Here is a 120,000-nt window from a genome sequence, read left to right as displayed (position 1 = left end):
GTACTGTACACCACACCACACCCAGGCTCCGCCACTCTGGCCCAGAACACCAAACACTCGCACGAAAGCCGTTTCGGTATCGCAGCTGCGTAGAATTGGTGGAGCCATTCAGAGAATAGTCAAGAATATATATTTAAGTTGGTTGACACCAGAATGGATGCAAGTTGAAACTAAGGTGACCAGAGGAAAATTATGTTGTTGTTGAAATAATAATAAAAAAGAATATATGGAGAGATAATGCATATTACCTTTCATTTCCACGAACTGAGTGCTGTTACAGTCAAAAACTTAACTACCATATTTCAACACTATGACATAACTAGACATGCACTCAGAGAGTGCAGACCTCCGCCAAGGAAGCTGTTTGATAGAACATGTGAATATGTTACACCATATTTTCAAGTCTTTCTGTCTTTTTTCTTGGAGAAACGGGAATGTCAAAATTCGCTTTGCGCTAATGATGATGGGGACTTTGCTGTAATTTGCTATTCACACTTGAAGGGCAAAGTTGTTTCCTGTTTTTTTTTTTTTCAAGAGGTGGTTTCCCAACAGTGAGTAAACCACTAGCCTCTTTGGGCAGGAGGTGGTGTTGAGGTTTAGAAAGAAAAAACAAAAAGTCAAGTCCAAAAGTCTAGAATAACCTTTCTGGAGGTGTCCTTACACCCAAATAGTAACTGAAAATCCACAGTCTAAAAAGGGGACTCAAGACTCAAGAAAGTGGGACTTCAAACTGAACTTTTGACATTTGCGTCTGTTCAGTTCAGCTCTGTCCAATCTATTTCTGTTGTTGCTCTTTTGTGGTGATCCAAAGGTTTTTAAAAAAAAAAAGATTTTGTTGGCTTTTTATGCCTTTATTGTGACAGGACAGTTACAGAGGGACAGGAAATGAGCAGGGAGAGAGATATAGGTAAGGATCGGCAAATGGCCTGGGCCAGAATCAAACCCGGGTTGTCGGCGTAGTAACCCAGTACCCTACTGTTAGGCCACAGCAGGGCCGTGATCTAAAGGTTTTGTGTCCTCGTCCTCAACTCACCGCTCTCATGAATGCAGTCCAGTTTGTCCACAGAGGTCACGGAGAAGAGGCGGTATCCAGCCTGCGTCCCCACAGCCAGCGACCTGATGGGGTCACACAACAAGGCCTTGTCATACTCATGTTTAGTGGCACACACACACACACACACACACACACACACACACACACACACACACACACACACACACACACACACACACACACACACACACACACACACACACACACACACACACAGGATGAACCAAACACACTGAGTCACAGTGTAGCTGATGCAACTCCCGTCCCGTGGAGGGTGTTTGCACAGACTCCCTTTTATGGTCACCACCTTCTGTGTCACCAGCTCCTGACTTTGACAGTCATACAAGTCTCATTGGTCCCAAACATGAGTAAGTACTGAACAATATAGTAGTAGCCTCGTAATAATACACACAGTTTCACCTGTGGAACACTTCAGTGTTAACTACCATAGTAATACACACTACTGTGACATGTAAGTCTTCATTAAGACATTATGACTTGGTCATTGCCATTCTGGTTTCAAACAACTTATTGCATGGGTCATGTCTTAACACATTCAGTCAAAAACTATTGATTGAAATTGATTGCTGTCCAGGAAACAACAACAATTCCGCCATGACTGCCTCTTGAATAACTTTTTTTGTCCTCTAAATAGGGTGTGGCTGGTTAAACAATGTTTGTCCCACATCATTTTCCCAGAACTGGTAAAATTCAAGTCGTGTAACGTTACATTTCCTTGATCATGTGGCAGTTGATGAAAATCACCATTGTGAAAGCCTCCCGTCCACAGGGATCGCTGATGTCCTGGTACACTGTCTTCACACGAGTACAACTCACTCCACTCTGGCTCTTACAGCTGGTTGTTGCTGAGCAAGCAGTTTCACTATCAGGAGTTATACTTAGCTCAAGTGCAGATGTTCACAGTACAAGTGGACCAGGATATAATCTATGTGCTATTTCAGCCATGTTCCCCTCATTCAAGAAAACAAAAACAGAAGCCGAACATACTGTACACTGCAGTAAGTACAGTGTTGTATCTCCCATGAGGACCATAATATAGCCAGCTTTGGTTTAGATGCTGAGGGTACCGCTGTGAAACCCGAAACCCTGTCATCTCCCTCCCTTTTCTTAGGTGAGATGTTTTGTGTGTTTTTTAGCATGGCTGGTCAGAGCAGCCATTGAGGCAGTCACAGCTGTTTTCCAGAGGCATGCAAGAGAGAGAGAGAGAGAGAGAGAGAGAGAGAGAGAGAGAGAGAGAGAGAGATGGGTATTCTTAACGCCATCACTCTTCATGTCTGATCTTGTGTATGGCCATAACTGAGGCTACCTTTACTGTAGGCCTACAGCTGCAGTTCACTACCACATTGACAACAAATGCACTTAAATGAGTCTGTGTATAGTGTATATGTAACAACGTGTGAATTTATACTCTAGCCTACTGACACTGCAATATGGCATACCTGAGCCAAATCTAGTCACCGGAACAGCACTTAGGCCTACCTCCAAGGTGAAGTGTAAGTACAGTGTTTGTTGTATGCTTAGTTACAGTGTAATTAATGGGATAGTAGGCTACCATTAAGCGCCCTATCAATCAAGCATGTGTCTTGAGGCATCATGAAAGAAACCATGAATAAAAAATGACTTTACATAATGGCAATATGAGTGTTTCATTTCTTGCCCTTCATGAAATTCTACCTGGTTGGTTCAGTTCAGGGTGTCACATTTCCATGTTTGGTAATCAAATGCCATGTCCTCACCAAGGTGTAAAAACCATAACTCATGCCATAAGCCTTTTCGTGTTCTCGTATGGGATTTGGACTCCTCGGCCTAGGCTATATACTCGTCTGTGTGAAATACCACAGCACATAACACTTTAAGTAGGTCACTGCGGTTCAATCACTGAACCTTCTGGATTGGTTTTTGATTGAAAAATAAATTATTAATGATCAAATGATCAACACTTAGACCATTCCAGTGGAGGCAAAAAATAGCCTACAAGTGGATATATCCTGACTCGAGCGAACATTTTCAGCAGTGTCTGGATAATTTTCTCGCGACACAATTATACAGAATTTGCCTTCCTTCAGCATCTGTCAGGATTGGAAACCACGAGCTCAGCTACCCCAGCCGGGTCAGTCGCTGAAAGGAACCAGAAAGAAACCATACCTAGTCTGATATGCTGCCTTATAGCCCTATCTGTTTGGGTCTGAGCAGCTAGTATGTTGTATACCAGTTGCATATTCGTGTAGCTCGTATTGTGACACAGTATCTAATCGTTTAACTGCGTTGTCTTATATGCAATTGCAAATGAACTGACTTATGTTTGTGAAGCAGCTCTAAACGCAAGGCTGTCGTTTCATAACCAACAGTGAACACATTAAATCCTGTATTAATCACGAAGCACTATCGCAAAAGGTGGCAACACTTGCAGACATTTATTCCCAATCCCCTAACCAACGAACCGCTCCGGAATGCTGCGGCATCTGCCGTGCGTAAAGGAATGGTTTCGACAGTTTCGAGCGGTACGCTTCGTTGAATAGCAGAAAGCGGCGCTTACGTGGAGTCTTGGTTAAAGGAGGCACAACCCCGGTCTGGCCCGCCAGGACCATCGGCTCCCTCCTTGGTCTCCATCCCGATTCCCAACGACCTCCTTCCCTCCCTCCACCCTGGATCGGAGGCCTGGGATCGGTTGTTCTTCTTTGAGGAATTGTGAAGGATCAGAATCCACCGATGAGGAAAAAATAGGCTAAATTAGGTAGCCTGAATGGAAGCACTATCGCAGTAACATGGATGAATTGTTCTCATATGTTAAATCGTGATAGTACCTTGCATTAATGCATAAGAAAAGACGACTTCACTTCGATGAGACGAAGCGGAAATCTTCAAAATACAGGGGAAAAAAATAAAGCAAAACAAAAACAGCTGACAGCGTGTCGCGTCACTTGCACGTCTCGTGCCATTGGCCAAGGACAACCCCTCCGGCAAGTTGGAGATTGGTCAGTGCTATAGTCATTTGTTTTTAATTGGTTCCGAATGCAGAATAGTAAAAATGGGCGGGCTCTAGGCATTGGGCTGTCCACACCCAGAATAAAATTGACCCGTTGTAACCTAAAACGCATTTAACAGCAGGTGGGCAGCCTGTTATTATAGGCCTACAAACATTTTACAATGGTATTATTTCCTAATCAATGGGCAAGACTGTTGACAGACACATGAAAATGTCTGGCCTTCACAAAAAACCATTTAAGATACAGAACTGTTGTATTGTTAATTGATTAAATCAAGAAAAGGTGTGCAAATAACCTATTGCAGATCGAAGTCTGCAGTCTAGTCCCTGTGTGTGGGTCACAGCATCTTTAAAATTAAAGGATGTGTTGCAAATGTAGAAGCTTGACACCGTGTTGCCATACAATGTGGTTTGGTTGGCACTTGGAAGCTGTCAGATTGTGTAAAAACTTGCTGGTTTTGACGAGAAGACAACAAACCCCACAGTCGTCTCCTTCCTGTTTGCCTGCAGGCAGAAGTTCCTGTGTAGGCCTACACCTTCAAAGAAACCTGTCCTCTGCTGACATAAATATGGCATGTCAGAGGATTCACACTGGATCAGTGGGAGAAGACTAGTCTGCGTATTCATTTTGCATCATAGCTTTATAGTTTCGTGTGAATTATGAATTGTGCTTCTAGTTATAGGGCTGACTTGTAGTGTGCTGCTTCCTATAGGGAAGATTAGATATACCACCCTGTAGCCCAGGGGTATTCAATTAAATGTCAACGAGGGCCAGTTTTTCAAATTCCTCCCAGTAAAAGGGCCAAACTATACGTAGGCCTATGTATTATGGTTGCCGACTGACTGTCAATGACAAAAATAAAGGAAAGTTCACTGAGGTGGGTCCGGTGGTCCTCCCCTAGAAAGGTTTGCATTTCTTAGATGTAATTTCCTGCATTTTAACGTCCCGTGTCCCGTTTCAGCTCAATACGGAACCCATACTGTTATCTCTAAATTCCAAAAGCCATCCCGTATTTCAAGGGCCTTGTGGGGGGCCAGAACCTTGCCGTCCATCTGGCCCCAGGGCCACCATCTGAATAGCCCTGCTGTAGCCCATGCAGTAGCTCTTACTGCAGCAGGGGTCGCCGGCGACCCTATTCACTTGCTGAAAATGCTTAACTATATCATAACAACATTGCTATGACATTACAGTGCTGCGTTAAGGGGTTAAGCCTATGCATTGAAGAAGATATGAAATGAATATTCATCTATTATGCTTAAATATTTTGCCTATTTCTAAAACATCAATCCAACTTCAAATCAATTTTCCGGGCATAACTTGTTAAAATGGCAACTTAAAACTGTGCATTTGGTGCAACAATTTCCACAGCGCTGTGACATCATACAAACCCCAACTCCGATGAAGTTGGGACGTTTGGTAAACAGTGAATAAAATCAAAATGCTATCATTTTCAAAACATTCAATCTATTCATTAGATGGAGAATAGTGAAAAGACAACATATTAAGTGTTAAAACCGAGAAAAAATATTGTTTTGGGGGACATATGTACTCATTTCTAATTTGATAAATCCAACACGTCTCAAAAGAGTTGGGACGGGGACAATAAATGGCAGCAAATGTCGAGGAAGACTAAAAACAAAACAAAAGACAACACTTAACAGTTAAATACATTAACCGATGAGATGATTTTATATAAAAACAGTGTTAATTCCTATCTTGGACATGATTTCACCAGCTTAAATGGTGGGTGTATTCCTTGTCATGTTTTGCAATGTTTTCCTTTCTGTAGTGCTTACAGTGTGACAGGTCTTGACCAAAAACCCACCATTTTATCACCTGCTGGTCCTTATGATGGAGCCAAACTGTTAAAACATAGTAGAGAATGCAATTTGACCTTACTATGTGGCAGTAATTGAAGATCTCCCTTCAAAATATAATGCATGAGTGGCTTTTCATGCTGTTTAAAACCCATTTATACCATTCAGCACTGTATTTAACTCTACAGATGAGTGAGAACATCTTAACCAATGCACTACTGCACCCGCATGCCATCATGGAGGCTGACTTTTGAAGCTAGCACTAACACAAGTTGGATGGTCAATTTTCACTGTAGCACAGGATGTGCAATGCTCTATTATTGTCAAAAAGAATGGACTTCTACAACTTCTGCTGACTTCTGTAAGCAAAGGACAGTTTCCCATGTCTTCTGGGTCTATTTCAAGTGAGCTCAGGTGCTTAGGAGAATGTTACACCCCTGTCTCATTGTCATGCATTAAGCATTCTTAATATGGTCAATTTTCAATAGCTCTAATTCCTGGAGTGCTAGAGTGAGACTACAGCCAATATATATTTCATGATGTCATGAACCTATACAATGATTTCATTAACAAAAATATGTCTTATATACACTCAATCGTGGTAAATCAAAGGGAATTCAAAAATGTATGTAATAACTATGGTAATTATTCCCTTTGCATCTTTAATTCTGAGTGACTCAGCCTCTCTGTGATGATCTTATACCTGGAAACCTATATTGTCCGTCAGTACAATTCATTTTGAAATGTTCTTCTTTGTTGTTTTATCTTATTTGGATGTTTACTAAATTTCACTGATCCCCGTCCCAACTCTTTTGAGACGTGTTGGATTTATCAAATTAGAAATGAGTACATATGTCCCCCAAAACAATATTTTTTCTCGGTTTTAACACTTAATATGTTGTCTTTTCACTATTCTCCATCTAATGAATAGATTGAACGTTTTGAAAATGATAGCATTTTGATTTTATTCACTGTTTACCAAACGTCCCAACTTCATCGGAGTTAGGGTTTGTACGATTGACTCCCTCGTTTGCTAGTATGGCTGTAAGACAGAGACACTGTAATGAGGGAACAGGGGGCCTGGCACCCAATTGAATACCAGAGAAATGTTAATAGGAGGACAGCAACATGATATTGCATTCATCTTATGATGTCAGATTGTCAGACTGTTGCAGGGCAAAAGTTGTCTGGCGGCAAACGCCATACTAAGGCAGCATGGGTACTCCCAGGCTAGGGCAAAAGCAGATCATATCAGATTGTCGCAGGGCAAGTGCACACCTTCCCAGGAACAGAGTTCAGTAATAACACTTACAACGACACTGATACAACAACAGTACGTCTACGTCAGACGGCACTGCTTGTTTAAAGCAGGGGTGGGGAATCTGTATCTCGAGGTTGTTTTATCCGGCCCCTGACATAATTTCAATGTTATGCAGCTTCACATGAAATATAACATATTTTGTAAAGGAATCTTATTTCTCATTTGCGATGCAATTACTGGTAAGTTATATTCAGGGGACCAAGAGAATATGGGGTTTGTTTTAAAGCTGGCTTCCTTCAATATGGGCCTTAAAAATCCTGGTTTGTGTTCATAGTTCATAGTGGCCCTAGGAAGACTTTGACGGCCCTTGGAGGAATTTGAAGTGGCCCTTTCAATGAAAAAGGTTCTCCACCCCCAGTTTAAAGGCACCGTAGGAAACTGCTAGGGGCCTCAGGCCTGTATAAGGCATGCTGGGCCCCAGGAGTTATCCTTTCACACAAACCCTCTATTATAAGCTTGTGGTTGCCAAAATGGTAATGACTGATGATCTTGTCTTAATCTGTTAAGGCTATTGGCAAGGTCATTGCAATGGTGTTGTGGTGTACTTGAGATTTTTTCACCAGTGAGGTGGGTTAAAGGGGTATGCCACTATTTTGGGGCCGGGGTTCGTTGGCCAGGGTTTATAAAGGTGGTAAAGTGTCTTATTTTTCATGTTAAGCGTTGTCTTGCTTTAAGACAAGTTAAAAGAGGGAGCATGTCGCTAAGCTAGTGAAAGTCAATGCATCCGTGTAGCAAGACAGTGATCCATTGACTTTCACTAGCTTAGCTACATACTCCCTCTTTTAACTTGTCTTAAAGCAAGACAACGCTTAACATGACAAATAAGACACTTAACCACCTTTATAAACCCCAGCTTAACTGTATTAAGCCCCAAAATAGTGGCATACCCCTTTAATGTGGTGATCCCATCTCAAAAAGCTATCACTCATATACACGACAATAACATCTTTAATCACACAGTGAATTATGAAATCATTTTCAACAAAGCTGTTCATAGACAAGTGGTGTTTCAAAGACAGTTTATTGGTCAATCTGTAATAGAAAAAAGTGCAAAACACAAGTCTTATCATACTGTCACCAACAAAACAGGTGGGAATGTTTCCTTTCGCATACATTTTTTACATCTTTTGAAACAATTGTGGTGATGAACAACCCAAGTAACCCAATGAAAGTACAGATGTAATGGGTCAGGGAAACCCCATCATCAGTGCCTTGTTCATTCACTGTGCTGTGGACACAAGAACAGGAAGAAGAGCGTCAGACACAAATCCAACCAGCCCAAATAAACAGAGGCAAAGATATGCACAAAATCTGATAAAATCGTGAACTGGTGGGCTGGTGCTAAACATTTCTAATAATCTAAAAAGAAGAGCTGTACCTTGAAAGTCCAGAGCACCATGGCTCCATCCAGACCAATGCTACTAAACTTCTCCACTTTAGACTTCTCTCCCTCCACGATGCTCAGCTGGCTGCAAAACAAAGACAAAGTCAGTTTACATGATTTTTGATACAAGATTACATGTAAATTCATCTGGCACTGCTGTATCCGCGTCTCAGGGGTTATGTGCATTGGCATGATTGGATGCAACCAGTTCACAAAGTTCTGCTTTGAAAAGAGAACCTACAGGCCAGTAATTCATCTGTAACTAATGTGTATCCTGGGCATAGTTCACAGACTTACGTAAAAGCAATGATTTTACAAATATCACAGTGCTTTCATGGTTAATGGGAGGAAGCATAGAATTTCACCCCCATTGGTCTGTGCAGTGTTGGTAATCAGCCTTGACAGCCTTGATCGATCCCAGGACAAAATAATCTGAAAGGGTCCCTGAAAGGGCTCCTCAATACATACAAAATATGCATGTTGTGCCCTCACCTCCCTGGGCCCAGCACAACTGACCCGTCTGCCCCCCGGGTCTGTTCATGAAGGAGACTCTACTGGTTCTTTTTTTTGTTGGTCTTTTTCGACAGGAGAGTGTGAGAGGTGGACAGGAAGCGAATTGGGAGAGAGATGAGGAGGGGCCGGCAAAGGACCCGGGCCGGGAATCGAACCCGGGTCCGCCGCATGGCAGGCAAGCGCCCCTCCGGCCGGCCACGACAGGGCGACACTATTGGTTCTTACGTGATGCTGTTTTGGTGCAGGGTTTTCAGCTCACTGTCATCCTCCTCAGTGGTGGCTTTCTTGTCCAGGTTGCGGAAGTGCTGCATGGCCGACATGTTGGTCTTGGAGGTCTGCTTGGGGATGTCCAGCTTCTTCACAAACTCCAGCTGCCCCGGGCCCTTGTAGGAGAACTGGTAAGGGCAACAGTCATGGCCCTGAAAGGATACGGGGAGATGACATTTTAATGTTTTTTTGTGTATGTACGTATGATGTATCTTGTATCCTGTCCAGGAATGAAAGTAGTTTTCATGTCTTACCGGTGCTAATTTGTGCAAGTTTTTCTAACAACCACCTTTCCAATGCCAATGTCGGAAAGAGCGCAAACAAAATAAACATGTAGATCTATATCACTGCATGACTATGGGTAACTTTGAGCTAATCTTTTCATAGGACACTTGTCTCAAATGGCATGGTTACATATGTTTTCTACTTTAATGGAATTTTCAAATTTGGGTTTTTAGCCAGCATTAACCCTATACTCTTACCGGTACTGTACACCAGCTGTAAATGTAATAATGGTGCTGCGCACCTGTGCGCACCTGCCTACTTTCACCACTGATCCTGTCTTGCACTTTAATGTCTGTCCTGTCTTGCACTTTATGGTCTGTCCTGTCTCTGTCAAGGCATGTGAAGAAATTGGCAATAAAGCTGACACTGACTTTGAGATCTGTATGTAGTTATTAGTTATGATATTCATCAGACTCCAACATAATACATGGAGTACATTGCATGTATTTAAGTATATAGAGGGTACTTAGTTTAGCACTTTTTTGTCATTAAGCTGCACATACAAACTATCAAATACCAAATATTTTTTTTTAGCTCTATTATCTCAACACTGAGCAAATATGTCCAATGCTGAGTATTGCTGAGTATTTACCAAAATAATTTCAATGTCTGGAGACACTCAGAGTTAGAGTTGCTTTAATCTGCTCCTGGGAAACTTCCTCAAAACTCCTCATGAAAACGTAGTGTCACTGGCTTGCCTGGGGAGGCGCCATTGGAGGGATTTAGTGAAGGCCTTCTGATAAGACTGGCAGGCAGACAGATAGACTTGACCCTGGCTGATAGCAGGCCAATAATATAACATCTAGACCAGTCTCCTTACCGCACACAGGTGCCAATACTATAACATCTAGTCCAGTCCCCCTTACCGCACACAGGTGCCAATACCATAACATCTAGACCAAAGTCTCCTTAAATGTCTGCATGTGTACTGTCTATGCCTATACTGTCTATGTCCATACCTAAAATATGCCTATGTCTGCATGGGAAAGTAAGAAACATAATGTCAAATTCTTTGTATGACCCGTGCATGTTAAGAAATTGACAAGAAAACCGACTTGACTTGAAAAATTACTTGACTTGACTTACCGCAGCCACTATCTCAGTCTCGTTCACAAACAGCACACTCAGCAGTGGAAGATGGTTGGTTGTCAGCATGGTCACCCTGCAAAGGAAATGATAATTAATTATTAACTTTAAGAATTATGTCAGTAGGTATCCCATTTTTACCCAACTTTTTGAAGACATTTTACACACACAAACCAGCGTTATGTTCACTTTTTGCATTCACAACCATGTGTAATCAGACGGTCATTCTAAAATGTAATACATATTATTTGGCCAGGCCAATGTTTCAGTGTGGTCTCGGGGCTGTAAACATTGATTGACCACAAAACATTTATTGTTGTGAAGTAGATAAGCTTATGTAAATATATATTTTTTGGATCAACGATGGTACCTCAGCTCTACTCTACCAGCACATCGCTGGCAATCTTGAGATTTCAGAGAGTTTATATATTGATTAGTAAAGGCTTATTACTAAAAGTAAACACAAACACACAGAGCTTTTTCAAATCTTTTACTTTTACAAAGTAAAAACTTTCAAAACTTTTTCTTTATTTTTTTTTAGTTAATTCAATCCATTGCAGTAACTATAAGGTGATTGACTTTGGCCTCAGAATATAATAAAATAACAATAATAAAACATAAAGTGTTACTCATTATTTTGACCACTGCTATGTTAGAAAAAGTACTGAGTGCAGTTAGAAGGGATTATATCTCGTCTCCCAAAGTACTCTTCCTAGATGTCCAGCTTTTAGGACATTTCTTGAAACTTGCTAATTTCTAAAAAAAAAACCAGAGGGAAGTTTGTCTTGACGCGATACAACTAAACTAATCATTATTTAATATAACTGGCTGCAGTCAGGATGCGTTACATCTTCTCTCCCAAAGCACCCCTTCTTGATGTATGTACTAGGTGTAGATGTCTGTATTTTCTTCCATATAGCAAAAAAAGTTACATTTGGCTGGCAGAATGTAGTCAGGATGGAAGGCTTATATCTCCTCTTCCAGAGTACTTTCCCTAGATGTACGTATCAGGGCTGGACTTTTTCTATCCGCTGGCCACTGTGGCAAATGGTATCCCCGAGTCATTAGCCATTCAGGTATTCCACCAGCCACAGATTTTATATTGCTTTTTCCTTCATCATGATAGTGTGTGTCTAACCTCAGAAGATGAGGTGCTAAAGCAAGATGAGTGTATAGCTTTCTACATCGAAGTATATCAAGCAAATAGAAACTGACTTACTGAGCTTTTTCTTGAACTTAAAGACAAACAACTGATACACAACAGGACAAACAACAGAATATAGGCTACTCAGGGGTGCATTTCTGGAAAGCGTAGTTGTTAGCAGTTAGCATCTTCGGTAGTTGCCAATGTAACATAGTTAGCAACTATGCTTTCCAGAAATGCACCCCTGATGCGTATGTCATACCAAGGAATAAGCTGCCAGCCAAATTGGCTAGTGACACTGAAAGTATTACTAGCCACAGCCAAGTTTTACCAGCATTTGGCCGGTTGGCAGTTGCCAGTGCCAAGCCCTGGTACGTATGTGTAGGTGTCTAAAGAACCAGTTATGTTTCTTCAGTTACTCACTCTTTTCCTTGTGGGGCGTCGGCCACACTGATGCTGCTGTTGTGGCTGACCCAGGCCAGGCTGTCCCCTGAGGGGGAGAAGCAGACGCTGTGCACCCAGCCTCCACAGTCCTTCTGCTCCAGCATCACCTCCCCAAAGGGCATCTTCGCTCCCCACGGGGTGGGGCCAGGCCTCTCCTCAATGTCTTTGATGTAGGCAGAGAAAATTCTGCAATTAGCAGAATGTAGTAAGGAGAGAGAGAGAGAGAGAGAGAGAGAGAGAGAGAGAGAGAGAGAGAGAGACAGAGAGAGAGAGAGAGAGAGAGTGTGGAAAGTTGTGTAGAGTTTTGTCAATCACCGGGAAATAGCAGAGTCGTATTGCCTTGTAATGCACTCTGTTCTGCCAGTGTATTAATGCAGTTGTGTTAATTCAGTCTTCAAGGTGCACTGTGTAGGATGGTAGCCAGGGTAGGTGTTGCAACTATGCTGTTCATTGAAATGGTGCTGCCCATTGCCAAATTGTATATTTTCATGAATATGTCCTTAGTTATAAACTAATATTTATTAGTATGACCAAAGTACAGTATGTTTTGCAGCTAAAGATGTTTATTTCTTGAAATTCAAAATGGTGAACATGGAGAAGATCCACCTTTTTATATATGAAAAGTGCCATTTTCCCAGTCGTAATGAATACTTATATATACACTTATCCTACTAAAATAGTAAGTATTCATGAAAAAGGTAACATTTGTGAATGGGCAGCATGGATTCTGGAAATAAACTGCTAAAAAATATTACACAGTGCACCTTTAATGCAGGAGACTAGCACAGTATTTAAGGAGCAATGCAACCTGTTTACATACCTGCAGTGTAGGTCAGCTGATCCAGCAGCCAGCAGGATGTTGTTGGGGTGCCAGTCCAGACTCAGGACGGTGGAGCTGATGGGCTTCTTGATGTGCTTACTCAGCCACCTGTGGCAATGAACACAGGTAAAACACCAGTACAGTGTTAATATACACTGAACACACAGAGAACGCTCATTTCCCAAAACACACACACACACACACACACACACACACACACACACACACACACACACACACACACACACACACACACACACACACACACACACACACACACACACACACACACACTGAGATTAGACAGGAGAGAGCCATAATTGTGACCACGGCATTCATGGGAATTAGAGCCAATAATGTAGCTTCCTTCAGACAAAGGGAGCTCATCATTTATTGATATGGAAATATAGTCTATGTTTGCATATGTGCGTGTGTGTGTGCGTGCGCGAGTGTGTGTGTGTGTGTGTGTGTGTGTGTGTGTGTGTGTGTGTGTGTGTGTGTGTGTGTGTGTGTGTGTGTGTGTGTGTGTGTGTGTGTGTGTGTGTGTGTGTGTGTGTGCATGTGTGTGTGTGTGCGCATGCGTGTGTGCGTGCATGCGTGTGTGTGCATGCGTGTGTGTGCATGCATGTATGTATGCATCTCTGTGTCTGTGTCTGTGTCTGAGTCTGTGTCTGAGTCTATCGGACAAAGGGGGAGAGATTCCAGGCCGTTCCCCTCACCAGTCGTTCTCCTTTTCAAAATAGCACACGGAGATAAGCTTAGCACCGCTTCCCAGGGCGAACTTGTTCTCCAGCGGCGACCACTTGACGCACGTGGCCGCCCGGTTGATGCGCACCAGGACCAGTGTGGGCTTCCAGGCCCCGTCCTTCAGGGTCCAGACGTAGGCGTTCCTGTCCGAGGCACACGTCACGATGCGGTTGGACTCCGGAGCCCAGTCAATGCCTGGGGAAATGAAGTGGAGTTGAAGTCAGCAATACATTCAACCAGGGCCCTTAATTAACTTTTTTCACCAGCAGCCAAAACAGCTAGTAGATATTAGTCGCACTAGCCAAACACACACTCACTAATGGGCCAAGTGGCTAGTAAGTTGGTCTTTTCGACCAGCACAAACTGAAATTTCACCAGCATTTTGGTCGGTGGGCTGGTGTCAATTTAGAGCCCTGCTCACAACCGGTAGATGCATAGATATACATAGATGGTGACGAGAGAAGTCTAAAGTGGAGAAGTTTAGTAGTATTGGTCTGGATGGAGCCATGGTGCTCTGGACTTTCAAGGTACAGCTCTTCTTTTTAGATCATTAGAAATGTTTAGCACCAGCCCACCAGTTCACGATTTTCTGTCTTCTACTACAGTGTGTATAATTGTATCTTCTACGGCTGAAATGTGTTGCATTTCTACAGAAACGGCCAAGGATATGGTCAGCAAAATGGAGCCCATATACAGATGAATCGCTAGCTTGATTGATACATTTCTAATGCTGGCATTGATTAGAGGCGTTGCTGCATTCATGATGAAGCCATCAGCATAAAATACACCCTAATGTAGTAGGCCTACAGTATGCAACACAACCAGATTTGGGGTACTCATTTCTACTTTCAAGATATTATTATAGAGCATAACAAACGTTTATAATATATTTATAGGTTATTGCAGTCTAGTAACTGGGTGTATCTGAAACGCTTGTGTGACTTTGCACACAATAGTGCCAGCACAGATGTCAGCCAAAGAGTGGAGCAAAATAGAGTACGTTAAAAAAGAGATATTTTAAAAAAAAAATACGGTGTTAATTGAACACTTAGAGACCAAATACCCTCTAGGTGATGTTAAATCAACTCTCTAAGTGTTGAATTAACACCTCACTTTTTTTATTTAACTGTGTAGAACAGAGCGGAGCTGCTTGTGTTTGTTCAGCATGTCAGGAGGTGTTAGCGGGCCTGTGACTAATGCTAGGTGGCTGCTGTTTCCTGCTTGTAGAGATTACCTGTTATACGCCCACTGTGTTCGGTCAGCTCGTGGATCTTACTCCACTCCTTGCCCTTCTTCTCATAAACGTACACCACATTGCTGTTGGGACTGACAGCAATTTCTGGAAATAAAAGTAGAAGGTTAATGTTGGAGAACAGGGAAAAAAAATCAGAGCAAGTTCGGCGACTCAGATTGATATGTAGACTAACTTTATCTGACAAGGAATGATAAGAATGGCCAAGTTAATGAATGATTAACATACAGATCACAATGCCAGAGGGTAACTTGAGAAGATGCCATTCATTTTTCTCACAAGCACAAAAGGGAAAAGTCACTACTAATGTTGTTTTATCTCAGAATTTGTTACCACAAACCAACTGTTTATAGTAACTTTCCCCACATAGGAAATACCAAATGCTGAATTATTTTCCCCACAACGTCGTCTTGTATTAATATTTAACATAACTTCAGGGCTGCATGGTAATGGGGAATGTGTACATCGGCCAAGTATGACTAAGACAATAGCTCTCATTTTAAATGGAGGGCATTACTTCCATTGACTTTTTAGAGATAATCACATTGTACTCTCCTTACAGACCATATTAATGGCTAAGATACCCTCTTGCAGAAATGGCATCTGAACTGAGAGGGCTGTAACTTGAGGAGAGAGAGAGAGAGAGAGAGAGAGAGAGAGAGAGAGAGAGAGAGAGAGAGAGAGAGAGAGAGAGAGAGAGAGAGAGAGAGAAGGTAATCAACATGGCAATTTGAACCAAATGCGTTTCAGGCTTACGTGTTCTGTCTTTGTTCCAGGCATGACAGGACAGAGGCTCCAACCCAAAGTTGTACAGGGACATGTTTCAACGTGGAGAGGATGGAATGTGCACAGGAGAGGAATGCCGTGGTAATGGAGGTGGTATAAAACCTACAGAAGAAACAACAAGGGTTTGAGGAAGACTGCCATTTGAGGAAGACTGCTGTGGGGGAGATGCATGACTTGATTTTCCAAGCAGACTATAAACTGCACACATCGTTTGACTCCCATTTGGCGAATGTTTAAGGAAAGCTCTTTGTAAATGTAATGGGTAGCCATTGTGATCTTGATGGGCACTGTGAGGTATAATTGTCACTTACTCCGTCTGCATAATTAGCCTACTTACGTATACTTATACTAAGTGTTTCACAAATATTTACACTAGATACCATTCTAACGTTACAGTGGCACCACGCTGGGGCGGTGCCTTCCAAACAGCTTCCTTATGAAAAGTGAAGGTCCACATAAGACAGTATTACTTTTTGGCTTGAATTATCCATTGAACTCAACACAGCCAGTTGAGTTACATTCTTGACACTTGATAGCCTGTTCTCATACAACTTTGACAAGGCAGCAGTGTGCGCACACGTGTATGCCTTGCCTTGGCAGACAGCAGCGCAGAATCATATGAAACTGATACAGTAAAGTTTAAGTAACTTATCATGCAAAGACCAAACATCCTTACCTGTGCCTGAGACAGAGGGGTGGAAACTTGAATTCCTCTTTAGTGGATGAGCCAGGAGCAGGCTGTGTTCGTGGACTCTGGTCAGTCTACACGAATGAAGCTCTGCCTGGAAGAGGGAAGAGAAAAGAGAATGAAGCAGCAGAGGTGGGAGGGAAAGAGTAGACAGAGGGAATTAGGAGGGTGTGTCTGTATTTGCTGCTGCTGCTGTTGGGAAAGTATGGCACTAGGCTACACTTGAAACCATGGCATGTATTTTGAAGATGTTAAATAACTTGTTTGGCATGGATATTTATAATCTATAATAATTGTAATTTATAGCCTATAATTGTGGTGGGCACCTTGAAGTAATATCCTCATACTCTTTCATAACCACAAATGAGGGTTGACTGCATAGAGATTAGGCTAAAATAGGCTAAATAGGCTATGCTTAGGCCTATGTCCACACCCTAACCAAATGTTGCAATGTTTAGGCTATGGTAGGCCTAGGTTTACAGAATGTGTTCACCCAGAATCATTCAAAACAATAACACTGTCACTGTCAATCACTGTCTTTAAATGCCTATATTATATAAGACATGTGTTGTCTTTATGCTATTTTAGGCGCCATGTGCAACAATAACTTACCTGCTTTATTGCATCTCCGAAATAATTTATTAGCAACAGTAACACCATTGCACTTCTCATGTTCTCCATGTAAAGACACAAAAACAAGACTGCCTCTTTAACGTAGTTAGGGGTTACAGATTCGTCAGATCGAGGCGCATTGACGTCAATGGCTGTTTGTGATTGGCCATAACGTTTTTCCGGTGGGGCATCACTCCAAGGACTGAGAGAAAAGAGACGATAGCTACCAAACTGTTGGTGGCAGAAATTGAAGAACGTTTCTTATTTAAAAAATAGTTTCGGGTAAGTGTTACAAAGACTTACAACCACACCTACATTCTATTTTTGTGACATGAGACGCAATCTTTGTTGAAATATGTCGTGCCTGCACCGGGATTGTTGTGATAACGTTAGTTAGCAGTGCTAGCTTAGCATGTCTCCTAAAATGGCGTTATGAGAAGTCCTGTGGCCTGCACCGTTAATCAACAACTTTGTTGTAAAAGCTTATGTTTTCCGATGATGCTTTGTGACAAGCCAAGTATTATTTTGGTGGCATCTTCTGTTTGCATTTAGTGTGGTAATGCATGCAAGGCTCTTCGTTCTTTGCAGTATTGTTTGACAGCCGTACGTTACTACATACACGAGAGGAAGCCGTCACGCTTCCTAAGTACAGCTCAAGTAGGATGTGAGTGAGTGACAGTCTGTTGCACTTGCACTTCGTCGTTGGCATATCTTTAATTAACGTAGACGAGAGGTGGATTTTAGGTGTGGATATCGTGTCAACAACCATGCTGTACAGATGTACATACATATGGTGTATATTTGTTTGACCTATGGAGGAGTAACATGGGCAACAACACGGATTTTTCATTTTATGAACTGATTTTAATGTTCATTATACCCTGTATGTACACGAAGACACTACAGTCATATTTTGGCATGCATTTGGTTACTTTAGTGTGTGTGTGTGTGAGAGAGAGTGTGTGTGTGTGTGTGTGTGTGTGTGTGTGTGTGTGTGTGTGTGTGTGTGTGTGTGTGTGTGTGTGTGTGTGTGTGTGTGTGTGTGTGTGTGTGTGTGTGTTTGTTTTGTTTCTGGTTTCACGCATTTCAGCACTTTGTAGTATTTTGTGATAGTGATAAATGAATATTAGGCATCCTTGTCATGCACAGTAGAATCTGCTAGGTAGCCTACATTTCAACTGTACCGACACGTTTCGCATAACTTTTATGCCACGCTTGCAGTTGGAAAAACGTTTGTTGTGTTGTGGAAGGTTCGCTCTCTGTTCAATGTCACATAGCTGCAAGGTGTCGCTTGGTACAGTCGTGGTAAAGTAACAAGCGCATGAGATGTGATGATATCACTGGTCTTACCCCACCCTCCCGCATGTGACTGGAGCTCTAGGCCTGTTTATGTGTCTCAATTGTGGCTTTGTTGGTTTGGGTTTTTTTTCCCTATCCTGAAAGGCACGGTTTATTTATTATTAGACATTAGACTTATCAAACGCTTTTTTATCCAGAGTGACTTACAGTTATTTAGGTACAGGGTATTGGTTACAGGCCTTGGAGCAATGTGGGGATGGGTGCCTTGCTCAAGGGCACTTCGGCCATGGATGGAAGGCACTGGTGAGGGTGGGATTTGAACCTGCAACCCTCTTAGCTAAAGACCACTTAGCCGCCACTTATTATGTGTGCTTTTGGCCATGGCAAGGGTATTATGATACTATGTTTTGAGCTCTGTTGCACACTTTTATGAAATTAATTATCCAAAGTCACAAATTGGCAAACATGTTGAAGCCAATCCTTATTCTTCGGAACCATAACATGAACTAGAGGTCTATGGATTATCCAGGCAAATTTGGTGGAACACCAGTGTTATGGGCCTGTCATACCAGAGACGATCTATAATTAAAGAATCTTTGGTCATACTATTTGAAGTACCCAATTCACACAATTGTAACAATAATCTAACGTCGTTCAATTAATAGACTGGCCGATTTTCATGCTGGAGGTCGACTCTGTTTATATCTGAAATTGAATGCATGCGACAGTGACACACTGACAGGAAGTTTCTAAGTAACACAGTTGTGGGGTCGTCCTCCCCTCTCTCCCTCCTACCAGGTCAAGAGATCGGAATGGCGTCCGGCAGTTCGAGCAGCGAGGAGGAGAGGAGTCTGCGCGAGTGCGAGCTATACGTGCAGAAGCACAACATCCAGGCGCTGCTGAAGGACTGCATCGTGCAGCTCTGCACCTCTAGGCCAGAGCGACCCATGGCCTTCCTCAGAGAATACTTCGAGCGGCTCGAGAAGGTCTGTCTCTTGACTAGTGAAGTGTGTGTGTGTGTGTGTTCGTGTGTGCGCGTGCCCGCGTATGTTTGTTTGTTTCTTTTGACTGGGACTGAATAAAATGTTCACTTAAATGTGCATGTTGATGTGGCATTAGGCTGTTTATTTTGGCCAAGCAACTTTTGTGATCATTAATTTTGTAAGTGTTTTATTAGCAGTGAATTTAAATAGCTTTTTTGGGAGAAAAAAAAGATTTGCACTAGTTTGTTGGCTAATAAGTTTAGTTTTTTAAATTGTGATAGATTAAAAATTAAAATCCTCAGTGGGTTTTTGATTTCACTGTCACCAAATGTTGTTGAACTGACACAATGGACAGCCACTCTGTTCACACATTCCTCTCTGTGCTCCTGAAACACTGAACTGATAGCCAGGGATTGTTTATGGTTCAGAAAGGCCTAGTCAGACACAGATTCTTAAGAGTATTATCCAGTCTCTCTGGCCTAGTCCTCTGGGTTCTGTTCTTTGTTATAGCAGCAAGGTTCTGGTTCTGAACCAGAGGTTTCCAGGGCAAACATTGAAATGACAGGCAACAGGCTGAGATGAGGCATGTGCCAGAATTTTGACAAAGGTGCATGTGGATAATGCTTTAGTTTTCAGAAAGATTAAAAGAAAAGCCGCTTATTAAAAAGAGCAGCAAATTCAGAGAGCAGCTCAGCTTTCTGACATATGACCATGACGAGAAGACAGACGTCAGAGTCAAAGGGTGTAGGCTCATGGCCAAGAGCGCATCCAGTGTGTGTGTTGCTGCACGTCCATGTAAAATCCTGGGTGCATACGAGGATGCCTTGAGTTTGATTTGAGTGGTGATTTTTAATTGTATATTTTAAACTATCAGAAGTGTTCTGGAATCAGAGCAGAAACATTATTGAGATTATAAAGAGTGTAATGAGACGTATTATAGCTGCTCAATTTGTTTGTCTGTAATAACTTTAGTAATTAATTACAGTGCAATTGCAGAAAAAAATAATAATGATTTGCACTTCTCCTTTTGGCAAAGCATTAGTCATTTCTTTCATGGTATGTGAAAGAATGACTAATGAACTAATCTTGCATTCACTGACTGAATATATAGCACAATTATAAGTTATACAAAAATGTATACCGGTATATAATTTTATTAGGTAGTAGTATACTGAACTCAATAGTAAATTGAACACAGTCATCATGTGTTGTTGTGAAGTTTTAAACGAGGTGAAGGGACTAATTGATTTCTTAAAAAAGTATTGCCATGTGTCCAACTGTCTGATCAGCTGTTTGTCTTTGCAACAAGGTATCCATGTGAAACATGGAGACAAAGTCTTTGTGCAGTATGACTGTATGTAGAATGGAATTATTCTGTAGCCTAGTAACAGGCCCGGCCCGGACTATACTTCCTGGGATACTGCACCAAATGTTATGATGGTCATTGTGATCAAGCGGACTATTCTCATCCATTTCAAATCCCCTTGGAATTAGTCTGCTATTACCATACCCTCATCCTCATTTTGACCAGCGGGTTTGGACCTTCAGTGATCACCGATTCTAGTCGGAGGGGTGAAAATCTTTACCTGACTCATGCCCTCTGGTACTTAAGGAACTTCCCCGCGTGACGTTGCTGAACGCAGCCAGATGATGTAAATCAGGTTATGAGAAAGTCCTGCAAATGCTGTGTAAAAGATTGACCAACCCCTTTGTGTCCGGCTACAGAAACATGTAAACGTAGAATTAAACTTGGGTAACAAAGGCTGCCATACTCTAGTGTAGGCAATGGCTTGATGTCTAGCTTGTCTTTTTGACGTTGTGTCAAAATAATGATGTATGTCTGTCTGATGAGGTGCAATAAATACTCTTTAATCATGTATCATGGCATGATGTGGCATGAGATTCTGTCATAGCTGGGAGTTGACAGAGGGAAATACTGATGTAAATTTTGTGAAGCTGCATAGCATTTCTTATCTTTTTCTCTCTAACCACTTTGCATTTCTTTCTCTTCCTCTCTTTCACTCTCTCCTGCGCTGTATGTCTCTCACTCTAAATTTCTCTCTTTTCCTCATATTTCCTTCTTTTTCTTTCTTACTTTTTCTTTCTTTTGTTTGTTTGTTTGATTGTTTATTTCTTTCACTCACTCACTGTCTCTCTCACACTAAATTTCTATTTTCTTATTGCCTCATATTTTTCTTTCTTTCTTTCTTTCTTTCTTTCTTTCTTTCTTTCTTTCTTTCTTTCTTTCTTCTTTCTTTCTTTCTTTCTTTCTTTCTTTCTTTCTTTCTTTCTTTCTTTCTTTCTTTCTTTCTTTCTTTCTTTCACCCACTCACTCTCTCTCTCACACACTAAATGTCTCATTTCTTTTTTCCTCATTTTGCTTTCCTTTCTCTCATTTTCTCTCATTTCTCTGTCCTTCTCCCTCTCGCCCTCCCTCTCTCTCTCTCTCTCTCTCTCTCTCTCTCTCTCTCTCTCTCTCTCTCTCTCTCTCTCTCTCTCTCTCTCTCTCTCTCTCTCTCTCTCTCTCTCTCTCTCTCTGTGACTGATGAAGAACCAGCTTTTGTGTGTCTTTTGGCATGACTTTTTTTCTTTTGTTTTGCTTGGTGTGTGGTTCTAACCACATAATGTAATACATGTACATAAAAATATATACATAAAATGATTTTAATGAATTCCACCTCCCCCTCTGCCACTCCAGGAGGAAGCTAAGCAGCACCTGAGTCAGCAGAAGGCCAGCTCCCGCTCGGACTCGCGTGAGGACGAGATCTCTCCTCCCATGAACCCCGTGGTGAAGGGCAGACGGCGACGCGGGGCCATCAGCGCTGAGGTCTACACAGAGGAGGATGCCGCCTCCTACGTCAGAAAGGTAGCCTAACACAGCACCTCTCTCTCTCTCGTTCGCTCGCACTCTCTCTCTCTCTCTCTCTCTCTCTCTCTCTCTCTCTCTCTCTCTCTCTCTCTCTCTCTCTCTCTCTCTCATATCATTTTATGTGTTAATGCCCCAAAATGGATTTACTTAAATTTTATATAAAATAAAATCACATTTATTTGTAAAGCACTTAAACAATAACAGCTGATTGAAGTGCAAGGTGCATGACACTTATCAGGCAAAATGGAAGCATTATGGTTTTAGATTATATAATCCATTCTGCTTTTTCCCAGAGAATGTCATATAGATGTTGTGTGAGGTGATCAATATGTTGTCAAGGAAATGGGCATGCATGACCTCCTGTTCCTCCTTCATTCCAGGTCATCCCCAAGGACTACAAAACCATGGCTGCTCTGGCTAAGGCCATTGAGAAGAATGTGCTTTTTGCCCACCTCGATGACAACGAGAGAAGGTTAGTGTGGTGTTTAAAACATTTAAAACGGTCAACATTTCTCTTGACTTTGGATGTGAATTCATGTTCAAGCATGAATTCCCTTCCTCTTCCAATATCTGTTTTGTGTACACACCGTAAATGTATCTGTAAAACATTTGTGATGTATTGTTATGCTTACGTAGCGCTGTCTTCTGTTTACAGTGACATTTTTGATGCCATGTTCTCAGTCACCTACATTGCTGGAGAAACGGTCATTCAGCAAGGTGGGGACTGCTGCTGTGCTTTTTGCCCATGTTGCATACCAAAACTTGCAAACACGCTGGTGTGGTCTCATTGGCTACGTTTACATGACGTTTCTTAATTCAGAATTAAACAGTTCCGTCGAGTTTACTTTGAGCTTTCTTTTCATTCAGAATTGTGAAGTGTTAACGTGGCGTTTTCAAATCGGAATTAAGCTGTATTCAGAATTAAATTGAGTTCATTCTGAATTTAATGTCTCATACTAACGAGGCCATTCGTGTCAATTCTTTGTCTGAACAGGTGCTGAGGGGGACAACTTCTACGTTATTGACCAGGGCGAAATGGATGTAAGTGAAATGTCCTAAAAGTGGGCTTACTAGAACATTAGAGTATTAAAGTTTTCGTTAGTAAAAGTTAACGTTATTTTCATCAAAATACAGGACCGGATTTGAAGGTCAGACACTAGTATACAGTCTTGCCAGCAATTCATAGTGTCGTCATTGTCATTGTCTTCAGGTGTATGTCAACAATGAGTGGGTGACCAGCATTGGTGAGGGTGGCAGCTTTGGAGAGCTGGCTCTGATCTATGGCACCCCGAGGGCTGCAACAGTCATGGCCAAGACCAACGTCAAGCTGTGGGGCATCGACAGAGACAGCTACCGCAGAATACTCATGGTGAGTGGAGCGAATTGTCATTATCATCATGTCTTCCATTCTGTTTTTAGCTTATTTTTCCTGCATGTTAAATGTTCATTTGTATTCATTATTAATCGCTGTATTGTTGCTAGTTCATCACCCTTAACTTACCGCCGGTCCTGTCTTGCACTTTCATGTTAGTCTGTAAATGTCAGTCCTGTGTATGTCTATGTCCTGGCATGGTATAGAGAAACATAATTTCATTTTCCTTGTATGACTTGTGCATATGAAGAAAGTGACAAAAAAGCTGACTTGAAGGGGAGCCGAGTTGCCCCGCTGGGACTAGGGTACCAAACTAGGGCTCTGACCGCTACAGCCAGGCTCATTGGCATGAAAGGCAGAGTGCAGAGCGAAGATAGAAGTGGCAACTGACAAATCGGTTAATGTGGGAAAGCTGTTTGCAGAAGTTGTTATATTCAGGGCTCTAAATTAACACCAGCCAACCAGCCAAATGCTGGTGAAGTTTCAGTTAAGCCCCGTGTACACCAAGCGCGAACTACGCGACCTGAGCGGCGGAAGTCATTATTTCTCTATGGAGGGAAGGCGAATAAAGCTACCAGCGCGAATTCGCCAGGAGTGAAGCGAACTGAGCAGCCAGAGCGAATTCTGACGATTAAACTCAAGCTAATTGTAGGCGAATTCGCTATGACGCGGTTCGGCGAAAACCAATTGGAACGTTCATATCGACGAATGTCCCAGGCTGTCAAGAAGACAGAGACGTTATGTGATTAGCTGAATCAAACATGTCAATGCCGCGTCCACAGCACATAAAGCGAATTCATGGTGAAACTTCTTCAACCACCCCAGCTACCTGGGTCGTGTAGGTAGCGCCTGGTGTACACGGGGCATTAGGCTGGTAGAAATGTCCAATTTACTAGCCACTTTTACCCATTACTGAGTGTGTGTTTGGCTAGTAAGATTTACATAGACTAGCCATTTTGGATGGTTGTGAAACGCACCAGTGGCTCTCATGCAAAGTGCCAAGTAACACACAGCAATGCTTCGCTTTGTTCCTCTTTCAGTGCAGAATGAATAATGGCCCGTTCTATTGGCTGTTACTGTTTGTTACTGCTGTTACCAACATGCAGGGCCGCTGACAGCTTTTTCAGGGCCCAAGACAAAAGTTATCTGAAAGGGCCCCCACATCCAAAACATACCATGTAATGAGGATCCAATTCTTGCCCCCCCCCTGTCTCCCTTGGCCTGGTACAACTTTGTCCCCACCCTGTCGGCTTCCCTGCTAACATGTGTGCTGTTACTGTCTGTCCCATACAGGGCAGCACACTGAGGAAGAGGAAGATGTACGAAGAGTTCCTGAGCAAAGTCTCCATCCTTGGTGAGTCAATGTTTTCTACTTTTTGACTTGAGTTGGCACTTACAGAGTCTAAATCAAAGTTGTTCTGCACATCCAAATCTATAAGTCACACTGGAAAGGACTTTTTGACATTTTGTTTTGTTGATGTGTTTTGCTGAGTGCTGAATCAGTCTCGTGTTTTCCTGATATGACTGATAAAAGAGTCAGACTTAGGGGTTTCTCTGATTATTCTCAATTCAATTCATTGTGTTGAACAAGCTCAATGCACAGTCAGTGTTGTGTTGAATACCTTGGTGCGCCGTTAAGCGTTATGATCACTAATGCCTCGGCATAGTGATGCCTACAAGCCATCCTCATTTTGGCTCAGCTCTCTGCATTCTAAGAAATCTGTGATCTACATTGCCTCTGACCACATTGTGGTGATGTTTTCCGTTGCTCCTTCCACACGGCTGATCTACCCTTATAGCTTTGTAAACTGGTCTCTTGTGCAGTATGTATATATGGATGTATGTATGCAGACCTCGAAATTAACTTTTTTTCGTCACCAGCCAAAATGGCTAGTAGATATTAATCTCACCAATTAAATACACACTCACTAATGGGTCAAAGTGGATGGTAAGTTGGTCTTTTCTACCAGTCAAACTGAAATTTCTACAGCATTTTTCCGGTTTGCTGGTGTTAATTTAGAGCCCTGTATGTATGTATGCATTTGCCTGTAACGGCAAGTCTACTTTTGCTTGAGAATGTAACACGAGAAAGTCACCTCAACTTGTCCTCCATTGTGACAGTGTGTCATGGTCTTGATTGTGCTTTGTCCCAGTCAGTCCCACTATCATTATCATTTTAACACGGCGAGGAGCTCAAGCCTGTTCGGTCATCTGACTACCACCGAGATAAAGATACAGGCCAATAGATAGACTGGCCTATTTGTATGCTGCCGTACTGTCAAGCACGACTCTCAATTGACACACTGACTCGGTGAGTGCCTTGTGACTGTTGATGTGGAGCCTGTGACTGTGTACTCCACCTTGTGGTGTCTGATGGTACTGCTTTTGAAGTGAAAGTGAAAAGTGAAAGCCCAACTGGGAAACTCCAACTCTCATTGTCATTGTGACACAACACTCCACAGCACACAAGTGTTAACTGCACACTGCACGTAACGAAATTGCATTTATGCCTCACCCGTGCAAGGGGGCAGCCCCCAGTGGCGCCCGAAAGGGAGCAGTGCGACGGGACGGTACCATGCTCAGGGCACCTCAGTCATGGAGGAGGATGGGGGAGAGCAATACTTAATTACTCCCTCCACCAACCTGGCAGGGCGAGAGTCAAACCGGCAACCTTTGGGCTACAAGTCTGACGCCCTAACCGCTTACCCATGACTGCCCTTTGTTCTAGCCAGGCCGCACCTTCATAGTGACGCAACACCTTCAGCGTTGCCTCTAGTCAGGCTAGGAGCAAGACAAATATCGTTTCTGAGCTCCAGAAAAATTGGGAACTCCCTCCCCCTTTGTCGGGAAGTAAACTACCATCAGCAAATCGAGGGAGGGTGGGTCAACCAAGCGGTTTGGGAAATGTTAATTGTTATGCTCTTGGTCAGACCAAGTCTTGGAGAGATTTGAAAGTCGACGATAATCAGGCTACCTTTGTTCCCCCTTGCAGAGTCTCTGGACAAGTGGGAGCGGCTGACGGTGGCTGACGCCCTGGAGACGGTGCAGTTTGAGGACGGCCAGAAGATCGTGGTGCAGGGAGAACCAGGGGACGAGTTCTTCATCATCCTGGAGGTCAGCTTCCCTCTCTTCTTTTTTTTTAATATATGTTTTTTGCTCTTATTGACCTAATTCATGACAGTACAGGGCAGATAGTGACAGTAAGCGAGTTGGGAGAGAGAGGCGGGGAAGGGTTGGCAAAGGACCCGGGCTGGGAATCGAACCCGGGCCGGCTGCTTGGCAAACGAGTGTCCTACCATATGCGCCAGCTCCCTCCCTCCCCCTCCTCTTCTTCATCTCCACTTCTCTTCCTCTGCCTTATCCCTTTATATCTTGCATTGTTTATGAACGCCTTCATCCAAAATCGTCTTAATTTTAAATATCTTCACATCTACAAGACATAAAAATAGAATTGAAATTATGTTTCTCGGCTCCATGCCTAGACAAGACGGGGCAAGCCAAACATTATAGTGTATGTCAAGACAAATATGCACAGGCACAATAAAAATGTGATGCAGCTAGACATTATTGCAGAACGTTTCACAGAAAACCAATTGTTACCTGTTCCCATGGAGGGGATTGGCCCAGGTATTGCAATGACCCTATGTGTCTGTCTGTGTCTTTGTCCGCCTGCAGTGTTTTAGCTCGCCCGTCTACAGTGTTTTAGCTTGCCTGCAGGTGGTGCCAAATACACATACCGGGTGTCTAGTATTGGCCAGGAGACCAGCTTGCCATACTAGGTTATATAATGTGTATTGTATAGCTACTCTTGGTGTAATGTATGTGTACTGTCTATGTCTAATTGTCTATGTCCACACCTAAAGTCTACCGTATGTCTATGTCTGCATGGGAAAGTTAGAAATGTAATTTCAAATCTTTGTATGACCAGCGCATGTAAAGAAATTGACAATAAAGCCGACTTGATTTGACTTGTTTGTTGATGTTTTCAGGGTTCAGCTGCAGTGCTGCAGAGGCGGTCAGAGAACGAGGAGTTTGTGGAGGTGGGAAGACTGGGGCCCTCCGACTACTTTGGTGAGTTAATATATGTTCATCCTTCTCCAATGGTGAAACTCTACCCGATCTGACCCTGTAATCTAGGTGGTCGGGGTAATCAGATCTGTAAGACGGAGAGTTTGACACAGTTCTAGCACCATTGTCATCGCTACCAAGATGTTTGCGCCTGTACATAGTTATGTAACTGAAAGTCCAAGAAAAGGTGAAGATTGGTAGATTGACAAACCAGCCTAAATGTGAGACTGGATGTGTAATTTAGTCTGGCCCAGATGAACGATACATCCAAAGATTGTTGATGAGAACAACCTGTTGTTTTTTCAAACCGTGCCGGCGCTCTGACCAATCAGCGATCTTTGCCGTTGATGTGCTTTCCCAACGGTGTTGCGAGCTTCGTCGTCACTCCCTCAAAACCCCGCCCGCTTTGATTCAAAACAAATCTCTGCGTTGTGATTGGTTTTGCCAGACTCAGGGCACAGTGTTCAAAATGTTTTTGATCCGAGGCCAGACCCACTCGCCAGCCAAAATGTTTTGGGGTCTAGCGGGTGGCGCTGGTTTACGAGGCTAGAAGATTGGCATTAGTTATTCCTATCTTACAGGCCTATAGAGTGAAGAGTTGGATACAAGCTGCCATACATGTTTTTCCCTGACTGCATGGTTTGGTTTTCACTGTGGCTGTAATTGTCAGTGTTCTTCAGTGCAAAATAGTTAACCATGTGATTTTAAACCGTGTTTGTGTTTTTGTGTGTGTGTTTCAGGTGAAATTGCTCTGCTGATGAATCGCCCCCGTGCTGCCACCGTGGTCTCTCGCGGACCCCTCAAGTGCGTCAAACTCGACCGCCCGCGATTCGAGCGAGTGCTCGGCCCCTGCTCAGACATCCTCAAGAGGAATATCCAACAGTATAACAGCTTTGTCTCCCTGTCTGTCTGAACAGCCCACCCCTACCCGTAAATCCCCTCCACATGCCCCCCCACACAACACAACCCCGCCCCCAGACTCCAAACCTGCTCCCCTCTCCTCCTCGCTCCTCCCCCAGTTGAACCTCCTGTGCCACAGGGTCCACAGTGCAAATCTGCTTTATTTTCTTACTTCTAAGTGGCGTGTGTTCCAACACCCACGTGCCCACTCTGTCGTCAGTGTTGTTTCTGCTTTAGCACGCTTTTGTCTTTTTTTCTCTCTCCTCTATCGCTTTTTTTTTCTCTCCTCAGTTTTCGAAAAATTTGCTTTTTCCTTCACATTGGTAAGCTAGCTGCCTCCCTGTTAAAGTGTAGGTTCTCCCTTCCACATACAGCAGTTTCTCCTAACGGTCTCTCTCTTTAGGGCTTTTGCTCCGTTGTGCCAGAGAGGTATTTTTGTTACTATTAACACATTCATGTGAGATTTTGAAAAGGTGCATCAAACACCTTATTCCCGAGTGATTTTCTTCAATGGGGGCTCGTTGAAAAGCCCAGGAGAAAAGGAGAAAAAGCTCCCCCACCCTCTAAAGAGATGAAAGGTCAAAGATGCATTTTGATCCGTTTTAAAATGTATTTTTCTTTGTTTTGCGTTTTTTTTCAGCTATTCTTTTGCAATCTATCTTGTGTTTTATGACTTGGAGAACGTTAGGTAAGCCAAAGGCAAGTTTCTGTCTTGTTTATTTTGTTGTGTTCAGTTTGGAATACTGTAGCTATCCGAATGGTACTGAAGTCATCATATGCACCATTTCAAGTCATGGTATTTATGATTTTTTATTTTTTTTTCTCTTTTAATTGTTCTAGTTGCACATATACAACATATATATATAAAATATCTATATATATTAAAGGCAAAATGACCATAACCATATTTTTTGCACAGTTTGTTATATAAATATACAGTATATGAATATAAATACACATTTGTAGATATATATGGAGAAACTCTTGCTTGTGCACCTGCTGTTTTTGTTTTTCTTTTCTTTTCTTTTTTTTGGGCTCTGGTTCTATTATTTCTATAAGAAAGTATGCCCTGTAGTTGGATCTCATGTTCATCCCTAACCCAGCAACTCTCCCTCTTTCTCTCTCTCTCTCCATCTATCTCCATCTCTCCATCGTAAGTGGTAACATCTAATCCCATTGCCCCGTTAGCAGTGACATCACTAATGCCCCATGACGCGTCATCTGCCAGCCACTCTCCTACCCCATGCCCCATATGTAATGTTCCCTGGCTATGCGCATCCATCGCTTCATGGCTTTTGGTCTCTGGCCGTTGGGCCATGCGTCCCCTCCAACCAAGTGCCAAATACCAGATGGTGGTCCTCATTCCAGAGCAGAGCGGAGCAGAGGGGGTGGAGGAAAAAGGTCTGCTGTCAGTCTGTAGTAGGATGGTGCTGTGAACTTCATGGATTAGTTTGTGCTGTGCAGTTTGTTTGTTTTTCGCAGATGCTCATCTGTGCGGTTTGGTTAAATACATCAGTTATTTCTCATGGAAGAGGATGGAAGGATGTTCCCATATAGCTTGGTGATTGAAGTATTACGTGCATGCAGTGCATGCCATCGGTCTCAGTTGCAAACGTCCCACATCAGCAGTATTAGAGGCCCCTATGCTTGGTGGGTGAGGCTTGAGTGCAAAGTTTCATCATCAAAATACATTTTAAAGAGAATGGTAATGGGGTGTGAGTTGTTTTTATTTTAAAACAAGAAAGTGGTCTTAAAGGTTTTGTTGCTGGTCCTGGTGACATCTCTCTCACGTATCGTGTGTATGTATCTGTGTGTACGTGTCATGTGCCCACAACATCCCGGCCAGCCTAGCTATGCTGTTCGTAGTTCCATAAGTCTTAATTAAGAGAACGCCAGTATTGATTGATTGATTGATTGACGGGATCCCTGTTACAGTTCACATCGAGCACAAGCCTGGTGCCGCCAGTCATGCGTTGGCACGTGGGTGGGTCACCATGTTTGTGTTAGGGTCAATAACATATTTAGCTGCAGACGACAGGTGGAGCAACCATAGTGTAGCTAATCTTGTATTATCTAAATGAATGTATTAATTATTCGTAATTGATGAATAAGCAACGAATATGCTTTTTGTTTTAGATAATACAGTGAAAACAAACCACAGCAAAAGAACCCTCATACAATACATAGAAAGCTGCGGTTGCACTATCCTGACGACTGCAGCTAAATGACAATGACCCAAAATGAAATGGCGGTTCAGAACATGGAGGTTTGTGTCACTACATGTTTGAGTCAGATTACGGGGTGGGGGAAAATACAATATGGCCAAACACCTCTTGAATGAAAAATGGTGTAGTGCCATAAATGTTATTAAATTAATTTTCTCTGTCCAGTGTGTCGTATCATCATGTTGGTACTGAGATGCACATGTCTTGAGGTCTGCTATGAAATGCATCATACCCAGCTGTCTGCTTCTTTTCTGGCTTGGTGCACATCTGTCCTGTATTTCTATACTTTTGTTTTGGTTTTATTTCTTAGAGTTAATGATGGAATTCTTGTTTGTGTGCGTGTGTTTTACTAATAAACCAGTTGTTTCCAAACTTGGTATCATGTATAAATTGGTATATACACATTTTGTTTCCCCACAATGCTGTTACTTTAGTTACACCATGTTGAGTGGGGGCATGAGGTACATGTGTTATCTGAAGTGATGGGATTTCTGATCATGATTTGTTTTTAAGGGTATGCGCAATTTCCAAGCATCACACAATCATCGCGATCCTAAGTCACAAGCAGATTTCTCCTCAAGCAGTTTTGTTGTGTGCTGTATTTGTGAAAGACGTCCATGTAATTATTTTATTTTTTTGTTCAATGAAAGTATTTGGACAACTTTAGTGATTGTCACGCAATAGAAAGGAAAACAACATAATTTAACAAGTTACCAACAAAGAATGTGTTCAATTTTTCATTTTGTGTCAGTTATAAATGAAGCCTTCAGTTTGAGGGCTTTGCTGTGTTCTGGCCTGCAAGAATCACAGTACGGTTGTTTTGTCAGCCAGAGAGTACGTGTATGCCAGCAGAGATCCGTTTTGATTTGCCGTAAACTAGCCATCTCGTAATGGTAGAAGGTGTTAGGTGTTTTACTTGTCTAGCAGTACAGACAGACACTCTCTCCCAAAGCATTTTGTCCAGGAGCACCTTGACCTCTATTGTTACACAATGGATTTGAAATGTCCACCCCCCCCTCCATCTAATGTGTTCCTAATTGGGGGTTTTCAAAACAAACCTATTTTAATCCGTCTCTTGGCTGTACTCATTTTGCATTTTGACACCATTTGCTGGAGTTGAATGAATGACTGATTTTTTGAGGGACAAGTGACAAAACAGTTCTTGTCATTTATTGCTTTACACAACGCGTGTTTGTGTGAAATACAATTGTGTATGTACATTATTAAAAAAACACATGAAATGTCAAAATGTTTTGCCTTAGGTGATCTGATCAGGGTTTAGAAACAACTCCTGCTGCCCCCTCTCCTCCCTCCCTCCCTCCCTCCTGCTTCTAGCGTTTGCAAAGCCAGCAGCACACGCAGTACCTGTGGGCTGACAGAGGACCATTTTTCTATTATTCTTATCCTACGACTGTAAATGGTTTGATTTTACTGGATGTGCTAAAAAGTTTTCTTTTTTTGGTATAGATTGTCCTATTCGCAGGTCAAGCAATAAAAAAATACATTCTTAAAATATTTTGACCATTTCAATCATTTGCCATTTCTCTCTCTCGCGCTCTCTCACTCTCTGAATTGAAATAGAATCATTGAACTGAATTTAAAGAATAACTTATTAGAGTAGAGAGTAGAGTAGACTTTTTATTGTCACTATACAAATATAGGGAGATTGTGTTTAGTAGCAACCCACAAATGCCCACAAAATAAAAGATATATTAACAGTAAAATAATGTATAAAAATCCATGTGCATCTCACAGTATCGATAGTCCTGAAGTATTGAGGGGGGGCAGGTGACGTATTGCGTTCAAGAGTCTAATGGCAGTTGGATAAAAGCTGTCCTTCATTCTCGTAGTGCGGGCACATAGAGTCCTAAAGCGCCTGCCAGATGGTAGCATGGTGAAGAGCCTGTGACCAGGGTGTGTGTGATCTTTAAGGATGTTTAATGCTCTGTTTGTGCAGCGTGTATGGTGGATCTCCTCAAGTGTGGGTAGTTGGCACCCAATGATTCTCTCTGCTGTTTTAATGATGCGCTGTAACATCTTCTTGTTGTCGTGTGTGCAGCTGTATTAGGGTTAAAAGGTATACACAGACCTTAACCTGTTTGCTAAATTATTATTTGGTCATAGATGGATTCTGATTTATCTTTTATTGTCTTAATTCAGCACATTGTGATTGTGTAGGATCATTTGACACATCATCAACTCTGATAGAGGAAGAAATGGGTACAGGACTGCCGACTTAAAAAAATGAATCTGGGTGTATTGTACATTAAAAGCACAACTATTTCAGATACCGGTATATAAATGAAGAGTATGTGCTTTAATGTCTTTTAAAGTCACGTCCCGCACTCTTGCAGCAAAGTGTTGGATTAAAAGGATGACATAAAAACGGGTATTCGCTCTATGGCACCACAAATTATGGCCTATAATTTATCCATGCATGTTACAACCTGGCGAATGACAAGTCAAAATGGTAAAAATGGCACTTAAATCACACCTTGACTCCTGTTATTATAAAGAGAAAAGACAAAATTTGGCACATTAACAATGTATTTGAGTAAAAGTGTGCAGCTAATTTCAGAAATGTAGTGAAGTAAAAGGGAAAGGAATCAGAATTTTAAAAATTCAATAAACTACAGTGGGAAAGTATTCTTACTTATAAGACACTGGCAAAGACAGGTGCAGCTAACATTCCAATTCGGTTCTTGTGTATTTACATGAAACATCATCTGCCCTCCTCCTGCCTGCAAAAGATAGAGGAGAGGAGGGCCAAATAACCTGGGCCCAGGTGTGTTGTTCAGGGTCACCAGGGCCCCATATGCTGTAGGTCTATAGGGGACCCACACAGTCCGATTTATATAGATATATGGCTGGGGGGTCCATTAGAGCTGATTGTATAGGGCCCACAATTTGCTGCTACGCCCCTATTTTGGCCATATGTTTTTAGCAGTGAAATACTGTCCTGAAGACTGTACTCTATAACAATGCAATGCCATTAAATTGGACTTCTGATTCAGCAACCATATGCTGAGTGCTGACCCAGTTTACATCTGGTGGTCTGTTTCCAGACCACAAACACAGACCCGGTTCTACCAATGGGCAGACTTTTCCTGGGGCCCCATCACATCTGCCCTCTGTAGCAGCCCCCAACAGTCAGCTCCTCCTTGGTAAATAGCCTACCAGCAAAAACAATTCAAGAGGGTCCGTGTCTATATTTTGCCTAGCTTTGCTAAGCATAACTGGCCAGGAGACCCCCCTCAAAATACAATAATAGTAATAATAATAATAATAACTCGTAATAATTCCAGTAGGCTATTTGTAGTTCCAGTATGCCCCAAAAAGTATGGGCTTTTTGATAACTAATAAATGCATGTTATCAAATCACGTTATCAATATCAAATTAAATATTATATTACATTATAAAACTAATAAATGCATGTTTTATAATGTAATATAATATTTAATTTGATATTTTAGGTCTCAATTTAGGAGGCCCCGATAATGGTGGCAAAGTGGTTGAGGCCCTAAGCGCTCTGTATACTCTGCTTATGCCTATGTGTCGGCCCTTTTCTAGGGTCTAAAATGGGTAGAAACAATACTGCACAAGCAACTGAGATATAGGCCTTGGTGGAGGCAGGCTACCAGTCCTCTGCTCCGATATTCAGCAGGCTTCTGGCCTGGGCTTAGACACTCTCCCCCAGCTCCTGCTCCTGCTCCTGCTCCGGCTCCTGCGGCGTGCAGCTGCTGCTGTTGGGTCACAGCTCTAATGCCCCTGGCCTGGGTCAATGTTTTGAACAACCAGCACAAGTCACAGTTCATTCAGGATATAGGTCTATATATAGAGCGTGAATACAATAGTCTTTTCTGTGCATGGGTAGTTGTAGGTTAGTATTACAGTGGGAGGGGGCGGGCTGGGGTGACAGTTTGACATACTTTCTCTCCAACCCAAACAACTTAAGCAACAGACAGGTGGCATCTAGGTTTGGGTCTCTCACCTGCTTCCAACAGCTGACCTGTGCTGTAAGAGGGAGGGGCATCGGGGACCACCAAGGCGAGAGCAGCAATAGAAAGTAGGTCTGTGCCTACACAACATCTAGCATAGTTAAGCACATTAGTACATGAAAGCACATTGCTTCCCTACACAGTTGTTTGGATTACATCTGACCTTTTTGTCATATCTTAATTTCCTTAATTTCCCCATGGGAATCAAAAAGTACTCTACTCTTGTGAAGGCTACCACTTTATTTATTTAGGCTATTAAAGATTTAGTTTTACTTGTGTTTTGTTTCACTGAAGAATCAAATCCCACGTATAACAGAGTTGATATTGTGCTATAAAACAATGTTTTATGATAGAATATCAAGTGGGCTGCCACTATGCATCATTTCTACAAAATAGACTGTCGCTTTAAAACCGCTCGTGCTTTTCCGGATGGACCCCCTCCCTCCGTGATTCGACAACAGCCCCTTGCTGCTGCAGCGGCAGCTCACTACGCGAAGCGTACCAGCCCACCTATTATAACCATCTCCTGAAGCACATACAGCAATTTCCCCACATTTGTAAGCACAATTTTAGGTTCCTCTTTGGATAAGTCCCTGCGTTTTGCAAATGCAAGCCATCAAGTGCGTCGTGGTCGGCGACGGGTAAGTCCGATTTTTTTTGTGGGTGCTCAGAATGTGCCCATTTTGCGTGAATCCATCTGTGGGAGAAAAGCAATTGTTGCAAGAAGGGCTGGGGCTACTTGGGTTGAATGGGTCGGCATTTAGTTTGGGAGAATTCGCGGGTGTGGGAAGTGCATGGACGAATTTCATGCGTAAATGTCACCTGGACCGAATTCTCCAAAGGAAACATTATTTTGGAACCTTGCACCTTGGAACGGCGAAAATCATATGCTGAGTATATAACAGACGAAGCTCAATTTAATGTGCAGCATATTATACAAGAGTTGATGAAGTAGGTTATTTAATGATTTCGTCAGTCGGCTGAAATAATTGCGTTTTTATCCCAAACATTGCATTTTACTGAGATGTTAAAAATGCACTGCTCTCGGAGGCTGCCGCCTTGGTTGTGCCACACATCTAATGATGTAGGCTAATGTTTTATCACACCTACGTGTCTAAGCAGGGGGCGTCTAACGAACACGAGGCTGGCTGCTATAGCCTGCACTGAGAAAATAAATGGTGTATTACTCGCAGTGTTTTTGTTATTCTTAAATGCGAAATGGCTTGTTAGTCTACTGTGCGTAAAAGCGTTGGAACTGGAGGAACGCCTCCAGAGCATCCGTGCGCTGCAAAGGCAAATATCATAAAGGGAGGTTTGGGAGCACCTTAAATTTTGATAACTTTACCAGACCAGACGTTGGTTGGATGTATGTGATACAGTGTTTCCAAATAAGCCTAGTGAAGGCAGTAAATGTATGACAGATAAGATGAGAAACAGAACATCGCATCATATGTGATGGTGACACGATACTAATTATTTTTATGGACACGACATTGAATAGTTGAAACCATTAATATATTGTGGTCCTTATATCAAATTTACAAGAAATCTAGTGCAGAAACTTATGTACAGCAACTTCTGTACAGCCATTTAAATTTTTTTTAAATGGAAATTGAATATCTGGGTGTCGTGTACTTCAGTTCTCTGTATGGAACACTCTGTGGTGTCCTTTGCCCCCCCCCCCTCTCTCTCTCTCTCTGTGTCTGTGTGTGTCTCTCTCTCTCTCTCTCTCTCTCTCTCTCTCTCTCTCTCTCTCTCTCTCTCTCTCTCTCTCTCTCTCTGTGTGTGTGTGTGTGTGTGTGTGTGTGTGTGTGTGTGTGTGTGTGTGTGTGTGTGTGTGTGTGTGTGTGTGTGTGTGTGTGTGTGTCCTCTCATAGAGATCCAGTATCTGACATTCCATTGGGGAATTCTCAACATCACACTTTGTGCATTGAATGAGCACTCCTGGTCCATGGCATCTTGTTATGCCTACAGCTTTTTTCTAACCTATCACTCTCACCTCTCAGTAGTTAATGAATTAGATCATGTCTATTGAATTAGATCCTATTGGCAGTGGTGTGCTATGGGTGCTGCCTGCCACTGACCTATATTTGATTGAGGAATGGGTTGGTAAATGAAACACGCTGGTTAGCTTATGTTGTCAGAGCACCAGTATGGTGGGTGTTCTGGAGTTATCTTGTCAATCAGGCAGTAATTTCACTGTGAGGTGTACAAGTCAGTTTTCCCAAATATTTTGTAGGTTCTGTTTTTTCACCGTCTCTGGTTTCACCAATAGGCCGACTAAGTAATAGCCTATAGGACCTCACCAAATCAGCCTCCAACAGTCAGCATCACTGTAGATGTAGCAAAAAATAATAATGTAAGAGCGCCCTGTGTCTCTATTTCAACTATAGGCAGGGACCCCAAATGGGTTGAACATCTCCTGGTACAATAGTTATAATCAGGGCTCTAAATTCACTTTTTTTTTCGTCACCAGCCAAAATGGCTTGTAGATGTAAATCTTACAAGCCAAACAAACTCTCAACAAATGGGTGAAAGTGGCTCGTATTTTGTTTTTTTCTACCAGCCAAACTGAAATTTCACCAGCATTTGGCTGGTTGGCTGGTGTTAATTTAGAGCCCTGGTTATAATACAGTATACAAATACAGCCAGGTAATACAAAAGTTATAAATGTGTATGTGACAATATACTCTTGTATAAACCGTGTAGGCACTCCAGTATTGAGGTGGTCCTGCAAGGTGGGCTGTGACCTATATTTGACTGAGGATTGTGTAGGCCTATCCTCGCTTTCATTAAACCCATATTGCTTCTGCTCCGTACCCATAACATAGCTTAACTAATCGGCTCATCGATACTTGGCTCCAGAGCTGTGTCAATTAGTATCAGGTGCTTTTGTGAATGGTGGTACAGCAATAATGTGTGGTTATTATTTACAAGATTACCCATCAAATGATTGGCCCAAGCGCACTGTACAACTAAGCTCCTTCAAGTGTGTTCGGAAATAAACATGCCTCGTGCCTGTGTGTGTGTGTGTGTGTGTGTGTGCCTGTGTACTGTATGTCTGTGTGTGTGTGTGACATTCACTTTCCTTCTCTTCTGTCAGCGTCAGTGTTTATCGGTCATGTCCAGCCATCCTCGTCGCTTTCTCCCTGTCCTGGCTGTCACTCTCTATCTCTCCGCTTGCTATTCTTGGTCCGCATTCCACACTTCATCACTTCATAACTTCATATCTTCTCTCTCTCTCTCTCTCTCTCTCTCTCTCTCTCTCTCTCTCTCTCTCTCTCTCGCTCTCTCTCTCTCTCTTTCTCTCTCACACACACACACACTTGATGTACATTCTAAGGTGCTGTTTATACATACAGTACTTTGTTCACACCACCAGCAAATCCACATAAATATGCTACCGAGAGCTGTCAGAAATATGTTAAGCCTGTGCGCAGTAAGTTAAGTCAAGTCAAGTCAAGTCCGCTTTCATTGTCACTTTCTTCATACGCACAAGTCATACAAAGAAAATGAAATTATGTTTTCTCTCTATACCATACCAGTAAGGACAATGCCATTCAAGTCTCAGTTTTTCTCTGTTGATTTAACCGGAATTAAAAAGACCTCCATTTGTGTGAAAATGAAAGTCACAAATGAAGGGAAAGATCTTTGTTTATCAAAATACCCTGGTATTAAAGGGTAGTTTATGCCTCGAGATCAGCGTCACTGCATCATGATGCAGTGAGCCGCGCAGTTAACGTAGTGAAGCCCCCCCCATCACGCAGGTACTCTGGGGCACCTCCCCAAAATTGTGTCTCGACGCAGGGAGCGACGGCGTGAAAGGGCGAAAATAGGTCTCTGATTGGTCCTCTCGACCAGCCTGCTCTGTCCTCGAGTCGAGAACAAGCGCTACTTCCTTGTTCTAACCTTCGTCGGTCTACGGACTGTGAGCTCTTCATTAAATAAGTTGCCCGTGCTTTGTTGTTTGATTTATTTACACGAACCAAAGACAACACATGCGCTTGCAAGTTACGACGCTGAAGTTATTTGGACAGTTGAACAGTGGTTCCGAAGTTCGAGGAAACATTCCGCTTCGTCCTCGACAAATGAGCCACTTCTTTGTTCCAAGAAACTACTACTGTGGCTGCCAGTGCGATCAAACATGCACGTGATATAAAGATTTAATGTTTCATTTTCATTCTCGTCGAGTCTGTGATGCTAAAAAACAACCGACACGTCTAGTTTACTCTTTGTATTGAAGGCAGTTTCAGCGTGGAATGACATCGCGCAGACCGTGCTTCAAAACAGGGCATAAACAAGAATTAACTGCATCATGGCTGCGTCAAGCTCACTCTGTGGCACAAGTAGGAAGCATAACTGAGCCTTAGCCTCATACAGTTTCATAACCGTCTGCAATTTAATTTACTTGTTCATAAGTGCTTTCTTTTTGTGTGTTTGTGTGTGTGTGTGTGTGTGTGTGTGTGTGTGTGTGTGTGTGTGAGAGAGAGAGGGGGGTGGGGGGGGAGAAAGAGAGAGAGCGATACAGTGTGAGAGGTGTTTGCATACCTGTGTACATTTGTGAGTTTATGCGTGCCTCTGTGTGTGCATGTCTGTGTTTGAATTTGAATGAGAGAGACGTGTGCGGGGTTAAGGTATGTCATGGATGACTGTTTTCCCTCCCGGCCAGTCAGCACTCACACAGGCTGTGTGTCAGCCGGCCTGCCTGTGTCTGTCTGCCTGCCTGTGTCTGTCTGCCTGCCTGTACCATGTGTCCAGGGTCCTCTGTATAGGTGGTAGGGCTGCACGATATTAGAAAAATATGCGATACATGATAACATGACTGTATATCGCGATATCGATATCACTCCCAATGTTTAATATATACATATATTTTCCCCTCTGTACTTGCCATTCTACACTTTATCATGTATGAAACAACTGAGAGCAATGTATTATTCCCAACATTATTTTTATTCAGAAAAAAACATGGCTAATACAGAGCATCAACTTAAAATGTCAACCTTTTTAATACCTTTTTTAACCTTTTCACCAAATTGGCTGTTATTAAAAATTAAAAGTAGATATCACGATATAACCAACTTTTATCGATACGTGTATCGCAAGCCGTGATATCGCGAGCCTATGTTACGGTCACCATCTTACTGTTACTGTCGGTTACTCAAGGCTCTCTGTGATGTCATAGCAATGTTGTTAAGATGTAGTGGAGCCTTTTCAGCAATGAGTGAATGTGACCTTTTCTGACCCTTATACTGTATTTGTCCCCATGTATAAGCTCTGGCCACCCTGCCAATCTTGGTCAACCGGTGGTCTATGGCACACAGGTGGTCTGTAGCAGTATTGCAGGTGGTCTGTAGCAGTATTGCAGGTGGTCTGTGACTTGCTCCAGTTAAATCCCGTAAGCCATAGCCCCTGTTATAAATGATCTGTTCCCAGAATGGCGATGACCAAATCGTAATGTATTACAAAAGTCGTAGTGGTGCAGTACTATGGTGGTAGAGTTTTTGCTGTCACTATTACAGCGTTCCACTAGTGCAAGCATAAAGGGGCTACCGCTACATACTGCAAATATAAATACAAAGTGGACCGTGGGCTAACTTCTCACTCTGAATGGTAGTCCGTCTGCCAGAACCAGTCGAAAACCGTCGGTCTAGAACCGGGACTGACGCTTAGCCCAAAGGTTGCTGGTTTGACTCTCGGCCCGTTGGTGGGGGGAGTAATTAACCAGTGCTCTCCCCCATCCTCCTCCATGACTGAGGTACCCTGAGCACCATCCCGCCACACTGTTCCCTTGGGGCGCCATTGGGGGCTGCCCCCTTGCACGGGTGAGGCATAAATGCAATTTTGTTGTGTTGCAGTGAACATTTGTGTGCTGTGGGGTGCCGTGTCACAATGACAATGGGAGTTGGAGTCTACCAATCCGACTTTCACTTCACTTCACTCGGCCACCTTTTGGCCAGTGATGGAAGTAGCAGTGGTGGGCATGGGAAGGGCATCGTCAGCCAACAACCAGTGGCTGACCTTTTGCCAGGGGCACAGATCCATTAGGGGTCCATTTGGGTCAGTCAGATGCCCGCTGTAGACCAATCAATCTGTGGGAAAGTTTCACTCAACCCGAAAGTCGCTTTGAGGAGATTTGCAGTTAGTCTGAGCTGTCATTTTATTTGTACATTTCAATGCTGCACTCAAGGCACATTTGGGATATAATGATATACTAATTTTTCATTACAATACTGCATAATGATTTTTATATTACTGGAAAAGGAGTTGTTGTAAGACTACACTACAGTATACTACTTAGTAGTTTTACAGGCAAGGTGACCTTCAAAGATGTGTGTTTGTGTGTGAGTCTGTGTAACGTGTGTAACGTGTGTGTATGTGCCAATGATTTTGTACTGAATTGATTGGTGGTGATCCTACATTTGCCCTACAATCTCTAAACCTCTCATCTCTCTCTCTCTCTCTCTCTCTCTCTCTCTCTCGCTCTCTCTCTCTCTCTCTCTCTCTCTCTGTCTCCAGTGCCGTGGGTAAGACATGTCTTCTCATCAGCTACACCACCAATGCCTTCCCGGGAGAGTACATCCCCACTGTGTAAGTTGGACACAGACAATGCAATGCGATGACAATGCTGAATACTAGTACTGTATATGTGATGATGATATGATGCATACATTAGCTATGAAATGAAACCGTGTGTACTGAGCAGTGTTCTCCATAGCCACAGGCTGAATTAATAAATCTGAAACTTTCATCTATACTTTTAGAACATTTGTCAAATAATATAGTCATAACAGTAGTATATACAATTACGTTTAGATGGACAGAGTTCTTTTGTCAGCGAGGTTTGACCTGATGTCTTTATCGAAATGTGGATGGAATTCATCATTTGTATACTTAGAGTCACATCTCAACACTGCTGCACCATATCTTTTTGCACATTATTTCAAAAAATACTAAACCATTTCTGTCCCTCCTGTCCCCATTTCTGTCCTTTTCTACATTTGCTTTCTTCTTAATCAACCTATTTTTTCGTTTTTATTCTGTTAAAGCACATTGAGCTGCATGTCTTGTATGAATTGTGCTATACACGTTATATTACAAGTTATAATTACAAGTAGCGGTAGGGCACTGGGTTACTATGCCGGCTACCTGGGTTCGATTCCGGCCTGGGTCATTTGCCGATCCTCCCCCATCTCTCTCTCCCACTCACTTCCTGTCACCATCTCCAACTGTCCTATCAAAAAAAGGCAAAAAGATTAAAAAAAAAAATAATTACAAGTTATATACAAGTTAGAAGATATAACTATTATAATATTAAATTATTATTATGTTCTCTGCTCTCCTCCTCGCCCTGTAGCTTTGATAATTACTCTGCCAATGTGATGGTGGATGGCAAGCCGGTCAACCTGGGCCTGTGGGACACGGCAGGGCAGGAGGACTACGACCGCCTCAGGCCCCTCTCCTACCCACAGACGGTATGGCACAACGCACACACGCAGGCACACACACACACACACAGGCACGCACGCATGCACGCACGCACGCACGCACGCACGCACGCACAACACGCACATACACACGCACACACGCACGCACGTACGTAGGCACACACATGCACACACACACGCATACACACACACACACACACACACACACACACACACACACACACACACACACACACACATAGACACAGGAACACCCGCACACACACACACACACACACACACACACACACACACACACACACACACACACACACACACACACACACACACACACACACACCACTCACTCTCTTTCTCTCTTTCTCTCTCTCTAACTTCCTGTAACTGTGTGTGCTTTTGCCATTATCTCCGGTGGTGGGCAGCTTAACTGCTTGTCCACATAAACCCAGTGGCTTGTCAGGAAACGATGCCCCCACTCCCACTCCCCCAGCAAACTTTACTCTCCAAGCAGCAGAGTGGGAAGAAAACGCTTTGTCATTGCGCTCCTGCAGAATATTGTGCAGTATGGTGTATATTAGAGATGTAGTGTTTTTTTTTCAGACTTTCCCCACTCCTCAGAGTTCTACTCACTCTGTGTAGCGTCGCCTAACGGGATTCCAAAAAGTCGGAGAATGCGCACACATCAGTAGCTCAGGTGCTGGACCAAAAAGAAGGCAACTGAAAGGAAAATAAAGGTCCGCAACACTGTCTGATGTTCCCAAAAATGTTAATAGCACAACGTTTCCGACTCTCAGTCCTTCATGCAAGTGTACAGTTGCTATTCAAATTTTTGAGTGCATCAAACAGTGTTTCAGTCGGACTTTTATTTTCCTTTCAGTAGCCTAATGGCATTTCCAGACCAATACTCTGCAGTGCACATTCACACATTTGTGGTAATGCTGACTTAAAACTGAGTGGAGAGGGTTAAATGATCTGAACAGAATGACTGTCCCAACTGCATTTCACCACACACACACTACTCACTTACCACCTCTCACCATACACCTACAGCAGTATCAGCTCAGCATGGGGTAGTGTGAGTGTGTGTGCGTGTGTGTGTGTGTGTGCGTGTGTGTGTGTGTGTGTGTGTGTGTGTGTGTGTGTGTGTGTGTGTGTGTGTGTGTGTGTGTGTGTGTGTGTGTGTGTGTGTGTGTGTGTGCGTGCGTGTCTGAGTGTATGTGTGTTACTGTGTGTGCTTATGTGCTTGGATGTGGGGGCTGCTGTCTGCTGGTTGTGTCCTGCAGAGTCCTGAGTCCCTCTTGTGTATTTGCCTTTACTGCCGTCTGCAAATGTTAGCAGAGAGAGCCATCTTGGCAGCACTGTGTTTGTCTTTTCCTAGATTTATACTACATGGTAGTACCCAGAGCACTATTTTTAAGATTCTGGACAAGCAAAACCAGAGATTGAGTATTAATATTTAGAAAAGCAATCTTTATTTGGACTGCATTTTCACTCCAGTCAAGGCTAAAGCCATAAATAAATACCCAATACCCAAATACACATAGCTTGTGGCAAGAGTTTGTGACATGTTGTTTGGATGTATGATGCCATGTTCTTGGCTGTGTGTGACATGACATGACGTCCTTGATGAGTAGTTCCCTAAGACTGGATGTGTTTGCCCCACAGGACGTGTTCCTGATATGCTTCTCCTTGGTCAGCCCAGCTTCCTTCGAGAACGTCAGAGCCAAGGTTGGTATGGTAGCCACAGGGCTGGATTAATGCACAGGCTAGATATGATTGCAGCCCAGGGGCCCCCACCCACAAGGGGGCCCCTGATTGGCCAAAAGTGAAAAAGTTGCCAAAACAATGCCAAGATGCAATGTTGAAAATGTATCTGTTGTGTTCAATACAGTTGGTAGACATGTTATCCTTACTTCCTAGCTCATAATTATTACACTGTCCATGTAAATTTGTTGCAATATGTGCCTTCCGGGGGGGGCCCAGGGCAACATGTAGCCTAGGGGCCCCAGGCTATCTTAATCCGGCCCTGACAGTAGCCACAGGGCTGGATTAATGCACAGGCTAGATATGACTGCAGCCTAGGGGCCCCCACCTACCAGGGGGTCCCTAACTGGCCAAAAGTGGAAGATGCAATATTGTAAAATTCATCTGCCATGTTTAGTACAGCTGGTAGACATGTTACCCTAACTTCCTCGTAATTATGACACTGTCTATGTAAATTTGTCGCAAAATTTACATTTTAGGGGGGGGCACAGCAACCTATAGCCTAGGGGCCCCGGGGCCCTGGGCCATCTTAATCTGGCCCTGGGTACATTACATTACATTACATTGCATTAGCATTTAACCATCTGCTTCTCTCTGCACAAATGAGCAAAACAGCACAGGACTGGGCTCCACTGTCCCCTCATCAGCTCAAGTAGTTCTTTCTTCTTGTGCGGTGCTTGGAGTCACATTTTTAGTACGGTTTTGAAGTTGTTGAGGTATCCACAGAGATGTCTGAAAATAGGCCTTTGATATAACTCTTTGATATGCATAGCAATATCTATTTATGGCATTTTTGGTATTGGGTTTGTTATTAGTTTTTTTGTTGTTGTTATAATGAGGTAATTCATATGAACTATATTAGCAAGAATTTACTTTGACACTTCCAGTCCACTATAATAAAATGTTAATTGACATTTGAAAGGTTTTTTTGTTCCTGAGTAATTTGCATTGAATATGACATTATTTTGACAATTCCAGGGCACTGTAAAATGTGCATGAATCTATCTTTATCTATTTCATCCAGGTGATGTTATTCAAACAGTTTAGCTGTAAGCAGACATGTTCTTTGAGCTTGAATCAACAACAACAACCAGTGCCACTATTGTATGGATTTTTTGTTTGTTTGTTTTTAGTGTATTATCTAAGGAGCATATTCATTGCAACATATCAACTACCAATTACTAATTAATTTATGGCCATTAAATGCTGTTACTCCACTTAACAGCTGAGCCCAAAAAAAATCGTCTTTCACCCCATATATCTCATTCATTTTGTTTGTGTCCGTGCCTGGCCAGTGGTACCCGGAGGTGCGCCATCACTGCCCCAACACGCCCATCATCCTGGTGGGCACCAAGCTGGATCTGAGGGACGACAAGGACACCATCGAGAGGCTGAGAGACAAGAAACTGGCCCCCATCACCTATCCCCAGGGCCTGGCTATGGCACGGGAAATCGGTAAGATACAAATCAAGCATGTTTTTCAGAAGATGGACACTGCAATTACAATCTGTTACTTATTATTAAAGTATTACCATTCTAATACTCCAATGGTCTAATGACAACTATCAAGATTACCAATTAGACAAAATAGTTTCTGATGTAAGGGTTGGTCAGGAATAAAGTAGTTGGAGGAGGGGCCTTTTTCACAGAAGAGAGTCAATATGTGAACAGGTAAAATATCATTTCACTGGTGATTGAGTAAGCTTTTAATGCTACTCAATCAAAGATCCTTTGAAAAGATCCAAAGATCCTTCATGAGGACTTCTGTTGACCCCGAAATGTACTGCAGAATAATTTGAATTCAGTGACATTGATATCTCCTCCTTCCTCATATGTCTGTGTGCCCTCTGTAGGTGCGGTTAAGTATCTGGAGTGCTCTGCCTTGACCCAGCGTGGCCTTAAGACGGTGTTTGACGAGGCCATCCGTGCCGTCCTGTGCCCACCACCTGTCAAGAAGCGGGGCAAGAAATGCACGCTGTTCTGAGAATGACCAGCAGAGGGCGCAAGTGTACTTGTGCCATTTACTCCTCTGAGGCGGCAGTGGGTTACTACCACTGCTGCACTTGTTCATAACAGTAGATATCTGCTGTTTTGAGAGGGACACATCTGAACTCAGTGGGTTCACTCTAGTCTCTTAGGACCAGGAGGGTTTGTTTAATATGTAAGAAAAAAAGCATTACTAGAATGTGTAAAATGGTGAAGTCGCTAAAACAAAGTTGCATTGCGAAAAGAAATGATGCATAATGTACTGTACATTCGTTTCGGGCAGTAGCACATGTTTTCTTACGTGTCCAATAAAATTGCCTTAATGACTTAATAGGGGACATTGTCATACCTGTACATGACAACCCGAGAGGCAATGAGACCTATATAGATAGGCCTAAACTTTTCTAAGTGTTTGACTATTAAATACAGTGCATCCGTTCAGCTTTTTGGACAGAAATAATGTTGATTTTGTGTCGAGTGTGGATATGGCTACCTGTTTTGCAAGTATTTTTCTATTATTTTGAATGAATTGTGAATGTTTTGACAGATGTGGTGGCAGTGTAAATATATTGTGCATAGCTTTGATTTGCAGGCAGAGAACAGCTTCAGTGAGAAGTACATTTCTAAGCATTTTCTTCAACTATTTCCTAGGTCTATTAGTGCTGATTGATTTTGGAATGATTTGATAGTGTTCTGAGTTCACTTAATATGTACACGTGTACACCAAGCATCAACATGAGAGTTGACCAGAATGCATCTGTTTGCTATAGTGTTAATGAGCATCCACTTGAGCTGTTTGAGCTTTTGAATTGGCTTTTATTTCTGTCCTTTGAGAATCTGTAATATGCTAAATTGTTTGTGCTCTCCTCTCAATACCCGTGACATTATTGCCTACAGTTTTATAGTCACCCAGACGTATTTTCTGAAAATTTGAAATCATTCAGATGAACAATTTTACCATGTGCCATTAATGTGAATATTTTTCTGGGTCTGGCATGCCAAACTAAGTCATTCCTTTCAGCTGAGGACCTAATTACAGTACAAGTAGGCCCTATTTTATTTCTCAAATTTTCAATGTTTTATTTCTATTGTTATTTTAATGGTTTTCAGTCTGGTGCTATGAGTGCTATGAATGTGAGTTGGATGTGTGCCAGTCAGATTTCTGCAATGATAATTCTGCTCAACAGTGTCTTGTCTTGACCCAGAATGCTAAAGATCACACACAGTCCCGCTTAGGGCCCACATTTTTGCCAAATAAACCACTAAATGTAATTTAAGGGTTATGCATTAGTCAAATAAAATCTCTGAATGTCAGAAGTTTCAGTCTATGTGCATCTTTTTCTGTTGAATATTTTGCATCGTGTTTTACAAATATAAATGAGGCGTGCATCGACTCCAGTTGGAAGATTTTTAATTCATTTTTCACCTGCTCATCTGTGATTCGTGACGTCTTCACGGAACACTAGACTCACTCACGGCAATGCCCCGGATGTGATTGTGTGTGCTGTGTTTCTGCAGAGAAGGAGGAGGAGATGCCTCTGCCCGTGCAGGTCTTTAACTTTCAGGTAAACTAGTGATTTAAATACATTTCTTTGCGGTTGCTCTCTCGTTGATGGCTCTCATGACATTGCTGACACTTCGTCATTCTCTTACTTACTCTACGTTTCGTTTTGAGGTCCAAACATCCGCAGCTATCCAGCTAAGCTAGCTATCATTCAGCTCAAGACAGTATGGGCCTCCCGATATCATAACGTAAAGGTAGCAAGTCATAGCTAGCTTCTTTACTGGCTACCGAATTGTTTTCAAGTTGAGCCATAGCGCGGGTCTATGTTTAATACACAAATCCTTAGAGGCGTGTTGTTGGAGCACTTGCCTTTTACTTATCTCTCCTTTTCTTGTAAAACTGTCCATTATGCATTGCAAGTTTTGTGTAGGTTTGCTGAATGATGGATTGGGTTGAGAAACTTTCTATCTTGGAGGGCTAGCTGGTTAGCATAGCATGTATAGTTCGGGTAATAAGGAGGCTAACCAGCTAACCACCTTACTAGCCAGCTCTAGATTTCAACGATTCCCAGATTCACGCTCCCATCTCATTACACTCCCATTTCATCTCGCTCCCACTAGCCAGACTAACGGTACCACCGCCATATTACGGAGCCAGTTATCTTGTTGATGTTAGTTTTTTGTTTCTAACCCTAACCTTAACCCTAACCCTAAACCTAACCCTAACCTTAACCCTAACCCTAACCCTAAACCTAAACCTAAACCTAAACCTAACCCTAAATTGCTTGTATGTGGCAGTATATGATAATACGTGAAATATAATCGGGTGGGGACCGCAAGTCCGGGAGTGATAGAAACACCGGGGACCGCACGTCCGGGAGCGAACTCCGTTGGGAGTCTCAGTCTGTATGCCGATTTCAACCCGGTGCTGATTATCTGCTGGATCCTTACATGGACGGGTGTTATCATTTTCCCATTAGGTTATATTAAATTACTAAATTTCATGGGCTGGGTTGCTGATTTGTTTATGTTGCCAAGTTACTTGTCCTCCCAATCCCATACCTTGCACAAGTTCTATGCAAGTTAGCTTATCGGATGAGGATAGCTCTCTAGCTATCATAGCTAGTCAACGTGAAATGTCAATGTGGCTTACCGCCCAACAAGACAAGCCTCTTCTTTCATTTTAAGATTGTCCAATGGCAATGAGACAGTTGTCTAAACATATCTGGCCTTTTGACAGTGAATTATTATCTGGCTCAAAGTTTAGATCTCTCCACCTACCTTGCCCAGATACAACTTGCTCACGCTGGTGTTATGTTTTGAGGTCAAGTTCAGCATTGCTCAGATCAACCATTCAATTAAGCTATAATAATAATATCATTCATGCAATTCTTTTTCCACCCTCATATTTGCTTTAACCTAATAGCTTTTTTCGCATGCTTCGTAGAGAGGACCTAGTGATGTATTTCTCTGAAACGTTTTTAGAAGCCTTTGCTTCTTATTGAAGTGTTTTTGTGTCTCTGTCTTACCCAAAACACACACACACACACACACACACACACACACACACACACACACACACACACCCTTCTACCTTCTTCACTTTGTTTCTCAACAAAACACATGATGTTATAGTTCACACAAGCAGCAGGGTTTATAACAGATAGGTACAAATGCAAAGCATATTTCACATGTTGATTTCCTCCATTCCAGGACAGTTCTGTGTCAGGGCCGGGGGTGTCCCCACTCCCAGAGCAGGTTGAGAGCAGGCTCAGTGATAGCTCGTCAGCAGCCAGTGCCTCCTCCTCCAGCTCCACGCTGTGCACGTCGCGCGGCAGCAGGTCCGACCTGCTCCTCCCGTTTACCGCGGGCGACTATGTGCTCAGCTCCAGCCTGTCGGCGTGCTCGCTGGTCCCCGAGGTAACCCAGTTATTCACAGGGAAAGCCAAGCGAGAGAGAAAAGGTGATGAAGGGAGGCAATAAAGAAATGCAATGCTGGAGTAGAGCGGGGTCGACTCGGTGCTGGAGGCGAAGAAGCAAGAAACGCCATAAAGAGTCCCCTGAATTATTTGTGCCTGACTTCCCTTCAGCTCCAGAGCGGCTCATGTAGTGCATTCATAATTCAGCAACTACAGATTTCCTTTTGTCACCCACTCTGCCAAAATGGGGTTGGAAGGGGAAGTGAGCCATAGAGCAACATGACAAATTACACGATGCTATAGAGTTTAGGATTTTAGGGGTCCAGCAGTGAATTAGATTTGACAGGGGTGAAGCAATGTTTTATAAAGGTTCTGTGAAAGCACATGATCTCAAACATATATCTCACAAATATTCCTGTTAACTGATTCGCGCTGATCTATGTTGACTTGTGAAAAATGAATGCAAGTGTAACTGGTCCTCCTCCTCTGTCTGCAGGGGTCAGTTGAACCCATGCAGATAGATGCGGACCCACAGGAAGACCAGCAGAATGCGCCGGACACCAACTATGTCGTGGAAAACCCAACTCTGGTATGTACCTTACTGTCTGCCCCAAGCTACTCCACATTCTGTGCATTAGCACCAGACAGTCACTATGGATGGGAAGCAACATTATTTCTCCCCATGCTTTGATTTACTGAAATCTGTAGTGTACACCTCATGCCGCGAATCCATCATTGGCTTTATTAGATTTCGCAGTTACTGCTTCACCCACCCAGGCTCTTTATGCAGTATTATACGAGGAAGTGATTCATATCTGTCTACCTGGTCTCTGGTGCCTAGTCTGTCCACTGTTTCCTGCAGAATTTTTGTTAGTTAAGTCAAGGTGGTGCTGGTGTGGCAGCTGGCACGATATGTGATATCATCATTGTAAAAGCTGTTACGCAGTTTCAAACGACATGATCTGAATACTCCTAAAAGTATACTTTTTTGCTGTGGCTAGTAGCAACATGCACAACACAAAATCATCTTCTCAAGGGACCTAGTCAAGATCGTACTTGTTTATTGTCAAGGTGTCCAGCTTAACAATGAAATACTTGTGGAAACCAAAGCACAGAGTTTACTTGATTTGTGTTTTCTTCTTGCAAGTCAAGGGTAAGAGGGTCGTAGGTTCGAATCCCACCCTTACTTCTCCCTGCAGCTCCATCCATGGCTGAAGTGCCATTGAGGAAGGCACCTAACCCCACATTGCTCCAGGGACTGTAACTGTCATGTAGAATAAAAGTGTCATCTAAGTGTAATGTAAAAACCTTGCTGTGTGCGTGTGTGTCTGCGTCAGGATCTGGAGCAGTACGCCTCCAGCTACAGCGGGCTGATGAGGATCGAGCGGCTGCAGTTCATCGCTGACCACTGCCCCCAGCTCCGCGTCGAGGCCCTCAAGATGGCCCTGTCCTTCGTCCAAAGAACTTTTAACGTCGACGTCTACGAGGAAATCCACCGCAAGCTCACTGAAGCCACGAGGTACAGTAGGCTGTTTCCGGCCCAGAGAAGAGGGTGGCGCTGTCCTGCATTAAAGGTTAAAAGGTTGTGATATCAGCCCTGCTGTGGCCTAACTGTAGGGCACTGGGTTACTACGCCGGTGACCCGGGTTCGATTCCGGCTCGGGTCATGTGCCGGTCCTTCCCCGTCTCTTTCTCCCCACTTGCTTCCTGTCCCATTCTTTGATATACTGTCCGTATAAAGTTGAAACTCCCCATGAATAATAAAAAGGGACAGGGACTGGAGTTCGATTCTGACCTCATGTCATTTTTCCAATCTTCCCCTAAACCCCCCTCAACATTCCTGTCAGTCTCTCACACTGTCTTCTCCAGTAAAGGTACAAAAAACCCTAAAAATATCTAGAAGGTCACAAGGGAAAGTAGAACAGAAGGTGTCCACTAACACTCATGCTGACTCTCAAGTGGTTCAGTAAGGACTATGATGTCCTGGGTGTTTATGTGTTTATTTGTGTGTTTGATGCTGCAGATGTGGGTCTATATATTTGCATTTGATCGAGGATGTGCATTGGTGTTCAGACGTTTGCTCTCTTGTCTTTATTATAGGATGACCGTATGCATCAGTAGAGAGTAGAGTAACTTTATCATGGGCTTGAACAGTGTGTGGGTTTGTTTGTTGGGGCAGCCGTGGCCTAGTGGTTAAGGAGATGGGCTTTAGATCCGAGGATTGCAGGTTCAAATCCCACCCTTACCACTCCCCACCACACTCCATGGCTGAGGTGCCCTTGAGCAAGGCACCTAACCCCACACTGCTCCAGGGACTATAACCAATACCCTGTACTTAAAAAAATAAATAACAAGTGTGTCGCTTTGAATTAAAAAAAAGCGCCAGCTAAGTGTGATGTAATGTTCGTTTGTCCGTCCAGGGAAGTGCAAGGGGTCCCCGACGCCGTCCCTGAGGGGGCAGTGGAGCCCCCGCCCCTCGACACAGCCTGGGCAGAGTCCACCAGGAAAAAGGCTCTCCTCAAGCTGGAGAAGCTCGACACCGACCTGAAGAACTACAAGGGAAATTCCATTAAGGAGAGCATCAGGTTAGGCCTCGCTCATGCGTGCACCAGATCTGGGGTGCATTTCTTGAAACCATAGTTGCTAACTGCGTTCGCTACTTTGTTGTTTGCAAAGCCATTTCCCATTGGTAACTACCCAAGTTGCTAACTGGCTAACAACTACGCATTTGAGAAATGCACCAGCTCTGTTTGTCTTGTTTTCCCCATATGTTCACTTAACACTGGATGATGTCACTTGCTGCTGCACTTGAATTGCGGCTCTGTTGCATTGCGAGATACTTTTTTGTCAAAAAGTTGAAAATTGTGTTTGTCTTCTCGACGCCTCAGTGATTTCTCTGTGGCCATTAGGGCTGTAACGATGCACTCAACTCACTTTTCGGTTTGTATCACGATTCATGACCTACGGTTCGATACACCCCACGATTACACATTTGCTAACATTATAAACTTTATGAATAAAAACTATGATAGTTAATAGGTAGAATAGGTTACAAGAGGCAACTAATCATTTAAAAAAGGTTCTATATAATAATGATGATGCTTGTAAGCACTATCACTTCATGTGGTTGTTTTCTGGGCTGATGGGTATAAAAAAAGTTAAAAGGGCGTATCACGATACTGCCTCCTTGTATCACGATACAGTATCGTGACTCTGTGTATAACGATTTCTCGGTTCGATACAATATCGTTACAGCCCTAGTGGCCATACATGATCTGTGGTAACTGCAACTCAGGTCTAACACACCCAGCATTGTAGTTTGGTGTACAGACAGGGCTCCAGACTAACTTTTTGCACTGGTTGCACTGGTGCGCCTAAACATTTTTTTTAGGTGCACCAGCACAAAATTTAGGTGCACCCAAATGTTTTCACCACCCCATACACACACGCACCTCAGCTTAAAAAAAATAAAATTAAAAATAATAACAATAGCAATAATAATAATAATATGTATTATTATTATTATTATTATTATTATTATTATTATTATTTTAAAAGACCTGGAGCCTTCCATGTGCTATAGGCTAGTCTTCCAAATGTGCTCCTTATAAAAGACATGACAGTAGGCTACCTAACACATCTTGGCTACAAGCAGGGCTCTGAATTAACACCAGCCAGTCAACCGGCCAAATGCTGGTGAAATTTCAGTTTGGCTGGTAGAAAAGACCAAATTAGTAGCCTTTTAGTCAGTATGTGTTTGACTAGTAAGATCAACATACCAGCCTTTTCTGCAATAAGGCTACGCACACGGCACAAGCACAGAGTTACAATATGAAGATAGATAGATAGATAGATAGATAGATAGATAGATAGAACACTAGGCCTAGTGCTCTCGTTCGCTCGCTCTCTCTCTCTCTCTCTCTCTCTCTCTCTCTCTCTCACGGTGCATGAACGATGCCTTGCCGACTGATAGGCAGTATGTAGCCTGCCAAAGTCGCTATCAAAAAACTCTCACAGAAGTCTCGACAGACTAGCGCGTCACCTGTTGTTTGGTCAGCTCTGCACGCGGCTGAAACGGGCAATTATCCGCGCACCCGTCTGCATTTTTGTGTGGCAATGTTTAATATCCGCTCAATCCATTTAGTTTTCCCCCGTGATTGTGACTCTCTCGCGTTTAAAATATACGCAAGTAATTTTGCTGCCGTGATTGTAACTCTCTCGTCCGTTGCAAAACTCGCCTGGTTGAGAACACAAAACTCGCTGGCACATGTGAACTCGGATAGTTGAGCGAAGTCGAACATTCTATTCTGAAACGTCGGGCTGCCTGTGAACGAGGAAGGGGGAGAAAGCTACCGGTAGGTCAGCGGAGTTGAAGGAATGACCGCATCAACACGTTTTATTGTGTGATGATGGGCCACTACGAATGACTATTCATTTTATGTCCATTAAAACGGTTGTTTGGTAATTGATTTTGTTCTACTGATGGCTGGTCACACCGGTGCGCCTAAACATATTTTTTAGGCGCACCATTGAAAAAAATGGGCGCATATGCGACCAAATTGGTCGCACTCTGGAGCCCTGACAGATGTGTGTGATTCTACTTAAGTGTCCAATAGCTTTGCACTTACACGGTGGGACGTGGGCGTGTTATTGGGTGTCTTTGTAGAATGCGTTACTGTGTGAGCACAAATGTTCTATCATGTTTTGAATGACTGTCGGAGTTTCTCAGTTTTGCCTTATCGATGTAGCTGTACATGGGTGAAGTGTGTTTCCTTGAAAAGGATGCTAGTAATTGTTTGCAGGAAATTGTTTTTGACAAAAAGTGAAAGTTGTCCGTCATTTACGTAACACTGTAGAACAATGTAACAGAAAATTGCAGAAATAGTTTTTGTCACCTCAACACCATTATTCTAATCAGTCTTTGTTGCCATGGCAATTTTGAGAGTCAGAAAAAAGCCAGATCCAGTGGCCCAAGATAATATTTTTTCTTGTTGGTTTATGTATTTCTCTGTTGAGGCTTAAAATAGACTTTGTGACTAACCATGAGGATGGAAGAAAAAAAACATGAGATGTTGTTGAGCATTCTCTTGTTGCTAGGCCATTTCATCACTCCCTCTCAGTTCTTGAAAGTGTGTAGGCATTTCCTTTGCCTACCTACACACTGGAACTTGTTTTGGTACTCCCATTCTAACTAGTATGCCAGGTTTGCAAGTTCAGTGAATCCTCACGCTGCTGTTGTGGCGCCCTTTTTTCCCATACCTGAGGTTTTCAGTCATCTTTTGAAACCTGACATGTCACATTGTTGATGTGACTGAAAACTAGGCCTCCTTGTTGAAGTGCTATACACGTTTGTTGTTAGAGGTAGCTTTTATCCTTCTGGCATTACGGCTTGGATGTGTTTTACCTTATGTAATAGGAAAAATAAAGTCAAAATTCTAATACTGTAGATACAAATAATTATAAAGGTAAAATTGTTGGTGTATTATTTGGCCTGGTTGGAAACATAGGCTGCATTTTACATTTGCTCAGAGATGCCAATTACCGTACTATAAAAATGTGTGTGTTTTTTTTTTTTTTTTTGTAAATTGATGTCTTTCTGGCCTGTGTGTGTGTTTCAGGAGGGGTCATGATGATCTGGGAGATCATTACCTTGACTGCGGAGACCTCAGCAATGCCTTGAAGTGCTACTCCCGAGCCAGAGACTACTGCACTAGCGCCAAGCATGTCATCAACATGTGTCTTAATGTTATCAAGGTACTTCACATTTATTCACTTTCAAACACTTGAAATAGACGGAATTCATTTCAAGCAGAAATGCCTGGAATAGATGTATTGTATTTGTCTCGTCTTTCACTTGTTGTCCTTTTACTCTTTTTTTCCTGTGTTTTTAGGTTAGCGTTTACCTCCAGAACTGGTCCCATGTACTTAGCTATGTAAGCAAAGCTGAATCCACTCCAGAGATTGCTGAGGTTAGTCCTACAGACATCTTCTTTTGTGCGCCATGTTAAAAAAAAGAAGACTACATTGTTCACCAGTATTTTATATTACTGTAATTCATTACATTTGTGGTATTTTTTTCTACAGCAACGAGGGGAAAGAGATAGTCAAAACCAAGCGGTCCTCACGAAACTAAAATGTGCTGCAGGTCAGTGACTTTCCGCTTTTCTATTTTTGGTCTGTGATTTCTTCTTCTTGTCATGCTACTGCGATCACAGGACCCGACACCATTAGAGAGAAAAATCATTATATTGATCCAGTTAGGCCCATTTAGTACAGAGACGAAGCTGGCTTCTTGTGTTTCCGTTCTCCGGCAATGTCTTTCTATCTCTGTCCCTCTCTTGCTCTCTGCCTACCTCACTCTCTCACGCTCTGTCTCTTCACAACAATATACTCTTTCTTTTTCTCGTGTCGTCATGTTTTTTTGTTGTTGATCTCAGTGTCTGTCTTTTTTTTCCCCTTCACACTTCCCAACACACCCTCTCTTCTCTCCTCTTGTCTTCCACAGGACTGGCAGAACTCGCTTCCAGAAAGTACAAGCCGGCAGCCAAATGCTTCCTGCAAGCCTCTTTTGACCACTGCGACTTTCCAGAGGTGTGTTGTGTTCACTCCCTGTCATAGAATGCACATTTTTCAGGTCACAATTTCAGTGAAGAAAAAACTTTTTGGGTGCAGGAACTAGCAAAGTCACATGAAAACTGATAAAAGTCTGCACACAACAGGAACTTGGTGTGCAGACTTTATTTTCATTTTTCATATCACATCAGACAACTTTGAGCATTTCAATGTACTCAAAGCAAACAGTTATAAGTTTCTTCCGGTGGCATAGACATATCTATATGACACCTATCCTCTGCTTGAAACTATAGTTGTATTGTATATCTTCTTTGCTTCGAAACGGAACTGATCCAACTTCATTGGTGAAATAGTCTAAGTGAATACCAAGCTTTCACGTCCCATAACGCAGCATGTGACTCACCATACACATGTATAGGGTGCATTCTAACGTGCGGCGTCCCGTCCTCCCTTGCTCACTTGCATGCTTGTGGCCTCGTGGTGACGTCACTGACGACAGAAGTGTGTTGTAATATCTTGCAAAGGTGCAATTCTAATGTAATTTTCTCATTTGCAATCAGTGTGGTGAATGAAGAATAGTCCCCCTAAGGTTGTTGTGACTAGGCTGACAGTGGGGAAAGTTTGGTACAGGTAAACAAATGCTGAGGCACTCAATGTTGCAATTTTTACTTTTTTTATTTGGCTACAAAAGTTAGCAGTGGGGAAAGTAAATTGGTTTCTCCACGGAGGTGGGGCGTCAGCGAAACGCGAGGCCACAAGGACAGGTCGCATGTTGGAGTCCTCCCACAGTGTCTCAGTGGTCATGCCTCAGTTCTGGGAGCAGGGTGCTACAGACTAGGGGCAGGGGGACAATGGCTTGTTGCCAAAAGTGTGACAAGGCACTGAGTCATGCACTAGGTTGCCATACCGATTGGACAGTTCCAAGTCATGCCAACATGGGTGACTATTGGATCCCTTGTTTAAAAACTGGAGGTTGTTTGGGACATTATGTCAATTGAGGGAAGGTGGAACAACAAAGGTACAAACATCCTCAAAAATGTCCCAAAATTATATGATGACTGAGCAGATATAAGTTTAAAAGAAAGGGAACATTAGGTGTCTACAGTGTATGTTAATCATTTTTATGGCGTTCGGAAATAGATCAACATGCTTCGCTGCAGCTCATGTTACACAACTCAAGCCCAGACTCCCTCTGCACTGTGTTGTCATTGGCCAGAGGCTCTGCCACTCAATTCGAATGGGTCATGAAGGCAAGAGTGGCAAAGGTGATGACGCTTAGATTTCAATGAACTGCACAAAAACATGCTGACATTGCAACACGACTCAATGCAAAGCAGTTTTGGCAAGCGAGACAAATGGCTTCTGTGGAATAAAATTTGCTCCATGTGGGAGTTTAGTGTACTCAGAGTTCCCCTCCTTTGAATGCTATTAGTGTAACCTGCATATTTTACTCTCACTCTGGAAATCTGGAGGATTGAAAGAGTATGCGAGTGAGTATCCCCTTTATTAAAAGCTAATTTTGAAAGAGTGCTTACTATAGGGCTTACTCTGTCAGGGCAGAGGAGGGCTAGCCTGGTTTCTACCAGACCTCTGTGTGTGTGTGTGTAGCTCTGGAGCCCCCTGGTAGCGCTCCAAACACACACCCAGACCTAGTAGTGGAGCTCACGAAGCTGAGCGGACCTACTGGTCGGGCAAGAGCCAGGCAAGAGGAGGGCTGTAGTTATTCCCATCAAAGGCCACCAGGGCACTGGGTCGCGTCAAGGTAGTGTGTTTTTGAACATCTGATTAGATTGTCGTGACTTATTTCATTCAACAGGCAGGCTTGTGATATTTGCATGCATTATGCTCTTTCTTTCTTTTTTTAAAAACTAAACATCCATCCCACTATTTTTCTTTCCCCTTTTCCATTTTCATGCCTACCTGTCTCACTTATTTTCTCTCTCGCTCTTTCTCTCTCTCGCGCTCGCTCTCTCCTCTGCAGCTGCTCTCCCCCAGTAATGTAGCTGTGTATGGGGGTATGTGTGCCCTGGCCACTTTTGACAGACAGGAGCTGCAGAGGAACGTCATCTCCAGCAGGTGAGTGCCTTAGGCCAGTAGATGGTGTGCCCAGTGGAGAAGTAAGTGGGCTGATATATTTTATTATATATTTATATCTTGATTGACAAATGTGCCCTTTCTCCTCTATTGTGATAAACTAACTTTATCCATTATTACAGCTAATATACAATTTATATAGTTAAATAGCATTTCATGTTGTCAGTATGCACACTCAAAGTTCATACCACTGTAAAGAGAAAAATAAGATGATCAATTTTTAAGAAACTGGGTTTGGCAACTGAAAATGCACGTAATTGTGGTATATTGTGATGTGTTTTTTTCCCATATCACCCAGCTCTAGCAGTGGGTGTTGTGTTGCCTTGCTGTTATGGATGCAAACAATGAATCAACTTAAATCTCACTTTCTAATTTTAATTTTTAGATTTAGCATTTTTTTTTTTTTTGAGAAACGCAGCTTATCAATTAACCGTCAGTCGACCAATAAGGCAATCAACTAGCAATTAATGAATGAATCGATAATTTGCATCCCTACTTGCTGTCAACAATTCCTCTGTCTGACTGCTTTCCCTGTCTGGTTGTCTTCCTCTCCACAGCTCCTTTAAATTATTTTTAGAATTGGAACCCCAGGTCCGGGATATTATCTTCAAGTTTTACGAGTCAAAATATGCATCATGTTTGAAGATGCTGGACGAGATGAAGGTGAGTGCGTGCGTGCGTGCGTGCGTGCGTGCGTGCGTGCGCGTGCGTGTGAGCAAAGTAGTCATAAGTTGCCTAACCTCTGCTGTTGGTTGAATCCAACCCAGTGTCAACTCAGTCCAGCGCTACTAAGACAATCATGCCTCTTAATGCCCACTTGTTTATGTTCCTGTAGGTGTGTTGATATTATTTGTGTTCATTCATGCATGCTTTTGGGTCGATGGCGTATGTAGGTTGCATAGACCACATTCTGACCAATGTTAGTGACCGGACTTGACCAGACTTAATAGACGAAAATAGTGGTTTGTTTGCGTACATGCATATCGATGTATTCTGTGTGAATGTGCGTGTGTGTGTGTCCTAGCACTTCAAAAAAGTGTGTGTGCGTGCGTGCCTGTCAGGGCTTGACGTTAGGGATGCACAATCTGAAAAATGTCGGCCGATATTGATATTGCGGTTTTGGCCAATAACCGATACCAATGTTTTTTTTTTTTTTTTTTTAAAGAGATAACATTTAATACAGACTGACAATTATGCAAACAAACTGAATTTTTGAATGTCCTCTTATTTCCAAAAATTTTAACTCCCTGTGATAAAATAAGATAAAAAATGGAGACAAACTAGAAGACAAACAATGAAAGTCACAGTCAAGTCCAATCTTTTAGAACCGTAACATATATAAAAAAAACATCGCCGGTAACATCGGCCCAGTTTTACCCATCAGACCGATGTCCGATGTGTTGAGAAATGTCAAATATCGGCCGATACCGATACATCTGGTTATACCTGCCCAATTGGCCTACTTGGGATGGCCGTCTGCGGGTAAAAACCGGAAAAAACCTCCATTTGCTGGGTTTTTCTGCAGTTTTATGCCCATAGAAATCGGTGCAATTTTTTAAAAATTGTGCAGAATTTAGCGCCTCTTGGCGGTTTTGGAGCACCTTTTGGGCGGGATTTGATCAGACACATCTGGCAACACTGGTTGGGCTTGGAAGGGGGGAGGTGGGAGGTGGGTGTTTGGGGGCCCACATGGCACTAGTAATGGTGTGTAATGAATGTTACCACCCTCTGTGTTTTGGCAGGATAACCTTCTGTTAGACATGTACCTGGCTCCCCACGTAAGAACACTGTACACGCAAATCAGGAACAGAGCCCTTATACAGGTAAGGACACACACACACACACCACACATGCCACACACACCAGTCAGCCTTTGTGCCAGTACACTGGTTTCATCATTTTTTTCAGACCAATGAATTGAATGATTGAATTTCATTATTTATTGCAGACTGTGCGGCAATCACTATTGGACTGTCTGCTTCTATACCCGTCTTGATAATGGTGTTTAGTTTTGTTGAGAAATGGTATTTAGCGATTTTATGTCCTTCAGTGCAGACGTGTTGGATGGAATGACTGGTGGTATAGTTGGCAGTCATTGGCTTCAACTTCCTATGATGAGCTAGTGGTGCTGGTTTGCTTTGTAGTTTTTTTTGTAGTGAAGTGTTCACATTTGTCATGCGTTTACATGGGACCAAAACACAGCCAAATCTGACCGTCTCCCTGCTTGGTCCTCCTCCTCTCCCGCAGTACTTTAGCCCGTATGTCTCGGCCGACATGAACAAGATGGCGGTGGCCTTCAACACCACAGTGGCCGCGCTGGAGGACGAGCTCACCCAGCTCATCCTGGAGGGCCTCATCAACGCACGCATAGACTCCCACAGCAAGGTACACACACACACATGCACGCACGCGCACACACGCGCACACACACCCCTCTTCCTGGAGGGCCTCATCAACGCGCACACAGACTCCCACAGCAAGATAGAGACACACACACACACACACACACACACACACACACACACAGCTCATCCTGGAGGGCCTCATCAACGCACACATGGACTCCCACAGTAAGGTAGAGACAGACACTCACACAGACACACACACAGACAGACACACGCCTGCACGATTTTAAAGAATATATAATGGTAATTGTTTGGATCAAAATCACAGTTATTAATCATTAATCAATATTAATCATGTTCAACAACAATAAACAACTGATACTGCTCTGTTGTTTGCTTTTAGAAAACAAAATTTAAAACCGGCAAAAAGGCAGCCAGCTTTAATACCTCTTGTTATATTCATATCTGTCTCTGTCTGTCCGTAGATCCTTTATGGAAAGACATAGCGTTTATAAAGGTCCTAGCTGGTGCCAATAAAACATTTAGAAGCATGTGTACCTTAATTATTTCAGCAGTTTTGTGTTTTTGGTTCAACACTTGCACGTGTGGAACGTGTGCATATTCTCTTGATAAATCCACTACTTCTGAGACCTGTTCTTTTTCACTTTTATAAATCAATTAATTTAAAACCACCTAAGAAGCAGGCACATACCTGCTTTAATACATCTCTTTTGGATGTATGTCCAGGGCTGTACATTAAGACCAATTGGTCGCATATTGAGCCTAAAATTTTGACTGTGCGAGAAAGAAAAATAAAACGGGCGCACCTGTACGAGTATGCATTCAACCCTTTCATTCGCATTTTGCTTCTGAGTTCGAGTGCATGATTGTGAGAGCTGCTCATTTTTTCCACAGCCTGTCTGATAGACAGCATCAAACTCCATTGGGAACGCACTTCAAAAAAGACGGTCAATGTTGCTTGAATTCCGTGTTGGCTAAGATTGAGCCATCTCTGCTCCCGTAGCTCAGAAGAAAAAAAACAGAATCGCTTCGCACAGATCCCTGGTGGCAACAGTTACAAAGCGCGCATGCCTCATCTCCCAGTCGGATGTTCTGTGCCAACAATTCTTACAGCTTTTCGAAATGGACTGCTGTTTAAAACGTTCAAATGCGGGAGTTTGCATTGCTAACAGGAAACCTCTTGGATCCGATAGTGAAATAGCCACTCGGTTTGCTAACTCATGTGGTTTAATGAAATAGCCACTCGGTTTGCTAACTCATGTGGTTTAAAGGACGTCGTTGTTTGAGCTGTTTTGGCGTTTCCCAAACCGCTGTCTTCGCAATGACTTCGCCAAAAAATGCAATCGCAATCAAAGTAATCAAGTCAAAATATAGTTCGAGGAGCATTCACAAGTAGTGTGCAGTGCGCGCAAATTTAAAGTCTAGTTGGTCCAGTAGCTACCGGTGCTGTAGGCCAGTGTTTCCCAACCTTTTTTGACTCGCGTACCCCCTAAGCATCTTAGTTGTGCCATGAGTACCCCCTAATTCATTTTCTATATCATTTTCTCAGTCCTGATGTGGCTGCTCCATACATTTGTTATAATAATAACACTTTTCCAAGTACCCCCTGCAATGTGCTCGCGTACCCCTAGTGGTACACGTACCCCTGGTTGGGAAACACTGCTGTAGGCTATCAAAAAGAGCAGCCAACACAGTGAGATAATTTTGCTGCTCCCAGTTTCATTTCACACCGTTCCAACCCATGCGTTTGAGGAAACAAAAACTAGGCTATAATAAAGCCCGTTGGATTAACGTGTTGTAGGCTATGTTTAAGATTTAGTCAATCTAGTTCAGTAAGCATGTGATTTACATGCTTTTAATCACAAAGTTATAGCCTAATGCTAATAATAACAATAATAATGATAATATGCCTAATAATAATAGTAATAGTAATGGGAACTGTGATTTATGGCATATAGCAGTGGTTCCCAACACTTTTTGCACTGGGACCATTTTATCCTGAACTTTTGGGGACCACATTTTTTTCACAACCAAAACCATGACTGAGCAAACTTGCTGGCTATAAAAAAAACAGTGGATATTTCTGACAGTATAAGCAGAGAGAGTAGAGATAGAGAGTATAGAATATCTCTGGTATAAGACTACAATAGCTATGGATTGTTAATTAGTGATATTTATTGGTATTTTTTATTTCACACCTAGACATTTCAGGGGAGCCCATTGGAATTCCAGGTGACCCCATACCCCAGTGTTGGAAAAAAAACACTGACATATAGCCTAGGCCATTGTGCATGAAGATGAAGAAACAAGCAATGAGCACAATAAGCACAGTATTTTACATAAACCCCCCCCAATAACAAAAGTGTCACGACATTTTTAGAGTGCTCCTAAATTTGTATCTGTGCTCCTAAAGTTTTATCCGTGCTCCTAAATTTTTTCATTTAGGAGCACCTGTGCTCCTAGTGAAAAAGCTTAACGTACAGCCCTGTGTATGTCCTGTCTGTCTGTTTTTATTTTATTTTTTGTTCATTTTACCTTTATTTAACCAGGGAACAAAATCACATTGAGAATCAAATTCTCTTTTTCAAGTGAGCCCTGGCCAAGGCGGCAGCACACATTACATTGTTACAGACAGGACACAGACAAAACAGAAAAGATTAAAATGGTCTGTCTGTCTGTCTGTCTGTCTGTCTGTCTGTCTGTCTGTCTGTTTCTCTGTTTCTCTGTCTTCTAGATCCTTTACGCCCGAGACGTGGATCAGAGAAGCACAACGTTTGAGAAGTCGCTGCAGATGGGCAAGGAGTTCCAGAGACGAGCCAAAGCCATGATCCTGAGGGCAGCCGTGCTGCGTAACCAGATACACGTCAAGGTAACAGGCTCTCCAGGGTAATGTGTCCTCGCTCTGCTCTCCTCTCCTTCTCTTATCTCATCTCATCCCATTGCCACTCCTCTCGTCTCATCCACTCCCATCCCATCTCTACTCCTGTCCTCCTCCTCTTCCTCCTCTCATTCCCTCTCCTCTCCTCCTCTTATCTCATCTCATCCCATTGCCACTCCTCTCGTCTCATCCACTCCCATCCCATCTCTACTCCAGTCCTCCTCCTCTTCCTCCTCTCATTCCCTCTCCTCTCCTCCTCTTATCTCATCTCATCCCATTGCCACTCCTCTCGTCTCATCCACTCCCATCCCATCTCTACTCCTGTCCTCCTCCTCCTCCTCATCTCATTTCCTCTCCTCTCCTCCTCTTATCTCATCTCATCCCATTGCCACTCCTCTCGTCTCATCCACTCCCATCCCATCTCTACTCCTGTCCTCCTCCTCCTCCTCATCTCATTCCCTCTCCTCTCCTCCTCTTATCTCATCTCATCCCATTGCCTGTCCTCTCATCTCATCCACTCCCATCCCATCTCTACTCCTGTCCTCCTCCTCCCCCTCATTCCCTCTCCTCTCCTCTCCTCTCATCTCATCCCATTGGCACTCCTCTCATCTCATCCACTCCCACCCGATCTCCCAACTCCTGTCTATCTCCTCCTCCTCTCATTCCCTCTCCTCCTCCTCCTCCTCCTCCTCCTCCTCCTCTCATCTCAACCCATCACCACTCCTCTCCTCCTGCTCTCATTTCATCCACTCCCATCCCATCTCTACTGTCCTCCTCTCATCCCATCCCACCTCCTCTCATCCCACCCCACCTCCCCTCCTCTCCTCTCCTCTCCTCCCTGACCTCCATCTCAGACCCAGCACTCCATCTCAGACCCAACCCTCATTCGGGCAGCCACTCCCCTCCACAACACCTCAGTGTAAACCTTTAGATGCCCAACTACCATTTTGTGGCCTTAGCTGCATATTCACTTCTGCAACACGCCCCGTCTTTTTGTCTGCAGTTCCTTTGGTGCTTCGGTGTGCTCGCTTTTTGAGAAACCCACTCTGGGCTTAGGTACTGGGCTGCCTTCTACTATGTTTAATAGCGAGGAGTGCTCGCCTGTTTTTGTACCTTCAACAAAAATAATGGATTTTTTTTTAATGTGAAGAGAGGTAGTTTGCACATTTGCACATAATTTGAGTTACTGCCATTGTTGGTATAATGGATAGAGAATATTCTTTTGTGGTCCACTGTTTTGACCATTTATTATTAATTTAGTTTCGTATCCCACAGACGGTGAACATTCATTAGTATGGGACATAACCGTAATGGCTTATTCACATGTACTTCCCTTCCTGGTTGTCATGTTTATAAATGCAACTCCATCCCATGGCCAGTCTCTCCTTACCCATGGTCCCTTTTTTTAGATCCAGTCATCATGCCATGAACTATCAGTTCAGTTAAATGATTTTGCCTGTCTATAGGACTACTCTACATCTATTCTTACTGCTCAAAAGACTCCCCATCACTCCATCCTTCATTTATGGTCATCTGTCATCTTCTCCTTCTCTTCCTCCTCCTCCTCATCTTTGTCATCTTCCTCTTCATCCCCCTATCCCTTCACCTCTTCCCATCATCTCCCCATATTTTCACTCTAATGCATGCCTCTAAAACACTTAACAAATGTGATTGTTCTGTACAGAAAGCATATTTGTAGACTGCTAATGGTCCTGTTTTCTTTAAAATGTAAACTTGATTGAAAGACCTAGTATTTATGAACAGTGTAGTAGTAGTAGTGGTGTTAACTCTGGTCCTACATGATCATCCATCTCCCTTCGTCATCTCATCAGCATGCTCTCCTCCCTTTAAAAAAATGAAATGAATAAAAAGATGAAGAACTGCATGTTTGTTTTATGTGTGCCTTTTTATGAGACGCTTCTCACGGAGCTCCCCACCACTCTCTTTTTCTCTCCTCTTCTCTTGTCCTCTTCTTCATCTCGTCTCGTCTCCAGTCCCCTCCAAGAGAAGGCAGCCAAGGGGAACTCACACCCGCCAACAGCCAAACACGAATGAGCACCAACATGTAAAGGACTGGACTCAACCCAACCCGAACCGAGCGGACGGACGAAGGCTTCTCCACGGAAACGTTAGACGGAGGAAGGCGGAGAGGGGGGTGCACCACGCTACGCATCATCGCCCCCCTACCTCTCTCCCTCTTTCACTATAGAAAACATTTAAAAACAAAACAAACAAAAAAACGGTTTTCCCTGCTGAAGAGGAGAGAAAACCCCCACAATCTTAAAGACTTACAGTTGGGGAAGATGTCTGTTGTCAGTTATCAGTGACAAGCACACCCTGTTGCTCAATAGGAAATGGAATATTAAAAAAATAACAATAAAAATGGAAAAACTAGAAAAATGGAGAAAAAAAGAAGAAATTGCGGCACTTATTGCTGTACTGGCCTGTTGTTCTTTGTAACAGACGCACTTTCCTCTGTCTTGTGACAAAACCTTGATTACACATTGAAAAACCTCATCACAAAAACATGCTTTTAAAATAAATATACATTCAAAAAGATTTGTCAGCAGCTAGGTCCTTTTTCCTTTGCTTTAGTCGGTGGTTGATCCATTTACCCATGGCTGCCTGTTAACAAACAATTTCCCTTAATGGTCACAGGGATATGTCCTAAAGTCAGGATATTGCATGCTCACATTTAAAACCAAACACAAACATGCTGAGACCCCCCCATAAGTGGTGGTGCATTTTTTTCTTCTTTATTTCTTAACAATATTACCGCTGCTACACTCCACTCGTTTGTCTGCGAGAGAGCCTCATTTAGTGAACCCAAAAGTGGGGATGCAAATGCATCACTGCATCCCCCTTTCCAGCACCTATGCATCATCCACCTGCTGAAAGGAAGTGAGGTCTGAATTCTGCAGCGTTATGTCGCCCTAAGAGCGGAGCCGAACTTGAACCGTTGGTGTGGAGGCAAACGGTTGGCTTTGATAAATGGATGTCTGCCTTGATAAATGGTTAGTAACGAGCTCATCCTCTAAACCAGAGGGGTATTCCCAAGAACATGGTTAAATGAAAGACATGGCTAAGTTAACCAACAGGAATTGATAAACCTGCTAATGGATACAGCCCACAGGTGTCATTTAGTTTAAAGAAATGAGGACTCTGGGCTCTCTAGTACATGATTTACTACTACCTCAAGGTTAATTTAACCTACTTAAAGTGTTTATGAAACGAAAACAAAGTAAAGGAATTTGACCATTTCCAGGACAGATTCTGAAAGTTCTAAGCCTTGTGAATAAAATGGGATATTGTCTGGGTGATATTTTGTCCTAAAAGTCATGTTAAAACGTTCCCAAAAAGTGTTTTTTTGGTGACATGCAAATTTTATGCAAATGATATGCGTGACATAGAAGGGGTGAGTTCACCTCATTCCACCTTGTTCAGATCAATGGCGGCTAGTACCAAAACAAAGCGCAGTGTCAAGCAGTGTGTTGCTGGAGGGCCGAACGGTGCCAGCTGCAAAAATGGCTACTTGACAGAAGGAATGTCTTTGCACAAGTTCCCTTCTGTGAAGAATGATGGAACTGTGGCCGACAAGGAGAAGGCTAAATCAAGCTAGGGCTCTGTGGATCCAATGCGTGGTTTTGAAGCAAGCTCGTGGTCACTGTTGTGCTCGGCACATTTCCACCCCTTGTGCTTCACCACAAATGTGGAGGTCGCGGGCATGGTTGGACTGAAGAGAATGCTATTGCCTCAAGCAGTTCCAACAATTGACATCGCCGGCGTGCAGACTGAAACTGCCCCTGTAACTGCTTGGGCACGAAGACAGGTGAGTGCACTGCTTTGCTTTAGGCTACTCGTTTTACCTTGTCCATCTGCTTTGTATGTTGTTTTCAGGAAAGGGTAATGCACATTACATGCCAAACCGATGCGAATGCTCTCGGAATATGCACTTTTTATTGATTGCCATTCAACTGGTCAATAAATTGGTTTTGGGAGGATATCCGCACATCAGCGTGGTGCTCTCAGTCGAGGACAGCCAACTCACAGATTGGGCTACTCAGGGCTTTTTCTGAACGGGGAAATAGGGGCGCTCCACCCTCATACCTCCGTGGGTGCACCCTCATACTTTTATTTTTATATATATATATATTTGAGCGCCCCTAATAAATTTCTCATTCATGGGGGGGAACACCCCCCTTCACCCCCTGTGACCTGCCATGATGCTCCCTCATGCCAAAAAATCCTAGAAAAAGTCCTGCTACTGCTTAGCGAATAAACAGAGATGCACATAGCGTAGGCCTACTTTGAAGCGTTGATTGTTTGTTTTTAGTATTGTGGTGCACGTGTGGCTGACGTTTGGACACACCTCATCCTCAGAGTCCGGCTGAGGGACACGCGACGCCTGTGACTTTGAGCACAAAAAATAATAATAATGATAAACGCTAAAAATATGCTGAGGACTCAGGCTATATAGGGCGTTTTTCCAACAGCCTAATACCTCCGTATTTTCTCTAGTTGATGATATTTTTGCATGTAGCCTACATGCACTGTGGGTCATGGCAAAGCGCCCTTAGCAACCGTAACCATAAACAAAACGAACTGTCAGGCTATGTCAACAATCGTCACTTCGCCTGTCAGACATGTCACTTTCTGCAGATGTATCAGTGCCTCTGAAATAGATTTGTGCTGCTGTTTTTTTTTCTCATGAGGTTGGATGTGTGGTTTTCCGACACGCTGATGTTTGTATCAGAATTTTGGTTCCTTTATATGATGTGGGTCCATCAAATGTGTGTTGTTTTCTCAGATCGCCATACTAGCAAACCAGGGACTCCCCTCTATGATGTCACAGCCCAGCTCATTAGTCACACCAAATTTCACAGAATTCACACTTTGAGTTGCCATTTTCACAAGTTCCTCCAGGATGATTGGGTTCAAAGTCTCATCGATGCTATCAGAAAAAACAAAGCTTTAATGGGAATGACCGTTTGTTTTCGTTTCATAAACACTTTAACTACTGAGCTAAGTTCTTGGAATGACTGCTGCCCAGGAGGTTCCTTCTCCTGATGTCACCGTGCGTGAAAATGAACATGTCCACATCACTTAATGTTTAAGGTGCACTGTAGGATGGTGGCCAGAGTATGAATTGCAACTATGCTGCTTTTTGAAACTGCTGCCTATTGCCAAATTGGATCTTTTCATCTATGTATTTACGAAATAATAAACTAATATTTACTAGTATGAGTGCAGCAATAGTATGTGTACGACTAGTATGTTGATTTCTGGGAATTCAAAATGGCGGACATGGAGCAGATCCACCTTTTTAATGTATGAAAAGTGGACATTTCTCCCAGTCACAGTGAATATTGTGGTGGTAAGCATTAGAGAAAAAGGTCAAATTTGTGAATGGGAAACATGAATTCTGGAAAGACACTGCCAAAAATGTATAGTGCACCTTTAAAAATATACACGCGCACCATGTTTTTATTCAAGAAACGGACTTTTCAGACAGTTCGCCACTTTTTCTTTCTTTTATTATTAAAGCTTGCAATTACAAGGAGAACTTGTGTTGCCTCAGAAGTGACCATTCTCCCATTTCAAGCAGACACATTGGCTGACAAACCGAGTGGATGTTCTAGGATGCAAGTTCTGTCACTTCCTGATAGTAGAGACCTACAGTTTTGTTTTGACCTCTTTCATTAGGAGGTTTGCAACTCACCCCGTGTTAACTTCTCAGAGCCCGTCACTAAACCGCTTACTACAAATTCTTCCACACCAAGTTCAATTAAGTTGGAGTAAGTGGCAATGGTAACCAACCAGTAACCCAGGGCGGCATTATTCCAGTGACACAAACCAGGGGTGCATTTCTTGAAAACGTAGTTGCAACTACCCAAGTTGCTAACTGCTAACAACTGCGCTTTCAAGAAATGCACCCCAGCTGTGAGTTCAGCCTTATAAAACCTGCATTTCTCAAAACATTTTCAGAGGCTAGAATCACCCATTTCCCAAATGTTTTTTGTTTGAGGTACATGTAATTGTTTGAGGTACATGTAAATATCTTGGAACATACACATTCAGTATCCATGTAATTTATACACTCCAGCGGATGGATATAAATAAATAACCAGACACAAAAAAACCTCTTGTGTTGTATATGAAGGCACAGGTGCACCCTGTTCAGTGATGTCCACCCTCCTAACTAACTCTGTAGTGTACATCACTCTCACTGACCACACTTCCGTGCTGCCCAGGGTGTTAACTGGCACCTGCTACTTTCTGGTCTCTTGTTTATAAAATGGCAAAGTGAAGTATAAAAAGATTTACCTGATCCTGTTTTCCTTTATATTTAACCAAACCTGTTACTGTATATATAGTAAGACTTTCAAGTTCATTTTGGAAGTTGGGTTGAAGCGTCGTAATATAACATGTATGTTCACAACACAGATAAATGGATATTTTTCAATGTTCATTGACTCAACTCCAGGCAGTTGACACACACCATTATATTGATCATTCTATGAAAAAGTTCAAAAACATCGAGATTCATGGTGAAGTTCGTTGAGGCTTGTACATGGACTGCTTTAAGTCAAGATACACATAACCACACAATGAACGATTTATAGGCCTTCTCCAGTTAACTGAAAACACGCATTTGTGTACTTCTAAGACCATTTCGACACCGTTTTGCTTTGGTAAGACTGAAATTTGAAAAGAGGGAGAAAGAAAAAACCCACTGCCCCAAAAGTAACATCAGAATAAAACCAAAATAAAACAAGAGAATGGAACTCATCCAAGATTTTTTTTTTTAAAAAGCAGCATGTGGTTTGACCAGATATGTGTCCCAACTCCTTATTCCCTCTTATACCGAAAAATAAACAGCAAAGCCACACAGTGGTTCCTAAGAGGCCTTTGATCTGACAGTTCCTGGGCAGCTGTGCCTAGTATAGCACTTATCTTGCCGGACAGTCAGCAACGACATGACGCTCCATCTTCATTAATGTCCAGTGACTAAGTCTGGATCAAAGTGTTTTTTTTGCAGAAGCAGCACCGTGGAAGATGGCAGTGGTTGTGATCAGCCAGGGCCAGGTGTTAGGCCACAGCCTGAGCAACATGAGGCTCAGGTGGGGGTGGTGGTGGGGTAGAGGCTTGCTCCTCCTGGATGCGCTCTGCTCTGCCGTTTCCATTCTCCTGACCCGCCTCAGTCTCCACAGCCTGAAGCTTCAGCGCTTTAGTCTTGAACTTTAGCCCATGACCTTAATAATGAGAGCCATGTTAAAATGCTTGTCATTTTCAATGCATTAATGAGCACACATCATTTAAACGAATAACAGTTACAATGTCAGACTGCCCTGTAACAGAGAGCAAAAGGATTTGTGTGGCTGCTCACCCTGGCTGACCTGACAGTAAGGCATTTAGTGAGGGATGACCAGAAGGGTGATTGGCTGGACAACTCACCTGGACAGTCTGCCACTGCCTTAAAGGCCGCCTTCTTACAGCAGCCCCGACACAAGTTGAACACACATTTATTTCCCTAAAAAGACAATACAAAAAGACGTGAATTTTGGATAGGTTCTTGCACGGCTTTTGTAGTACTGAGCCATGGACTCACATACATGTGCATAATTTAAGTATTAGGAAGGTTGCATTTAACTTCTTAAAATATTGTAGTGATTGGCCACTTAAGAGTATTTCATAAGCATAACCAGTGCAATACTAGTAGGAAAAATGTGTAGTGGATGCACAGCTAGGGCGAAGACAGAGTAAATACAAAGCAGATTACAACTCAACCCACTTGTCCCAAGTACTACTAAGTGGGGCAGCACTTTGAAGTCAATGTTTCTGTGTCTGTAGTACACATGAAAAAAATATATTACAGGATTAGAAATTTACCTTAGGATTTCCACACTGCTCACATTTGATGTACTTTGCTGTAAGGCAAAGCAAAGAGAAACAAAATATCAGTCAACAATCAGCATACCACAATGTGGTGCCCACCAAGGATGTTAATAAATACTATAGTGATGACTACAAGATTTTAGTCACAGTTAATGTTTTCCTTAATTTAAATATGAGAGTATTTTCTTAAAACCAATTAAGAAAAAATCTGTATAACCTAAGCAAATTATTATCAATCATAGTGTGATTTGAGAATGATGTCAAGACATTGGTAGAGGATTTTGAACAAACAAGTAGCCCCAAGGTAGCCCTCAGACCCAGAAAGGTTGCGGACCCCTGTACTATTCTATTATTCAATACATAGTTATTGTCATGTAAGTCAGTAGATCTGCTCACGTTTCTGCTCGGGACAGAAGTTCTTGTGGGGGTTGCGAGCCTTCTTCTTCTGCTTGTTTTTGGACAGGCCGTCACTGCTGCCATCTGTGTCCTCCAGGGCCCTTTTGGAAGCCTTGATCTCCGGATTCTTTGGCGTGTTCTCACTCCCGGGCTCCTTAGGCCTGCAAATACCCAAGAACATCCCAACTGAGATGGTGCTGCTGCTGCTACTGCTGCTGCACCCTCCCCAACACCACACTCTTTCACTGTCTAAAATGTGGAACGCATCTATATATAGTTTGGATTAAGAACCAATATGCCAATATAAAGAACCATTCTATCAAATGATATACGTGTACACAGTCATGTATACAAAGATTTCCAGAGTGCCAATAGGTAACTGTGAAACAACAATGCTAGTTTATGGCTCCCCCTGCATGTGTTGCTGTGGATAAATGAAGACAGACGCCAATGTCAATGACATGGGACCAGAGCAGCTGTAGCCTGCTGACTTACGGAGGCCGGACGTAAGGCTGGCAGATCCAGTGGTGAAGGGGCAGCCCGCCAGTGGGGCTCGAGTCTGCTGCTCCTTTAGCTATCTCCTCCTGTGGGGGAAGAGAAAACTATGAGTGAGTCCCGAGGACCGAAACAATGAGCGGTCGGTCCTCGGGACTCACATCACTATACAGGTTCTCCAGGCGATAATTGACATGGATAAGATATTTTAGGGATCCTAAAGGTACAAGTTCATAATTTGACTTCATCCTTTATGAGCACTACTAAGGCATTAGCCACACCCTCCTAGTAAGACAACACCTCCAGCGTTGCCTCTAGTCAGGCCAAGAGCAATGTAAATATTGTTTCTGACCTCCCGAAAAATCGGGAACTCCACCCAATTTGTCTGAAAACCAGTCAACCAGTAGCAAACCTAGGGAGACGGGTCAACCATGCCGTTTGGGAAACGTTAATTGTTGTGCTCTTGGTCAGACCAAGTCTCGAAGAGATTTGAAAGTCGGTGATAATCAGGCTACGAAGGCATACCTGGCAGCGCTCCTTGAGCTGACGGCTGACTTCTGCAAGACCCTCCAGGTTTTTCACTTTGGCCAAATCTTCCCTTAGATCCTGATGGATCTGTAGCCTGCACAGAAGACACGTGGGAAGAAAGCAAGACAGATGAGGAAACTGCTGCAGATAATATAGGGGTGGATTAGGGCACAGATATAGTATTAAACCCAAAGCAAATCGAGGCCTCTAATCACAAATACCCATAATCACATATCACATCAGACATACACAAAATCAGATACTGTATGACCACACTCACCGATCAATCCATACCACTACAATTACAGGACAAATGCATTTACAAATCAACACTGTAGTAAAAACGCCAGTTGGAAATTAAACATACATGATAGTGCATAAAACAGGCTGTAATGTTTTCAGGTTAAACTGAACAGATGGAGGCACTGTGGCGCAATGCCCTAAGCCCCCCCACATATGGGCTTGCATGCCCAGTCGCACCCAACCAAGTTAGAATCAGGCCTGGGTCATTTCCCAATCCTACCCCATCTCTCTCCACACTCCCTTCCTGTCGCTCTTCACGGTTTCCATCAGAAATAAAGGCCCAAAAATGAAAAATGAACAGGGATTTGTTGGGAGTGTCTTACGTGTGATGCCACATCTTGAAAAGGTGGGCCCGCACGAAGGACAAGGAGCAAGGAGTGTGTTTCTTCACCACCTCGAGGTACTCCTCCGCCATCTCCCAAACCGGAGGGCTGCGGCCCTCAAACAAGGCTGGGTTATGGAGATTCCCCTCTGTGAAAAGGATAGGAAAAGGAAACATTATTTGTGACCACCGCACCTAATAACATTATTACCTCCGCCAAGGAGGTAATGTTTTCGGTCGTTACTAGTGATGGGCAAATGAAGCTTTGTTGAAGCTCTGAACCATTTAGGCACATTGCTTCAAAAATTGGGTTAGTACTTGAAGCTTCAGTAACAGGGCCCTCTCCTGGTGAAAAGCCATGTTTGCAATTAAACAGGCTCAATTCGATAAGATGAGATGTTGTGCCCTCATCATCTGCGACATTATCCCCAATATTGGACTGAGCTCATACTTTTGCACACTAACTTCCCGACATTTGACATTTTAGGCTACTGATGAGGCAGTTGAGGTAGATGACATTACAAAGGCTACGATGCCACATTTATTTATTTATTCATTTATTATTAGGATTTTTTTTGGCGATCAGAATAAAGCGTTGCTGAACATTAATGTCTTCTCCTTGTTGTGCAGGGATTAAAGCAAAAAAAAGTAATCTGACTGAACTTTTTTACCGGTTAGGTACCCGATCGAGTATCACTCCGTAACCCTACGAAAACCAATGTAGCCAGGCTCTGCCCTCGTAACGAAACATACACTGGTTTTACACAAGGAATGGTGTCAGAGCTAGCGCTAGACATAGGCAGACAGGGCAGTCGCCTAGAGCAGAGGCCTATGTCTTGAGGGTGCCAGTAATACCAAAAACTGCCACAAAATCAGAACTTCAACCAACATAAAACTTTACACTTCACATTAACAATGAATATTCATTATACACTAAGTAGGTCTGTGTACACTCAATATGAATGTACCTGTAGGTACTAGATCAGATGTGCTCAATCAGATGTAGGCCTACAATGCTATGTTTACAGATGCCAATTTCTAAATACAAAAAAGGGAAAGGGGGCAGGCCTAGGCCACCAGATTGACTAGAACTGGCCGAGAATGGAGGAATGATGGATACTATATCAGACTGCAAACACTGAACTGCAATTTGGGGCATGTTTTGGTTATTTCCTCTTATTTCTACCCATTATTTATGAATTGTTCACAACATTATGCAGATTGGATTCACAATGAGTGTTGCTTCAAAATGGTAGCTGATCTCACAGAATTATTGACTTGGAATTGCAATGCGTTGATACAGTGATCCCTGTTCTGGTGAAAAGCACTGGTGCGCATTGCTTGCAGTTGTATTTCTGACATTTATAAAACAATGCACTGTCTGGTCATAGCAATCAGAGGGAGAAAACTAGTTGTTGGTTATAACTTATTTGTATGTTTTTCACCCTTTTTCACTATGCATCCTGTTACAAACAACTTGTTGACGTTTACAAAAAGGATGCGGTAGTCTGCCTCTGTGTTCTACCGTTTTGAAAACCTATGGCTACTTTTTTGCCTCTCGATGTGCGGTGCCAGGCACACGCTTACCATTGATATAAAAAAACCGTCCCCGCTTCCTACACGCACTCGTGTTCTCTCATACAAGTTGACACGACGCACGCAGACACGACAAATTCACAGTCAGGCGTCTATCGCTTAACAAAAGTAACACACTTTCCCACGCTTGTCGCGCAACTTTCCACTCGAATCAAGGCAAATCGCCCACCCATCAGCCCTGAGTGCGCAGTGCGCAAATAACTGAACTCAAACGAAGCGCATAGTCCTAGAAGATGGACACAGACGTTGAGCCACTCAAAAAGAAGCACACACAAAACTGTTGCTGCACACTATTGCAGTTAGCAAAACATAGCATCACACAATAGCCTACAACAAGCCTTGGAAGTGAAACAAACATCGAAACGGCATTTATCGACCATATGAGTCCACCCATCAGAACACTGCTTCCCAGACAGAACAAGACGTGGCATAAAATATTGGCTCTGCCTGGGATAGCAACAGTGACTTCTGTAAAATGCAACCCATTTTTAACTTATTTCTTGAATATATATCGGCAACAACAAAGTTAATCTGCTATGATTACAGATGAGACATTTAAGTATCCGTTGTCAGAAAGACAACTAGAGCTAGTTCTGAATAGCCCTTTTACGCAGCCAGTCAAACGCGCTAAACTTTGAGGATGAAACGCGTGGTATCCTAGCTTCCAAAGATAGCCGTCCCCTTGGGGCTATGAATAGTGTTAGTAAAAGCCACAATGCTTAAAAGGCAAACCCTTCATGAAAAAGACATCATGCGCAGTCGAAGTAAACTATTCTCTCTCTTTTTTTTTTAACAATCTGCCCCGGCAGGTGCAACGATAATGGAAACGTGTCCTACCTTCTTCCAGCTATGCATTCCATGCATATGCATTATTAGCCCATATTGGAATCTCAGTCCAACTCGTTTAACGATTGTCATTGCACTTTAAAGACATAGTATTACACTTATTTTCTTTTCTGCCATCAGCAACAATGTTGGCTATTTATTTTTTTTAGTCTCTCGCGCTGCGCCGCCACCGAATTGTTGAATGCTCGTCCTGTACTACTTCTTCTTCTTCTTTTTTTTGAAAAAACTATTGATGAGTGAATTGTAGGCCTATCACACCAGTGATGGAGTGTATAACTAAATCCGTACACCAACCACACCTCTCGTCACCTTCTCATGACCAGGAATGCTCTCGATTTGTGTTCAGTTGGAAAGTAAAAATTGTAAATTAATTGACATAAATTATACGGACGGAAATCCGTCCAAACGAAAATCCAGTTGACGGAAATCCGTCGTAGTGACGGAAAACTTTAATCCCTGTGTTGTGTTCATAACTTATGATGGCATTGTCTACTTGTGTATCAAGTGGGACTTATAGGCCTAATGACAGTCAATAAAAAAGGCCATCTATTCTCTTCACTGCAACCTGGCAGACGGCTCTGCAACAGGCCAAACACATTTGCACGCGCCTGCTGGTTCGTGTGGCAGCGCAAAACACTGCAGATGCTTTCGGAAAACTGAACCAGTTTACTGTTTCATACGTAATATATCACATGGTTTTTCCGTACTGAAGCAAACTTCGGAACAGTGGTTTAATGGTTTTCGCTGTTGATGGTTTGAAACACGTTCCGGCGCGCTTGTGCCAGACTGCCATCATTAGTTGTTACCTCCGCCAAGGAGATAATGTTTTCGGTCGTGTTGGTTTGTCTGCCTGTTTGTCTGTCCGTCTGTTTTTTTTGTTTCTTTGTCAGCAGCATAAATAAAAAAACTGATCAACGGATTTGGACGAAACTTTGTGGAGTTAATGGGGATAATGACCCAAGGAACAAGTTATGAAATTCTGGAGGTGATCCGGATCACTGACCGGAACCAGGACTTTTTAAAAGATTCTGACAGCAGGATAACTCAAAAACGAATCAACTGATATGGACGAAACTTTGTGGAGTTGTTAGTAATGAGTGTGATGAAGCGGTCCGCACACTGGGTATTAACTCCAAAAATACTTTATTTAATTTTAACATACGGCAACATACGGCAACCCGAGGGAAAATGGAAAAAGACTGTTGTTAGTAATGACCCAAGGAACAAGTGAGTCAATTCTGGTGGTGATCCGGGTCACGAACCGGAACCAGGACTTTTAAGATTCACCATTGCTGGCCTATATATCTAGACGCCCCTAGTGACCAGAAATTTAATTGTGGGGACTCCACAAAAAGAGGGCAGAAAGACTTAGGGTGTAACAGTCAAATGTTCTATCAAACAGCTTCCTTGGCGGAGGTCTGCGCTCTCTGAGCGCTTCTAGTTATACATTACACACTACACTTAGCTGATGCTTTCATCCAAAACGACTCAGTTATTTTACAGGGTATTAGTTACAGTCCCTCCTGGAGCAATGTGGGGTAAGGTGCCTTACTCAAGGGCACTGAAGCTATGGATGGAGGTGTGGGGAGCGGTAAAGGTGGGATTCAAACATGCAGCCCTCTGATTTTAAAACCTCCTCCCTAACCATTAGTATTAGGCCATCATGGGTCCCCACCAAATGCCGCCCTCCTGTCCTAAGCCTAATTTCCATGCTTGAGATATTGCACCCTCTCTATAGTTACCCCACTATGCTGTCGTTGTACAGCATAGCCCCTCTAAGACATCTCTGTCTTAGTTGAAGGTGGTTGCACCATAGCACACGACTACTTTGGGCAATGGTAATAGCATTCTGAGGCATAACTGTCTAGGCCAGTGGTGTCCGTCTGGGGGTCGGGACTTGGGCATTTTTTTGTCAATAAGGCCATTTTTCGTCCATTAATATTGTTCGATTTTCCATTAATAGTTTAGTTTGTCCGGTAATATTGCTAGAAATCCATTGTTAGGCTAAGACTATGATAGAGAGACTATCCAATCCATTGCTAGGCTATGGTGGGTGGGGGGTCCAAAAGTCCAAAAGGGGGTCCACACTGAAAAAGGTTCCCCACCACTGGTCTAGGCCAAAGGTGACAGCAGCTCCTACCTGCAGTCATGACTCCATGCACCCCCGTCTCCTCCATGCAGCGCTGCACATCACTCAAGTGCTGAATGTTTCCATTGGCAAACACTGGGATATTCACTGCCTCCCTGCCACAGTAAAGACATGCAACAAGCAGAGAGATGGAAACAAAGAAAAAGACAGACCATGAGCCAGAGGAGGTTCATATGTATATCAATCTCTCACAAGTGGGTTGTAGCATTTTTTGCCCATGACATGAAACTGCACCATCTCACCTCACAGCCTTGATGTGTACCCAGCTGGCAATGCCCGTCAGCGGACCTTTCTGATCTTTGGTTCGGCCATGAACAGTCAACAGCTGATAACATTACAACAGAACAAAGACATGTTAAGAGACAATGATTGCTCACTTCCTAGGTGAGCAATGAATGGCCAAAATATATTTTCAATGTGGCTACCTGGCAGCCGGCTTTCTCTAACATCTTGGCATACTGGACCGTCTTCTCAATCTCGGGAAATACCCGGATCTTGCAAGTTATGGGCACGGAAAGCTTCTCATTTGCCAATTTCACTGAGGGGGAAAAGACAATGTCGAGTTGAGTAATGAAGTCAATGACAGGTTATTAGCGGGTTATTGACATTCTAGAATAGAAACTAGCCAATCACAAGTTTTGAATTCCTTGAGTAGAACACAAGCACCTTGCATGTAACTTAAACGACCATAAAGAGTTTACTCTAATAACCTCTTTATTCCAATAACCTGATTATTGTGGTAATGTAAATGGGCTCATTGTCTTATCTGGTGTAACCACGTCATAGGGTCATGCTTACCCATCTTTTCAAGTAGCTCCCACTCATCCTGAAGAAAGACCCCGTAGTGACCTGTGCAAAAGAAAAGTACTACTTTGAAAAGGTGAAACCAACATACAAAATTGTTACACTACTCACAGTTCATTTCATCACGCCAGCGTGTTGGGGGTCTTTGACTGTCAGTGTTGACAAATGAGAAATACAATGAGAAATGTAGGCCATCCCTTGTAGGTTGACAAAGGCTAAGTTACTTTGTTTGAATACCTCTTTTAGCGATCATTTGAGGACAGCCCAGGTTAAGGTCAATGGCGTCGCAGTACTCTTGTGCCATCAGAGCAGCTTGGACGAATACCTCTGGGTCATTGGCACAAAACTGTAGAACGACAATGAAATGATCATCATTACACATGAGGGTAATTAGATGGCTGTATTTCATCAGGAGGGACACCAGAGTTCTACGGTTACCTGAGCAATGAGCGGTCGGTCCTCGGGACTCACATCACTATACAGGTTCTCCCGGCGATAATTGACATCTCGCACGAACACCTGTGCATGCAACATCGGTGTGTAGCAAAGCTCCGCTCCATGTCGCCGACTGAGAAGCCTCCATGCCAGTTCACTCTGGTCCACCATAGGTGCCACCACATACCGAGCTCCTTTCAGAGTCGTTTTCCAGAAATCAAAGCCTTTCAGCTTCGCCATTACACTCGTCGAGACAATTTCTCACCTCTAACTGTTAGTGTTGGCTTAATATATTCTTACCAACACAATTATCCAAGTCATAAAAATACTCAATGCAGATCAGGTAAGCGAGGGTTGCGTTCTCTCTCTGTCAGCACAAGCTGGTTCAGCCCTGACATGACAAAAGTCAAAGCGCACTCTTTACATCTGGCAATGTTCTGTAATGTATTTAGTATGTTGAGAATATACTATGAGACCGTCCAAACCAGATTAAATTATGTCAAAATCCACCGACTAGTGCACTTCAAAAGTGTGAATAGCAAGACGAGACAACTCACGCGAGCTTCTCCAGCGAATGTGTGGTGCAACAATTTTATGGTACCGTTCGGAATACAGATACTGAGTAACTTTGGTTCCACTATTCCAAAACAATCTAAGGGACTGTACGTTATTTACCGGGGGGGGAGGGCTGGTGCGCTGGAAGTCCGGTCCAAAAAAAAAATCATGGCCCTCCCCCACCACCTCAATTTTTTCCCCATGGCCCTCCCCCCACTTCAATTTTGTTTTCCCATGGCCCTCCCCCTACAGGTACAAAAATGTAAATGCTAAATATAATTTTTGGTGCTGTTGTGTGAGAAGACCTTGCGCCATTTAACCCCGACGCACGGCGCCCTCCAGCTCTGTTTCGCTATCCTTGTCGACTTAAACATTTGGTCATGTCAGTGCATGGCAATTGTCACAGAGAGATGTGCACGAACAGTGTAGCCTATTAACTGTTCTGTCCAATTTTGGACCAAGAGATTCGAGGCGGCTGCTCAACTGCGGAATCTCGAAGTGAACCCCCACCCTCTCTTCTCTCTCGCTCTGCCCGCATGATTGACAACCTAGAGTCTAGGTTGTCAATCATGCGGATCCTAGACTGCGTAAGCAAGCGGTCTCACCTGCAGGATGACTCGAGTTGGTGGGATTACAGGGTTGAAGTAGGCGTATGGCTCCAAACAGTAGCTCCTAGACTATTTCAAAACGTGTTTTTATTTTCTTGTGGACACCGATGAACAATTACATAAACCGCTGCATTTTTAGGGTGGCGCGCTCCAGTTTGACAGCTGATAATGCCGGTTGGAAGAAAATAGGCTATATTTCACTTCGAGATTCCGAAGTTGAGCAGCCGCCTCGAAGCTCTGTCCAAAGTTAGTAGGATTGTTCGTGCACATCTCTCTGTGCCTTGCGATGCACGGACACATCACCAAATGTTCAAGTCGACTATGATAGCGAGCGAAACAGCTGGAGGGGCGCCCTGCGTTGGGCACGGTGACCGCGATTTCCTCGACATCGCAAAGTTGGTCCTGGATCAATATCTGGTATGTTAGCCTATTCTAGGTCTGATTCCAAAAATTAACGGGCATGCCAAGTGCCGTCACGGTGGTATACGGCTCTGGTTATGGCTAGGTAGGCTATTACAGTGGCTATGTGGAACTGTGCCTAAACCAAAACTAATTCCTAAACAACCTGTCAGTGAAAATGTGTGCATCAACCTAACAACATGCCAAATTATGCCTTTACCAAAACATATTCCTAAACTTAACCTGTCAGTGAATAATTGTAGGCCTATTTTGTAACAGCATGGCACTTCTGCATAACTGATCTTAATCCATAGGCTACAGAAGACGTTACAGGCGCGAAATCTGACATAGATAACCACTCAAACCAGATGTTGATCCAGGACCAACTTTGCGATGTCGTTCCAGCAGTAGCCTAACCCGAGGAAATCGTGGTCACTGTTATGGCACAAGGTCTTTTCCACACAAAAGCACCAAAATAATATTTAGCCTAGGCTAACACATTTCGGTATGCCTACACGCATCCCTAGGTATGCCTAGGGATGACTACAGATACACGCTTCACGCTTCAGTGCTTAGGTATGCACCCAGGACCTTGCATCGCAAAGCGATGTTTCAGAGAAGTATTGCATTTTTTATTATTATTTAAAATAAAATAAAATATATATATTTTCCCATGGCCCTCCCCCTAACTCCGATTTTTTTTGCTATGGCCCTCCCCCCCACCTCGTTTTTTTTCATCATGGCCCTCCCCCCCCTACGCACCAGCCCTCCCCCCCCTGTAAATTACGAACAGTCCCTAAGCGCGAATTAGTTGGTTTTACTGTGCTTCACATTATGACAATGATCTTATCTTTCAGTATTTTACTGTAGCTGAACAAGAATTATGTCTTGGTCCATACAGCATAGGTTCTAGACGACTAATCAATCACAGAGCACAAATGTTGGGCAAGGAGTAGACTGTACAAGACGCTGATTGTTCTGTGTTACAATATATCCAGCAGATGACGCTGTTACACTTTGGTATGTCAAAGCTGCCTAGTCGATTCTCATTTGTTGATGTTTCTTAAAAATAAAAAATATCAATGTTTTGTGTAGGCTACCGTGTTGTCTACTAGGCCTATTAAATGTGAAAAGTGCAGGTAATATGGTATTTTAAAAAGGCAGTTTGAATTGTTTACAGTGGCACAAATTATGTTTTGCGCAACATAACAATAATTTGCAGAAGCAGCATAAAGCGGGAAAAGTGGCCGTCCAATTGAATTTTCGGACATGATCCAATGAGCTTATTTGCAGGCACTGGTGTTGGGAAACCTAGGCGGGAAAATGTAGACATACGGTAGCCTATTAAAAATAGTTTGCAAGTCCCTACTATGGAACTCTTGTACTAAACAATGAAGAACTGAGATAGGCTGCCTGAGACTGCAGCAACTTTCTGGCAACATGTTCTGTTGTGATGGTCTTGAGAAGTTGTTTGGAGCATGGCTTACAACGTGACCGAACCTTCTGAGCCCAGTTGCACACAACGTAGACTGTGTAGCCACGTGAGAGCCTCCATATGGCCGCAAGGATTGGCTCCGCTTGAACCAATCATAATCCTCCATTTAGACTTTCAATTATATAGGCGTGTCCATTGATACTGAATGGGCGTGTCTTATCTCAGATCTTTTTGGTCTGTTCTGTTTCTTCTCTAGTCAGGGTCAGTTTTCCAAAAAGTTGACACCTGAAGGCAAATCATGTTAATTTTCGGCATACAACTGATTTAGGGGTATTTAAGGGTGCTGAATCCAAATCTGCCGTATGCCGGACGCAAAAATGTACCGAAATGCCTCAAACGGGCAAAATCCAATATGGCCGCCGCCACCGTGTTAAAATCCTGCAATCACTTTTCTTTTGGACTAAATAAGGTATGAATTTGAAAATAGCACTTATTTTTATGTTTTCAGACATGGGGAAAGCTATTATGTCATCAGATTTAAGCTCAGATTGGAAGAAAATGCTTATGTCATTGGCTGGCAGCCATTTTAAAAGCAGAGAGCCTCATATTGTCAGCGATTTTTAACATTTTTACTAATCTTTCAAGATTCACAGAAAAAATTCTCTTTGTCTCTGTGAACACAAATACTACAGAAAACTACACTGAACTGTCTACTTTCACCTGAAAAAAGAAGTTTGTGTCTACCTTTTTCCATTCTTTAGTTATGGGCAGTAGAACATGAGATGACACCACAAAAAAACACTGATTTTTGACCCCAAAATACTGCACTTCTCTCTGCCCATATTTTTGCTTCAAGGACATATTGTCTTTGATAGTGTTCATGTTTGATGTGCAACATTTTCAGGGGGTTTGAAGAGTGCTTAATGCCAATATGATGTATAAATAAATGTATATTCCCATAGTACATCAAAATGAAGGAATCCAATATGGCCGCCGTCACCAGTCTACAGTGTATGTTTCTTTGATTACACAAGGTAAACTCTTAAGTAGGCTACATTATGTAGCATTAGGTTTTCATACAGGGAGAATTAATTTCCATACTCAGATTTAAGATAGATATCAAAGGAAATTATTTCAGTGTAGTCTGAATTCATGATTGCAACAGGAACATAGGGTGACACCAAAAAAAATAATATTTTTTTACCCCAAAATACTGCACTTGTCTCAACCCACATTTGTGCTTTAAGGACAAAGTGTCTTTGATAGTGTTCATGTTTGATATGCAGCATTTTCAGGGGTTTTGAAGGGTGCTTAATTCAAATATTCAAATATGCTGTGTATTAGGCTCAAAACCTCTTTAATAGGCCTACCTCAAAATGAATTAATCGAATATGGACGCCATCACCAGACAAGACAATTACATTGTAGCTGTAGGTTGTCATACATGGAGAATTCATCTCCATACTCAGATTAAAGATTAGAATCAAAGGACATGATTTCATAGGTTGAATTCATGTTTACAAGTGACAGTTGACTTTCATGTCAATAAGCTGTTCTTTTGAATGAAAATGTTTTCTCTACTTCCACTTTTATTTTAATGCTTATTATAACATGCAATATGTCCACCTCAATCCACCTCTTCCATTATGAGACAAATTTACACACATAAGTCTGAATGTGCCTAAATATAATATGCACATCTACATTTTGTGCATTAGGAATTCATTGTTTGCCAATTTTATTGCGGTGCTTACATTATATCTTTGAATGGTGGAAAGGTGAAACGTGGATCAAAACAGTTTATGTTATTGTGAGGAATTTACTTGATATATGTTAACTCATTCCCAACCATTAGGCCTATCAACCTCCTCCTCTCCAGTGATTTGGCAGGACACACAATATCATGCACTGCATGGCACTTTGGCTGCAAATGCAACAAAAGCAAAGTATGGCGTATTGCAATGATCAGTCCTATCTAATTCAGATGTCACATGGTTACATAAAATGCCCCACATTATCAAATCTCTATATTGAGTCAGGCCCACACACCCCTTCCTATCCTCCTGCCAGTCACCGAAGTGGGATGGGTGGTATTGAACAGGGCTTTAGTCCCACTGGTCCTGTATCTGCCACTTATACATGGGTTCTCATTGTTTATCAACACAATGTTATGAAGAGGGGCAAGACACTGGCAGCCAACCACGTGAGCTATTTTTTTTGACAGACAGCGGTTTCCAACAATCAGAGGCTGAGTTGTGCGCGGCTAGGTTCGCAGTCAGGTTATAAACAAAATGTAGAACCCATGTATTCTCAAGGCACACAAAGACATCACAACTTGTGCTTGCCTCATCCAACACTGCATCTGCAAGAAGTGGCATGGAGTACATGGAGTCAAGCAGTTGCTGCAATTCAGCAACTCAATGAGGGGTGATTACGAATAGGTTAACTTAGTATACCAAGTAAACAATTTTGGTTAGAGTAGAGGAGGGTGACTGTATGTGCATATATATTTGGTATATATAGGCCTATAAACTGGTATCAGAAGTAGTGTGGAGTCAAGTCTCTTGGCGGAAATACGTAGGATGGTGCGCAAGGTTAATAGAAATGGGCACCCTCCTGTCTTTCTCACAGCACATGAACACAATATTCAAAAAAGGACATTCCAAGTCAGCAAGGACATTCTGATTTTTGATACCTCCTCCTCGTATAACTTAACTCATTGTGTCCTGGAAACACATATAGGTTTTTCAGGATCTTGAGATTTTAGCTGCTTTATTAACTATGTGGGTATGTTAGAGCTGAATGGACACATTACAATGCAAGGGGAGGGTATTGGCTTTAAATGTAACTCATTTCATGTTTGTATGTGCTTCAGAGGCTGAGACATTGCGGATTTAATAGGAAGAGGGCACCCTTTCCCAAAAAGGGCGTAGGACAAAATGGGTTAATTAGCAGTCCATTTTTGAGTATTGTGTTCATGTGCTGTGAGAAAGACAGGGAAGTGCCCATTTCTGTGCCTAGGCACCTTAAAACTACCACTTGCTCTTCTGCCTGCCATTGGCTCTCTCTCTCCAGCTGAGCACCGTTATTGATACACTGCAGATGTACATTCCAGTATATTTTAACTAGGCCAATTTAAAGTCTATACTTGCACAATTCCACCAACAGAAGATAACAGACAGACTCTTTTCCTCCTGCTCCCCTGTTCAGCAGGGCTGGATCCCCACATGGCTGCATGCTGAGCCCCCCATCTAAAGTCTATCCGTCCATGACTGCAGCATGGCCAGCAAAAGGTACTGAAGATGGCAGACTGGTGTACAGAGACAAATTTCTCTAGCTCTGAATGAAAAGAAAACCAAAGAGATCATTGCTGCCTTCAGGAGGCACACCTATAGCGAGAATAGACCTAGCCCTCTCTGAACTTCCCACTTTCACAGAGCTAGAACATTGTCTTGGACATTATCCTGGTTCTGAGTTCTTGGGTCTCTACAGATGTATCATTGGCACTACAGATGTATCATCAAAGTAAGGACCAAAGACTAAAACCACATTTCACACACATGGACTGTCTGACTGTTCATTACAATCTCTTGTTCCCCTGATCTCCTTCCATCCTCCGGTTGTTGTGAAATAATTGATACAGTGCAATGTGTTGAGCTGAATTCTTGCCGTACTACAGAACAAAGGCCAGCCTTGTAATTAATGGTTATAATTGTCACAGAGTGGCCATCTCAGCTGAAATATGTACATTAAGCAAGACAATCTATGCAATAACTTTGGATGACTGATGTGCAATACCAGCCTGAGTATGTCCTTTGTGTATATATATACACACACACACACACACACACACACACACACACACACACACACACACACACACACACACACACACACACACACACACACACACACACACACACACACACACACACACACACACACACACACACAATGCCATTCCCTTATCTGTACATTCTATTCTATTCTATTCTATTCTATTCTATTCTATATATTATTCACATCAGTCTGCCTCTTGATCACCTTTATAGGCCTAGATATACAGTGATCTGAGCACAGCAATTAAACCGGCAAACATGAAGTAATTCCCATTGTACAAAGGATAATATTAGAAAATATTCGATTTCAGACTCTTGTGGTCATTTATTTTTTATGGGTGAAGAGGTGTGGAAACATTGTGTGGTGGTTTGAGGTGGGAACATTTTTCATGGTATAATGCATTAAAGGTGTAATTGAAATAGGGAGAGATTTAAATACAAATGGTCAATTTATGGAAAAGATAATCTCCTGTTGCAAACATGAATTCAGTCTACACTGAAATAATTTCCTTTGATATCTTTCTTAAATCTGAGTATGGAAATTAATTCTCCTTGTATGAAAAGCTGATGCTACATAATGTAGGCCTACTTAAGAGTTTACCTTGTGTAATCAAAGAAATGTACACTGTAGACTGGTGACGGCGGCCATATTGGATTCCTTCATTTTGATGTACTATGGGAATTAAAGGCATTAAGCACCCTTCAAACCCCCTGAATATGTTGTATATCAAACATGAACACTATCAAAGACAATATGTCCTTAAAGCAAAAATATGGGCAGTGAGAAGTGCAGTATTTTGGGGTCAAAAATCTGTGCTTTTTTGTGGTGTCATCCCATGTTCTACTGCCCATAACTAAAGAATGGAAAAAGGTAGACACAAACTTCTTTTTTCAGGTGAAAGTAGACAGTTCAGTGCAGTTTTCTGTAGTATTTGTGTTCACAGAAACAAAGAGCATTTTTTTCTGTGGATCTTGAAAGATTAGTAAGAATGTTAAAAATCGTTGACAATATGAGGCTCTCTGCTTTTAAAATGGCTGCCAGCCAATGACATAAGCATTTTCTTCCAATCTGAGCTTAAATCTGATGACATAATGGCTTTCCCCATGTCTGAAAACATACAAATAAGGGCTATTTTCAAATTCATACCTTATTTAGTCCAAAAGAAAAGTGATTGCAGAATTTTAACACGGTGGCGGCGGCCATATTGGATTTTGCCCGTTTTGAGGCATTTCGGTACATTTTTGCGTCCGGCATACGGCAGATTTGGATTCAGCACCCTTGAATACCCCTAAATCAGTTGTATGCCGAAAATTAACATGATTTGCCTTCAGGACCTTAAATAAGCACCTTTTCAGAAATCCTGCCTAGACTACTCATGAAAAAGACTATTAGCCTATCAGAAAAGACAGTAGGAATCTTTTGGGCACAGTTTTTGTATTATTTAATCCCATTTATCGGACTAAACCCTGATATGGATCTATTTATTCCTGACTCAGCAAGAAACCTCAATAATGAAAAATTAGCAATAAGCAATAAGCGACACAAGCAGGGAATCGCTACAAATTTGAGATCCAATCATCATCATAAAAGCTCTTTTATTTTGTGAAAATCCAATTGTCATATTTTCTCTATATTTCTCATCACAACCATGTGTATTATTTAAAGGGGGAATTGGGGAGGAAAGGGGGGAATGCAGAATGTCAGAGAGTGTGATTAATCCAGTGTTGGAAAGAGCAGCTGCCCCGATTAAAAGATAATACCTATGGATCATTTTTAATTATCATCAGTCAAAGGGATGGACAGGGCCCTCTGTCCTATATTATACAATAATGGAGGCTCTCTTCATTTTAATAAGTCAGCAAAAATTTAGTTCAATCGTCAGGACGTATTACTGATTAAATCATTGACCAAGGTAGCAGGCCCCCATCACATGTCAAATGGTTTCTTGATGCACTTTCATTAACTTGATATGTATTCCATTTTTTTTCTACATTAAAGGAAAACATACAAAAAACATACATTCACATCCGTAAGGGCAATTCACACCACCATTATAACTCAGATGGTGTAGTCTACTTTTTTTGTGGTGGGTACACTGTATATTTGAGCATTTTTGAGGTGGGTATACTGTATATATTTGTGCTATTCTAAATAACGGATCAATCAATTTTAGGTGCTGAAATCCCTGAAATGTTGAGGTGGGTATACTGTATATACCGTGATCTGAAGTCTATGAAAATTAGGCAAGTGTAAACCTGCATTCTACGTAGACTACACCACTGCTCAGATGGAAAAATGAATGGAGTATATTCTGACTTTGATCCATTCATCCGGCAGCTGTTGCCGCCCTCTACTTCATGCCATCCTCACCTAATTGTTCCTTCAACTGACATGCCCCTACATGTCTCTTGTGTCATACAGTGTAAATTTTAAACACAATTTTACCCCTGTCAGCATGGAAAAATCCATACGGTGGATTGGGAGCGGGATTGGGACACACCCTTATGAAGTGTTATGGTAATTTTGTTAAGAGGCTACCGACTGTTGAGTAATGTTGATTCAGTTAGCTCCCAGCCAGGTGACAATGGAGTTCAATGGCTTGTTTTGCTTTGTGGTACACATACCCTTTTACCTTCTCATAAAATGTAACTGCATTTATATCCTTACACACATCTTAACCTGTTGTTTTCAATTTGCATACTGTATATTCTCCCATATAGGCTACATCCAGCCAATGGAGTGAATAGATACTTTAAGTGTTGTTATTGTAAAGCTATTGTGTTATTGTAAAGTATTGTACAAAAGATTCTAGCGTCGGAATTTTTACAGCTCAGCATTGCCCAAGCCCACCCAGGACCCATCAGTCCTTTCTAAACAGGACCTTGAGCAAATGGTGACTAGCCTACTATCTCTGTGACCTCAGGACAGGTGGCTGGAAGAGAGTGGATCACATGACAGTATGCCTTTCAATGTTAGGAGAGCTCATTTAAGAACTGACTACTCAAAAGCGATGGCTGGTGTAGGCTGTTTTTTTTTTATTGTTTAGGGGTAGGCCTGGTCCTATCTATCACAGAGCAATATGACAGGTGACCCCCCCCCCCCCAAAAAAAAAGTCTAAGCTCAAAAAGGAGAGAAATATGACATTGGAAATGAGGATACTAGGCGTACAGGGTATAAGCAGAGAGACTCCTAACCAGCATGGCCTGTAGTTTTTCACTGAAAACTTTCGTAGGCCTATGCCTATTAAATGAAATGAGGCAATCTTAGCTTGGCCTTCTGGCAGAGTTTTACATTTTAGAAACCCAAGGTGGACAACAATGCATTATAAACAGTTTTAAAACACACCTCAGTAACGTTTAGATTGATATTCCTTTCATGGTCAAACCACTGGCTTACTAAGCCTATAGTTTGTTGTGTCTGAACAGCAAGAAAAAAACAACACATAGGCCCACAAACACAGACACACACACTTTTCATTGAATGAATGTTTGGCATTAAATCAATTCTCTGAGCTTTTACCCAAAATAATAATGGGGAGGCTCTGGGACCGTGGTTCAAAACGCTGTCTGGACAAAAGACACCCTGGCAATTCTATTGTTGTTATTGTGCAAGCCTTGCCTATATCCCCTCCCCCAAACACAAACCACTTTACAGTGGCCTACTGTTGCTACGGGAAGTGATGTCAGCGCTACATAGCAGATTATTCAACTGATCCAGCCAGCAGAACGACACCGAGCAAGGCAGAGAAACACAGATAACAGACAGAAACCGACGGGGACATTCTGATAAATCCGTCTTCATCCTTTGCAAATAATGACAGGATGTGTTTTAAAATAGCAAGAGCATAAGGTTGACAACGAAACCTATCCAACAAGCCCCGTATTGTGGTTGTACGAAATTCGGAATGTTTTAAAACGACTGGTGAAAACTGGAGAATCGCTGGCAGTATTAGCAAGCTAGCACCTATTATAAGGGGATACTTCAAGACTGGTTGGAGGAGAGACATTGAATAGGCGTTTTTTATTCTGTGTGAATTTGGAAACACAGGGAAAGAGAGCAAATAAGTCATATTTCTTTTTGTACAAGAGCTAGCTACATTGCTAGCTTTTAAGTTTCGCCAGAATGGAATTGCGAGTGGGAAACCGATACAGACTTGGTCGGAAAATCGGAAGTGGATCATTTGGAGACATCTATTTGGGTAAGAATATACATAACAATCACAGAATATTACCCGCCTTTCTCCACCTGTTAAGAATGCACAAGCTCTAAATGCAAGGCAACGATAGCTGTCTGTAGTCCTGGTGACTTTAGTAACGCTACCCTTTGGTTATTTATCGTCTAGTCTGCTAGCTTAGGAATTAGATAATGGAGGCTAACCATAGGCTAACATTAAGCTTAGCTGTTAATGCTGCAGCTAGCTCTCATAGTTGTAAAATGCAACGTTATCTGACAAGCATAACAATGAACGGTGTCTATGTCTTCTATGCACAACGCTCATATTTCCATTATCAATCCATTTTGGCTGGCAGTCGTTTTGACATGCATTTAATCCTGAAGCTGCAGCAGCATCACCAGAAAGACTGGATATAGAGTCTACTCATAGAATCGCTGGCATCATCAGCTGTCTGTGAGGTGGTTCTAGCTGGATTGAATAGGAGTCCTTTGGCTGGCTGAGTTGTGATGGTGGGGGCTGTCAGTTTTTCTAACGAATACTGGACGTTTAGGCAAGCCAGCCTACAGGGCTTGGTCGTCTCTGCGTTCTCCTAGTTGGCATAACCTGGTTATAAACGTCGGTTCAGAGGGGCATCGACGAACTGAAGTCATTCTGTACGAACTATACACAGCACTGGTGTAAAACTCAAGTGATGATGATGATTGCTGAGCTTTGTGGCCCTGTTAAATAAAGCAAGACCTGTATGCGCGAACATAGCCTATCAACCCATTGGCAGTTATCAATGTCAGTAGAGGGTTGCTAGTCAGCCGAACAACACCAACACAAATCCACGGTCGGTATTTATGGAATGGATGGCTTAGTTACATGGCCTGTCAATGCACAATCTTAAGAAATGGGAACCGTGCCATACATGGGAAAGAACGTGATTTTCTGCGTCTCGTGACATATTTCCACATATGTACACGTCGCTTGTCGCTTGAACGTTTTTACCTACTATCTTTTCTTAACACAACGAGAGCAATGGTGTGTATCTCTACAACGCCAAGGAATGGTTTGGCGTTTCTGGTGATGTGTGTGTGTGTGTGTGGTGGGGGGGGTGTTACAATCACACCTTCTTTATATCATTAACTTGTTAACATTATTAACACACCTTCATGGCTTGGTCATGGATGTCAGAACATGGCTCTTTATCACTCAAATGTTTTCATATACGGTATTGCATCAACACAACACATGCAATTTCCTCGCCAGGCTGTGCCCATTGTATTCATCTCTCGAAGATGATCAAGGTTCAGCTCACAGGCAATGATCTGTTGAAGAGAAACCAGGGGGTTGTTTAATGCACATGACACCCCTAAATCCCATCACAGAGGGCCACATCCTAAATTGTTTTTAAAGATTCAGTGTATTTTGTTATTTCAGTGTTGACTGTTGATCCATAGGCAATGAAGAAATCCACACACCGATGAACTTTCTTGCCAACCTGGCCCTTCCTCAGACTAATAGGAAGTGTTGACTGTTGAGCCATGCATAGATGCTCCCTGATGCCACATGCAATTAATATTGTCTTTATGGTAACTTCTTTGTCTTTATGGTAACTTATTTGCTTACCATGGCTCCTGTGCAATTCATGGCAGACCAGACTTGCCATGATTCTACTATATCTAGTATCAGGGTTTAGACCCAAGGAGGAGACTCTCCAGTAATGTTGGCCATAGCCTTTGCTAAGTTGACTTATGCCTGTCAAAGGCACCTGTTGTGAACTTTGAACTCCACCAAAGATATAGGCCTTAGTGTAATCATAAAGATCAAAGTACAGTTCAGAAGGCAAATTTTCTTATGGAAATTGTGACCCAGGAGGTGAAATGTCAAGTTTATGCTAAGAGGATGTTCACTCTTCGCGGTGCACTCAAATAAGTTATTTGTAGGAGGTACGGTAGGAAGCATCACGCATCAATGTGCCAATGTGCCAGTTCGAGCTCTCAGATAAAAGAGGGTAGCCAGCTGCATTTGAAATTTGCCCAGGGGCTGAGGCACGCTCGCCTCGTCTCATCCTCGTCCCGGTGGATTGCTAAAACTGGATTTCCCATTCCAGATGTCAGTGAGCAGCAAAGACTGCACTCAAGGGCAGAGATGCGTTCTTGTCATCTCATCTCTTCTCTTCTCTGTGTGCCCCAGTTACACACTGGCTGAGGAAGGAGGATTGCTGATGGGGAAGGTCTCACAAGGGTGTGAGGTCAGCTTTAATCATCACCTCTATCAAAGAAACAATGTGTTTAGTTTGAATGTGAAATTGTTTTTTAGTCCTGTTTATCCAGGCTACTTTGCATGTCACTAGCCTCGTCAGTTTTAGGCAGAATGTTTTCTATTAGGTGGACGTAATGGCAGTTCACCTACAGTACTACAGGCTATGGCTATGTCAGAGTTTGGTGGTGTTTGGGATTGCCCTCCTGGTCTTAAGTATGTGGTCTCAGTGTTCAGGCCATTTTGCTCCCCATGACATGAGAAGGTTCTAATGGGTCTTTGAATCTGAACTGCAGGTTCTTATGTAAGTGAGAGACTGGTCTTGTTTTCCATTCAAGGTCTTCCTTATGCTTGAGTTTCATAGTTGCAAGGTCCCATAGAAATGGCTCTGACGTAATCTTTCACTCCAGTCAATGCCATGCATGGAAGCTGTGGCTTAGGGGCATTCGGCTACATTGCAGCGCTGGGACCGTGGGACGGTTGGCATTTTTCTATCAGCGCGTGGTTTGAAAAGCAAAAAGCTTTCGTGCAGCTTTTGTGAGCAAGTTGTGCTATCGTGTAACTACAGAGGAACAGGGAATTTGGCACAATTGCTTTGCCACCAGACTAGTGAGTCTGCGTGGGAGTCAAAGCTTTATTCCAGCAGAATAGACTGTCACCTCTTCAGTCTAGTCCAGAATGTCATTTTCTTGTGAGTCTGGCCAGATATGATGGCTGTGGAAGTAGCCACAGTAAGGATCACAAGTGACCGTAGTTTAATAGTATGTGGTTACTGTAACCATGCACAATAAGCTTAGTTTGTTGATACTGACATGTGCTCAAACAAATTGTTGCTTTTGCTCATTTTACCTCTTTCAAAAGAGGGTCATTCCATGTCAATTCACACGCCTTCCCCACATGACCCTCTCCAATTTACCCGATATCTCACATACAGGTACCTTTTGATGTCAATTGAAAGAATACCAAGTATTAGCACCGTACGTCTAACGGTTGCGGAGATGAAGCCCTCCAAAGTTGGGGTGCATTGCCCACCTTTCAAGCCTGTGAATTGCATACAAAATTTACAAGCAGATTTTGACACCTCTGGTTTTAGTTTGAAGCAAGATACAGGGCTAAAAATCGCCATGGCCCGTCAATATGACCCTGTCTACCATATGATTTACTTACAAATAACATGCCTTGATTATTTTTGGCTATATTAAGCCTTAAAAACTGAATTTGTGAAAAGCGTGATGAAGAGTCTTGCCATTTTGGGGCTCCAGATCTTGGAAACTATGTATGATTTGGGAGTTATAATTGATTTTCCATCATATTTGGGAACTGTACAGTGTATTCCAAAAAAAGTAGGGTACTCAGACTTTTAATGATGGAATAGGAGGGACTCAAAAACAGCTTTGGGACAAAATGACCTTACGGTACCCCTTACTTCAGGCCTCAAATTAACCATGTGGGCACTTGATGACTGAAACGCCCTTTTACCCCCATGTACAGTAGCACTGTATCAAACATTCAAGCTTGGAAAAACTTTGTTTTTCATAGTTCTTCATATTAATCTTGGCCTTCAAAGTATATGTTTTTGTCTATGTCTTGTCACAGTGTCTGTTTTGTCTGCTGCCATCTGCTGGTCAAAATCAGTGTAATGTAAGAAAACAAAAGGGGCTGGAAAATTTTGCCCATAATTTACCAATAAAGTAGCCTAGAAATCTAGACGCCCCTAGGGGTTAAGCTCGCTAGGCTCCCAATAAAGCACTTTAATTCTACAGTATATTGCTATATATTAATTATGATTTTAACAAGCATTATGCAGAATGCTCAATCATGATTACATTTCTACCAGGACACACCCACCCCCATGTCTGGTAGAAATGTAGTGCAGGGTGAGGCCATCTTGGGACTGACATCATGATTGAGCATTAAGCAGTCACACTTAGGAAATTATTTAAACTATAACTATATATATATATATAGAACTATATATTCATCATGCTTGTTAAAATCATAATTAGTATATAGCAATATACTGTATAATAATTACAGTGCTTTATTGGTAAATTATGGGCAATATTTTCTAGCCCCTTTTGTTTTCTTACATTACGCTGTTGTTACTTTTTTAGACCAGCAGATGGCAGCAGACAAAACAGACACTGTGATAAGACATAGACAAAAACATATACTTTGAAGGCCAAGATTAATATGAAGAACTTTGAAAAACAAAGTTTTTCCAAGCTTGAATGTTTGATACAGTGCTACTGTACATGGGGTTAAAAGGGTGTTCCAGTCATCAAGTGCCCACATGGTTAATTTGAGGCCTGAAGTAGAGGGTACCGTAAGGTCATTTTGTCCCAAAGCTGTTTTTGAGTCCCTCCTATTTTATCTGTTAATGTCTGAGCGCCCTACATTTTTTGGAATACACTGTACAGTTCCCAAATATGATGGAAGATCAATTATAACTCCCAAAGCATACATAGTTTCCAATATCTAGAACCCCAAAATGGCAAGACTCTTCAACACGTGTTCCACAAATTCAGTTTTTAAGGCTTAATATAGCCAAAAATAATCAAGGCATGCCAGTAGTAAGTACTTCATCTGGTAGACAGGGTCATATTGAGGGGCCATGGTGATTTTTAGGCCTGTATCTTCCTTCAAACTAAAACCAGAGGTGTCAAAATCTGCTTGTAAATTTTGTAGGCAATTCACAGGCTTGAAAAGTGGGCATGGCACCCCAACTTTGGAGGGCTTCATCTCCACAACCGTTGGACGTAGGGTGCTAATACTTGGTATTCTTTCAATTGACATCAAAAGGTACCTGTATGTGAGATATCGGGTAAATCGGAGAGGGTCACGTGGGGAGATTCTATGGAATCATGTGAATTGACATGGAATGACCCAAGAGTGTTTGGTGCACAAATAAGCAAATCCACACACAATGCTTGATATTTTCAAGTATGCTTGCTTTTATCAACCTGTGTGTTGGTGTTTTGGATAGCATTTGGATAGCCTACTTTGCACCTCAATATCCAAGTGTGACCACTTCCAAAAGTCTGGTTGCTATCAGGCACAGGGAATGTCTGTGTTGATTTGGGCAGTTTTGGGGGGGAGAATGTTTCACAGACCATGTTATCCACACGTGATTTTCTCCTCTTCACTTACATGTTGTACACTAAGGTTGCATGTTCTCCACCCTATGCTTCTTTGTCAGCACTCCTTCATGTTCCACATGTTCTTGTGTAATTCCTTTCCCCCCACCCTACGCTTCTTGGTCAACACCCCCATCTTCGGTCAGCGGGGACAGGCATGGTGAGCTCACCCCTGGACCCATCCCACTGTGTTATTGTGATTTGTTCTGTTCCGTTATGCCTCAGACTGAACCCATTGATGTTACTCTGAGTCTTATTTTCTTTTTTTAACGTCTCGTTTGCACCCCATTTATCCCCCCCTTTCCAAGAAAGCTGTAAAGCATACTACAGGCAAGCATGCATGCACTCCACACTCCCACGTGAAGTACTCCAACCAGAAGGAGCTGCTGTCCTCCTCCTTCTCTTTGGCCGGATTGCTCAACTCCCTTCATGGGGGGAAGGGACAAGAAGCAGAGGCCGCCCGCTGCAAGACAAGAGGAGTCACTATTGAGCTTTTCCATCACAGACGCATAACAAACCAACGGCACAGGAACCGTTAGAAACCAGTACTCCTGTCCTGTCCTGTCCTGTCCTGTCCTGTACAGTGCCTTTTGTGTGACCTACCAAAGTGTACCCGAATGCTAGATCCTAGATATCACCGGTTTATGGTTACAGCCTTTAGGATCAGCTGCTGGCTGCCGGCTAGCGAGGGCTCTCTGGCCCAGATCCAGGCTCGCCTGCGAAATTGCGAGCAGCTCCAAAAAATGCTGTTATGCAACGCTGGTGATTCAGCAGGTGTACTAACAGTCGTGGCCGCGGCCCTCCACTTATGGGGTGCGCTTACGTTCGAAAAAACTACTCCTGACGACAGGCCCTACCCCGTCACACACCTTAAAGGTCAGATTAGACTTCTGCAACTGCGCTCGTCAAAACTCGCGTGGGAGTGGCCACGAACCAACATTGTATTCATGCATCTGCGAGTTCTGCGAGGTCCGAGGTCTCGTCGCGAGCCACATTTGAAATTGCGCGATTATGCTACTTTCACTACATTGAAGCACTGCAGTCATTATTAAGCAATGTTGCTTTCTATCCCGGTTAGCTAGGTAAGCGTACCCATTAAGCCCATGCACCCTTTAAGCCCACTTTCAACTTTGAGGTCAATTAAAAACAGGGAAAATGTGGATTGTGTTGTTCATCACCCTATCCAATTAAAGGGTTTAGTAACTGACAAAATTTATTTTATTGCAAACAAATCACATGTTTTATCGTTGAGTAATCCCTGTCCAAGTGAATCCAGTCTCAGGACTACTGACAAGAAGTCCCCTCAAAACTTTGCTGTTTTGGGACATGTCAGAAATCATAGAATTTCAGCTAGTTTAAGTCAAATGTTTTGAAAATACTTTGATATTTAGAGAACTAAGAGGTAAATGTAATGATTTTTATACATAAACATCCAGTGTTCTGCTAAATTATAGCATTTCCCTTCAAACGGAAAGATGTGTTTTATGACAGAGCAAACGCTGATATTTTCTTGATACAACCACACACCATCTTTATCTTACTCTGCCGTAAGACTAAAGATGGTTAGGTATGAATTCTAAGCATATTCCAGTTTGTTTGGCATTGGTCTTTAAAGAAATGCATCATAAAATGTTTTGTGGAGCTGATTATTTCCATAAAATAGCTTTTTGTATAGGCGGGCTTAATGGGTACTAGGTGGGCTTAAATGGTACAGCCCATTGAAATGCATGCAAGCTGGCATGCATGGTAGCCAAAAATGTCTTTGAGGGACGTAAAAAGTGCTGTACAATCTTGAGTTGCTGGTTAAAAAGGCGTAATGTAATGAACTAACAATAAACAATAGGAAAAAAAATAATTTCTCTGTTTGGATGAAGAATTTTATGAAGTATATGAAGTAAGAGATGCCATCATTTTTAGTTAGGTTTTATGCATTTTTTTTTTTAGCAAATCTTACATTTTGGAAGAATATTTTGGTCTGAAACCATTTATGCTATGTAGGCTACACTGTTTAAACTCAATTCACACACCTCACCAGGTATTTTGATAGAGAAATAACTATATGAGCTTATTTGGAACACAAGAACACATTCAGACTTTTCACTTTTCTCGTAAAAAATCTTCATATTGTACTTTGAAATATTCATCAACTCAGTGACAAACATTGAGAAGAGAGGTAAATCTTACTATTTAACAAATTATTTCACAAAAAAATTATGTGAAGATGATTGAAAAATAAAGAAATTTAGATTTTGGTGGGCTTAATGGGTACGCTTACCTTAGGTATTTTCACACAAATTGCAAAGGCAATGCACTGGTATCATTATTTGACATACCCAGTCTGTTTTCACGAGCAGAAAATGCAAGCATGTAAAGACAGTTGATTCTGCCGATGTGTGTTTACATTCGGTGGAGGAACGGTAGTAAAACCGCAGGCATTGTGCCTCGAGTGTTCAACTGATGCATTGTTTGTTACTTAGCTTGTAGCTTCGTGTATTTACACACATTTACACACAAGGCATTAATAAAGTTTTTAACAGAATACAGCTCTGCTCTCGCAAACTACTGGCATTGCGCTGCCACAAGAACAGAACAAGGAAGTAGCGAGACGACCAATCATAGCGCCTTTTTGTCTGCGTACTCCGCGTCCGTCCGACGGATAGTTAGAATTTTTTCGAGGCGCTCGACGACGGGCGCAGAGCCTCTGAGAGGGGGGCGTGGACTCGCATAGACAGAAAACGGACGGACGCAGATTCTATGCGTCCGAAGCATAAATCTAGCTTAAGGGGAAAAGGAAAGGGGAGAGGGTAGGGCCTAAAAAAAATAATGTTTTGGTTCCGGTTGCCGACCGACCCTATCATTTTTTGTGCGACCCAAAATATTTTTTTTGAGTTTTTGGAATCCTCAAAAAAATATCGATGTTTTTTGGAGGGTTGTTTATATAGACAAGACACAACACGTTTCTTCATTCCCATAACTCGCCATCTCTCACTTTCTACCTGCCTGCAAGTTACTGAATTTGCATCGCATGACTATCCACATAGGAGCAACATAAGCGCGCGCCACAAGTGCCGCCCGGCTTGATATTATAAAACCCCAAATGTCACTGCAGAGTTGCGCACCTATCGGTCACGTTGTTGGCTAATTATTAGGCTATGCTACAACATGCTAATTGGTAGTCGTTGTAGCTCGTAAGTTTTTAAATAACTTGCCTCACAGCGTTCTTGCAGACTAATAGGCTGTAGGATAGTTTGGGAACCTGGCGAAAATGCCTGTCAAATGATAAGTCAATCGCCTTACCTCAACACCCAACACGGACACAGCCTGACCACCCGCCTCGAAATGCAACACACAGAAAACATTATGAGTATCCACGATTTTTGAATGTATTGATATTGTCTCGTCGTATTAGAAAAGGGCTTCCATTCAGTCACGCTGCATGTTGGACGAGATGCATAACTCGTTACAGCAATTCTAAAGTAGCACTGTATCAATACCTTGTAATTGTAAAATAAGTTAATACGAGAGAAGGGAAATGTTTTGCCCAAGTTTCCCTTCATTCTTTCATTTACCACAAGGCCTTGTTAACCAAGAAGTCCGTTGGCCCGAGCCCGTTATTTTCTTGCTCTCTCTCTGCTTGTCCCTCCACCATCGCGCAGCAGCAGGGCATCTGTCACTGTCTCACTCTCCGCACCTCCTCCAAATAATGAAATAGAAATTAACGATGATGTCGCCACAAATACGACTGTTCGATGAAGACCTAGGACTACTAGTTGCCTACAATAATGATTTAATGGCAATGACGATGTTGCGCCTCGATCACCCTTCATCAACATTCATATCGCCTCAGACGTCTACATCCTCGCGTAAAACAAAAAAGTATGTACATAGAATGTTTCCAAGCCAGAACCTTCATCCCAAGGAAAATATGGTCTACAACCGATGATGGGACGGAATTTAAAAAAAAAGAAAACGGGACATAGCCTACAGGAGCTAAAATAGCAGTGTCAGGCAACTGGCAGCTGGACAGGTATTGCCAGAAACGGTAGGCTGTATGATCATATCCTCATTTCGGTGACGGAGTATCTTGGCTCATTAATACTTATTATATTTCATTGTAGCTTTAGCAGGCCACACTCCACTATCGTCCTTGGCATTGTTCAACAAAGTTTATGACGAAATCTGGCGCATATGGGGGGTTGGGTGGGTCGGACATTAAAAAAAAAATTTTTGAAAAAAAAAAAAAAAATCCGACCGACCCATGACCAAACCTGACAACCAACCGGAACCAAACTCTTATTTTTCTTTGGCCTAGGGAACGGTGAGCATGAAAGTGTGGCTCGCCTAGTCCCATTCAGAAATGCAGCTTAGGCAATGCCGTGGCCAGCCGGTAGGGCACTCGCCTGTCATGCGGCTGACCCGGGTTTGATTCCCGGCCCGGGTCCTTTGCGGACCCCTCCCGTCTCTTCCAATTCGCTTCCTGTCCACCTCTCACACTGTCCTATCAAAAATAAAGTTGAAAAAGACCAAAAAAAACAGGCAGCCTCTCAAATGGAACAGCACAGTGCTCACTGGATACCCCCATACTATTCAGGGGCCTGTGATCAGTCAAACTCAGGACTCCTCCATAGTGAGTAGGGTGCCAGGACACGAGCGAAGGTGTTAGCGATGTGTCCTCGTCTGCAGACTCATGGTAATGTGGTCTTGTGGGGGGTTGTAGCAAACAGGAACTGTCAACACTGTTCCGCTTAGATGCAGCTCTGACGAAACTGTTTTTATCTTCAACTTGTCTGTCTGTGGTTCTCCTTTTACAGTGTAAACAAACGCACAGCCTCTATTTTCCGTTCCACACGTGGACTATGTACTAGTCTGGTCGCGGTTTTGAAGTTTCAGTTCCTTGTTTGCTACTTTTTTCCGTCTTCCATCGCCACCAGTGCGGAAATAAACTTTGAGACTGTATCTTATTGATTTCTCAGAAAATCCGAAAAGAATATTCCATTTTAAATTATGCAGTGCACCATGTAACCAAGCTTTTATGGTATAAAATTCCAACTTTCAAGAAGTACACACACCTCGTTGAAGTGTTTGTTACATCATACCAACCCCCTTGCAGAGCCCCGAGACCAACTCTCCCTCAAAGCACGTGCTGTTCAATGACTAATGCAAGAAGAAAAAATGAACACCAAAATCAAAACATGTCTGGCTACCCACTTCCCTCCCCAACCCTCTGGTGGAACGCTTGCATTTCAATTCATGCAAAACGGAACGCACATGTGATGTGAACATGGAGTGATATTGCAACCAATTTATCCCTGCAGACAGACCGGGCCTTCCACCTCCCCAGAGAGGGCCCCAGAGCAATGGGAAGAGGAGGAGAAGGAGGAGGGAGGGGGGTGTGAGTTGGGGCTGCTGGGGTTTTTAGGGTGGGGGGAGATTTACGCCAGCTGCTTGCAAACCCTAGGAAAAGAACGTGCAAGAGTGGGGCAGGGCCTGCGATCTGCTGTGGAGATAGCGCCATAGCAGGCTCCCTCCCAAGAACATGAGGTTTTACTGTTGTGTTTTGGACAATTTTGGGGTGAAATGAAGACGTTTCTTTATTGTTGCTGACAAGTTCTTCAAGGGGCAGCCTGCCTGCCTTTGTGTTTACTTTAGATGCTGAGACTGGATCACAAGACACGGAACAAAGTTGCTCCATGCATGACAGCATGGAACGTTTTTGTTTCAAGCCTCTTCCTGTTTGCTGTAAAACGTATAGCCTTCCAGCCATATAAACAAAGGCCATGGCATTGCTCCACTCCTTTATCCTGCTGAGGCCGCCGCAAATGACTGCTGCAATAGTCTCAAGTTCGTCACGTTTCCTGTAGTTATGACAGGCGGTCGGTGTGCAACGCCGGGCATTGCGTGCATGCGTGTGTAAAGGGGAGTATTTAGTACGTCAATTCTCAAAACACGTCTGAACTTGCCCGCGATCTCTCTTGTTCACTGAGAGGGTTTTTGAAGATCTGCTGTCGTCTCTCCCACCCCCAGCCGAATGTGTTCAGGCAGATCAAATTCCATGAAGATTATCAACACCAGTGTGTGAGTCATATATTGATCTCAACATGTTCCCTCTCTTCTCCCCATGGTAGTGGCCCAGCCATGTGACAGTTGGGAGCTCTTGGGGCGGGGTTGGGATTTGAGGGGGGGTTGCGAATGAGACTAAAAAATGCAGTCTAGGATAGTGTTTCTCAACAGGGGGGGTACAGCCCTCCAGGGGGCGTTGGGAAGCCCTAGGGGGTGTTGAGAATGATACGGTTGAGAGGGGTGCTATGATGAGTTTAGGGGGACGTTGGGAAGCTTAGGATAAGGTCCAGGGGGCATTTGTTCGAAAAAGGTTGCAAATCACTGGTCTAGGATACGTCTAACGTATGTTGTTGTTGTCGGCATGTTGCTGCGGGCCTCGAGCACGCCATGGAACATCAATACACTCCGCATGCTGACTGCAGAGATAATGGTTTTCGCATCAGAAAAGACATCTCCACGGCTGCGTTTAGGAAACATGGAAGTGAAAGGGTTGGGGGGGGAGGGTGGTCATGGGGGGCTAAGTTTTATGCGTGACAGCAGAATGTACATGGTGGGGGGGGCTTCGATGCATTTGCTCGCACAAACGTGATAAGGTGGTCCAGACCTCCCCATGTCTGATGTTTACCACTACCGACAAACCTGTGATGTCTGGTAATGTGGTATGCATGTGTACATACGTGTGCATATGTGTAATGCTGGTTTGTGTATGGGCCCAATAAAGAGTTAATATGCAGATCGGAGAGCAGTTACTCAGTGATGTGTGAAGGAGGCTCCACTAAATCCCTCCTTACGCCCACACCCTTCCCTTCTCTTCCCTTCCCTCCCCTTCCCTTCCTTTCCCCACAGTGGGCCTGCTACAATTTAGATGGAAATGGGGCCTTGTGTGGCTTACAGCTCCGGGACTGTGCTGCGGGATAATGAATCCTTCATGCCTTCACACTACCACCCTCTCTCACCCCACTACGTTTCGAATGTTTGTGTTTTTTGGGCAGTTTGGCAATAAAGTATTCACACTGGTGATCCTGCCATTTACATTTTTTGCATTAAATGAGCACAACAGGCCCTACTATGGCGCTAGCGGTGGGGGCACTCATCTACTATGCTGCTGACCCGGGTTTGATTCCGACCCGGGCCCTTTGCCGACCCTTCCCCGTCTCTCTCTCCCATCTCGCTTCCTGTCACCACCTTCACCGTCCTGTCAAATAAAAATAAAGGCTTTAAAAGAAAAAAAATAAGGATGAGCAAAACAGTTTGTTAGGGTTGTAACCTACAAAGGATCACATTCTACACAACTTCATTCAGAAAACCATTTTTCATCATTTGACTAAAATGTACAAGTACCCTTCTTTGACAGTGTCTGGCTTTTCTGAAATCTTCCCTTCTCAGGGTTGAAAAATGATCATGTTGGTAGGCTGTTCCCGGAAACTTGGACTGCTATTTTTGGTGTTTTGTGCCTGGTGTTCCTCAAATGTCATTAGCGATGTTTATCACAACACAACAGTTGCATTAAGCAACCAGCCCTCACCTCACCTGCTCCACTGACTGGGTGACCTAATGGAAAAAACAACAGCAGCGTCTCGACTCATCATCCGCAGATCTACTAACCAGAAATGTAGGCTCTCCCCTCAGGCTGGATGTGGACACATGGCATGCAGTAGGGCTGTAACAATATTGTATCGAACCGAGAAATCGTGATACACAGAGTCACGATACTGTATCGTGATACAAGGAGGCAGTATCGTAATACACCCTTTCAAATTTGTATTACCCATTAGTCCAGAAAACTACCTTATGATTTGATGTGATAGTGTTTCCAACTTCAGTGGAGATACATTTCAGAAATCGTGGGGTATATCGAACCGTAGGTCAAAAATCGTGATACGAACCGAATCGTGAGTTGAGTGTATCGTTACAGCCCTAGCATGCAGTGAAAACATGCTGTAACTGTCAGACAAATGCTATGGCTTGTTGATTGGACAACGTCCTCCAGCGTTTCTCGCAGAATTTCTGTTTGGTCAAGGTAGTGAGGGGTTCGTTCGCCGGTATCGGAGACACGTCATTATCATAGGAAAGGCTATGTTGTGCAGTTTCATATTACGTTGCATTAGCATTTAGCAGACGCCTTTGGTCAAAGGGACTTACAAGGAGAAATTTAAGCAAGAACGGGGCAAGGCACAGTGTACAGTTGCAACACTGCACACAATTTATCACTCATGATAAAGAAAGGCCTAATAGTATACATGTTGGTGAACCACAAGACAAAATCTTTGTCATTATATTCAGGAGACTGTCCTCATAGGGAAGGCTATGTTGTGAAATTTCATATGAAATGAGAGAGATATGATGTGTGAATGTTAAGTTACATTCACTCTACTCAAAATCTTCAACATTTCAGGGGACCCAGTCAAGTTTGTTGTGTTGGTTGTCAAAGTGGCTGCTGCCTTAACAATTAAGTGCTGGGGTAAACTTAACCGCTGTCCCCATTGTCTTTAATATGCTATGGGGTCAACATCTTAACACCAGGGGAACCACTGTCCCCAGTGTCTTAAATATGATATGGGGTCAGGATCTTCACCAGCTGGTTGCAGCAGCAGCAGCCCATGTTTGTTTTATGCATATGCACCCATCACCTTTGTAGCGTAAAAAGCTCTTCCAAGCTACCCAAGAAGCCTGGGGAATAATAACATACTTTCAGAGCTGCTACTTTTACTAGCTCTATGTTTGTTATGAGAGTGTAATTGTTCTCTGGGATGAACTAGACACCGTGGATTTCAGACCAAATGTGTGAAACATTTCCTTTTTATATAACATGAGCTTTTTTATTTTGATGAGTGAAATTGATCGAGAATGCTCAAAGTCTTTTGTATTATAACAGCTGTGAATCATCACTGCCCCCCTCATCTTTTTTTGTTTGTGTATTCAAACTGTCTGAAAATCGATGCCTTGGTGTGTGAAACCTGCCCAACTAGTTTTTGAATTCAGACGTTACTTGTCGAGCGAGAGGGCACTCATACTTGTGTGTGAACTTCATAAGTCCACGTCACATCTGTGAAGTGAACCCCACCTTAACTTTCGTATCCTAGTGTTGGTAAGGAAATTTGCATGCTCACCGGTTTAGCGCAAGGGTGTGGCAGGCAGCGCTGACTTGCTCACCCATCATGGCACTGTCATCAGTGACAACATGTTGGCTGTTTGGATTGTTCATGGTGGTGGGTGTAGTGAAAAGGTTATGCTGATACTAATCGGGATGTCTCCTGTCTATGAATGCAGACAGAGACATGTCATGTTTTTTTTTTTTAATTCTGTGCCTTTTTAGACTTCATAAAATGAATGACCGGACAGTTTGAGAGAGAGACGGGCAAGGCTCGGCAAAGGACTCAGGCTGGAATCGGCCGTGTAGTAGACAAGTGCCCTACCGTTAAGCCACTGTGGGGTCACATGACGTGTTTTAACTGATGCTACTACCCATGTTATGCCTGTCAACTCATGTTATGTATGTTACCTCACTAGCTACTAAGCTGACTACTACTAACTGCTGCTATTAGTATCTAACTTGCAGAATTAATTCCAGAGAAGTGGACAGAATACACTGGGTCAGCAGCAAGTGTACTGGATAATGTTGATATCATATACAATATATTAGTAGTCATTATCATCCTAGAAATGAGTAGTCTTTCTTTGGTAGTTAAGCTTTTAGCTTAATTAAGCTATTAGACCAGTTGTTAGCAAACTTATTTTGCCCTTTTTCTGTGACTCATCTTTTCTCCTCTCTTAACATGGTCTGTTTGGCAATCAACCCCCTTACTTGAAGGTGTTGATCTAGTTCATGGAACTGATTTGTAATATTTCAAGCTCGAAAGTTTAAAATCGTTCCAGTAGTAATAGTGGTGAATTTAAAATGTTTGTCAACATCTTTCACTTCATGTGAACTGGCACTATGTTCTCTGCTTCAAGGAACCCAGGTCTGAGATGCAACAATGTTATTGTTGACTCATCTTAGGAAATCTGTTCTTGTCTTACGGCGAAATACAGTGAGATACGGTTGGTCTTCTGTAGAAATCTTAGGTGAGCCACAAAGGGTCCTTTGCTGTGTGTGGACATGCTTTAGGAGTGTTGTTGACACAGGCTTTGTGTAAAACGCTTTGCCTTATCAGCGTCTGAGCTGAGCACGTGGGCTTTGGGCTTACACACTCTCCCCTCACACCCATCGTCTTGCTGGAGATAGCAGAGGTCCTCAGCTTCTAGTCTCTCTCTCTCTCTCTCTCTCTCTCTCTCTCTCTCTCTCTCTCTCTCTCTCTCTCTCTCTCTCTCTGTGCAGCAGACAGTCAGTCCCCCCCAAAAGGAGGGCCGGGACTCTCAACAGGACAGTGTGTGTGTGTGTGTGTGTGACTCACTCACTCACAGGCAGGCAGCGAGGGAAGCTTACGTAATGCGCTGTATGGCTGCCTAAATTTGCAACACTCCACTCCATAGGTCCTGGCCTGACACCATAACAAGTGCTGTGCTTGTAGGGGGGAGAGGGAGGGAATGAGGGAGAGAGTATGTGAGAAAACGTGTTAAGAGGCTGCCTACATAGCCCTGACTACAGAGAAAGCCACAGAGCCCCAACTGGTGGTTGACATGTTTTGCATTTAGATTTTTTTACAGTTGCCAGCTGTGTGATTTTTTTCCCTAGTGTGAGAGTGGCGGGTTTTTTTTCTGCATTAATGCACTGAGACTGCAAATGCTGTTATGAAGTAGGTAGCAATAGGTGTAAATTTCTCTCAGAGGCTGAAACGATGTTTGATGGTGGTCTTGTGTGAGATCTTTCGACCTTGATCATTGGTGTTAGAGGACCTTTATTCTTGTTATACCAAACCATTTTATGTCCAGAGGGGTAATTCTTTGTGAATTAACCTAACAAAGCTGTGATCGATGAGGGGTCTACGTGAAGTGAATGTTGGCATTCACGATGGATTTCAATGCAAAGCCAGTGGGCTCTAGGCCGTTACTGACAACATAATCAGTGAAATTGAGGTAACAATGGAATAATGTATTTTATAACGCTTCGTCTTTTTATACTATAAGCCGAAGTACATGAAAACAAAGTAAAAAAAAAAAAACCTCAATCATACATTGAGGTCTGCAATGTATTCTTAGTTTTGATGTTGCCTTATTGCAGTACATTGTACATTACTTTAACAGGATTTAATGTCTTCTTGGAGTAATAATCACTTTATATTGGTAAACGTTATTATGCCTGTTGGTAAACATTATTGTGCCTGTTGCTGTTATCTACCGCACATTTTAATTTCCACACGGGGAATCTAAGCAGCCATCTTGGAATGCCAAAATAGGTCTGGCTCTGCCTTCTTCTCCAGTTTCCTCTCTGATGCATGATGGGAAATCAGCTGTGCCATTTTGCCATGTTGTAGACCCAAGACCTTATTGGAGTAGAATTAGACATGTGCTCTAAAATGAATTTGACATCATTGTGAATAGAATGCAACGTGACCCAAATGAAATGTCATGTAGGTTAAGAACATTGTGGTATGATATGGCATCGATCCACCCGTCCCAAAAAAGTGACAGTAATATATGGCAGGCTGCATCAATAGCCAGTCCAGAGGCTAGTTGTGACCCCTTCCGTATAGTGCTAGAGTGCGGCCGGCCTGGGTCATGCGTCTGCCCTGCAGACGTGGAGTGATTGATGGAGGGGAGTGGGGAGGATACCAAAGGGACTGCCATTGTTGGCTTTAGGAGCGACTGCAATGAGATCAGTTCAGTTGCCAGTGTTGCCAGATTGGGCCGTTACCTGCCCAATTGGGATGCTTGGGATGGCCGTCTGCGGGTAAAAACGGGGAAATCGTCCATTTGGCTGTTTTTTTTCTGCAGTATAGAAACCAATGCAATTTGTTGAAATTGGCGGTTTTTGATCTCTTTTTGGGAGGGATTTGATCAGACAAATGTGGCAACACTGTCAGTTGCCCTTGTTGCCCTCGTCTCCGTGTAGAGAGAGGTGGTTAGGGGATCAGTAGAGACTGCAGGTCTGCTTTTCTTTTTTACTGCTCCATTCATCTTCTCCTTGACGTCATGCACTGCTGTCAGGTATACACACGCACTCACACACACACTCACACACTCATATTCATACTCATGAATGAACACACACACACACTCTCACACCCTCACGTGTGCACAAACGAACACACTTCATGCATACACACACACACGCCTACGTAGGCCTTGGCTTGCTGCAGTAATATGATTGCGTTGATTAGTGTTGTGTTTTATAGGCGGGTGTGTGTGTGTTCGTGTGCGTGTGTGGAGTTTGTGTGTGTGTGTGTTTTTGTGTGGGTGGGGAGTTAAGTGTGGTATGCATTTCAAGGGAGATTAGAGCTGAATGGGCTGCCATCCTGAGCCTCCAATCTGCCTGCTGTGTGTACAGCATGTGAGGGCGGCCGCCCGCCCAGTATAGAGGAAGAGGTGGTACTGTACTGTACTAAACCACAGGAGCAGTGATGAGCCTTCTCCACAACACACACACACACACACACATGCTCTCGTGCCTCACACACGCAGGTGTCTTCATGCGCAAGCACATTTCTGCGTGTGTGTGCGCGTATGAGTGTGCAACGTTTATGCGTCATATCTGTGAATCACCTGCAGATCTCTTGCTTCGTCTTAATCATATTCCGAGTGCGTGTGTACGTACAGGATGACTGGAGTGTACGGGATGGATGGCTAGTGTAAAGTCACAGTGTGTGTGTGTGTGTGTGTGTGTGCGTGCGTGTGTGTAGAAGTGCGTTCGATAGTAGCCTGGGTGAGTGAGTCATGAGGCTAAATCTGGTTTGGAGATGTTCAGGTGTCTCCAGAGGGGGGTGTCTCTACTCTACTGTAATCTGCCTGGAGCGTATTGGCATATTAGGGAAGGAGGTGTTCAAGCTGCTGAAGTAGATCAGTGGAAGCTGGGAAGACTCTGACACGCGCTCATGCATACTGTCCCCTGACGCGACGCATGCGTGCTTCCAGCTTTGTACCGTGTCTCTGTGAGCCCAGCCTTAATCCATCGTCAGCACTCACCCGCCGCCTTCGATGCGTCTCATATCCCACCTTAAATACATTAAATGCCATCCAAAACACCAGGAAGTTGTTCTCGGTGTTTGTTTCCGTCGCTTCCTCTTTTTCTCTTAGGCGCGCTCTCTCTCTCTTTCTCTGTCACACACACCCATTCAATCCCACACACTTGTTCTTTCGTTCTCTCACTAGTGCTTCGTTCTCTGGCTCTCTTTCACTGTCAAGTCCTACTTCATTGCATAATAAAGTGTATACATAGTTAAATACGGCAAATGGTGTTTAGGGCTGGGTATCGCAGCCATGTTCCTGTATCGATTCGATTTCGATTCTTAGGGCTTTGAGTCGATTAATCACGATTCAATTTGATTCGATTCATTCTGTTCCCTTCTTGGTGCCAGGATTTCCCCCAACAGATACTGTTACCTATTTTTATATAAAAATGTCAAAGGGCTGTGGCTTGACAGTGTTAACAGATTGCTAATTTGTAATAAGTAGGCCTAAGCCTAATTGACTAATACCTACTAGGTATTTTCCATAGACCTAAATTCAACAAAAATAACAAAAAGAAAAAGAACCAAAAAAGCGATTTTGTGCCCTGTGAATCGATTTTGTGCCCTGTGAATCGATTATGTGAATTTCAATTCGATCGATTATCGATTAACTCGATTATTTTACCCAGCGCTAGTGGTGTTAATAGCATTTGTTTATAGATTATTTATGTCATGTAAGTAATTTATTTCTCTCTCTCTCTCTCTCTCTCTCTCTCTCTCTCTCTCTCTCTCTCTCTCTCTCTCTCTCTCTCTCTCTCTCTCTCTCTCTCTCCCCCTGCAGGCACTGACATTTCTGTGGGCGAGGAGGTGGCCATCAAGCTGGAATGTGTGAAGACGAAGCACCCTCAGCTCCACATAGAGAGCAAGATCTACAAGATGATGCAGGGAGGAGGTGAGCTGAGCACTGCTGCTGTTCCCACACTAGAACTCCTGCAACACACACACACACACACACACACACACACACACATGGTCTCATCCCCATCCTCCTCTCCGCTCTGCCCCAAATACAATGGCTTCGTAGAGCAGCTGCCAGGCAACCTTTAGGCCCTCAGTAGCAGCAGCAGCGGCCATAGCTGGAGAGCTTTCCCCTGGCTGCCACAACACCTCTGTTGATAGGGGTTGGAGAGTGCGTGTGTGTACATGGACATGTATGCCTGTCTGTTTGTCTGCCTGTCTGTCCCTGTGTGTGCCTGCCTGCCTGCCTGCGTGCCAGTGTGCGTGTGCGTGTGTGTGTGTCTGGCTGTGTGTGTTCGCAAAGGCGCATGCGTGTTTGTGTGTCCAGGATGCCAATGTATAGGTGTCCGGCTGTGTGGTTGTGTGTGTGCATGCTTGTGTGTCTAGGATGCTAATGTGTCCGGCTGTGTGGTTGTGTGCATGCTTTTTTGTATGAGGATGCCAATATGTGTGCCTACCTGTGTGTGTTTCTGAGCGCTTGTGTGTCCGTGTGTGTGTGTGTGTGTGTGTCCGTGTGTGTCCGTGTGTGTGTGTGTGTTTTGGCCTTTGGTGCTGGGGGGGATTACATGCCGTTGGCTGCCCTCGCTGCCCCATTTTTCCATTAGCGTTTGCCAGTGTAGTGTAGGGCACTGCTGGCTGAGCTGAGGTATTCAGGACGCTGCTCCGCTCCTCTCCGCTCCCCTCCGCCCTCCATGTTACTCACACTCACAATCACACTCCCAGCTCAAGCTCGCACCGTCACCTCTCCTTCCTGTTCCTGTTCCTGGCTCGGGGACTCGGTTCCTTCTGCCTGACATGTATTGTAAAAGCTCCTGTCTCTTCCGCTCTGTTCTCACACTCACCCCGAGCAGCTCATTGCCTTTAAACACACTTTTAGTAGTGTAGTTTGGTTTCATTTGGATTGGAAAATACTGAGTGAAATGCCACAGTGTCCTAAACAGTGTTATGAACCAAGAGTACAGTACTGCTGCTACCGCACGGACTCGGAGCACAAAAATGCCGTTTACGGTGTGTAAATATGGAATTGTTTATAGACACGAAAGCTGCCCATGATTTTTGAGACTGAATTTTAGCACTTTGTTTCAGTCTTTTTTCCAGTCCAGCCATTTGTAAAAGCCCAATCTCCAAGCGAAGTTAACGGAGCAGTCAAATGTGTTTACAGTTGAAAACATGTTGTGTGAAGGCGTCAAGAAAAAGCTGTCATTGTTGTAATTTTTCCAGTGAATGACGACTCCCCAAGTAGGCAATAAAACGCAGAGACTCTTTCAAGAAACTTAGCAAACCTAATTTGTCATTTGACCATATCAGAGAAATGTGGCAAAGCCACCCTGAAGAAAATTAATTGAAGCCCTTTCTTTATGATTGGCAGAGAGAAAAGAAATACAGCACATTTCTTCCATGTTGCTACCGCTAATCATATACTGTATTTTTGTTAACTGGGTTTTTCCATTTCTGGTGATGAGTATGGCTTTAAACACCGGACAGACATTCGTTGTATGAGCCAGAGACTGTGTCATTCAGTTGCTATGCAGTACATCTTGTGGAGGACGGTGCTTATTTGGAGGCCAAACAGAGAGGTCATCTGGTGCAGACTTGAATGTTACGTTGTGGCCGTTGCTACACACAGCAGAACGCCAACCCTCGATTCCCTCTGTCACAGACAAAAGACTAGTCCTCTGCTGTTTTTCTGTCTCAAAATGGTAATGTATCAGTAGTTAAGTGTCCTGGATGTGTACTTTACAGAACATGCATGTGTGCACACACAAACACACAAACACACACAAACACACACACACACACACACACACACACACACACACACACACACACACACACACACACACACACACACACACACACACACACACACACACACACACACACACACACACACACACACTCCTGGTCCTCGTCCTGGTCAAACATCTTTAACGGGCAGTAGTCAAGGTGCAGCTAATTGATGGCTGCCGTGTTGGCTGGGGATGGGCCCGTCCCTCCCCCCTTCTCTCCCTTGGAGGTCAGGTGTCACTGCTGCTTTAGAGTTATTGATCTCATTTATGGCCACATAGTATTTCTTTCGCTTTTTCCTATCTTCTTTCTCTTGGTTCTTTTTTTTTCTTTTTCTTTTTCCCTCCATCCTTGGTCCCTGTGGCAAGAGACTGAGTAGGGCTGTGGAAGTGATCTCATTCACAGGTTAGATGTGGTCATCATCATCATCATCCCACACGCAGCCTTCTTTTGAGTCAGCTTTTGGCAGAGGGCGGCCTTCGTCCAACAGGATTCAGCCGGAGAGCGAGAGCCAGCAAGCTGAAGCCTAAAAAAAAGCAAAAACACCACCATGCAACATTCACGGTCAAACAGAAATGTCTCAGTCTCAGACAAGAACCGTTTTTTTCCTTCCGTTTTCTTTCCATTGTCGGCATAGTTTTGGTTCAACCACTAGAAAGAATAAGGGCCCTTGCTGTACGCCTCCCCCTTTCTCCTCCCTGTCTCTCTTCCTCTCTCTTCCTCTCTCTTCCTCTCTCTTCCTCTCTCTCTCTCTCTCTCTCTCTCTCTCTCTCTCTCTCTCTCTCTCTCTCTCTCTCTCTCTCTCTCTCTCTCTCCCTCTCTCTTCCTAATTCTCCCCCCTTCTCCTTTTATTCCTTTTTCTCCCTTTCCTTTCCTCCCCACTACTCCCGCCATCGTGTCTGTGGTGTAAGTGGGCGGGTGTTGCTAAAGTGGGGAGGAGGGCTAGCACGTCGTGACCACCAGCGTCCCATGTGAGTCAACATCCAGATTCCAGCCCTTTAGTAGAGAGGACACATGGGCGCGCGCGTCGCGAGTGGGAGTGTTGTCCCTTATTGACACTATGAACCAGTTGACACCCTAGCCTCATAAAACACACACATGCACACACACACACACACACACACACACACGCACACACACACACACACACACTCACACACACTCACACTCACAAACTGTAAGGTGACAAAAACATAAAATTCTATTGCTCAGCTGAGCTGACTAGGGTGTGTGTGTGTGTGTGGATTCCCCCCATCCCACGTCTCTTCAGGACTTGTGGCACCATGCCAGCAGTACATGTTTGGGTGTGGTTGAAAGAGGAGGGGGGATCACAGCTTCCACCTACTCTCGCCACCACCCCCCAACCCTAGGGAGACATCATCAAACATACGCCACTACACACACACACACACACACACACACACACACACAGGTTTCTCATGTGTTCTCTGTTGATTTGCCCTGCTGGCTCGCTCAGCACGATGCTTTGGAACGTTCCGGCTGCGCGAGTGTGGCGCGTTGCGTCGCCGGTTGTCCCTGGCAGCTCCTCCGCCCCTCCCCTGCCGCGAATCTCCTGCGCGCGCACCAGAACACACGCCAGCCCAGCCAGATGGTGTATGCTTGCTGAACGAGAGAGAGGGATGAGGGAGAGAGAGGGAGGAAGGGAGAGACTGGGCTAGCTAGCTAGCGAGCGATCGAGCGAGATGGAGAGAGTAGAGAAGGGGGGATGGGTAGAGTCTCTCTCTCTCTCTCTCTCTCTCTCTCTCGCTCTCTACACTGCATTCCTCCTCCTCCTCCTCCCCAGTCTACACTATACTACTCTGCTCTCCTTTGCTCTCTCTGGCTTGTTCCTCCTAGGATGAATATTCATGTGCATGGTGGACCCTGGTGGATGTGTGTGAGTGTAAGGCAGAGAAGGTGATTAACTTGCACGTGACCGTAAATCATGTTGGATACATACGACTAATGTAATACACTCAACACAGCGCATAAATGTGCATGCATACATTACATGCACAAATTCACCTTATAGTACCCTGCTTCATTGTTGTGAGCCAAGCAGTAAGCCTAATTCAAAGATAATGCAATTTGGCGCTAGAGCTCTGTCTGTGAGTCTGTCTTGGTGTGCCCTGCTCACCTTTGTGTCTGCTAGTGCATCTGCCTGTCTCTGTGTGCTTTGCTGCTCACCTTCTGTCTGTACGTCTGTCTCTGTGTGCCCATGTTCCTTCTCTCTCTCTCTCTCTCTCTCTCTCTCCCTCTCTCTCTGTCTCTCTGTCTCTCTGTCTATCTTTCTTGATCTCATCTCGTTCCCTTTTCTGCCCGTCTTACTGTCTGCATCTAGCTCCCTTCTGACAGCCAGCCGTTGGTCTGTCTGACTTCCTGTGTCTCGCTCCCTTCTCTGTCCCTGAGTCCGTCTGTCTGCCTTGTGCGTCTGAACGCCTCTATGCGTCTAGCTCCGCTCCGGCTCACTCCAGACTCGTGCCTTAAGCCGGCGGACGAGAGAGAGGCTCGCTGGAGCATGGAGGCTGACCCAGACTGGGGAGATATATTTACCCGTCTGACAGCGCTCCGAAATAGCTGACCTGGAAGATGGGGAGCCGCAAAGTGCTGAGCCGAGAAATGCGGGAGCCTCAGCAGCCTCAGCCAGCCCAGCTCAGAGCAGAGCAGAGCAGGCCAGGCTTAGTAGACCGCATGATGGATAGAAAGTAAGGCTGTAACGATATTGCATCGAACCGAGGGATCGCGGTACGCAGACCCACGAACCCCTATCGCGAACCTTCCTCGCAGAATCGCGATGTGCCCTTTTAAAGTTCTTACCCCTCAGTCTAGAAAACAGCAGGATACAGGCAAATGCTTGCATATGCGCTTAATGCTTGCATATGCGCTCAAAGACAATTAGAAATGGGGCGCACATGAGCGAGTAACACTTCCATTCTCCCCTCTCTCCTGTAAAATGTTCCGTCCAACCAGCACGTGCATTGGTTGTTATTCATTGCCGCCCGCAACCTCCGCGAGACAAAAAAACTTCGGCAAACGTCGGAAAGTAAAGCACAGAAATGAACAACAGACCAAGAGGGCTTTATCAAACGTGTGAAGATGTTTTTGATTCATGCATGCGCCGATGTATGTTGAGTGGAGATAGACGTTGAACGGAGAGAGAGAGAAGGAGAGCGAGAGAGCGAGATGCTCCGCCTGACCAAAATTAAATTGCTACGCTCTTAAGGGAGTGTCTGAAGTCGGGCGAACGTTTAGGTCGATGTGGATATTAGGCAGCATTATTTCCTCCCCACATTGACCGCCTGCCTAGCGAAAGCATGCTCCATTTCAGCCACTGCATCTATTCCCGCTCTTGACAAAATATCAAATCATGTTCAATCATGTTACAAAAATATTAAACATCAAGATTAAGTGTTGCATTTATGTAAGTAACTTAATACAACATGTTTCCTGACGAAATATGACCAGTGTTGTTTTCAGTTAGCCTAATGTTTGGATATTAATTGGATAATGTTTGATAATGTGAGACAGTTGTTATAGGCTACCTATACTGGAACCCTGACCCTTCTCTCTCCATCTCTGTCTCTCACACATGGTCAGCATCTCAGCATGATTATGATCTAAGCCTATTAGTAATAAGCCTATTTTTCCTTGTTGAATTAATATCCCTTATTTCTCTGTGCTGTGCTTTGATGTGAACACCTGGGGAACAGGTTGCAGTGGTAGGCCTATCTGCAACATCATTTAGTAGACCTACAAAATTAATGTAGGCAGGTAAATGCAAAAAGAAAGCATAGGCCTATATATAAATATAGCCTATAATTTATTTTCTTCTTATTTTTTCCCTTTAAAAATAATAATATCGTGGGGCGTATCGAACCGTGGGTCATATATCGTGATACAAACCGAATCGTGGGTTGGGTGTATCGTTACAGCCTTAATAGAAAGGGAAGCGATGATGATCCAGCCACGGTTCTTCTAACACTGGGCTGGGCACTGGGTTACTGCACCACTGACCCGGGTTCGATTCCCGGCCCGGGTCATTTTCCGATCATTACCCCTCTCGCTCTCCCACTCGCTTCCTGTCCCATAAATAAAAGGTGGGGGGGAAAAATCAAGAACGGGAAGGGAAGCAGGAAGGAGGGAGAGAAGGAGAACCATGGAGACGGAGCGGGACAGGGAAAGGAAGGAATGGGGGTAGGACTCGCAGGAAGGGGATTTTGGGGCAGCGTGGAGACGGAGAAGGAGAGCTGAAAAATGCTGGAGCCTCAAGCCAGCAGCCTAGTGCAGTACACAGCGCTGCAGGCCAAGCTCCGTAGACTGCAGGACAGTGAGAGGGGGAAAGACAACGGGGAGAGAGAGAGTGAAAGGAATGGGGTAGGACCCATAGGAAAGGGATGGGGGTGGGGGTGTGTGTGGAGGGAGATGAACGGACAGGGTAGAGTGAGTGAAAGGAATGGGGCTCATAGGAAAGGGATGGGGGTGGGTGTGGGTATGCGGGGAGATGGACGGACAGGGGAGAAGCTAATCCACTTCTCTGCCTTCAGGAACTGCTGTAAGGCAGCTGATGAGCCCTCACCCTCCCTCACCTCCCCTCCCCTTCCTCCCCCCTATACACTCAGCCCTCCCACACCCCCATGCGCAGGGTGAACACGAGAGGGGCTGGCGGGGGCGTTCACCACCCTCCTCTGCTCTGGACCCCCAACCCCCATCCACCCGCTGCTCTGGACAATCCATAAAATGACGTGCTCTTGAGGAGATGGATTTCAGATGTGTGTGTGTGTGTGTGTGTGTGTGTGTGTGTGTGTGTGTGTGTGTGTGTGTGTGTGTGTGTGTGTGTGTGTGTGTGTGTGTGTGTGTGTGTGTGTGTGTGTGTGTGTGTGCTCGCATGCGCGTGTGTGTGTGTGTGCATGGAGAGAGAACAGTACAGGACTTCTCACGTTTCACAAATTACACACTCACATTACCTCTGGGGGAGACACACACACACACACTCACACACACACACACTCACACACACACTTTTGCACACTCTCCTGAGTCACAGACGAGGGACGATCAACTCACTAAAGAATCCAAAGGTGTAACTTCCCCGTGCGAGCGAGCACAAATATGCCCCACGCTCCTTTTCTTCTCCCTGGCTGCGTTGCGTTGTAAGCTCCCACCGGAGGCTTTATATTTCCACACCCCCGCCGCTAAGCCCGTCTCTACGCTGTGCCTGGTGTGCATGTTAAGGCCCTTGGTAATGCTATAGGCCACTGGAATGTCACAGTTCTGCAGTTCTCTGATGAATTGCGCTACTGTGCGCGCTTCATTTAGAACACCGCGAACGGCCTCACACGTGTCAAGGAGGGTTCTGTGGAACACGTACCTCTCGTTGGTGGTGGTGCGCCGCCCTCGATCCGTAGTAGACATGGGTTCTGTTTTTTTTGTTTTTTTTTCTACATTTCTTTTATCTGATTGATTTGCATTTTCTTTTTTGGATGGGAATGTAATCAAACACGTCGTAACCTGTGGCATTATGTAACCCACCCTTATTGTGCTCTGAGCTCGCCAAAAAAAAAAGTTAGAGAGACTGGAGAGCATATCTCGCAATCTTGTGGTTTTCATGTTGTTTACTGTAGTTGCGTGTCTCTGATATGACTTACAGCCTATGGATCTAGCATAGTCTGCGCTGCGGTGGTGCAGGATAAGAGGGTTGTGTAACTGTAGTGAGACTGTAGTCTACCCACCCTTGAGTAGTTTTTTCCGCCTAAAGGCTGGGAAAGTCACGGAATAAGAGATTTATCGCAGGACAATTATCACGTCTGTTCAATGTGAAGACTGAATGAGGTCGGTGTGAAGTCTGTGTGTAGGAGTGTAGTAACACCTGGCGTTCCCCTGAGTGGAACATGACATTGAGAACCCCCACCGTCTGTTGATAACGACGGAAAAGGCCTCAGTCCCCAATCCCAAAAATGGAAGTGGGCCCAGCTGTGTGTGTGTGTGTGTGTCCTCCATGATGAAGGTCGTCCTTCAGACATGCTTTGCAGCCAGCCCCTAACATCTTGCTCTCATTGGGGAAAGAGGAAGCTTTGGGGGAAGGTGTGCGTGTGTATCTGTGTCTGTGTGTGTGTGCGCGTCTTTGTGTGCGCGTGTGTAAAAGTGAACAGGGTGCTTTATGGGAGCCCCTTTCGCTCTCCATAGCCATATTTCTTCCCCAACTGTGGTCGTGCTGGTTGGCGCCTTGAACTCAGCCTTATGGCTGGGGGATGGTGGCTTGTGTCCCTGGGTGTGTGTGGAACACTCCACAGTCCTAGGTCACCTTCAGCTCCGTTTGCAATCAAGCCTCCCCAGTAAAACATAACGGCCAATATTACGCTGCTGGCCTCGTCTTCAAATATGAGCCGTTGATCTGGTATCACCTCACTGGGAAGATAACTAACAAGGTTTTCCTCCATGCCCCCCCCAAAAAATCCATCTCCCTTCCCAGGTTTTAGTCTGGCTTGTGTCGTTTCCCAGTTCTACACCATCTGTCTCTCCCAACCATTTCCTGTTTGTTCTGCACCGCACTGTCAATTAAGGTTCAAAATAAAAAATATAGATATTAAAATGAATACCGGTAATAATGAACATAACTCCAATGGCAGCCGGCACACACATGGCTGACTTCCCTGATGAGGCCATGGTCATACCACACAGATAGCCGATCCCTTATTTGGAATGTCCAGGCTCCATGACATTGATATGACCGTTTGACCCGTATGACCCCTCGCCTTTGGGCCAGAGTGGCCACTGGTTGAATAGGGTGATGCCCTGCAGGGATACCAGACATACACATAGGCCCATGAAAAGAAGTTCTGAGGCACTCACAGTTGCAATTTAAAAAAATATTTTTTATTATAAAAAGTATTTTTAAAAAATGCAACCTTGAGCGCTCAGAGCTTCTCTTCCTGGAGACAAAACTTGAGAGCCCCTACACTGATGAGCACCAAGGAAAAAGGTGAAGACCCAGAAGCACTCCAATTACCTGTTTGTCTTTGATACACAGGCCCCATGGTCCAGTGAGTCCACCACCGCCACCACATACCAGCGTAGTCCTCCCTCCCTCTCCTTCCCCTCCTCCCCCTCCCCTTTAAAATTCCTGGAAACCCCTTTTGCTCCTGGCATCCTGTAACTCTTGTGGTGAACCCCTTGCACAGCAGCGGATGCTGTAAGTCTCCTATGTCACCAGCAATGAGGAGCCATTAAATAAAGCAATTAGATAAATGTCTGGGCTCGTTAATCATTCGCTGGAGTGTGGCAAAGATGGGGGATGGGGATGGGGACCATGATGGCGGAGCACGTCTCTCTGGAGAACTTACGAGTTGTTTATCTCAGATGGTGTCCCTGCAGCGTGAGGTGTGTGTGTGTGTGTGTGTGTGTGTGTGTGTGTGTGTGTGTGTGTGTGTGTGTGTGTGTGTGTGTGTGTGTGTGTGTGTGTGTGTGTGTGTGTGTGTGTGTGTGTGTGTGTGTGTGTGTGTGTGTGTGTGTGAGAGCGCGAGAGCGCGCGCACGCCTGCCGTGTGTGTCTCTGTATGGCAAAAAAATGGAAGCATAAATTAACCTATGTCTCTCTCTCTCTCCGGTCTCTGCAGTTGGCATCCCGACCATCAAGTGGTGCGGTGCGGAGGGCGACTACAACGTGATGGTGATGGAGCTGCTGGGCCCTAGCCTGGAGGACCTCTTCAACTTCTGCTCCCGCAAGTTCAGCCTGAAGACCGTGCTGCTGCTGGCAGACCAGATGGTAAGACTGAGGGCAGAGCCTCACCCCACTGCCCCGCCCCTGATGGATGGAGGACACTCCGCCCACTCACCCACGACCTTTCACCTCGCTCACCTCTGACCTTTCTCTCTCTCTCTCCCTCTCCCCCTGTCTCTCTCCCTCTCTTTCTCTCCCTCTACTTCTCCCTCTCCCTCTCCCTCCCCCTCCACCTCTCTCTCTCTCAAGCTGGATTGTGTCTTCAGTGTAATATTACCCAGTTTAAAGGTGCAGTGTGTTGTTTTCAGCTGACAGTGTAAGTAGGGGTTGTGTGGGGTCGTATTTCGATCCACCTGGTTGTGTTTATTTTAATAGGCGTGGTGTTTGTTGTTGATGCTGCTGCTGTTCTTTTTTTCTTTTTACACAATTGAATACACAATTTCTATTTATTGTGCGTTTTGTTATTGGTGAGCACTACATTTCAAGCAACCATTTCATCACTAGTGTAGATTTTGTTGTCACTATCAGTTAAGTGGAAAATACAAGCTCCATTTAATGCAGCACACTGCTGTCAACATTGAGTATGGTAGTCAAACACCATAAAGCCAGAAACAGGTCTGTGAGTCGACTACCTCATAGTAGCTGTTTTTGCATAGGTCAGTAGATGTCATCAGCGTGTGGACGGGCTGTTTAATTGTCGGCAGCTGAGATGTGCCCAGGGGCAGCTGGCTCTGTGA

The 120,000-nt window shown here is 43.5% G+C and overlaps 7 protein-coding genes across 12 annotated transcripts in view; 4 read left to right on the top strand and 3 right to left on the bottom strand.

Annotated features, from left to right (window-relative positions):
- wipi1 (WD repeat domain, phosphoinositide interacting 1) overlaps nucleotides 1-3,949 on the bottom strand; it is a 21,600-nt gene extending 17,651 nt beyond the window's left edge. The window contains exons 1-2 of the mRNA XM_063188702.1: nucleotides 3,612-3,949; nucleotides 1,034-1,116 (exon numbers count right to left, since the gene is read on the bottom strand). Coding sequence (XP_063044772.1) covers nucleotides 1,034-1,116; nucleotides 3,612-3,685 — 157 coding nt within the window. The 5' untranslated portion in view covers nucleotides 3,686-3,949. The remainder of the gene's footprint in view (nucleotides 1-1,033; nucleotides 1,117-3,611) is intronic.
- Nucleotides 3,950-8,202: 4,253 nt separating this feature from the next.
- On the bottom strand, nucleotides 8,203-17,321 carry zgc:86896 (uncharacterized protein LOC415190 homolog). 2 transcript variants are annotated; one of them, XM_063188681.1, is made up of 11 exons: nucleotides 17,229-17,321; nucleotides 16,605-16,710; nucleotides 15,899-16,030; nucleotides 15,125-15,229; nucleotides 13,863-14,085; nucleotides 13,144-13,251; nucleotides 12,303-12,509; nucleotides 10,736-10,811; nucleotides 9,323-9,516; nucleotides 8,579-8,669; nucleotides 8,203-8,428 (listed from the first exon to the last, which is right to left on the bottom strand). In XM_063188681.1, the coding sequence occupies exons 3-11, from the start codon at nucleotides 15,960-15,962 to the stop codon at nucleotides 8,417-8,419; spliced, it is 1,080 nt and encodes a 359-aa protein (XP_063044751.1). In that variant the 5' UTR covers nucleotides 15,963-16,030; nucleotides 16,605-16,710; nucleotides 17,229-17,321; the 3' UTR covers nucleotides 8,203-8,416. The 2 variants fall into 2 exon arrangements, with proteins under 2 accessions (XP_063044751.1, XP_063044759.1); XM_063188689.1 differs by having other exon boundaries at nucleotides 8,203-8,411; nucleotides 8,580-8,669.
- A 72-nt stretch (nucleotides 17,322-17,393) lies between these two features.
- On the top strand, nucleotides 17,394-32,459 carry prkar1aa (protein kinase, cAMP-dependent, regulatory, type I, alpha (tissue specific extinguisher 1) a). The gene is made up of 11 exons (XM_063188671.1): nucleotides 17,394-17,510; nucleotides 19,326-19,513; nucleotides 22,209-22,376; nucleotides 22,760-22,851; nucleotides 23,035-23,096; nucleotides 23,374-23,420; nucleotides 23,590-23,748; nucleotides 25,045-25,105; nucleotides 26,744-26,865; nucleotides 27,741-27,822; nucleotides 28,560-32,459. Exons 2-11 carry the CDS (start codon nucleotides 19,340-19,342, stop codon nucleotides 28,730-28,732), a joined length of 1,140 nt encoding a protein of 379 aa, XP_063044741.1. The 5' UTR covers nucleotides 17,394-17,510; nucleotides 19,326-19,339; the 3' UTR covers nucleotides 28,733-32,459.
- A 2,983-nt stretch (nucleotides 32,460-35,442) lies between these two features.
- On the top strand, nucleotides 35,443-47,452 carry rac3a (Rac family small GTPase 3a). Its single transcript, XM_063188657.1, has 6 exons — nucleotides 35,443-35,584; nucleotides 41,463-41,534; nucleotides 42,301-42,418; nucleotides 44,057-44,119; nucleotides 45,451-45,610; nucleotides 46,009-47,452. The coding sequence occupies exons 1-6, from the start codon at nucleotides 35,550-35,552 to the stop codon at nucleotides 46,137-46,139; spliced, it is 579 nt and encodes a 192-aa protein (XP_063044727.1). The 5' UTR covers nucleotides 35,443-35,549; the 3' UTR covers nucleotides 46,140-47,452.
- Nucleotides 47,453-47,596: 144 nt separating this feature from the next.
- Nucleotides 47,597-66,033, top strand: gps1 (G protein pathway suppressor 1). 4 transcript variants are annotated; one of them, XM_063188611.1, is made up of 15 exons: nucleotides 47,618-47,706; nucleotides 49,358-49,564; nucleotides 50,060-50,152; nucleotides 50,901-51,082; nucleotides 51,984-52,148; nucleotides 55,182-55,317; nucleotides 55,455-55,532; nucleotides 55,648-55,708; nucleotides 56,069-56,154; nucleotides 58,118-58,212; nucleotides 58,788-58,893; nucleotides 59,973-60,053; nucleotides 60,478-60,615; nucleotides 63,331-63,482; nucleotides 65,469-66,033. In XM_063188611.1, exons 1-15 carry the CDS (start codon nucleotides 47,674-47,676, stop codon nucleotides 65,527-65,529), a joined length of 1,674 nt encoding a protein of 557 aa, XP_063044681.1. In that variant the 5' UTR covers nucleotides 47,618-47,673; the 3' UTR covers nucleotides 65,530-66,033. The 4 variants fall into 4 exon arrangements, with proteins under 4 accessions (XP_063044705.1, XP_063044696.1, XP_063044681.1 ...); XM_063188619.1 differs by having other exon boundaries at nucleotides 47,619-47,706; nucleotides 63,331-63,465; XM_063188635.1 differs by lacking the exon at nucleotides 49,358-49,564 and having other exon boundaries at nucleotides 47,597-47,706; nucleotides 63,331-63,465.
- Nucleotides 66,034-69,962: 3,929 nt separating this feature from the next.
- Nucleotides 69,963-79,819, bottom strand: dus1l (dihydrouridine synthase 1-like (S. cerevisiae)). The gene is made up of 13 exons (XM_063188646.1): nucleotides 79,248-79,819; nucleotides 79,047-79,155; nucleotides 78,804-78,854; nucleotides 78,431-78,543; nucleotides 78,248-78,330; nucleotides 77,997-78,100; nucleotides 73,416-73,563; nucleotides 72,787-72,883; nucleotides 72,262-72,350; nucleotides 71,767-71,927; nucleotides 71,365-71,402; nucleotides 70,930-71,005; nucleotides 69,963-70,727 (listed from the first exon to the last, which is right to left on the bottom strand). The coding sequence occupies exons 1-13, from the start codon at nucleotides 79,482-79,484 to the stop codon at nucleotides 70,564-70,566; spliced, it is 1,470 nt and encodes a 489-aa protein (XP_063044716.1). The 5' UTR covers nucleotides 79,485-79,819; the 3' UTR covers nucleotides 69,963-70,563.
- Nucleotides 79,820-89,787: 9,968 nt separating this feature from the next.
- Nucleotides 89,788-120,000, top strand: part of csnk1da (casein kinase 1, delta a) — a 51,234-nt gene continuing 21,021 nt past the window's right edge. For both annotated transcript variants that reach the window (XM_063188596.1, XM_063188599.1), the window contains exons 1-3: nucleotides 89,788-90,279; nucleotides 109,584-109,694; nucleotides 119,160-119,308. In XM_063188596.1, the coding sequence (XP_063044666.1) occupies nucleotides 90,204-90,279; nucleotides 109,584-109,694; nucleotides 119,160-119,308 (336 nt within the window). In that variant the 5' untranslated portion in view covers nucleotides 89,788-90,203. The remainder of the gene's footprint in view (nucleotides 90,280-109,583; nucleotides 109,695-119,159; nucleotides 119,309-120,000) is intronic.

This window comes from Engraulis encrasicolus, chromosome 2 (genome assembly GCF_034702125.1).
Source record: "Engraulis encrasicolus isolate BLACKSEA-1 chromosome 2, IST_EnEncr_1.0, whole genome shotgun sequence".
NCBI classification, from domain to species: Eukaryota; Metazoa; Chordata; class Actinopteri; order Clupeiformes; family Engraulidae; genus Engraulis; species Engraulis encrasicolus.
This window is presented reverse-complemented; position numbering and strand designations above follow the sequence as displayed.

Excerpts from the sequence above, each read along its gene's own strand:
- zgc:86896 (XM_063188681.1), bottom strand. The coding sequence starts at position 15,962 with ATGTCCCTGTACAACTTTGGGTTGGAGCCTCTGTCCTGTCATGCCTGG. Across the intron at positions 13,252-13,862 it reads TTTGAAAAGGAGAACGACTG|GTGGCTGAGTAAGCACATCA; the intron begins GTGAGGGGAACG and ends TCATTGCCACAG. Across the intron at positions 9,517-10,735 it reads AGACTGAGATAGTGGCTGCG|GGCCATGACTGTTGCCCTTA; the intron begins GTAAGTCAAGTC and ends GTATCCTTTCAG.
- prkar1aa (XM_063188671.1), top strand. The coding sequence starts at position 19,340 with ATGGCGTCCGGCAGTTCGAGCAGCGAGGAGGAGAGGAGTCTGCGCGAG. Across the intron at positions 19,514-22,208 it reads ACTTCGAGCGGCTCGAGAAG|GAGGAAGCTAAGCAGCACCT; the intron begins GTCTGTCTCTTG and ends CTGCCACTCCAG. Across the intron at positions 22,377-22,759 it reads CCGCCTCCTACGTCAGAAAG|GTCATCCCCAAGGACTACAA; the intron begins GTAGCCTAACAC and ends CCTTCATTCCAG.
- rac3a (XM_063188657.1), top strand. The coding sequence starts at position 35,550 with ATGCAAGCCATCAAGTGCGTCGTGGTCGGCGACGG. Across the intron at positions 35,585-41,462 it reads TGCGTCGTGGTCGGCGACGG|TGCCGTGGGTAAGACATGTC; the intron begins GTAAGTCCGATT and ends CTCTGTCTCCAG. Across the intron at positions 42,419-44,056 it reads CCCTCTCCTACCCACAGACG|GACGTGTTCCTGATATGCTT; the intron begins GTATGGCACAAC and ends TTTGCCCCACAG.
- gps1 (XM_063188611.1), top strand. The coding sequence starts at position 47,674 with ATGCCTCTGCCCGTGCAGGTCTTTAACTTTCAG. Across the intron at positions 52,149-55,181 it reads TCCATTAAGGAGAGCATCAG|GAGGGGTCATGATGATCTGG; the intron begins GTTAGGCCTCGC and ends TGTGTGTTTCAG. Across the intron at positions 55,709-56,068 it reads GAAACTAAAATGTGCTGCAG|GACTGGCAGAACTCGCTTCC; the intron begins GTCAGTGACTTT and ends TGTCTTCCACAG.
- dus1l (XM_063188646.1), bottom strand. The coding sequence starts at position 79,484 with ATGGCGAAGCTGAAAGGCTTTGATTTCTGGAAAACGACTCTGAAAGGA. Across the intron at positions 79,156-79,247 it reads ACCGACCGCTCATTGCTCAG|TTTTGTGCCAATGACCCAGA; the intron begins GTAACCGTAGAA and ends GTCGTTCTACAG. Across the intron at positions 71,403-71,766 it reads CTTCTGTCCCGAGCAGAAAC|CAAAGTACATCAAATGTGAG; the intron begins GTGAGCAGATCT and ends TTTGCCTTACAG.